The 144,179-nt window shown below is 35.6% G+C and overlaps 2 protein-coding genes across 2 annotated transcripts; one reads left to right on the forward strand and one right to left on the reverse strand.

Annotated features, from left to right (window-relative positions):
* Positions 1–3,231: 3,231 nt before the first annotated feature.
* UTS2B (urotensin 2B) lies at positions 3,232–27,696 on the forward strand. The gene is made up of 5 exons (XM_043596062.1): positions 3,232–3,450; positions 7,985–8,083; positions 9,235–9,272; positions 10,802–10,895; positions 27,282–27,696. Exons 1-5 carry the CDS (start codon positions 3,348–3,350, stop codon positions 27,305–27,307), a joined length of 360 nt encoding a protein of 119 aa, XP_043451997.1. The 5' UTR covers positions 3,232–3,347; the 3' UTR covers positions 27,308–27,696.
* A 4,213-nt stretch (positions 27,697–31,909) lies between these two features.
* Positions 31,910–61,554, reverse strand: OSTN (osteocrin). Its single transcript, XM_043596063.1, has 4 exons — positions 61,456–61,554; positions 58,107–58,321; positions 35,700–35,796; positions 31,910–31,998 (listed from the first exon to the last, which is right to left on the reverse strand). The coding sequence occupies exons 1-3, from the start codon at positions 61,552–61,554 to the stop codon at positions 35,712–35,714; spliced, it is 399 nt and encodes a 132-aa protein (XP_043451998.1). The 3' UTR covers positions 31,910–31,998; positions 35,700–35,711.
* Between the last annotated feature and the right edge of the window lie 82,625 nt (positions 61,555–144,179).

A 144,179-nucleotide genomic window follows, 5' to 3' on the forward strand; every position in this document is an offset into this window, starting at 1 on the left:
TGATCAAAATAAAATTGCTCTTGAAAATTTGAAGCAAAATGCTGTAAGTGTCCCTTAAAATTGGGATCTCTCTTATTGGAACCGATCATTTTACATTTCTGTTTTCCTAATTGAGGACAAGAGACAATGTGGGTTAAGAGTGGGGCTCTGCAGTAGATTTAGGTTTCCTTTTGGCTCCATAACTTTTCCTTTGTTGTAAAAGGTGAAAAATCAAAACAACTTTATAATTTTTGAGGGACTGATATAGGAATTAAATAAGATACTATATGTGAAACGTTTAGAATAGGGCCTGTCATGGGGTGATTACTCAGTAAGTGGCAACAATAACCTTGTTATGTATTATTATTGTGTATATACTAACAGCTCCAGAAACAAATAATCTAACTTCATTTATTTGTTTAATACAATCACTAGTGAAAATTTGTTTTTATTTGAACAATTAATTAGATTATACACTATATATATATATAAATATATATATATACACACACACACACACACACACACATATATATACATATATATAATCACGAAAAGAATTTAGTAAAATATTTTGGTCTTTGTGAGCTTTTTCCCCAAAGTAGATGGAAGGGTCATGGATAAGGCACTTATTTTTCATCACTTTGCCAACATCAGCTAAAATATGACAGAAGATTCAGGAGATTGCCTCGGATTTCCCGAAACAAATGTTTGTAGAACAAAAGTAATGCATAACATTTTGTTTAGAAATGAGTCATCAGTACCCAACCTTATCAGAGAAGGCAGTTAATTTGCCTCTTTTAAGTAGGCAAACCCCATAGGAATTGGGGTTCCTTGACCTGCTGTTTAACATCAAAATTTTTAAAAATCCAAAAATTTTATTTACATTTAAAAACATTTTTTAAAATTAAGGAACCATGAACTGAACATGTCTTTAATATTGACTCATATTTAACTTGCCATTTCATTTGTTATTTATTGCCGGGTCTTCATTTTGGATTATGAAATTTATTATCAATATATTATATAGGAATGATAAGGTTTATTATCAGTATATTGTATATTTTTTACTCTTTTCTTTTTTTTTAATATATTTTTTTTCAACGTTTATTTTATTTTTGGGACAGAGAGAGACAGAGCATGAACGGGGGAGGGGCAGAGAGGGAGGGAGACACAGAATCGGAAACAGGCTCCAGGCTCTGAGCCATCGGCCCAGAGCCTGACGCGGGGCTCGAACTTCTGGACCGCGAGATCGTGACCTGGCTGAAGTCAGACGCTTAACCGACTGCGCCACCCAGGCGCCCCTACTCTTTTCTTTTTTTAAAAAAATATTTATTTATTAATTTTTGGAGAGAGAGAGAGAGAGAGAGAGAGAGGCAGGGAGAGAAGGAAACAGAGAATCCCAAGCAGGCTCCACACTGTCAGCACAGAGCTTGATGGGCTTGAATCCACGAACCATGAGATCATGACCTGAACTGAAACCAAGAGTCGAATGCTTAACTGACTGAGCCTCGCAGGTGCCTCTTTATTCTTTTCTGTAATAATTTCTTGCAATTATACTATTTTTCATCATGTTGTATATTTTTTTGTCCATTAAGTAATACTGATTTTACGTTTTCTATACTGATGTACTTTTTTTTTTAAATTAGAGCTTAAAAAGCTAATCCAAATAACCTAGTAAATAAATAATGGTAAATGGCATCAAGGTATATTTGAATGACAGATTTTGAAACACTATGGTATGAAAAACTTTAAGGATCAAGTTTCAAAGACATTGTTCTTGAATTTTTAGGCTAAAGAGAGAACAGAAACTTAAGGAGCTGCAAGTATTGTATTCTGTCAGTTAGCTTTATACCTAGATATAAAGTTTAAGAGCATTATCCAATTTTGCCTTTAAATTTCCATATATTTCAGTTGCTCTTTACTCACAAATGAAATATGTTTTCACTTATTTTTCCTTTGAATCACTCCAATATTTGCAAATCAGGACAGAAACATCTATGACCATAACTGCTCTCAAAGTAGTCACAATTTAATAGTGGAGGCAGACACAAAACACGTAACTGTAATGAAATGAAGAATGGATTTGGAGTGATGATAGATATCTAAGCAGTCTTATGAAAGTCCAAAGGAGGTAAAAACAAAACAAAACAAAACAAAACAAACAAAAAAACAAAATCTATGTCTGAAAGCAAAAGAGAGAGACAGACCCAAAAGACTGAATAGAGCTGGTGGCATTTGATAGGATACCTAAGGAATGAACAGGTAAAATGGCAGTGGAATGAAGGAGTCCAGGTAGATAGAAATTTGTCAGCAAACTCTGAAGTGAGGAAGTGCCAGGTGTGTTCAGGGATTGAAAACTTACTGTGACTGGTGCTCAGACATATAGTGGAAATGAGCCTGTGAAAGAAAAACAAGGCTGAATATCAAACTAAGTAGTTGAGACTTTATTTAGGGAATTTATTAAGGCAATGGGTTAGTGAAAAGATGGGCCATTGCCCTTCTTTCACATCATCTCATGCTGCCATTTGTGCACAGGGAACGGAGTCAGTTTTAGAGCTAATGCATCTAGAGTTCTCCTGACAGAAGAAGTAAGTGTCAAGGCCAGAGGTCATTAGCACATCTTTGGAGCCATAAAACTGGAATTGTGGATGTACTGAAAGACTTCGACTTAAAAAGAAAACCATTACAATTAAAGCAAGTATTAAAGAGTGTAATTGATGGGACATTTGCCAACTTTGAATTAATTAGATTTAGCTTTAATCTTTAGAAGTGCTGGTTGCAGCAAAATGAAACCATCCTTCTTTAGTGCAGTAAGACATTAATGTTCCCATTATGATTCATTTCCAATTTGAGCTCTTCCCAACTCAAATCTATTTGGTTGGTTAAAAATGAAGTGATGGTTGCAAATAACATGGGCTATCAGGGAGACCTGGGGTGGGGAGGGGGGAAGGAGGGGTAGGGGGCTCTAATTTGGTCAAATGAAAGGCATTGTTCCCATTTGATTGTTATGAAAATTGAGCCAACAGGTTCAATTGCCAATTTTCGCTCTATGCTTGTGCCTGTGTCTGAAGTGCGTGGGCATGCATAGGAATGCCTGCTTTTAGTGAAATGGGCAGGTATGAGATATATCGATTGGGTTCTTCCTGTCATTGACTGAGTAGCAAACCTGTCACTTCTCCAAGTAGTGAATCATGTCGACAGAATGCATTACATTTTATAAGTTTTTTTCTTTGTCCAGATCATCTGTAGTTGAAGCACACTTGTCACCTTTTAAAAGTGATCTCTGCAGCATTCCAGAGCCACTGAAGTATTCATCTTGACCTGGATAGTCAGTTTCTCTGCTAGCACAAAGAAGATTTTTTAACATGAACAAGATCCTTTCAACCACTCTTTGCTTTGGACTCCTAACTTTGTTATCTGTAATGATATTTTTCGAATTGGTGCATGGACGGCCATATCTTACCCAAGGTATGTACACATGAATCTAAAATCCTACAGATGGGTAAATAATCCTTATCTTTCTGTTTGCATTGCCTTGAGTTCTCTGCCATTATCAAAATAATATGTTAAGGCGTTAGTATTATTAATCATCAAACATCTTTTCAGAAGTTGCTGTTTTAGATTACATGTAATCCGTGATGCTGTTCTTCTCAAGTAAATTAATTTTAACCAACATTGTACTAAATTTATTTTGACTACACCTAATTTTTTTATCTAATCATGGGGCACCTTTTTTCTCACTTCTGTTCTATGACCAAAGATAGTGAATGTATAAGTAGTAATACAATCAATTACCTAATATGTGCATATTTTATTTTATTTTTTAATATGTGCATATTTTATTTTATTTTTTAATATGTGCATATTTTATTTTATTTTTTAATATGTGCATATTTTAAAGTGAATCTGGGGAAAGCAAAATAATATTTTTAACCTACGAGATTATAAGTAAGTTGCTAATGAAAGGAGAATGACTTAGATAAAAGCACATTAGGATGGAAATTTGTGTTTGCAGAGATTTGGAAATAATAATGCATGGGGAAATCTACATAGTATTTTCAGGAAGACGATGCTAAATCCACATTATGCATTGACTGTATTTATCAGATTTCTAACATAGAGTACTTACATTAAATGAAATAATTTAATCTATGACATCAAAAATTTGTACCATGAGAAAGTTGGAGAAAATAAATTTTTGCTCTTGTAATATTGTAACTTGTATTGATTTTTCTTTAAAATTTTCAATGCATTTTGTACTGGAAATAGCTCTTCATCTGAGAATCAGTAGGGCTAAATGTAATGTTGATTTATTAGGCAAACAACCTCCTTGAAACTTTTATATATTTCTTTATGTTTGGAAAATAGTAATTTACAATAGTGCTCTCTAATTTTCCTTCCAGATTGAAATTTTGAGGTTATCTATCATCTAACTGAACTCCTTGCTGGGAAGGAAAGAGCCTTTAACTTTGTCTTACATAGGGGAACCAAAACAGGATAGAATACATTTTATTTACATGATACTTGGTTGAGAAGAGGGATCAAGTTTCTCCCTTTGGGATCAAGTTCAATTTTACTAGACCATGTTGCTTCCAATGTGGTTTTAAAAGTCAATGAGAGAGCAGTTCTTTTGGTAGTGAAAATAAAATTGCATAAATCCTTGTTATTTATTTATTGGGATTTTCCCATGAAAAATAAGTTGTCTTAGAGACCTAGATATAAGGTTGGGAATCAAAAGAGTCTGGATTTTATCCATAGCTCACATTTAGTCTTTGGCCAATCAAAATCATTGCACATGATAGGCATCCTTTGTTCTTCCTGTGAAATGATGGTATTTTCAATGTTCTTAACACAATGTAAATGAGGAAAAATGAGACCATTCACTGAGGACTTTGCAAAATTAGGATGTTGGTGGTAAATGTAACTTCTGATTTCATGTGGATGTGGAATACAGAAAAATCAAACTAAAGTATTTTGCTAGGTTAAAGTTAAATAACACCTCTGACCCCAGAATACCACACAGTGATATGCATACATCACTGGCAGCATATTGGAAAGGTTTTTCTCTCTGGTACTCCCTTGGATTTATTTTATTGTATATAAACAGAGAAGATTACGTTACTAGTAGGGTTATTTTCTGATCTAAATTGTCTATGATTAGAGTCTCTCTCCATATACACGTATTTCAAAGCAGCCAAAGGTTTGACTTATGTCCTTGAACACATTGTTCAAATAAGCATTTTTGGGGGTTACCATCCCGCTCTTTCTGTGTTAGACAATGTCCAAGACAAATGACACAATCTGCCAGCTGTCATTTGGTTGGAGCTATAGAAATGCATGGTTCAATGGATAAACCTGACACGGGGCAAACTGCCTACCACAAAATGATGAAGAGTGAATATCAAGACCAAGAATACTGGAAAATTTATTAATTGTTTTGTATTTTATCATTTTGGGGATTTCCATATTTCTTTCTGGTAAAATTTCTTGTCTATATATAGTGAGAAGCTTCAAATTTGAGTGAAAAGTGAGGAGACAATGAAACCTTTAAGATTCAGTATCTTTAAAGGGTGCCTGGGTGGCTCAGTCATTGAAGCACCCAACTTTGGGTCAGGTCTTGATCTCATGGTTCATGAGTTCCAGCCCTGCATTGGGCTCTGTGCTGACAGCTCTGAGCCTGGAGCCATTTTTGGATTCTGTGTCTCCCTCTCTCTTTGCCGTTCCCCCGCTCATGCTCTCTCTCTGTCTCTCAAAAATGAAAAAATATTAAAAAAATTAAAAAAATTCAGTATCTTAAGTAGCAATGAACCAGTATTATCTGTGTATTTGCAAAAGCCTTCACTCTGTCATGTCTGGATAACTTTGTCATCCTTTGTGCTAAGGGTTCACCTACACTCAGGTATTTTTTATTCAAGCATTTCCCTTGTCATACTAACTTTTAGTTCAAAGACAAAAGCATATTAAAAGTATTTGTAATTGTTTTCTTTTAAAGCTGTATCTGTTTTAAAACTAAAAATGAAAAAAAGAAAAAAGACTTATTTTCAATTATATTTCTAAGACAATATCTTAACTTTAGAAATATAAAAAATATTTTTAAAAAATTTCTTGAAGAAACTTTTTCTTCAGGGATTCCTGTAAACCATGGTTGTCTTTAAAGGTACTGACAAGAATTTCTGAGGAGAGTTATGCAAGTGTAACCACTGGAAACAAAAGTAGTAAAGAGAGGCAAATTTATTCAATTTCTTTTGTGAAAAATGTCCCACTTAAATATGCAGAAGTGGATTAGTAATTAAGTTCCTAAAAGCTTCAGCTCTACACTTTCCTTGTTACCTCCTCCTGGTCTTATACATTCTCTAAGTTTAAGGCAATGAATTGGTTTCTCTTATCACAGTTCTAAAATAAGTAGTCATTGTCATCTGGCTATAATATGTACCCTATTTCTTTTTCTAAGAAAAATATTTTAAAGATTGTAGATTGTAATTTAACATTTTGATGAACAACTGTAATAACAATGACGTTATTACATGGTCACATTTTAAACTAAACTATGTCTGAGGGTCTTCATATCATTGATGTTGAACAAATTTCCATTGATACTGTATTAATTTTTTAATTAATCAGTAGAAAAAATGTTACAGATAATTTCTATGTTTATGAAGTAAAGGAAATTGAAGAGTTGAGCATCCATAAACTATGTTTGGTCAATGTAAAAATGATGCTGTCACCTGTCCCACGTCATCCATTTGCTTCCTCATCAAGTCTCTCTCATTCATTTTATTAACCTCTTAATTGTTTGAGTTAATCAATTAACATTTTGTAGACACAAGAAAGATGATTAAACAGAATAATATAGTTAAATTACGGGCCATTTCTGTAGCTAAAACCACAATGTTCTCACTTCTAAACTTCAGACTCAATGAATCTAGCTTCTGTTCAAGCTGTCAGCTAGAATGAGGAGCTAGCAAGTGGGGAGCATGATCCCACAGAAGTTCTGGACAAAAGTTTGGCTTTTCAAGCCACATCACAAAAGTTCATTTTGTTTGTAATATACTAGTTGTTACTTCAATTGCATTACTTGTTGATAGATATCTTGTTGAGTCTTCATGTCTTATACCTTGAGTAAAGGTTATTATCCTGATTTCTACTTCAGAATAAAAATATTTACAAAAAATTGGGTGATATTTTGCTTTTAAGGTGTTGAAAGAGTTGAGCATCTGATCAATGAATGGGCTGGGAGGTAAATTGGCAAAGATGGAAAGATGTCAATATGGAGAAAGGAGACTTCATATCACCTTTTCCATAAGATTTCCTTGAATGGTTTAAAGGCAATCTCCAGAACACAAAATGGCTCATATTTAAATGTGCATAGCACATAGAATCTTAAAATCAAATATTGTTTATTTTTTTCTTTAAAAAATTTTTGGGGCACCTGGGTGGCTCAGTTGGTTAAGGATCCAACTCGTGATCTCAGCTCAGGTCATGATCTCACAGTTTGTGAGTTCAAGCCCCCATCAGGCTCTGCACTGACAGCATGGAGCCTGCTTGGGATTCTCTTTCTGTCTCTCTCTACCCCTCCCCTGCCTTCTCTTTCTTCCTCTTTCTCTCAAAATAAATAAATAAACTTAAAAAAATAACTTTTATATTTTTCATATTAAACACAAGAGTAGAAAATTTCAACAACACAGATAAAAAATAAGAAATTTACCTGCGATTCTACTACCCAAATTTACCTACTACCCAAATTTAGCAGGTAAATTTTAGGGTGTCACGTTTCAGACATACTGTCTCTCCTCTTCTCTCTCCCTCTCTCATAATCTCTCTTTGCTCCTATACATTCAATGATTTTTGAAACAGCCCTTCTTTTTGGGTTACACACCTTTGTCCACAGAACTTTTTTTGGTGAGTATATGCATTGATAGCTATAAAATGTATTTAATTAAAAGTGTTTTCGGTGACACAGATCGAAAATGGAGGCTTCATTACATTGGGATGATTATTACAGGAAATGAATTGTTTCCAGATAAAGAAGATGCAAACCACGAAGAACTATTGCTGGCTCTACTGAATAAAAATTTTGATTTCCAAAGACCTTCTAGCATTGGTAAGTTAGGAATTTATTCTGTCTTCTGACCTGCTCTTTCTCAATGTTAATTTGTAGTAAAGTAATAACTACTCCTTTTCATGCTGCAATGACAGCTTAAGTGTGTCTTATTATTTCATATTCATGATAAAGCAATGGCATTATTCAAAAATATTAAAATCCTATTTTCTTCAATTAGAGGGTCCTAATGGGATCAGTAACCATCTATTTACAAAATAGTTATCTTTAGTCATATTCTCATCTCTGCGACTTCTCACTCATACAGTTAATATTTTCTTTTACTAAATGCTTCAAATCTGTTCCCAGGTTTTCATTAGAAGTTTCACAAATTAACTGCATTTTAATGGCAGTTAAGTTAGCACATTTGCAATGAAATTCTCTCCATGTGGGAAACAATTGGAGTAGAGACCACTGGGAAATTTAGGCACACCGACTGACATTTTTTTCTTTGAAGATCAGCAGAATCTAATTTACAATTATGCATTAGAGTTTTCTCCAAGAAATGACAAATACTGTCAGAAACTTAGCAAGTCTAGCCTAAGAGAAAATGTGAGAATATGTCAATGTGTTACACTCTCCAAAAACATCTGATCCTCTAAAAAAAAAAATCTAGTCATGGGACAATGTGCTGACTATAACAATATCTTAATGAATACTTTAAAAATACAGGGTTTTAAAATTAGAAATAAGATATTCTCATTGAAGAAAATGTATGAAATTATAAAAAAGAAAAATTCATACTCAAACTGTAAAACCCAGAGAGAGCTAATATTAATATTCTGGGAATTTCTTTCATGAATGAATTGTATAGATGTTTGTGTCCCACTTTTTTTCACTTACTATTGTTTCATAAAATTTCCTCATGTTAGTAGAATAATTTACTTCTAAATAATAGTCCTTGTTAGAACTATGGTCTGTTTTAGAAAGTTTTGTGCTTATTACAAGAAATCAGGTATTTTTTCATGACATAACTGGTTGCAATTCAATATGTCAGGCATTGAGAAAATATTTGGGTCTTATATTAGGGATGGTGGGTGGTCTCAAATCTTATGCAAAAGACCTTTGCCTTCCACATAAGATCCCAAATATGTGAATTGGGATGAATCTATTATTGGCCATGAAAGTTTTCATGTAACAAATGTGTCTTGCAGATACAGAACTGACTGGCAAATTGGAAGAACTTAACCAGGTGAGAGTGTGAAATACTTACATTTCAATTTTAATAATAATTAGAAGGCATTTATCTTTGGGCACAGTTTGAAAAATTATTGGTATGATACCGTAATTTTTTTTATTCCTGCTAGAGAAAAAGTAAAGTAATTCATTAGAAAAAAAAAATAGTCAAATTCCACTTGGGGGAAAAAAAAACAAGAAAGAAAAGAAAACCAAAACAAAACTAAAGCTGAAATGATCTTGAGATAAAATCTGGATTCTCGTCCCAGCTCTCCAATTGTTATGAGACGAAAGAAACTAAAATTCTCTGGATCTAAATCTCCTCATCTATAAAATAGGAGGCTATACCTAGATTGGTGATTTTCAAAATGTATTATTATTTTTAAAAGTGGAAATATTTTTGGGGGGCCTGGGTGGCGCAGTCGGTTAAGCGTCCGACTTCAGCCAGGTCACGATCTCGCGGTCTGTGAGTTCGAGCCCCGCATCAGGCTCTCAGCTGATGGCTGGGAGCCTGGAGCCTGTTTCTGATTCTTGTCTCCCTCTCCCTCTGCCCCTCCCCCGTTCATGCTCTATCTCTCTCTGTCCCAAAAATAAATAAATAAAAAAAAAAAAAAACGTTGAAAAAAAAAAGAAGAAAAAAAAAAGTGGAAATATTTTTTCCCAAATAAATTGGATACGGTCTTATATCCAATTCATTCGGTTGCATACGAAGGTGGAGCTGTTCTGTTTAAAGCACCTGGTTGGGCGCCTGAAGGGTCACCTCTTTGAACCCGCTCTCAGCCTCCCGAGAGGGAGACCCTTAGCAGCCTTTTCCCCAACTCCTTGACATGCTGTAAAGAAAATGTGAAAATCACCAGATTCGATGATTTCAAAACTTTTTTCACAAACATGCATGCAAATCCATTATTATGCGAACCATGTGGCTCTTTGGGAGAGAGAATTGTGTCCCATTATTCTAGACGGGTCAGACATGGACACTCTCAGTAGCCAGGCTGAACTCTACTTTAGTCAGAGTTAGATCTTCAGGGTGTAGACAATCAGAAAGCTTGCTAAAAATGAACATGGGTTTAATTCTGGGTAAAAACCCTAAGGCCTCAAAATACTTCTCCCTTCCTGCTGGAAAGGAGAAATATTTCAGGAAATCCAAACATTTACATAACTCTGTGGAGCTCCTTGAAAAGCACTGCTCATTATAGGTGACATGAAATCGAGTCCAGGAACACAGGCTGTGTTTCCAGGCTCCCCATTAATTAACACCCAGAGTGGACTTCCTTAACCATAAACCTGTTTTTTCCTCATGTCCTGTTGAGTCATGTACCTTTCTCAGTCAGTCTCTAAATACTAGTTTCCTTGTACTTTTCCTGTTTCTTTTTGTTTACTTTCTTCATTACTTTTTCTCCTTTTCAATTCTTTGTTTCTCGTTTCTCCCTTTCTTCTGTTTTTCCTATTCTTTTCCCTGTTTTATTCAAATACTTTCTCTTCTTCAACAGAAAATAGCATCATTCTAATTAAAGATGAATAATTTTTATGTTTGATTTTTAACAGCTAGAAAATCTAAAAGAGCAGCTCGCAGAGGCCAAAGATTCGGAGATATCCTATGCTATAGGTGGTCTATCTTCTTCCCATCCCAATAAGCGAGGTAAATTTTCATTTCAAATTTTTAAAATTGACATCTGAAAGATGAGTTTTGCAATTTTTACTAAGAAGAAAGAGAGTAACTTGATATTTCTTAATCCTATGGTGGTGCTCAAGATCAAGGCTCATATCTTTATTTTTTATTTTATTTATTTTTTAAACAGATTTAATGTTTATTTATTTTTGAGAGAGGGAGAGAGAGAGAGAGACAGAACAGGAGTGGGGGAAGGGGCCGAGAGAGAGGGAGACACAGACTCTAAAGCAGGCTCCAGGTTCTGAGCTGTCAGGACAGAGTCCTACACAGAACTTGAACCCATGAACTGTAGATCATGACCTGAGCTGAAGTTGGGTTCTCAGCTAACTGAGACACCCAGGCGCCCCTATTTTATTTTATTTTATTTTATTTTATTTTATTTTATTTTATTTTTTAAGTTTATTTATTTTGAGAGAGGGAAAGCAAGAGTGGGGGAGGGGAAGAGAGAGAGAAGAGAGTGAGAATCCCAAATAGTCAAATTCCACTTGGGAAAAAAAAAAACAAAAAAAACAAAAAAGAAAAGAAAACCAAACCAAAACTAAAGCTGAAATGATCTTGAGATAAAATCTGGATTCTCAGCACTAGCAGTGCAGAGCCTGATATGGGTGGGGCTCAAACTCACAGACAATAAGATCATGACCTAAGCCGAAGTCAGACACTTCTCCTACTGAGCCACCCAGGCACCTCCGAGGCTCATATTTTTAAAAAAGATTCCAGTGAAAACGTTCCCATATGAATGTATCTGAGTTCTGTGGTGTTTATAGCAGTGTGTCGCAAGGTCATAGGTTCTAGGTTTAAGTAAAATAGGCCCTTATTGTTTAAAATTGTGACTTACCTTTACTGTTTTGCTTAAACACTGGAGATAGGAGAATCACAAAAGGGAACAATCAAGTTTCAAGTTAATCCAGAATTTTAGAACATCTTTATTAAAGTCATTGCTCTAATGTTTGGTTCAAGGCTTGATTCATAACATTTAATTTTAGGAGGATTTGTCTTTTGGATCCCTCTTACTATTTATAATATTTCTTGGGAAATTCTTGTTTCTTGCTGAATTAGTTATTATATTTGAAAAACTTGTATGTATGTTTTTCCATTCATAGAGTGATGTGAGCCTTCCTAAAACTTGTTTTATTTACACTTGTCTCTCTTCCCAGATTTGTCTTTAACTTGTACATAAACTTATGTCACAATTGCTACTAAGGGGGAAAAGGAGACACTGGTATTATTTAAACACTTAGCATATTATATTTTATATTTTCGTATCTCAAAATATTGTGGTTAATACATAAGCACTAGAGCTACACTGCCTGGGTTCAAGTTAATATTGACCATTTTCTACCTGCTTGAACTTGTGCAATTATCTAACTTCCTGTGCCTTATTTTCTTTGCCCCAAATGCAAATTATAATCCTAAGTATCTTTATGAGATTGTTGGGGGGACTTGATGAGTAATATATGAAAGGAATTTAGAATAATGCCTAGCAAATAGTAAGTACTATGTAAACTTAACTTGTTTTTTATGGTTTTGATCAATGCTATAATTATTATTTTATTCTCTTCATAAACATCAGGTAGCTATTACTATGCCTATTTTATAGATGAGGAAATTACATCTCAGAGGGATTAAATTATATGCTGAAAATAACCCCCCTGCTAAGTGACTCAGCCAGTGAACCTGAAGGAGATGGTAGTAGAACCTTCTGGAGTTTTAAGGACTTCGGCTTTTACTAGGTATCATGTGGGACATCACTGGAAAGTTTGAGCTCAAGAGTGATACGAGATAATTTTCAGTACAACCACTCTTGATGCTTTGTGGAGATCACACTGCAAAAGATGGGCAAAGGTAGAAGCAGAGAAAACTTTAATAAAAATAATTTAGTGGTAGCAGCTTGGATTCGGTTTGGCAATAGTGAATTGATAAGGAGGGGTCTTATTCTTTGGCTATATTTTCAACAAAGAAGCCAACAAAATTTCTTGTAGGATTACACGTAGGTTGTATTAAAAAATGACGGAAGGTGTCAAGAGTGACTCCAAAGATTTTGTTCCAAGCAACTAGGAAAAAGAGGGCAAATTCTACTTATTGAACCAGAGATAGCTGGAAGAGGAGAAAGTTTGGTAGTGTAGAGGGTTGAAATACAGATTTGTTGGGCCTTCTCATAATTAGCGTAGCTTAGGCTATGATGTGTTACCAGTTTTAATCCAAATCTCAGAGGACTACCGTATAATAAAGTCCAATATATGTAGTATAACCCTCTTTGATTTTCTGACTATTTCATTTGAAAGGTTGTTATGGCTTGACTGCCTCTCATATTGCCAAGACATAGGAAAGGAATAGAGGACACATCCCAGGTCTAAACTGCCCCAGTTCAGAACTTGGTTCAGTGAGAAGTGTCACTTCTGAAGTCCACTGGCTAGAATTAGTCATGTGGGCTGCCACCAAAATACTGGCAAGATAGGCTGATAAATTTTAGGAAGTACATATAATACCTGGGGACCACTGCCTCTACTACAGTCAGTCCTTTCATCTCTTCTTAACCACATAGACTATACTTATCCCATTCCCATTAGAGACAATCCCAGATCTCTTTCACTGACTGAACCCAGAACAAATAACAGGCTTTCCAGGAGAAACTTACTAGTCTTCATTAGATACAGTGTGGCTTCTTCCTCTTCATTCACAGACCTGTTGGCTAAAAGGACAATTCCAATAATTGGCAGAGGAACAGGGACAGGATAACCACAATCAGAAATCCATTCATAAAGGAAACAAACAAGAGATACACAGATTGCTACCCTCCAGGAATTCTGAAACCCCACTGGGCAAATATTATAAAGGTCTCCTACCCTGGGGATGGAAAAAGGTGTCTTGATTTGAGCCTTTAGTATCTAGGAGGAGTCATTTGCCTATTGTAACATTTCTGGTATCTACAGTGTCTGAGATTTTTGCTTTTTCATTTTCATCCTTGGATATATCTTATGTGTTCCTTGGGGAATATTCTCTTCTCTGGGATGGTACAATTTTCTTGGGTCTCATCCCACTCTTGCAAAGTTGGAGGTCTGAGGTTTATTTTGTCTTAAAATATCAAAGATATTTTTATTTTAGGGTTTATGATGTCCTTTCAAAAATTTAGAAAGCTTCTCATCTGCTTGCTACATGCAAATGCTTTTGAAGAAACAATTTTAATTATTCTGCCTTCTCACCCCCAATTTAGTAGCAGTTGTCTTGAAAGTAGGTGGAACATGGGCACCTGGGTGGCTCAGTCAGTTAAGCATCCGACTTTGGCTCAGGTCATGATCTCATGGTTTGTCGGTTCAAGCCTCGTGCAGGCTCTGTGTTGACAGCTCAGAGCCTAGAGGCTGCTTCGGATTCTGTGTCTCCCTTTCTCTCTGCCTTCGCCCATTCCTGGTCTGTCTTTCTCTCTCTCAAAAATAAATAAACATTAAAATAAAAAAAAAAGCAAGTATCTGGAACATGCCTTAAAGACTAAGCGCTCACTCTGACTTCTTTTTTTTTTTTTTCTTTTTGTTTGTTTGCTTTAATTTTTTTAATGTTTATTTTATTTTATTTTATTTTATTTTATTTTTTTTTTCTGAAATTTATTGACAAATTGGTTTCCATACAACACCCAGTGCTCATCCCAAAAGGTGCCCTCCTCAATACCCATCACCCACCCTCTCCTCCCTCCCACCCCCCATCAACCCTCAGTTTGTTCTCAGTTTTTAACAGTCTCTTATGCTTTGGCTCTCTCCCATTCTAACCTCTTTTTTTTTTTTTTTCCTTCCCCTCCCCCATGGGTTCCTGTTAAGTTTCTCAGGATCCACATAAGAGTGAGACCATATGGTATCTGTCTTTCTCTGTATGGCTTATTTCACTTAGCATCACACTCTCCAGTTCCATCCACGTTGCTACAAAAGGCCATATTTCATTTTTTCCTCATTGCCATGTAATATTCCATTGTGTATATAAACCACAATTTCTTTATCCATTCATCAGTTGATGGACATTTAGGCTCTTTCCATAATTTGGCTATTGTTGAGAGTGCTGCTATGAACATTGGGGTACAAGTGGCCCTATGCATCAGTGCTCCTGTATCCCTTGGATAAATTCCTAGCAGTGCTATTGCTGGGTCATAGGGTAGGTCTATTTTTAATTTTCTGAGGAACCTCCACACTGCTTTCCAGAGCGGCTGCACCAATTTGCATTCCCACCAACAGTGCAAGAGGGTTCCCGTTTCTCCACATCCTCTCCAGCATCTATAGTCTCCTGATTTGTTCATTTTGGCCACTCTGACTGGCGTGAGGTGATACCTGAGTGTGGTTTTGATTTGTATTTCCCTGATAAGGAGCGACGCTGAACATCTTTTCATGTGCCTGTCGGCCATCCGGATGTCTTCTTTAGAGAAGTGTCTATTCATGTTTTCTGCCCATTTCTTCACTGGGTTATTTGTTTTTCGGGTGTGGAGTTTGGTGAGCTCTTTATAGATTTTGGATACTAGCCCTTTGTCCGATATGTCATTTGCGAATATCTTTTCCCATTCCGTTGGTTGCCTTTTAGTTTTGTTGGTTGTTTCCTTTGCTGTGCAGAAGCTTTTTATCTTCATAAGGTCCCAGTAATTCACTTTTGCTTTTAATTCCCTTGCCTTTGGGGATGTGTCGAGGAAGAGATTGCTACGGCTGAGGTCAGAGAGGTCTTTTCCTGCTTTCTCCTCTAAGGTTTTGATGGTTTCCTGTCTCACATTTAGGTCCTTTATCCATTTTGAGTTTATTTTTGTGAATGGTGTGAGAAAGTGGTCTAGTTTCAACCTTCTGCATGTTGCTGTCCAGTTCTCCCAGCACCATTTGTTAAAGAGGCTGTCTTTTTTCCATTGGATGTTCTTTCCTGCTTTGTCAAAGATGAGTTGGCCATACGTTTGTGGGTCTAGTTCTGGGGTTTCTATTCTATTCCATTGGTCTATGTGTCTGTTTTTGTGCCAATACCATGCTGTCTTGATGATGACAGCTTTGTAGTAGAGGCTAAAGTCTGGGATTGTGATGCCTCCTGCTTTGGTCTTCTTCTTCAAAATTCCTTTGGCTATTCGGGGCCTTTTGTGGTTCCATATGAATTTTAGGATTGCTTGTTCTAGTTTCGAGAAGAATGCTGGTGCAATTTTGATTGGGATTGCATTGAATGTGTAGATAGCTTTGGGTAGTATTGACATTTTGACAATATTTATTTTTCCAATCCATGAGCAGGAATGTCTTTCCATTTCTTTAAATCTTCTTCAATTTCCTTCAGAAGCTTTCTATAGTTTTCAGCATACAGATCCTTTACATCTTTGGTTAGATTTATTCCTAGGTATTTTATGCTTCTTGGTGCAATTGTGAATGGGATCAGTTTCTTTATTTGTCTTTCTGTTGCTTCATTGTTAGTGTATAAGAATGCAACTGATTTCTGTACATTGATTTTGTATCCTGCAACTTTGCTGAATTCCTGTATCAGTTCTAGCAGACTTTTGGTGGAGTCTATCGGATTTTCCATGTATAATATCATGTCATCTGCAAAAAGCGAAAGCTTGACTTCATCTTTGCCAATTTTGATGCCTTTGATTTCCTTTTGTTGTCTGATTGCTGATGCTAGAACTTCCAGCACTATGTTAAACAGCAGCGGTGAGAGTGGGCATCCTTGTCGTGTTCCTGATCTCAGGGAAAAAGCTTTCAGTTTTTCCCCGTTGAGGATGATGTTAGCTGTGGGCTTTTCATAAATGGCTTTTATGATCTTTAAGTATGTTCCTTCTATCCCGACTTTCTCAAGGGTTTTTATTAAGAAAGGGTGCTGGATTTTGTCGAAGGCCTTTTCTGCATCGATTGACAGGATCATATGGTTCTTCTCTCTTTTTTTGTTAATGTGATGTATCACGTTGATTGATTTGCGAATGTTGAACCAGCCCTGCATCCCAGGAATGAATCCCACTTGATCATGGTGAATAATTCTTTTTATATGCCGTTGAATTCGATTTGCTAGTATCTTATTGAGAATTTTTGCATCCATATTCATCAGGGATATTGGCCTGTAGTTCTCTTTTTTTACTGGGTCTCTGTCTGGTTTAGGAATCAAAGTAATACTGGCTTCATAGAATGAGTCTGGAAGTTTTCCTTCCCTTTCTATTTCTTGGAATAGCTTGAGAAGGATAGGTATTATCTCTGCTTTAAACGTCTGGTAGAACTCCCCTGGGAAGCCATCTGGTCCTGGACTCTTATTTGTTGGGAGATTTTTGATAACCGATTCAATTTCTTCGCTGGTTATGGGTCTGTTCAAGCTTTCTATTTCCTCCTGATTGAGTTTTGGAAGCGTGTGGGTGTTCAGGAATTCGTCCATTTCTTCCAGGTTGTCCAATTTGTTGGCATATAAGTTTTCATAGTATTCCCTGATAATTGTTTGTATCTCTGAGGGATTGGTTGTAATAATTCCATTTTCATTCATGATTTTATCTATTTGGGTCATCTCCCTTTTCTTTTTGAGAAGCCTGGCTAGAGGTTTGTCAATTTTGTTTATTTTTTCAAAAAACCAACTCTTGGTTTCGTTGATCTGCTCTACAGTTTTTTTAGTTTCTATATTGTTTATTTCTGCTCTGATCTTTATTATTTCTCTTCTTCTGCTGGGCTTAGGCTGCCTTTGCTGTTCTGCTTCTAGTTCCTTTAGGTGTGCTGTTAGATTTTGTATTTGGGATTTTTCTTGTTTCTTGAGATAGGCCTGGATTGCAATGTATTTTCCTCTCAGGACTGCCTTTGCTGCGTCCCAAAGCGTTTGGATTGTTGTATTTTCATTTTCGTTTGTTTCCATATATTTTTTAATTTCTTCTCTAATTGCCTGGTTGACCCACTCATTCGTTAGTAGGGTGTTCTTTAACCTCCATGCTTTTGGAGGTTTTCCAGACTTTTTCCTGTGGTTGATTTCAAGCTTCATGGCATTGTGGTCTGAAAGTAAGCATGGTATAATTTCAATTCTTGTAAACTTATGAAGGGCTGTTTTGTGACCCAGTATATGATCTATCTTGGAGAATGTTCCATGTGCACTCGAGAAGAAAGTATATTCTGTTGCTTTGGGATGCAGAGTTCTAAATATATCTGTCAAGTCCATCTCATCCAATGTCTCATTCAGGGCCCTTGTTTCTTTATTGACCATGTGTCTAGATGATCTATCCATTTCTGTAAGTGGTGTATTAAAGTCCCCTGCAATTACCACATTCTTATCAATAAGGTTGCTTATGTTTATGAGTAATTGTTTTATATATTTGGGGGCTCCGGTATTCGGTGCATAGACATTGATAATTGTTAGCTCTTCCTGATGGATAGACCCTGTAACTATTATATAATGTCCTTCTTCATCTCTTGTTACAGCCTTTAATTTAAAGTCTAGTTTGTCTGATATAAGTATGGCTACTCCAGCTTTCTTTTGGCTTCCAGTCGCATGATAAATAGTTCTCCATCCCCTCACTCTCAATCTAAAGGTGTCCTCAGGTCTAAAATGAGTCTCTTGTAGACAGCAAATAGATGGGTCTTGTTTTTTTATCCATTCTGATACCCTATGTCTTTTGGTTGGCGCATTTAATCCATTTACATTCAGTGTTATTATAGAAAGATACGGGTTTAGAGTCATTGTGATGTCTGTATGTTTTATGCTTATAGTGATGTCTCTGGGACTTTGTCTCACAGGGTCCCCCTTAGGATCTCTTGTAGGGCTGGTTTAGTGGTGACAAATTCCTTCAGTTTTTGTTTGTTTGGGAAGACCTTTATCTCTCCTTCTATTCTAAATGACAGACTTGCTGGATAAAGGATTCTTGGCTGCATATTTTTTCTGTCTAGCACCCTGAAAATCTCTTGCCAATTCTTTCTGGCCTGCCAAGTTTCAAAAGAGAGATCAGTCACGAGTCTTATAGGTCTCCCTTTATATGTGAGGGCACGTTTACCCCTTGCTGCTTTCAGAATTTTCTCTTTATCCTTGTATTTTGCCAGTTTCACTATGATATGTCGTGCAGAAGATCGATTCAAGTTACGTCTGAAGGGAGTTCTCTGTGCCTCTTGGATTTCAATGCCTTTTTCCTTCCCCAGTTCAGGGAAGTTCTCAGCTATGATTTCTTCAAGTACCCCTTCAGCACCTTTCCCTCTCTCTTCCTCCTCTGGGATACCAATTATGCGTATATTATTTCTTTTTAGTGTATCACTTAATTCTCTAATTTTCCCCTCATACTCCTGGATTTTTTTATCTCTCTTTTTCTCAGCTTCCTCTTTTTCCATAACTTTATCTTCTAGTTCACCTATTCTCTCCTCTGCCTCTTCAAGCCGAGCTGTGGTGGTTTCCATTTTGTTATGCATTTCGTTTAAAGCGTTTTTCAGCTCCTCGTGACTGTTCCTTAGTCCCTTGATCTCTGTAGCAAGAGATTCTCTGCTGTCCTCTATACTGTTTTCAAGCCCAGCGATTAATTTTATGACTATTATTCTAAATTCACTTTCTGTTATATTATTTAAATCCTTTTTGATCAGCTCATTAGCTTTTGTTATTTCCTGGAGATTCTTCTGAGGGGAGTTCTTCCGCTTGGTCATTTTGGACAGTCCCTGGCGTGGTGAGGACCTGCAGGGCACTTCCCCTGTGCTGTGGTGTATACCTGGAGTTGGTGGGCGGGGCCGCAGTCAGACCTGATGTCTGCCCCCAGCCCACCGCTGGGGCCACAGTCAGACTGGTGTGTGCCTTCTCTTCCCCTCTCCTAGGGGCGGGATTCACTGTGGGGTGGTGTGGCTCGTCTGGGCTACTTGCACCCTGCCAGGCTTGTGATGCTGGGGATCTGGCGTATTAGCTGGGGTGGGTAGGCAAGGTGCTCGGGGGCAGGAGGGGCAGGCTTAGATCGCTTCTCCTTAGGTGATCCACTTCAGGAGGGGCCCTGTGGCAGCGGGAGGGAGTCAGATCCGCTGCCGGAGGTTTGGCTCCGCAGAAGCGCAGAGTTGGGTGTTTGCGCGGAGCGAGCAAGTTCCCTGGCAGGAACCGGTTCCCTTTGGGATTTCGGCTGGGGGATGGGCGGGGGAAATGGCGCTGGCGAGCGCCTTTGTTCCCCACCAAACTGAGCTCTGTTGTCAGGGGGCTCAGCAGCTCTCCCTCCCTTTGTCCTCCAGCCTTCCCGCTTTCCGAGCAGAGCTGTTAATTTCTGACCTCCCAGACGCTAAGTCGCACTTGCTGTCGGAACACAGTCCGCCCGGCCCCTCCGCTTTTGCCAGCCAGACTCGGGGGCTCTGCTTGGCCGGCGAGCCGCCCCTCTGCCCCGGCTCCCTCCCGCCAGTCCGTGGAGCGCGCACCGCCTCGCCGCCCTTCCTACCCTCTTCCGTGGGCCTCTCGTCTGCGTTTGGCTCCGGCGACTCTGTTCTGCTAATCCTCTGGCGGTTTTCTGGGTTATTTAGGCAGGTGTAGATGGAATCTAAGTGATCAGCAGGACGTGCGGTGAGCCCAGCGTCCTCCTAAGCCGCCATCTTGCCGCAACTCCCTCACTCTGACTTCTTTATTCAAATTGTTATTTATGGAGCCTCTGTCACTTGGAGTAATTTTAAATCTCATTTTATAGTGTTTTGGATCTAGAGGAAGTTAACCCTTTCAACATTTTGAGAGCTTGTATTTCTGAACTTTTTATTCCCTTTGTATTTGCTGTCACATTGCATTTGGGGATGAATTAGGTAAACTACACTAGCAAAGTAACCTTACTATCTCAGTGATGTAACTTGCTTTAATATTTATTTTTTATTTACACGAAGCCTTGTGTATGTTGGTCACTTTATTCTGTATCCACACTATGTGTCCCCGTAGTGGGACAGGAAAGAAATGGAGGTAAACACATTCTTATCTGCCAAAATTAGACTCATGATCTTAACCTAACTTACTGGGGTCAGGGAAGCACTTTGGAAATGTAAAAAAAGCACAAGGAATATTTGGACAGTCACATCCCTACCACAGATGTTTTGGGCTTATGCTATGCATAGCAATATCATCCCAGTATAGCAGGCCTTCTTATGTACATTTTTGGGTTTCAGTTACTTGTGGTCAACCATAGTCCAGAAGCAAATGATCTTCCTTCTGACATACCATGAGAAAGTCAATAGTACCTTCATGCTACATCACAGGGCCTACGTCATTCACCTCATTTCATGTCCTCATATAGGCATTTTTTCATCTTACATCATCATCATAAGAAGGGTGATTATAGTATAATAAGACATTGTGAAGAAGCCACATTCACATAACTTGTATTGTAGTATATGGTTATAATTGTTCTAGTTTATTATTTATTGTTGTTAATTTCTTTCTGTGCCTAATTTATAAACTAAACTTTATCATCAGTATGTATGTATAGGATAAACATGTATTTTTTTTTATTTTTTATTTATTAAAAAAATTTTTTTAACATTTATTTATTTTTGAGACAGAGACAGAGCATGAATGGGGGAGGGTCAGAGAGAGGGAGACACAGAATCTGAAACAGGTTCCAGGATCTGAGCTGTCAGCACAGAGCCCGACGCGGGGCTCGAACTCAAGGACCGCGAGATCATGACCTGAGCCGAAGTCAGCCGCTTAACCAACTGAGCCACCCAGGCGCCCCAGGATAAACATGTATTTATAGCATTCAGAACTATCTGCAGTTTCAGGCATCCACTGATGGTCTTGGAACACATCCCACACACATAAGGGGGGACTTCCTGTAGTGATCTGAGTAGACCATTGAATATACAAATTTGAGGTTTAGGGAAACAGCTTGTATTGGAGTTATTCATTTGACAGTTATCAACATATCAATATTGCTTGGCATTGTGATGAAACCATCTAAGGAATGACTCTAGATATTAAAGAGAAGACAGCCAGGCCTGAAGCCTAAGTGATTCCAAGGTTAGAGATGGGGCAGATGAGAGAATCAGCAAAGGAGGCTGGGTAGGAGCAGCTACCAAGGAAGGAAGTGACAAAGAATGTCCCACTCCTTCCAGGAAGAAGTAGTGAAACTATATTTGAAGTTGGATAACTCCAACTTTCCTTCTGAACAGCAATAGAAAGGTTATTAATGGCTTGGCCAAGAATTGTTTGGTGGACTTTTGTTGAAGGAGAAAATGATAAAACAATATTTTTATCGTTTGTCAGGAAACACTGACAATACACATCACTTTTGAAAAATTTTGTTTTAAAGGGTAGAAAAATTGGGGTATTAGCTAGAACATTTTGGGGGAGTGTCAAAGAAACTTTTTATTTGTATTTATGCAAGTAGATATTAAAACATATTTGTATGTAGTAGGAACAAAGTAAAACATATGAATTAGATGCCCAGGTTAGGTGACAAAAACAACCCACATTATACTTAAAGTCTGGTTCTATTGCAAAAGTATGAATAACATTACATGAAAGTAAAATGGACCTAGAGATCCAGCTAATGCAATAGTAACTTATGCTTACTGGGAAATATTATAGTTTGGTTTAATAATTTATTTTATAGTTGGTAGACACCTGCTAACTTCATTCAGAATTTGTGATAAAATATGATAAAATAAAACATCTTTCCATTTATAAAAATCCTTAACAGATTGTGTATAGAAGGAACATACTTCAACCCAATAAAGGCCATATATAACAAGCCCACAGGTAATATCATATTCAATGGAGAAAAATTGAAAGAGATTTCTCTGAAATTGGGAACATCACTTCTATTAAATATAGTGCTAGAATTCCTAGCTATGCAATTAGGAAAGACAAAGAAATAAAAGGCATCCAAATAAGGAAGGAAGATGTAAAACTCACTTTTTGCTGATGATATAATCTTATATATACAGAATCTCAAAGAGTTAGTAAAAAACTGTTGAAATTAGTTGGTGATTTCAGTAAGTGGCAGATTAAAAAATCAACTTACAGAAATCAGTGGCATTCCTTTATACTAATGATGAAGCATAAGAAGAAAAAACTATCCCATCACAATAGCATAAAAAATAATAAAATACTTAGGAATAATTTTTTTATTGAATTGTATTTGATGTAAAATATTATGTTAGTTTCAGGTATATAGCATAGTGACACAATAGAAAGTGATCACCAGGATAAATCTAGCCACCATCTGTTACCATATAAAGTTTTTCAATATTATTAACTATATTCCCTATGCTGTACACTGAATTCCCATGTCTGATTTATTGTATATCTGGAGGCCTGTACCTTTTAATCCCCTTCCCCTATTTTACACCCTCTCCTCTGGCAAATGCCAGATTATTCTCTGTATCTAAGAGTCTGTTTCTGTTTTGTTTGTTCATTTATTTTTTAGATTCTACATATAAGTGAAAGACTACATATAGTCTTCGTCTTATTTTATTTAGCATAATACCCTCTGGGTCCATCCATGTTGTCACAAATGGCAAAATTTAATTTTTAAATGGATATTCCATTGTGTGTGTGCGTGTGTGTGTGTGTGTGTGTATAATCAATCTTCTTTATCCATTCATCTAATGATGGACACTTAGGTTGTTTCTATATCTTGGCTATTGTAGATAATGCTGCAATAAACATAGGGACACATGTATCTTTTCAAATTACAGCTTTCATTTTCTGCAGCTAAATATCCAGAAGTAGAACTGCTGTATTATTTGGTAGTTTTGTATTTAATTTTTGAGGAACCTCTGTACTGTTTGCCATAGTGGCTACACCATTTTGCCTTCCCACCCAAAATGCATGCGGGTTCCCTTTTCTTCACATCTTTGCCCATTCTTGCTTGCTTGCTTGCTTGCTTTATTTATTTATTTATTTATTTATTTATTTATTTATTTATTTAATAGTCATTCTTACAGGTATGGCGTGATGGCTCATTGTGGTTTGATTTGCATTTATCTGATGATTTGTGATATTTAGCATCCTTTCATGTGTCTGTTGGCCACTTGTATGTCTTTGGAGAAATGTTTACTCAGGTCTTTTACTCATTTACTTAGGAATAAATTTAACCAAGGAAGTGAAAAATCTGCACAATGAAAGCTATAAGTCTTTTCTGAAAGAAATCAAAAAGAAGACACAAACAGATGGAAAGAAATGTGTGTTTATGGATTGGAACAATAAGTATTGTTAAATGGCTGTATTCTGCATAGCTATCTACAGATTCAGTGCAATGTCAAAATACTATCACACAGAAAACACTATTTCAAAGAAACCACACAAATTTATGTTTCACATAAATAAAATAAATAATCTTAAAATTTATATGGTACCACAAAAGACCCCAAATAACCAAAGATATCTTGAGGATAAAAGAACAACACCTTATTTTAAACTAGATTTCAAAACCATAGTAGTAAAAACAGTATAGTACTGGCACAAAAATAGACATATAGACCAATAAAACAGAAAACCCAGGATTAAATGCTGGCATATAGAGTCAACTAATATTCAACACAGGGCCAAGAACACCCGGCAGGGAAAGGATAGTCTCTTCAACAAATGATGCTGGGAAAACTGGAGGAATACATGCAGAATTGAATACATGAAATTGGACCTTTATGTCACACCACAAACAGAAATTCACTTGAAATGGATGAAAGACTTACACATTAGACCAGATAACATAAAACACCTACAAGAAAATATAGGGTAGTAGCTTATCAATACTGGTCTTGGTAATGACTCTTCGGACATGACACCAAAAGCACAAGCAACAAAAGCAAAAATTAACAAGTGGGACCACATCAAATTTAAAAAATTCTTCACAGCAAAAGAAACAACTAACAAAATGGAATAAAATTTTTGCAAAGCAAATGTTGGACAAGAGGTTAATATCAAAAAAACCATAAAAGATAGCACTTAATAACAACAAAACCCCCAAGAGTATCTGACTTAAAACATGGGCAGAAGAACTAAATATATTTTTTTTTCTCAAAGAGGACATCAAAATAGCCAATGGGCACACAAAAGATGCTCAGCTTCACTAATTAGCAGGAAAATGCAAATCAAAACCACAATGAAATATTACCTTACACTTGTTAGAATGGCTATCATTAAGATGACAAGAGACAGCAAGTGCTGGTGAGGATGTGGTGAAAGGGAACTCATACACTGTTGGTAGGAATGTAAATTAGTGCAACCACTATGGCAAACAATATGGAAATTCCTCAAAAAATTAAAAACAGATTTACCGCATGATCCAGCAATTCAACTTCTGGGTGTATTACAACAGATGAGTGGATAAAAAAGAAAATGGGGTACATATACACAATGGAATATTATTCAGCCACGAGAAAGGAAGATATCCTGCCATTTATAATGACATGGGTGAACACTGAGCACATTTTGCTAAGCAAATAAGTCAAAGAAAGACAGGTGTTGTATGATATCACTCATATGTAGAATCTAAAGTCAAACCTGTGGAAGAAAGTAGCAAGTAAAATAGTGGCAACCAGGAGATTATAGAGGGAAAGGGATCGGTTAAGGTTGATGGTGGTTAAGTATATAAACTTCTACCGTGTAGAAATAAACCACAGAAATCTAATACACAGTGTAATGAGTGTGGACGATAATATTGCACTATAATGATGTCATATGACAAATACTACTTCAATGGCAATCATATTTACAATATATAAATTTATCAAAGTAACACATTATACACCTTAAATTTAAAAACTGTACTGTGAAATTTATCAAATAAAAAAAAGAGAAGAAAAAAACTCTCCTTAGCTTTCACTCCAATCTATTCACTTAGTTGCACTCCTAATAACTTGAGCTTTGTGGGTGCATAAACCGAAGTAGGATAGAAGCAGCACATTTGAAGAAACCTGGGGTTGGGAGGTGAAAAATAAATATATAGCTGCCTAGCACATAATATCCTCCTAAAAATAGGGATTACAAGAGTGAACCGGACAGAGATCAAGAAACACCAGAATACCGGCTAGAGTTTTTCTTCACCTAGATGGTAAATGATGGATAAACACTAAGGAGTTTGGCTGCTCTACGGGGAATATATTTTATGACACTTCCTTTAATTCAGGTCCAAAATTTTCCAACTATGCTCCATTGAATACTTCATTGAGCCACTCATGTGATGTAATTTTTGGATATATGTAGATTTATTTCCTGGAAGACTGAGATATCCAGTGATATCTGAAGGGCTGGAAAGGGCAGTGATGATAACTTTCTGAAGCACACTATACAAAGAAGATGGGAATGGAAAATAAACTTCTTTCATAGGATTTGAATGTAGTTTCATTTAAAGGAGGATGTGACTCTTGTAGAAATGAAAAGTAGACTCAGTGCTATCATAACACTGTGTGTGTAGGTGGTAATGAGCTTGAGGATTACAGTTTACACAGTGAGAAGAGAGGGAGGGAAACTTGGAGAGTAGATATACTTAGCATTTATTTCAAAGAGTAGCTTAACAGTACTGAGTTTTTTAAAAACATTTTTCATTGTGCTCCCATTAATCAATAGAGAATCAAAGATCCATCCTCTTGGGGTCATAATTTTAGAAACCACTTAGATGGAAGGAAATTAGAGAAATTTATAATGTGTTCTATGAAGCTACTACAAGCCTGATGATTGATTGGGAACAGCCTACAGAACATTTAAAAGGACTCATTTGTGCATTTGAAGATTAAAAAACTGATAGAATTGGTTTGATTTTTCTGAAGCATATGAAGACTCGATGTGATAATTAAATTACTTAAATAACATTTGATGGTTTTCAAAGTGAGCCTTAAACTCTCTTCCTTCATTTCCCCCCAGCAAATAGAAACATATTTATCATACTTTTTGCTTATGTTACTTCCTCTTTGGGATTTCAGTTACCCCAAATATAAAACAAAGGGGTATATCTAATAGGATGACCTACTGTATTCTCTTTATAGTATTATATACATTATAATGTAGAACAGTTCTGTCCAATAGAACTTTCTGTGATGATGTGAGCATTCTCTAATGCATTACCCATTATGGTAGTCACTAGATACAACTCATTACCGAGCACTAGAAATGTGGCTAGTGGGATGAAGAAGCTGAATTTTCTTTTCTTTTCTGTTTTGTTTTTTGTTTTGGTTTTCTAATTTTATTTAAGTCCAAGTTAGTTAACATAGTGTAATAATGGTTTCAGGAGTAGAATTTAGTGATTTATCACTAACATATAACAGCCAGTGCTCATCTCAACAAATGCCCTCCTTAAGGCCCATCACCCATTAATTTTAATTAATTTATAGATGCACATGAGGCTAAGAACTCCATATTGAACATTTCTTTCACAAAACTCTGTCATACTGGCACACATAAACTATTTTATTCAAATGTAATATTTCATCAAATATCCTCCTAATAAAGAATTTGTTTTGCTTTCTTTTTTAGCCTGCTTTTGGAAATACTGTGTCTGAAGGTTTTTCTCTGGATACAAAAAGATAAGAACATTAGAAAAAGATACACATCTACTCACCACTACTTAAAGATTCTAGCTATTTGAGCATAAAGAAAGGATGGCGTTTATTCTGCATACTGTATGCTTAAGGTTTAAGTTGTGAATGATGACAAATCAGTTGCACTTTTGCATGGCATGGGTTATCAAATGGCCTTGTAGTGCTAAAATTTACAGTGCTGTATCTATTGTATGCTTTCCGTAGATTCATTTTCTACATATAATTTTGTCTCGTGATGACTCTGATTTTGAGCTATCAATTAAAATATTTTAAAAAGCGGGGCACCCAGGTGGCTCAGTCGGTTGAGCCTCTGACTTTGGCTCAGGTCATGATCTCACTCACGGTTCGTGAGTTCTAGCTCTGTATGGGGCTCACTGCTGTCAGGACTGTCAGCCATGGAGCCTGCTTCAGATCCTCTGTCTCCCTCTCTCTCTACCCCTACCCCGCTCGTGCTATCTCAAAAATAAATAAACATTAAGATAAAAAAATAAAATATTTTAAGGGTGCCTGGGTGGCTTAGTCAGTTAAACATCCAACTTCAGTTGAGGTTATGATTTCAGGGTTCCTGAGTTCAAGCCCCACATTGGGCTCTGTGCTGATAACTCAGAGCCTGGAACCTGCTTCAGGTTTTTTGCCTTTCTCTCTCTCTGCCTCTCCCCTCTCACGCTCTGTGTCTCTCTCTCAAAATTAAATAAACATTAAAATTTTTTTTAAAAAAGTATTTTAAAAATCATCTTGGAAATTAAAATAAATTTAATTGTATCAACTTATGGAAAAAATATGCATCATTGTCCTTTCTCTTTCTTATGATTGTGCTAACTACTATCTCTTTTCTGTTCATTTGGACAATTGTCACTGAAACTACTACAACCAAATGAATACATTACTGGGAGCAGAAATATATGGTTTATTAGACTCTGGAAGAAAGTGATATTAGATGTCTCAGAGATAGAAAACTTTCTTATAAAACAATTTGCCTGTTGGTTTCTTAATTCTCATCTATGCTTCTCCACAGCATCACGAACTATTTGAGACTCAGAATGTCTATAAGAGATTAGCTTCGTTGTGCCAAAAAAATAAACAGAACGAAAGAACTCATTGGATTTCTCTTGATTCTTTTTTTTTCCTTTTCACATCCATATATCAAACTTGCTCTTGCTTACATATGAACAAGCTTATTTACTTAGTCAATTCAAGGCTGGGAATTCAACTTCAATATTGTGTGTCACCTGTTCTAGCCCCAAAACATTGTTAACATAACTTAAAATAACATTAAGGACTAGACTAGATGGCAAGGCCAGCCTGCTCACATTCCCTTACTTCACAATATGGGGAAAATGCAGTTTACCTACATGATATCAATTTTGTGGTGCTTAAAGAGAAAATTATTGCAGAGTATGAACAATATTGCTTAAGTTGAAAAAAACCATAAAACAAACCAAGTTGAGTGACATATCTAGAGTGCCATATATATACTTGTTAGGAACCACTCAAATGTACATAAATATTAGTTGCTCAATCACGCCTGATTGTTCCTACATATTTACACCAGTAGTAAACAGAAACATAATATTGTTATGAAGAAAGACAAAAATTCCTGCTTTCATCATCTCATGTTTATTAACTTTGGAACAGTTAAACAATATGCAGGCAGTTTGAATCTTTAGGAGTAAGGTCACACAGAAAGGTTTTTTGCTACTTCTTCCTTTTAGGAGAATCCATTAAGTTGTATTTTAATAGTTTGCTTTAAGAAATTTAATCCCTAAAGCTATCTGTAGATTAAAGGTAGAATTTGTTAGACTTTCTGTAGTGTGAGTAAATTTTAAGATGATGCGGCATCATAAAACATCCCTCATAAAAAATTGTTTATGTAATTGATGACAGAACACAGAAATCCATATTCACAGTTTGCTCTATGAAGCTTCACAAATGAATGAGATGACTTATCATATTCTGAACAGAAATCATGTTTTAATTTCCTGCTATGTTAAAAGAATGCCCTATTTCGAACTGGTGTACTGTTGATTTATTTTCTACTTTGTATAAAGTAGTGGTGGAAATAACATGAAATAAAATAGTTATAAGTGGAGAAAACATTTTTCTCTTTTTGTTCATTAAAGTCTTGTATATATATTATATTATGAGATAAATGCATTATTACACATCAGAATAGAGTATAAATCCATACATTGTGACCTCTGACTTTAATTAAATGGAATGCCATAAGCATAACTTTGCATTAAAAAATATAGGTGATAGGAAATCAATTTGTTTATTTCGACTTTAAACCTTCACCACGAGAAAATTTTAGGCTAAAGTAGGCTTTAATACCTTTTGTCAATGCATGAAGCAGCAGCATCCAAGTGGATTAGAAGCTTACAGATAACCAAATGGGAGAAAAAGGGAAGAAAGAACCTCCAAGGAATAGAACACATTCCTAAAATTGAACAGAAGGTTGAAGAAAGCTGGCAAGAAACATTTTAACTTCTTCTTCAGTAATTATTTCAAATAGAAAGTCCTACAGGATATTTTCCATGTACCACTGCTAACTTTCTAATGCAAGCTTCTGAAAACAGAATCGGTTAGCTCTCTCAAAACTCATATCTCCTTGCTATAGCCCATCTATCACAATTAACAAAATCATTCATTTACTGTATTTTCCAAAATTTGAAGACTTTCAGCAGTTGAAGAAATTTTCCCTAAACTAAGAATACAAAGCCAACCATGTTCTAAGTGCATATGTTCATTTCTGTGTGTCTTTGATTGCATTCTTTGGATCATACGTTTATTTAATTTCAGTTAAAATTAACAGCTATCCATTTCTCACCTCTTGTAATATGAATATACCTTCTCATAACATTCTTCCTTTATATTCTAAAATAAAACTCTGCCCTATTCATCAAACTTTTCTCCTCCCATATATCAGGTCCATCTGACAGTGATTGCTAGTGTTTAAAGTTTTCCAGAGGTTTTACAAACTTCGGCTACTCTCTGGTTCAAGAAATAAGTTGTCTTTGTGTATTAAAAGCATACCCAATGTACCATTGGCTTATATACCTAAATTGTAGTAATATTGTAGTTATTGTTGAGAACTGAGGGTTCCAGAGTATCAAACTTTATACTTCGATAGATCAATTAAAAATAATTTGAATCAGGGGCGTCTGGGTGGCGCAGTCGGTTAAGCGTCCGACTTCAGCCAGGTCACGATCTCGCGGTCCGTGAGTTCGAGCCCTGCGTCAGGCTCTGGGCTGATGGCTCAGAGCCTGGAGCCTGTTTCCGATTCTGTGTCTCCCTCTCTCTCTGCCCCTCCCCCGTTCATGCTCTGTCTCTCTCTGTCCCAAAAATAAAAAACGTTGAAAAAAAAATTAAAAAAAAATTTTGAATCATTTAAAGAAATCATTCTTAAACACATTATACTTTTCAATGCCTTTTTAAACACAGTATATGAAACCAGTCAAACAGTTTCTTAGGCAAGTCAGTAGCATCAAAAAGATTGTTTATTGTGCTGTGTTAAAATTACGTGTACTTAATAAGCCCCAGACTGGTCCAGTGGTTTACTTTTTGATGATTCCTAGTCTTCTTCCATACTTTCCTCTGTTACTCCTGTGTGGTTGTTCTCCTCATAATCAGCCACTGCTACTCTTAATTAACTACCAGTTGTAACTAAACAGTTTTTTAATGTTTATTTATTTTTGAGAAATAGAGAGAGCATGAGTGGGGTAGGGAAGGGAGAGAGGGAGACACAGAATCCACAGCAGGCTCTAGGCTCTGAGCTATCAGCACAGAGCCCAGTGTGGGGCTGGAACTCACAGACCACGAGATCATGACCTCCCAGACCGCGAGATCATGACCTGAGCCAAAGTCTGACGCTTAACCGACTGAGCCACCCAGGCGCCTCCTACCAGTTGTAATTTAGAGAAAGTGGTTAGGCACCATGAGATGTCCAAACCTGATAAATGATTAATATCCTTCACTTCCTAATTCTGTCAATATGCCCTGACCTGCAGGTATTTTTTTTTTCAGTTCTTTGGAATAATAAAATTGATGGGCTTAATTACTGTTTTTTTTTTTTTTTTCCTTGCTTACACATCTTCTTTTATTTCTGGAACTGAGGCTGTGCTTTATTTGGTTGAACCTGACTGTAATTTGAATACATTAAGAGAAGCCTAATCTCATTATCGTTTCCAAAGAGGCTCCCAGGAAAAGGATAAAAGAGAAGAAAAAATATTTAACAGAACATATACAATATTGTCTTTCCATGTTCCTCAATAATGAACAAATAGATCCTACCTAAGTTTTACAGAAACAAATCAGTCTTCAGTTATTATTCTTCAACTGGATAAATGTAAGTGGGAATATAGAAAGTATTTCACGGTATTGCGTTTTTTCATTGTTTCTTAGAAAAGTAAAGTTTGGGGCTAGGTAACCATTCCTGTTAGCTAAAATGTATATTTAAAAAATATCCATACATTGAAGTGGTCTGCGTAATTTAATTAAAGCTGTAACAATACTGTGATGTGATGGACTGAAGTTCAAACTGTGGAAAGGATTCGCAGAAGATCCGTTCCTTAAAAGTTTAATCATTAAGGAGTGTAAAGAACTTCACTGAAGCATCTTCCATATTTCTGTGATTTCACCCAGGGAAGTTGTGTCTGCAAAAACAAAATTGAAATTGTTAAAGCTACGAGAACTCCATAGATAAGGGGAATACCATCAACTTCGCTTGAGAACTAAAACTACATGATGTTTCATTATACCTTTTATTTCTAGGACATATTTTTATTGCAAAGACAATAACACAAAATTATAATTACAGATCAAAATGCATTAGGAAGAATATCTTCAACGTATAAACTAGGTGCTTATTCTCAAGCCACAGTTCCTTTCTTTGGGTACCTGCTCTATTCTATTTCTTTTCCATTTTCAATCTTGGTTCAAGGATGTTGCCATGACATATATAAGAAAGATAAAGAAAATCTGACTACTACTTCCTGTTTATTGCTATGATAACATATTGATAATTGTTGTATATTTTGCTCAAAGGGGAACAATCATAATACTGGAATTTAAACATGGCATTTCTGCTCTTTGAGAATTCTGTCAGTATATTTGAATGATAGTGTGTCAAAATTGTTTTAAAATAAAAAAATTGTCAGTATAATAAAGCAACATGTGCCTTACATTCTTAAAAGTCTTAGTGCATATGGCAGCAAGGGGTAGCATAATCAATAGTCCTATTTCTACTAAATTTGATCAGGAAGGCACCCTGATTTCAATGGCCTAGAACTTGCTAACTGCATTTAGAGAAAACACCTCTCTGAATTTAAGTTGTTTAGAGCAGAAGGCTATAAAAAACTCAAAACTCAAAATTTTGGTCCAATATGTTAATGACTTGAGGAAGACATTGTGCAAATACCAGATTATCTTCCTTTCCAAAATATAGCAGAGAAGAGGTTAGCATTTGTTCTGCAAACTAGGTAACATAAAGCAGCTGTATCTAGACCTAAACTCAAAATAATAAGCAAAACTTCCACAATTAGAACCAGTTTCACTTTTAGTGTGAACACTTACAGTGAAACCCAGAAGGTGAAAACCCACAAATAAACCTGGTCTAAAAGAGCCTACATTAACTCCTACAGAAGCGGAACAAAGATTTTCACAGTCAGACATACTGCTTCTGTTTGTTTTAGAAATGTATAACCAGAGAAATTGGCATCCAACAATGACAATTATACCCTGAGGACCTTATAGGTGATGAAGAGAACTTTGGTCTAGAAGTCTAGAGACCTGAGTCCTGGACCTTGCTCTGTCTGAGAGCCTGTACAATTTTGAGCAAATCAATTTCGTCTCACAGACCCAATGTCCTCATTTGTTAAAAGCAAAACAAAACAAAAGGATTGGATTAAAATAGACCTTATATTCTTGAATCTCTTAGTACCAAAAAATATTGTACCAATAAGAAATAATATACCAAAAATTGTTTTGAAAAGTTAAATGGAAATTAGAAATCTATTTTTATGTTTTTTATTATTCATAAACCATAAAACATAAAACTTCACATGAGGAAGTAAAAAAGCATCTGAGAAATCCTGGTGATCATGGCAGGAAATAATAAATAGAAACCTAATGGTTGAGCAGGTGCACTTGCAATGATTGACAAAAGAGAAAAAGAAAATATATGATGTCAAGTTTTATTCTAAACCTATTCTTCTGTGATATACCATAGTGAAACTTTAATAACAAGGACAGTGATTTTCATGATACTCAACAAAGCCTATTAAATGAAGGACATAATATATTAATTTGGATTTCACCCATAGTGATTCGGGAGACATATTAATTCAACTACCTTTTGATAGTTTAGTAGCTCTCTGGAGTTTATATGGTCTAAAACTTCATATGAAATTATATGGAAATGAGTTTCCTGAATGATTTTTTTCTTATCATAACCTGTTTTGGCTTAATTCAGAGATACCAAATGGGATGTCCAAGGTGATAGAGAACAGGTGGAAACTGATCAAAGTTTTAATCTCAGTGTCATAATGTTATCAATACATCAAGAAACTGGAGGATTGTGATCCTGATTTCAAGGAGTTACTTGGTTTGTAATAGCAATTAGTTAGATCTTTCTCAGATATAAGGTGGTGATTTTTAACAATCTTAAAGAGTGACCATACTTGGTATATCTTTAGATGTAAAGAAAGTCTGATCTATGTTTTGAAGATGCTACTGCTCAAAACGCACTGTTCGCCACAGTATTCATTAAGCATCCCCCCCCCCCCCCCAGTATTTGTGGACATTCAGTAACTTCATAACTTCATTGATCAAGAGCTCTGTGGACAAAAAAAGATTCTTTTAACTAAGTCATTCTGAGAATAAGAAAGTTGAAGTAAAATATTGACTTCTCATTGTGGTTTAGAGCATTTGACAAAGAGAAAAAACAGGCATGATTCAAGTTGAGAGGTTCAGGGCTAATGTGATGCTCTTGGGGACTTTGCAGATTTGGTTTAAGCATCATCTTGAGAGAAATAAAAAGCAGAGTTTTCTCTTCTGTAGCTTGAAATTGTCAAACAGCTCCAGGTTGTCTTACCTGCTTGGGAGAGAGGATGCATTCTCTGTAGCCTTTCCTGGGAAAAAACATATTGCCTAGATTTTATGTTTAAAATTTACTGTTTAAAACATATAATATGTATGACTAAATATACTTATTAAAATATAAGCTTAGAATTTAAGTTTTCTGGATTTGAATTCTACTTACATCACTTACTAGCTATACGGCATTGTGAATTAATTAATATATCTAAGCTTTTTACTTATTTGTATAATAAAATAATAATTATTATTATTATTGACTACTACATGTCAGACACTATTCTAAATGTATATTGTATATCAGATTTAGTCCTCTGCACAATGTAATGTGATAGAACTTATTATTATCTTCATTTTACGGAGGGGGATTTCAGAATTTCAACAAGATCCCACAGCTAACAGATGAATTAGGATTTGACTACAAAACTGACCTCTCTAGCTGGCAGTTTTACCCCTTATACTGTACTGTTTCTCAAGGCACTGGAGAGAGTAATAGGACCTACTTTATGGAACATGATGATTAAATGAAGCTATGTGTGGACAGCACTAAGTATAGGGTCTAGTGCAGAGTAAATTTTCAGAACTATAATCTAAGATGTTATCACTTGCATGTACTATGTGTCCAATACATTCTAGACTACTATATGCATTAATTTAATATTCACAACACCACACTATGTAGCACAATACAATCACCGTGTTATTATCTAAGTGTACAAGACATAGAGAAATAAGGTATCTTCATGGAAACAAGATAATGAATGATGACAGAACCAGGATTTTGATTAGGTGTTCTGATTCCGTGCCTATACTCTTTCTGCTACATCATTCGCTCTCCTATGTTCCATGTTATCATAATTCTTGGAATGTAGTTATCGGCAACAAAATGGTATGTGTCACTGAAATGTGTCTTCTTCATAATAGAGGGATTAGCACACAGTTATGTACATGTGAAGGTGATTTATTACATCAATTAAAATTTTAACCATTGTTCACATATTAATACTCAATAGTTATATAAGAATCTGGGAGAATAACTGAATCTTTTATGGTGAAATATATCTCGGACATTCTTTTGCTTCTTTAATGTCATTTAAGTTATTTAGCATCAATATATTATTGAGTACAGAAATGTTGAAAAAGTTATTTTATAACCTAGGAAATCAAAAGGGCAATTTATAAATCAACTGAATCAATTAGCCCATGGCAAAACATTAATCAGAAGCCTGCATATATTGTTACTTTGTCAAATGGTACTCACAGTTAGAATCAATTAGCCTCTGGAATTTGAGAGACGGTTTCCACCAATCCGATCCACAGGGATACCAAATCGCCTTTTTGGATGATCTACTACTTTCCTGTAATAAACCACGTAGAACATTTCTAAGCTGAAGTCCAAGTTATTAATTAATGACTTTTGCTCCTTTATTTCTTGCAGATCTGGGCACTGTCTTTGGGAGTGGGCATACATATGATAGTTACCTTTCATCAGTGCCCACTATATGCCAGACACTATCTCTTATCCTTTCAACATCTGTTAAAGTGGGTATACCTACCTCCATGTCACATCTGAGGAATCAGAAGCTTAGAGAAATTAAATGACTTATCCAAACCAAACGGTGCAGTTGAGAGTTGGGTCTTATTAGCATATCAATTTGCTAGGTGTTTAGCTTGGGTAAGTCCCTTCCTCTCTTCAAATCTTGGTGTATTCATTTGGTAATAGAAGAAGATTGAAGTCTGTCAGTGGTTTTCCCCAATCTCTGCCTCAAAATGGTTCTTCAAGGGAAAAATGGTAGTGGGAGAGGAAAAAGTGCTGATGACAATATTGAATGTGAAGTGCATCTCTCTTGTCTTCCCTCAGATTTTACCCAGACACACTTGGTACACAATGGTCTATGTCTGTTACATAGTCTCTGTGCCAAATACTGTTTGAAAAAAAAAAGCTTCATTATTACAATAAAGTTTAGGGGCACCTGAGTGGCTCAGTTGCTTAAGTGTCCGACTTCAGCCTAGGGCATGATCTTGCCATTCCCGAGTTTGAGCCCTGTATCGGGCTCTGTGTTGACAGCTCAGAGCCTGGAGCCTGTTTCAGATTCTGTGTCTCCCTCTCCCTCTCTCTGTCCCTTCCCCACTCACACTCTGTCTCTCCAAAAATACATATTAATATAAATAAATAAATAGATAAAAAATTTAAAATAAAGTTTAAAAATCCTACAAGAGAACTTCTAGCTTGTATGTCCTATCAATTCTCTCTTTAGAAAGAAGAAACATCTTAATTTGATTTGTTATTGCCATGCTTTAGTTCTATCAAATCAAAATCCTAATGGGGAGGTCTCAGAATGCTCAGTACATGACTTTCACTGGCCATGGAGCTGTGAGAAGTTTTGAGCCTTCCTAATGAAGATAGAGACAACTTAACCAATTTTCAACAGTTTAAAGAGTTAAAAAGATTTGTTCAGAACATTTTGAACAGTTTCTATTCTAATTATTTGCATTATATTGTCAATATATACTACACAATTTAAACACCAAAAATTAATGAAAATTTCAATATCTATTATTTTTTCCTATTATCATTGATCATGTAACTACTATATATACAGTTATTTTTCTGGCTGTCTTGGGATTGATAAATCAGACACAGCCTTTGCTTTCAAAAACCTATAACTAAGTACTCACAGATGGGTAATGATTTAATAAAAATAAGAAGAAAAATCTCTCATTTTTATTGATGCCAAATTTTTACCTTATCAGCATTCCTCATATCACTATAAGGTAAATAATTTATTTAAAAACTCTGAAAAGTATAGAGAATAATGGAAACACAGGGGATTTTTATTGCTGTGTCTTACATATAGAACATTGTATAAACACTGCCTGATTGTAATTAAAACAATAAATTTGGTGGTAATTAATATTTACCTAATGCTTTGTAGAAACCAGGTACTATGCTTTGTACTGTGTAGACAAAGATGATAAAAATGGACATTGAACCTGATATGGATCTATTCTCAAATGATATTGTAAGAATGACGCCATGTTATGGGGTTTTTGTTTTGTTTTGTTTTTACCTAATTCAGCCTTCTTTTCTGTTGATTAACATTCATCTTCATTTCCAAGTTGGCCCTTAGTTTTGCTAGTCAATGCAGGTAGCATTGTTTGTATGATCTTTATAAGGGTGTCTGCTAGACAACAGTTTGCTCAGTGGGGAGAAAGCTGAAAAAAACATATTTAGTGCTTATCCTTAACCTAGACATACCTCTGCCTCTATTCTTCAGATTTCTAAATAACATACCTTCTTAAGGGACTTCTGGGTGGCTCAGTTGGTTTAGTGTTTGACTTCAGATCACGTTATGATCTCACAGTTAGTGAGTTCCAACCCCACATCAGGATCTGTGCTGGCAGCTCAGAGCCTGGAGCCCGCTTCAGATTCTGTGTCTCCCTCCCTCTGCCTCCTCCCCACTCATTCTCTCTCTCAAAAATAATAAACATTAAAAAATATTTTTAAACATACCTTCTTAAGAGGTGTCTATCATTTGTACTTCTGGATTTCTTGACACTACATTGGCTACATATTTTTTGACTTGATAATCAATGAGGAAACATGTTATCTGTCAAATTAGCATAAAATTAATGATAAAGCATCATAGGGAAATTATGTATATCAGTTGTTATACCTAACAACTGTTATATAACCTAAGTTATACTTTAGGTATTCTGATGTAATTATAAATAATTACTGTTGAAAAAAGAAAATGTCTCTTTTTTATTTTGTTTTATTCATATAAGTAAATTTATAGACTTTTATTTTAAGCAATTATTTTCCTTGTGGTAGTAAGAACAAGACCTCCTCAAAGATGTTCACACCATAACCCACAGAATCTATGTCACCTTACATAGCAACAGAGACTTTGCAGATATGATTAATAAGGACCTTGAGATGAGAGAATTATTCTGGATTTTCTGGGTAGGCCCAATGTGGTCTAGCCTCCTTAAAAGTGGAAGATGATTGAAGAAGAGTGGGTCAGAGGGATGCAAACTGAGAAGGACTTAACCCACCACTCCTGGCATTGATGATGAAGGAAAGGATCAAGAATCAAGGAATGCTGTGACCTTTAGAAGTTCTCAGAAGAAAATGAGAACCTCAGTCCTACAACCAAAATGAACTGAATTCTGCCAACAACCTGAATAAGCAGGAAATGAATTCTCCACTATCGTCTCCAAGGAGTGTGGACTGCTGACCTTTTGACTTCTGTATCCAGCTGGCAGATTGGGCAAAAGAGAGCACAGAGCAGCTATCAGGGAGAGATTGAGAGGCTACACAGTGGCTAGCAATCAATCATATGGCTACACTTAACTGAAAAGGAGACAGAGAAAAGTGGTATAGAATGACATATGGGGACTGTTGTATAGGACTTCTGACCTATAGAATTATAAGATAATAAATTTGTGCTGTTTTAAGTCCAGAAGTTTAAGGTAAGTCATTACCATAGCAATAAAATAGGAATATGTTTGTCCGATTTAGAGTTATGTCTAAGGGCAATTTGTTTATATATATATAAAACAATTAGACTGATGCAATTTTTACTCTTTGAACCCTTCAGTTCTTTTACTGACTACCCCACCATAACTCCAGGAAAAGGGTAAGAGAGAAGCCATCTCAGGGTCAAGGAGAGTGCTCAGGAGAAGTCCCAGACAAACAAGAAGAGGAAGTGAGAAACCAACCCCTTCCAGGTGTTTAAAGGACTGGTTGAGAAGGGGAAGGAAATGACAGCTGGGAAAAAGAGTAGTGCCACACATGTGAACTGACCTCCCAGAGCACCTGTGGGATGGATGGTGGCAGGAAAAGTAACACTTCTGCTTTTTAATTTTTTAATTTATTTTTAAAATTTATTTATTTTGAAAGAGAGAGAGAGAGAGTCGCACATGAACAGGGAGAGGAGTCCTTTGTGGGGCTCTATCTTACGAAGAGTGAGATCATGACCTGAGTGGAAATCAAGGTCTGGAAGCTTAACTGACTGAACCACACAGGCGCCCCTGCTTCTGCTTTTTTAAAAGAAAACATGACAATCTATGCATCATTATAAATTAGAACAGAACATTTATTGGTTCATAGTACCAATGCATTTTTTTTCAAAAATAAAGGTCCAATAAATGTAAAGAGGATTTTTTTCTTTCTTTACCACAGTTGATCTTTTTCTGCTCAAGCAAATAGGAAGCAGCTGTAGAATGGTGGAAAGCAAAATATTTTTTTTCCTTCCTTCTTTCCTCATTCCATATGCTTTCCTTCCATCCTTTTCCCAAGATTTGATTAGCAACCAGGACATGAAAGACTCAGATTCTATTTGATTCTTCTACTTATTGATGGTGTGAGCATTTGTAAGACTGTTGTCATTCTGAGCTTGTCTTTCCTTTTTGATAAAATTTAGATACTTCTTGCTCTATCTTCCCAGCCTGGTTATTTATTTAACATACTTATTTGTTAAGTAATATTTTATTGATTTATGCACAACCATATGTATTTGTTCTCTGCACTGGGGATAGAGTGGTGAATATGACATGCATTAGCTGTTAAAGCTCACATTTTACTTGAAAAAAGCTAATGAGGTAACACACCTGAAATCATTTTACACATTTTAAGTGATTCTACTATTCTTTCCTATAAGTCCTGCCCACTGGTTTCCAAACAATTTGTAGTTTACCATTTCTAAAATAAAAGCTTTATAAAAGAGATCAATGCCTAGAATGTTAAGTGAAGAACACTCTCAGTAAAGAAGTGCCCCTTCTCCATATATGGTGGCTCCTGAAAGAGCTTCCAGAAGCACATAAGGCTGCTTAGAGCAGAGTTTGAAAACCCCTGGCCAAGAGTATAAGAATGTTTTTGTTCTAGCCATAGATCTGTAGTTACTTTGATTCATTTTCTAAAATTTGGGATATGTTTCAAATACTCACATGTACCTTGAAATCAAATAAGAAAAATAAATAGAAGAAATATATATGAAAAACCATGCAGTATTTACAGTTTTTAGCAATAATACAAATGAAAACAATTATTCCCATAAAGCAGATAAACCAACAACATGATCATAGCTCAGTAAGTTAAGTAATTTCTACACAGTCTCCATCCATTTAGAAGTAAAATGGTAAGCTAGTATTTATCTTAACATTTTTGCTGATAGGAAAAATATGTCCAAGTTCTACACTCTATGACACATACACTTACAGGAACAAACAGTGTGTAAAACATAAATAGTAAGATAGTGAAATAAATGTTCTTAAGACCAAAGGGGAAACTGTACTTTCTGACTACCTAGTCCCTCTTGTGACAAAATAATGGTATGACATGGTTTATCTAATCTACCTTTTTCCATTCTAAAAGACTCTGAAATAGTTTAAGGATACAAAACTCCTGCCAAACTAATACAAAGAGAATGGATTGGTCATTTTAAATACAACCTAAACTTCACGTTGAAATATACTTCCTGTGTAAAATAGGATTTTTTAAACATTTACATTCTTTGATAATTCACTTTCTGAAAAATTTTTTACACTCTAAAACAGCAGTTAGAAAACTTGTATTTAAACTTTTTATTGCGAATCACTTCACACATACAAAATAGTCTACAAATTTATCTATGTTCAGTTTAAAGAAAAATAAAATGAACATTCCTGTTGGCACCAAATTAAGAAACAATATAACCGGCCCTTGAATTCCCCAGTGTTCCTGCTTCCACACGGAATATCTTTCATGGTTCAGTCCCAGAGGTAATCTATAGACTGAATTTTGGTCTAATAATTCTCTTGCTTTTCCTTATAATCTGTATGTATTATTCAAAACTCTCTTGTTTAGTGAGGATGGTTCTAAAATTTTATTTAAAGAAATAACATACGAATTCTTCTTCTTTCAGCAAATATTTTGTGTTTTAATATTTGTCCATGTTGATACATGCAGTTTATTTTCACTATTGTATAATATTTTATTATACTAATTAATATATACAACAGTTTATTTAGATATTCTATCATAGACAGAAAATTGAGTTATGTTCTTTTTTGTCATTATGTACTAGTCAGCTGAAAATTTTCTTATAGATGACTTTAATGTACACTTAAGGATTTCTCTAAGTATATTTTTAGAAGTAGAATTGTCAGCTGTGCCTGTACTTAATTATATTACATAGTACCAGACTGTTCCAAAGTTGTTATAGCAATTTACATACCTAAGAGCCATGTATGACAGTTCCTATTGTTTCAAATCTAGGCCAACCCTTGCATTGTCAGACTTTCAGTTTTGCCATTCTGATGTATTTGTAATTATATCTCATTGTGGTTTTAACTTGCTTCCTTTGAATTAGTTTCTTGCCTTTTCATTTGTTTATTGGCTATTTGGATTTCTTCTCTTGGAAGTGTCTGTTCAAGTCTGTTGCCTGTTTCCTATTGGTTAGTTTTTCTTTTAAATACTGATTTGTAGGAGGGTTACAACTACTCAGAATATTAGATTTTGTCAGATGCAAATATCCTTTCTCAATTGTGGTTAGTCTTTATTGTGTCTTTTATGAAAATCTTTACTGTTGTTTTTAAGTTTATCAAGATTTTTACTTTTTATTAATGACTCCACTCTAATGTTATGAAGGTATTCTCCTATTTCATCCTACAATCTTTTTGTAGTTCTTTCACATTCATGTTTTTAATGCTTTTGAAATTATTTTTTATTTATGGAAGGAGACAAAGGTCATTTTTTTTTATTCATGACCAATTATTTATAAGTGTTAGATTCAGCTTAAGTTTCATGGAAATTTCTTTTGCAGTTTTACCTAGAGTTTTATTTATCTAAGGTATAAATAAGTTTGGAGAGAATTAAAATTTTTATGATATTGAATCTTACTATCTAAAATCTTTTACTAAGGTTATCTTTCATGCCTTCTCAATAATTTTTTAATTTTCTCCATAAAGACGTTTCATGTTTATTGGAATTGTTGTTGTGACACCATATAAAAATATGTGCTGTAGGTTTTTCAACAGGTGTCCCTTGGTTAAAAAGTTTCCTTCTATTTCTATTATCAGTTTACCAGTGATTTTGATCATGAATAGATGTTTACTTTCATTAAGCGTTTTCATGCACCTATTGGGTGATGTGGCTTTCCCTCTTCAATCTGTTAACTATTTTTTGTTTGTTTCTTTGTTTGTTTGTTTGTTTTGAGAAAGAGAGAGAGAGAGAAAGAGAGAATGAATCTTAAGAAGGTTCCATGCTCAGTGTGGAACCCAACATGGGGCTTGATCCCATGGCTCCAAGATCATGACCTGAGCTGAAATCAAGAGCCAGTCGCTGAACTGAGCCACCAAGGCACCCCTATTAACTGTGTTAATTGTCTTTCCAAAGCAAATCAACCTTACATTGTATTTTTATGATGAACCCAACATGACAATGCTGTATTGTCTTTTTAATACATTACTGGGATTGTTTTGCTGAATTTTTTGGTAGAAATTTGTATCTACAGTCATTAATGAGGTTGTCCTATAATTTTTTCTTGTTCTCTCCATATCAGCATTGGTGATCAGATAATGCTATTCTCATGAAATTGGTGATCAGATAAGGCTATTCTCATAGCAACAGGTTTGCACCTTCATTTTTGGTTATCCTATTGTTATTTAATTACATCATGGTAGGAAAATGTGTTCCATTTGATAACCAAGTCCTTAAAATTTTAAGGCTTATTTTGTGAACTGGAACTTCATTGACTTTAATAGTTGTTTCATGTGAACTTAAACATTTTCCCCCAATTGTTGACAGCATTTACTGATCCTGCTTATGATTTTGAGTCTCAAGAAAAGAAACAAGAATCAGAGTGTGGAGAATGATCCCTAAAAACAACAGTCTGATTTGCTGATATATCTTTTTATTTATTTATTTTTATTTTTTATATGTTTATTTGTGAGAGAGTGAGAGAGAGAGAGAGAAAGAGAGAGAGAGAGACAGAGACAGAATGTGAGAGGGGAAGGGGCAGAAAGAAAGAGAGACAGGGAGAGAGGGAGAGAGAGGGAGAGGGAGACAAAGAAGCTGAAGCAGGCTCCAGGATGTGAGTTGTCACCACAGAGCCCAACGCAGAGCTCAAACTCACTAACTGCAAGATCATGACCTGACTTGAAGTTGGATGCTTAACTGACTGAGCCACCCAGGTGCCCCTGATTAACTGGTACATCTTAAAAGCAAAACAAAATGCTAGGCCCTATAAAGAAGTACATGCCACTCCAGCAACTTTGAGTAATATGCAAAAAGGAAGGATATAGTAATGGCTAACAGGGGATGTTCTTTTAAATAGTTCAGTAATTTAGATTAGTAAAACATAGAATGAAATTACTACATTATAAAGTTTAGATGAATATAGTAGCCAAGCTCCAACATGAACCCCAATAATACTACCATAATGCCATCTCCTTCCATACTGAGAAGGGTTGACTTCTGTAACCAACAGCATATTGTGATTAATGTGTGACATCCAAAGCTACATCATAAAAATATTATAGCTTCTGCCCTGCTTTGTTGGCTCTCACACTAGGGAAGTCATCTGCCATTTCCTAAGGACACTCAGACAGCCCTATAGAAAGGTTTATGTGGCAATGAACTAAAGCCTACTGCCAACTACCAGTGAGGAACTAAGACTTCCTGCCACCAGCCATGTTGAGTGGGTCCTTTTGGAAATGGATAATCCAGCTGTGGTATAGCCTCCAGATGACTGCAGCCCTGGCCAACTTCTTCACTGTAACCTTTGGAGAGACCTTGAACCAGATGCATTCAGGCAAATTTTTCTAGATTTCTGATGCACAGAAACTATGCAAGAACATAAATGTTTATGAATATCTTAAGCTGCTATGTTTTGGGCAACTTGTCTGCATAGCAACAGAAATCTTACAGTGAGATTCAAAGTGCTCTGGCATTCTACAAGGGATCACATCCAATTTAGGGGTTCCAGGACAATTTACAGAGCACGTGGAAACAATAAACAAACGGTGGCCCCTGAATTCTGCAATCTTGGCTATCACAATTTAAAATTAAGGTATAGGATTAATAAATTACTATAGGAGGGGGTGCCTGGCTGACTCAGTCAGAAAAGCATGCCACTCTTGATCTCAAGGTCATGAGTCTGAGCCCTACATTGGGGTTAGAAATTACATATGTACATACGTAAATAGAAATGATTATAGGGGGACATATATAACTATACAAACTTGGAAGGCCTGATGTGGGAGGACAGACTGAAATGAAGGACTCGGCAAAGCCTTGTAAAGAATGAAAAGGGAAATCATCAACGTCCACAGAGTCATGTTTAAAACAGGCAATTGGTCTTTTAAATTCAGATTCCAGAATATTAGGATGAAGGACCACAACCAGTGAATGATGATGTAGCTTTTAGGGGCTAATACATAACATCTAGAGTCCACATTCAGAAATAATAGAGAAATAAGATATGATCAATGCATGGATTTCAAAATGTCATTTGTACCAGTGATCAAGCTGAATATAGGATGTGCCTTTATACCTGCTTGTGAAAGGGCTTCTTTATATTTATTTCCTCCTTGGATCCGACAGATTTATATAACTAGTCATGGTTATCTAGTTACAACAGGAAGAAAGGGGATTAACTGAACATTCTCAATTCCTCCTCAAAAATTGGCCTATTAGATAAATGGCTACTTTCTCTTCTGGAAGCAGTGGATCAAGGGGGGGGGGGGACAAGAAGCCAGTGTTTCCTTAACTAGAGTCCTCTACATGGAAATCTGAGGCTTAATAAATGGGATATGTTTAGGAGGATGGAAGAAGGTGCTACTTTGCTTAGCAGAAAGTTGATGTATGACTTTTGGAATTCTATTTCAAAGTGGTAATTCAATTTTAAATGGATTCCGTTAAATTTATGATGATGGCACTGACTACACATAATGTCACCTTCGAAGTATTATCCCAGGGAATGGGTGTATGAAGAGGTGTTCGGAAACACACCATGAGCACTGGAATAAATAAGACTGAAGTCACTGTAAAGTAACACAGGCATGCTTGATTTGGAAACTGCTGTAAAGTACTAGGCCAAGGCAGAGAGGACCTTCATTTGCTTGGCTAACGAACCTCTTTGAGGGTCTAATGAAGCTTTGGAACTTCAACCCAGCAAATAGGTTTACACAAAAATGTGTTCTAGGATTCTCTTTCTTGGGGAGAGTGGGTGATATACATATCAAAATCTATACATAGAATCAATTATTGGCACTTTGGAGAAAATATTTTAAATATATGAGTTAGACTAGGGAGCAAAGGCCAAAGGGACTGTCTCAATCTGTGGTGTTGAGCTGCAGTGATATAACAGTTATGAGGAAAATGTCCCCAGATCATTTTGATAAGAGCATTTCCTATTGTATAGCCAGGCTTTTCAATTAGGAGGAAGGAAGCATGCAAATAGGGCACCATACTCTGCATCATTTTCCTGTGTTTCTCACTCTGAAATGGAGCCCATCTTGAATTACCTTCTTTGGGCATCACCAAATAAGAGCTGGAAAGAAATAGCAAAAATTATGAGATCTAGGTTGGCCTAGGTCTGTAGTACTGTTTTGCAATTAATTAGGAAGGAAAATGAAGTGTTAGGATTTTTATCTTTAATCTTTGGGACCATCATCAAGAAAGGCAACCGTATCTGACAAAATGAAACCACAGTTGCTATTCTCAACCATAGTCTGATTTTATGTCTGGCTCAGGATAGAAACTCATATATCATTGGCAAAAATTTTCTAAAACTATTTATTTAATGTGTACATTGTAAGTGAACCTTGCTGTTCTGGGCCTTTGAAATGTGCCTTTTTCATGCAGAAATTCAATTTCTTCATCAGAAGCTGCTGCTTATCTAGATTCATTAGACTTGGAGTTAAACAATCTAGTGTTCCAGCTGGTAATCTCAGGAAAATCATTTTGTCTCCCTGAAAATATGCAAAGAAAATGGGGATAATAATATCTTCTTAGGGTATTATAGGGGTTGGAAAAAAACCCAACATATACCAGAATGTTAAATTTTTTTTTTCTATCTCAGTTTCAGCAGTGGCCTCAAAAAGCTGAGGGAAAAACAGAAGTAGGTGGCAAGTATTTCCTCTTGCATTCCAAAGTGAAATGCTAGACTCATGCAGTATTTGTAAAGGGGTTTCCTACAAACTGATTTTCCCAACTTGAATCCAATAAAAGGACTGAGATAGAACAGGTGAGGAAGGAGAATTTCTGTGGAGTGAGTTATTGGAGAACAGTGTTTTTTTCCCTCCTCTTATAGAGGGAAGGCTTCAAGAAAGCAACTTAGACAGCTTGACATAAGCCCGTGGAAGCAGGCAGGCCTGAGAGAACGATGTCAGTGAAATCTAAAGAGCAAGACTCTGTGACAGTTTGCTCTAGGCAGAAATGAAGAGATGGTTCTATAAGGACAGCTTCAGTTTCAGTGACTGGAATCAAGGGCATGGGTTTTCTGTGGTGGAGACACAGAAAGTAGTGGGTAGAGTTGGCCAAGGTTAATTATAAGAGGCATCTTCCCTGAGGGGCTTGCTGCCAGAGGTGATGGGTCAGGTGACCTCAGTAGGAGGCTGGTGGTGGTGTTAAATGAAGAGGCTGAAAAAGGACGATGAGGATGAGGGGCAAACTGACCTGCCTGGGGAGAGACATTGCAGGATGCAAGGGTGTCTATATCAATGTTCCCAGAGGGAGTTAAGTGATGACCTAACAAAAATCAACTTTGAGCATTTACCGAGGCCAGAGAGTAATAAAGCCAGGTCATGATAGTATCAGTCACATCAGATTTTTCTTTATCTCTCTGTATTGCCATCCCTAAGACTGGGGAGGCAGAAGGAAGTCCACTGTAGTAGGGGAAGGGGTGAGGATAAACTGATGACGAGCAACCCCCTTCCCACTGCAGCTTTACAGCATGAATGGGGCCTAAGCTGGGGACAGGAGAAACTTCAATCATATTTATAATTCAGGCTAAGACATAAGAATAGTTATTTAAATTACTGAAATATGGTTGTTTTTCTAATAAAAGTAACCAGGGGGGTTTTTATTATTTCATTGGGACCAGTAGAGTTGTAGCACTGCCTTTGTTTTTATCCAAGTGGTACGAAACAACTCCTACTGAATGGGTGGTGGGTGCATGTGGGTGGGAATGAAAATGTTTTTTCTGAGTTTGTCCCATGGAGTCTTTCTCTTTGAATTAAGTGGTTATAATAGCAGTGTACTGGAGCAAAGTTTATTGACCTGGATCTGTACAATGTGTATAATTACGCTGGGTATCTTCTGTCTGCTTGCCAGAGTCAATCTCTGCCTTGTCTCGTTTGACATCCAGTCTGGGAGGTTAACCTCTTTGGATCACATAAAAATTCCTTTGCTCTCTGGGTTTGGTTTGGGGTAGGCAATGGGTAGTGTTGTAAAGAGACTGGAAGTGAGGTCAGGATAATTTCCCCTGCCCTGCAAGGTCACTTTCCTCTGACTGAAGGTCACTGATTCTTTCAACCCATCTGTATGGTCTTCAGACCAGTGTATAAATCCATTATATTCCCCTATACTCAATCTTTTGTAAAAAGTCTTGTGAGCAAACCCTTCAATTTTCCTACTTTACATATGCTGCCTGTTTCCTCCAGAAACCCTGACTGACCCAATAACATTATTTGCTTTGCTGACCTCAAAATATTAATGAGAGAATTCAAGCAATAACAGTTGTAAAAATGTTTATAATAAGTAAATGCAGAGTATTAGTATTGTTTTTTATCCCGCAAGGTATTCTCAGCATTGTGTGAAGGAGTGAGGAATTTAGAGAAATTCCAGGCCAATTTTAGTATATCTTCTATTAAAGGGTCAGACAGTAGATGCTATTTTGCCAGGGATATAATCATAGCTGCTTTGTTTTACTTGCATAAATGAGAAAACCATTCATTAACTTCAGGCTTTAAACAAATGAACTGAATTAGGAAAATACTTTGGTCTTCAAAGCATAATTAACTTTGCCCTGAGAATTAAAGTAATTTGCACATCTATCTGAAAATGAAGCTGGTGTCAAGTTGAGGTGGAAAAAAAGTTAAGCATCATACAAAATAGAACCAATAGTTTCTTTGCTTCATTTTAATATGATCTGACATAGACATTGTTCTGTTTGACTTTTCCTGATTGTTTTTGTTTCCCCCCAATCATTCATTTATCCTTCCATTTCCATCTCTTATGGAGTTTTTCATAAGCAGGATTTAAAACTTTTCTTTTATAAATATTTTACAATAATTGAGAATAAAGTACTACATGTCATATGCCTGAAAGTCAGTTTTTAAATATGGAGTCATACACCAATATAATTCAGGGATCCATAGATGTTGGAAAATGTTACATCTTCAGTTTCATTACTTTCTTGTTAAAATATGAATAAGAATGCAGGGAACAATTCACAATACCTACACCTTTGTCACAAATAGAAATCACAGATACATTCAGATCATACTTCAGCCATTGTAGAAACTTTGAAATTGCTTTTATGTTCAGCACTACTTGAAATGATTGTTGTTTTTTAGACTTTTCTCTAAAGCAACTTATTTTATATGTTAACAAATAAGCCTATATGTTGTTATATTACCAATTACTTTTACATTTTTCTGGTAATTCTGTTTATATGTATGGTAACCTTTGAACTCTTACAAATACTATCCACTTAAAAACAATATTCTGAGAAGGAGTTCATAGGTTTCACCAAACTACCAAAGTGGCCCATCACCCAAAAAAGTTTATGAATCTCTGGATTAAGTAATGAATGAAATCTTGGGGCTACCGTATGAAAATAGATCTCATACCTGTGTCCTTCTCTGGGTGAACATGAGAAGGTAGAGAATGCATGCTTGAGAGGAAAGAATCTTGATACATACACATGAAAACCAGAGGGGTTTATAAGCAACAAGAAAGTGTGTTAAAATAATATGCTAATTCACAATTTTGTGAAAGCTTCAAAAATAAATAAGGAAGTGGTTAAAGCTACTTGGATTAATGGACCAAAGCTATTGTATCAAACACAACAAAAGACCAGCAATTAACCTTATATGTGGCCTCCCAAGCAAAATTACTATAATTTTTATGGATTTTCTTTTTATAAAATAGTTGCAAAACTCTGAACTGTGTCTTTTTACACTAAATATGTGAAAATATTCATTTTTCCCTGTCACTTTATTATACATATTTCAATGATAACAATGATTTTCGTAATGGATGATTGAAAAATTTATTTTATTTTACTTTTTAAATGCTTATTTATTTTCAAAAGTGAGAGCACGAGCAGAGGAGGGGCAAAAGAGAGGGAAACAATCATTTCAAGTAGTGCTGTGCTGACAGCAGAGAGCCCCACGTGGGGCTTGAACTCATGAACCAAGCGTGAGATCACGACCTGAGCCAAAGTTAGACACTTAACTGACTGAACCAGGCACCCCAGATGATTGAAAATTTTAATCTTTAATCTTCAGTTATCATTACACTTTGAAAAAATCTAAAATTATTTTTCTTTTAAAATTTAAGAAGGTGTAGATAAATATTTTATGTGTGAGCTATTACTTATTTCCCATTATTTTCCACCGTTCTAATATATAAGAAAAATTTAATATTTACTTTGAGACTAAGAGCAGGAATTCCTACTAAAAAAATAAATCCTGAAAAAACTTCACAAGATGTGCCTTTTGAATTTCATTTGAAAGACTAAGACATCAACTATTGAAAAAAATTATAAAATGCATAAATAAATTACATCTATAGGAAAATTGTTAATGTGTATAGGTCATTCTAAATAATTTTTTTTAAAGTTTTTTTTTTCAACGTTTATTTATTTTTGGGACAGAGAGAGACAGAGCATGAACGGGGGAGAGGCAGAGAGAGAGGGAGACACAGAATCGGAAACAGGCTCCAGGCTCTGAGCCATCAGCCCAGAGCCCCACGCGGGGCTCGAACTCCTGGACCGCGAGATCGTGACCTGGGTGAAGTCGGATGCTTAACCGACTGCGCCACCCAGGCGCCCCTTTAATTTTCTAATGTTTATTTTTGAGAGAGAGAAAGAGAGCATGAGTGGGGGTGGGGTAGAGAGAGAGGGAGACACAGAATCTGAAGCAGGCTCCAGGATCCAAGCTGTCAGTACAGAGCCCAATGTGGAACTTGAACTTGTGAACTAGGAGATCATGACTTGAGTGGAAGTCAGACGTACACTTAACCGACTGAGCCACCCAGGCGCCCCCTAAATAAATTCTACATAAAACACTCCTGACATTGAAGGTCACCTTTGTTGCTATGCCATAGAATAGAGAAAAGTCTTGTCTCTGATTTTAATTCCAGATATGAAACAAGGTAAAATGTCTAGATTAAGGGAGATCCTCAGCTTTTCAAGTTCATGGGGAAACTCTCGTACAAATGTATTAGTTCTACTTAACCCATTTCCAACATCTGGAAGTAGTTATAAGTGAAGAGAAAGGTAGAAAAAAAGAAAATAGATAATTATGATTTTTGACCACATAAGATCATCAGTTGCTAAAATCCTTTCTGGCTTTCAGTGGATAAGACCTTCACAATCTAGCTTCAGAGATACCTTATAAGTTTATATGGGTTTTGCATTACATTTTGAACACAGCATTCCTGAGTAGCCCCAAATCTCTTTCCCAATTTCATTTCTTATCCTCTTCCTTATCTCTATCTGATATTGAGCCCACACCATGCTATTGAGCCCTCCCAAGAACATGCTCTGAATGTTCAAGCCTGTAAACCATATCGTACATGAGTCTCTCTTAACAGAATAATTGTTCTTAATCCACTTAATCTTTCTTTTTTTTAAATTTTTTTTTCAACGTTTATTTTTTTTGGGACAGAGAGAGACAGAGCATGAACGGGGGAGGGGCAGAGAGAGAGGGAGACACAGAATCGGAAACAGGCTCCAGGCTCTGAGCCATCAGCCCAGAGCCTGACGTGGGGCTCGAACTCACGGACCGCGAGATCGTGACCTGGCTGAAGTCGGACGCTTAACCGACTGCGCCACCCAGGCGCCCCTAATCTTTCAACAGCAGTACTAGTTATTTCAAAGTTTGTTATTATTGCTAAATATGAAAAATCTTTTTTTTTTTTTTAAGCATTTCTGGACAATTCTTGAAAAACACCCACCGTGTCCTTAAATAGTGATTGTTTCTGTTCTATTTTGTCCCCCTACACTCCCATTAGGTTAATTTATAGGTTACAATTTCTCATTCTGTTATCTCTTTTGACATTCTGAAGTCATTTCCTTAGTCTTCTCATATGATGAATTTATTTATTCTTTTGCCAGATATAATCTGCTATTTCTTGCACTGTGTAGTCTTTTTTCCTTCAATTTATCATGGGATATTTTAGACATTGGCCAAATAGAATAGTATAGTAAGTTCCCAAGTATTTCTCAGTCTAAATCAACAATCAGCAATTAGGCAAATCTCGTTTCATCTGTTCGGTTCTCATTCCTGTACTATTTTGAAGCAAATCCAAAATAAGTACTTTTTTTTTTATTGTGTAATATTGGTTTCAGGAGTAGAATTTAGTGATTCTAAGATAAATACTTTCAATCAAATTTTTAAATGAGAATCTCTCTCACTTTTAATGTAACTGCAGTACCATTTTCATATTGAAAAGTATGCAATAATTACTTAAAATCATCAAGTAGTGCCTGCTCACATTCACAATTGTTTCTCACATAAATTATTTTTTAAACAAATCATTTATTTGAATCAGTACTCCCCCAAATTGAGACTGGTTAATAAATGTCTTATTCTGCTTTAATCTTTAGGATCCTCTTTCACCTCTGTCTCTTTTTTTTTTCTTCAAAACCATGTAATTTATTTACCAGAGAAACTGGATTGTCTTGCAGTTTCCTATAATCTGACTTTTGCTGTTTTCATCCCTGTTGTGTGTCTCAAGTGATTCCTCTGTCTTTCATATTTCCTGAAAATCTACCTACTAGGAGGATCTAGAAGCAAAACTATTCTGTCTCTTCAGTGGATTTTTGCCAATTTAATATGGACAAGAAGAGTATATCAGTAAAGTTTTAATATGCCTTTTTCTTATGATAATGGGTGGAATCTTTTCATGTGATTTGCATCATTTACATCTGTTTTTTCAGGAACTATTTTTACCTCATTCTTGAGCATTGTTCTTTTTCCTCTCAATTTTTAAAAGTTCTTTATATATAATAAAGTTGTTAACACTTTGATGTAACTTATAAGCATTTCTCTAATTTATTATTTTTCTTTTTACTTTGCTTTATGATACCTGTAGCCATGGAAACTTAAAAAATGTAAACATCAAATGTATCTAGTTTTTCCTTATTTTTTTCCTGAGATTTTCTGGATTTTGCATCAGAATTTGGAACACTTTATCTCTGAACAGAACTCACCAATGTTTGCTTCCAGTACTTATATGGATTCATCTGTTTTCTCACTTAAATTTCTGATTCCTTTAGAATTTATCATAATGTATGGTTTGAGAAGGGATCAGTTTTATCTCTTTTTTCCATATCTCCAAGTCATTTATTCAGAATCTATCCTTTCACTCAGTAATATGTGAGGCTGCTTTTTAAATAAAGTTAGTGTCTATTTCTTGAATTTCTGTTCTGTTTTTGTTGTTTTGGTGGTGGTTTTATCTTTGGTCTATCCATGGGCTATTATTATACTACTGTAAAGAAAGGAAAATATTAAAATATTTAGTAGGGCTCTTCTTTCCTCTTTCTTTGGCATTTTTCTGTCTATGCTAGTTTCTAATTTTTTTCTAATTAATTTTGTAATCAATTTCTTTAGATCCAAAAAGAACCCTGATGGTATTTCTTATTGCAGTTAGGTTAAGTTTGCAATTTAACTTAAGAAGAGCTGCCATCTTTTCTGCTTTTGAGTCTTTTGATGCCAGTAACACAGTGTGAGCCTCCATTTGTTCAATCCACTGTTTGCATTTCAGAATTATTCTCAGAGGTTTCCTCATATATGCTCGTGTATGAACATTTTTAAAATTTTTATTTAAATTCCAGTTAGTGGAAATACAGGGGACAATTAGTCTCAAGCATACAATATAGTGATTCAGCACTTCCATACAATACCGGGTTCTTATCAAAACAAGTATACTCCTTCATTCCTTCATCCCCATCACCTATTTCACCCATCCCCCCACTGCTTTCCCCTTCCCTGGTAACCACCAATTTGTTCTCTACAGTCAAGAGTCTGTTTCTTGGTTTCTCTCCCTCTCTCTTTTTCCCCCTACATTCATTTGTTTTGTTTCTTAAATTCCACATATGGGTGATATCAAATGGTATTTATCTTTCTCTGACTGATTTATTTTGCTCAGCATAATACTCTCTAGCTCCATCCACATCATTGCGAATGGCAAGATTTCATTCTTTTTTTATGGCTGAGGAAGGAGCTTTCTTTGCTAACTGTATGCCTAGGTACATTCCTATTTTAATGCAATTATAAATGAGGTCTATCTTCTATCTGACCTCTGCTGGTAATATAGAAGTACTATTAGCTTTCTGTATTTATGCACTTTGCATTTTAATCAAAAGGGTTTTGTTGTGGTAGTTTTTCCATTGATTATCTTTGTTTTCCAGTTTCTCACTTGTAAATAAAAATAATTTTACTTTTTTCTTTCCAATTCTTATGTCTCTAAATGTTTTCTCTTGTCTAAAGGCATTTCTAAATTATAGTAGAAATGATGGGTGTGGTTTTCCTATTCCTCGCTTTAGTAAAACTTCCCATATATGTCACCATTAGGTAAGATAGAGGCTTTGGGCTGAGGTGTACATAAATACTCACATATACACACACATATGCACACATCATGTTAAGGAAATATCTGTCAGTTCTCATTTTGTTGTACTTTAAAAAATATAATAAATGCTAGATTTTGTCAAATGCCTTTTCTGCCATCTAAGGATATAATCATATGCTTTTTCTCCATTGCTCTATTTATATGATGGATTACATTAAAAGAATTCCTAATATTGAGTGACACTTTCCCAGAATAAGCCCAATTGGTTTAGATGTATTATATTTTTAAAGTTTTGGATTCTACTTATTAACTTCATATCTCTGGTTTTTGTACTGATATTTATAGATGACATGAATCTAAAATTTCCTTTTAAGAATGTAATGTTTATTATTTGAGGATCAATATTATATTTGTATCAGGAAATGAACTTAGAAAGTTTACTTTATTATGATCTGAAAAGGTAAGATAACCTTGGGATTATCTGATACCTTAGGATTTGATAAAATTCTCATATGAAAATATCTAGATCTACTTTCTCTTGGCAACTCTTTTAAAATTAAAAAAAAAAACTCCATGGTAATTGAATTGTCTCTCTTGGGGTCAATGTTTGTAAATCATATTTTTCCAAAATTTTATCCATTTTCCAGGTCTTCAGTTTATTTGTATTCAGTTGAGCAAAGTAGTTCTCTTTTTAAAGATTCTCTGTTTTGGTGTTTCCATCTTGTCACTTCTAATTTTGTGAATTTACTTTCTACTTTTTTCTTAATTAGCTTAGGTTAACTAGTGGCTTGTATTTTTCTCAAGAAACAGTTTTACATTTATTTTTTATACACTATGGTTTGCTTTACAAACATTGATCTCAGCTTTTGTCGTTATTCTTACCTTCTGCTTTTTTTTCTCATGGCTTTTCTTGACTTACTTTGCTGTTCTTTCTAGATGTTTTTGTGTGTCATTTTGCTTTACTTCTACTTTTAATTTTTATTGGTATAATGATGATTTTTATCTGATATTTGCTTTATGTGCCCCTAATATTACATTTTCATTATTATTATCTTGAACAAAGCATATAATTTTATTTTGTATTCCTCTTTGGCCCAATAGTTATTTAATGACATGGTTTATACTTTTAGGTAAAAATGACTTCTTGTTTTCTAGTTTTGTTATTAAGTTCTAATCACACTGTGTTTCAGTCAGTGAATTTTTTTTAATATACTGTTTTTTAGAATTCCTAGAGGGTTTGTTTGTCACCTCAGATATGGTAAATTTTTTGAATACTCCATATGCACTTCAGAAGATGCTATATTTTCTATTGAAGTTCAGAGTTCCAAATAGATCTACAAATTCCATTTTATGGATTATATTGTATATGTCTTCTATAAATTTTAAATATATAATCAGCCTTGGATTTTAAGAAATGAATTAAAGTCTCCTATTCTTAATATGTTTCTTTCTATTTCCTGGCATTCCCTGTGGTTTATCTTTGATAAACATTGGTACACTCTTTTTAAATTTTTATCTATTTCTTTATTTATGTTTTTATTTCTTTTATTTTAGTTTATTTTAATGTAATTTTTCCTGGTATAACTTCTCCATTCTTTTATTGCCAACTTTTCTAAATATCTTTATTTTTAGTTGTGTATCTTAAATATAGAAAAGGGTTGGATTTCCCTTTATCAGCCAATCTGAAAATATTTGCATTTTACTTATTTGTTTAATTATTGTTAATGCTTATTTATTTACTTTGAGAGAGAGAGTGTGTGCATGCTAGCAAGTGGGAGTATGGGAGGGGCATAGAGAGAGGGAGAGAGAGAATCTCAAGCAGGCTCCACACTGCAAGCACAGACTACCAGGTGGGGCTGGATCTCATGAACTGTGAGATCATGACCTGAGCCAAAATCAAGAGTTGGACACTTAACTGACTGAGCCGCTCAGGCACCCCCAAAACATTCACATTTTAATAGAAAAGTTACATCGATTGACATTTATTGACATAATCAGTATTTTTTGAATCTATCATATTGTAAATGTTGTATTTATATATGCCAATATTTTATATAAAGTTTTTCAATACTCCTTATTTTTTATGCTCTCTTTTTTTATAAGAAAGTTTTAATTTCTTTCTTATTTTTTAATATGAAAATCTTGGTCCTTGCTCTCTTCAGTTGTTTTCTTTTATTCTTCAGTAAAATATTCATTAAACTTAGTTTGTAATCTTTTTTTTCCCCTTCTTCTCCATGTTTCCAAGTAACTATTCGTAGTGATCACTTTGATTCTCAATTAATAGCCATGAAATAATCAAAATTCATTCTGAATTATATATGCTCTCACTACTGTTCCTGAATTGTTAGATATTTGATGAATCTATATTTTCCTACTATAATCATAGCACATGGCAATCTTTTCCTTGCAACCCTCATTTCTCTTAAATTATACAGTTATGGTCCCACCGATTCTTATGATGATATCTCTCCAGTCATTCCAGATGTCCAAAGAAACTCACTTAGTATCCTTCTCCAAGAAGTAAGTGCTCATGGAAACATTCCCTAATTTTTCAAACGTTTATAATAGTTTATTTGTAGCCTTTATATGTGAAAATCTGTTCAAATGAGTATTAAATACTTGCCAATCTCCCTTTATTTCTTGCAAGCTGAGCTGTGTTAGATAGATTATATCTCCCAATATAGTCTCCTCTTATAATACGTCCTAAAGATATTGTTAGGATGAAGCCTCAAAATGGATTATATGTATTTATGGTATTGATGCAATATGTGTTTAGTATATATGGTGTTTATGCTATTATAAATTTATATTTAAATATTTACATATAACATCTATATATTGATTTTTCAATTATTTACTAGAGTATGTTGCAGGATCCAGAAATCAAAAAAATAACATTTATTAAGAGGCACAAAATTTTCTCCTCTAAAATTTCACTTATTCCTTGGATTTCCATGGCCTTCTTCATACATTTGTCTCTAAACATATCTCTTCTTGTTTTGCATTGTAATTCATTATAAGTATTTTCATATTTCTTATTAGTATATGATTTCTCTGAGGGAAAAGACTATACTTCCCTCCTCTTTTCCACCAGAACCCAACACAATGCTTAGGACATAAGTTGAATTAATTTATATTTGTTTATTTAAAATAGGGTCTGGATTTCAAAACCTAGGTGAGGGATTATTTTCTAAGTACAGTAGGATAAATTACAGCCCTTAAGAGGTGATTTTATTTCTTCATGTAGTTCTGAGACTCTCAGAACATAAGTCCAGCAAATTGCATCCTGTATGCTGAGTCATGGAGCACAGCAAAGTCGTGGAATCATGAACAAATGTGACAAATCCTAAAACTCCAAGTAAGCACGTAAGACAGGAGCAAAGGACATGGAAATGAGTGCATGAAAAAGTGGGGTGCCAGATGATGAAATTCTTTTCAGGGTTTGCTGAGGAGTTTTCTTTAATCTTTTAAGCAATGGGAACATTTCACCAAAACACTTTTGTGTTAAATGATGCCCCTGGTAGCAGAGATCCCCCCTCACCTCCTAAACCTGTAATGTCTTATAATAACTATTTTACATGTGCATGCAATGAAATCTTCCTTAGGAAAGTATGACAAAAACATTCATACATACTGTAGCAGTCATTTTACTTTCTCAACAGTTATTTCCCAAATTAAGCTATTAAACTAACAAGTTAGCTAAAACATTTAATGTTTAGCTAATGTTTAGCTAAACACTGAATGTAAACATTTAATGTTTACAAATATGTTTACCTCCAAGGTTTTCATCATCTTTTCTTATGTGGAATTCTGTTTCTGGAGTTAGAGTGGCAGGATTGAAAAATAAAAATGTTCCTTCTTCAAGAGTTCACTTACCTCTGTTTACCTTTATGATCGACAGAGCCAGCCGAGAGTCTGTCCAGGGGAGACCCAAAACCAGAGAAGCTCCTTTTCTTCTTTGTTTCAATTACATCATTCTCCAGAGACACAAGTTCATCAAGAAGCAAGAGTTTTGCTGCCAGGTTAGTGGCTGATTTCTCTTCCCTGACTGTGGGCGGTGACTGCACATCTATGACTCCAGAATCAAAAGCCTGTAGGGCAGGAGGGGGTGATTCCACTCATTCAGAAAAAGAAACCTCAAATATGTATAACCATCTGCCTTTGGCTTTTGCTACCTTTAGCTGACATGCCTGCCATGAAACTTGATTTCTTGTGGATTTATGCTCCCGAGAGAAAGACGTTTGGGAACAAAAATGCATAGAGATGAGGTATGTCCAAAAGCAATGAAAACAACAACAACACACACCCACACAGGAAATAAATAAAAATTTATAGGTCTGTCTCTAAAATTTAGTATATTAACTGAGCATTCTTTTAGACTCTTTCCCAGTAACAACTGCATCCTTATCATTCCCATAGCGCTTTATCTATACTTCTTTCATCATTGTACGCATGACATTTTCTCTGTGTTAGATTGATTACAATATATTTGTATTGCTTATTAACTTGTGAATAACCTGAGGGCAATAACTGTGTCTAAACTAGTTTTGTATTTGCTCTCTTCAATGCTTAGGTCAGTGTTTTGCTCATAGTTTGTACTCAGTAGATTTCTGTATGTTTATGGAATGAAATTTGAAAAAAAAAAAAAACAAACCTCACATTGTTTTCTTTTTACCTTTCATTCATACCTTATTGATTCAAGCTATTAAGCATCCGCTATGTACCAGCTTCTGCATCAGACCTGGGGGACACAAAAATGAACAAAATCCAGTCTCTGCTCTCAGGAAGCTTACTATCGCTTTCCATGTGATTTATTACCACATTGGGTTTTTTTTTTAATAGCTCATTTTATTTTATTTTTTTAGCACTGAACAGTATTCCATTGTCTGGATGCATCTTAGTTTATTTATCCATTCACTTCCTGAAGAATATCTTGTTTGTTTCCAACTTTTGGCAATTATGAATAAGTTGCTATAAATATCTGTGTGCAAGTTTTTGTGTGGACGTAAGTTTTTACCTCCTTAGGTAAATACCAAGGAGCACAATTGCTGGATCATATGATAAGAGTATGTTTAGTTTTGTAAGAAGCCACTAAATTATCTTCCAAAGTGGCTGTACCATTTTGCATTCTCACAAGCAATAATACCACATTGTTAATGAGCGTCTATAGTGAGTCAGAAATATCCCAATGACTTTATCCTCTCATGTGAAATTTCTTATCTGTTTGTTTCACGTATTGGCACTTGACACTTCATCCAAGTCATAGAAGTGTGGGTGTCACTTATGAAGCCTGTCTTTTCCTTTCCTAAGCCCAATCACAGCATTTAAAAAAATGTTCCTATTAATAGTCTCTAGTCATTGTGGAGTCCAGGGGATATTACTTCTTTTCTAAGAAAGTGAGAATATTCCCCTGTGGGAAGAAATCAGCTCCAGGGACCTCCTCCCTGCCCCCCTGTTAATCACATTCCTCCTTGTGCCAGACTCTCGGTCTTGGCAAGATTTTTTTTCTTCACTTTCTGCCTTTCTTCTTAGATTGTTTCCTCCATTCTCTATGTTCTTCATTTTCCCCAGTAAAATGAAAGAGTAGCATTTTCCAGCCTTTTCATCATTGGCCCCAGCAACTTTCTTGTGAAATACATATAGTCTGACACTCAATCTATTGAGCCTCTTCTTTCTTAAACCAACCAAAATCTATACTAAGTCTGGACAGTTCTTCCTGAAAAACCTCTCCCTCCCTCTCTCCCTCCCTCCCTCCTTCCTTCCCTTTCTACCTTCCTTCCCTCCTCCCTCCCAGAGAGAGAGAATCTTAAACGGCCTCCATGCCCAGTGCAGAGCCCAACAATGGCTCAGTGATGTCATGGCAGTGACAGTGAGGTCATGACGTGAGCCTAAATCAACAGTTGGACGCTTAACGGACTGAGCCACCCAGGCACCCCTCTCTTGCTCTGTCATATTCTCATCAGTAGTGATTTATATCAGCTCCTCTTCACTGCTTAGTGTACGTTATTAATCATATTATAACCTGCTTCTCTATCTTCTAACTCTCCCTTTTCTATTCTATCCTGAATACTGCCATGAAGTTAATTATTCCAAACACACTCCCATCTTGTAGAAATAAAATAAGAAATATCTCATACCTCTTGTTATTTGCATTGCAAACTCCACAATGTGTTCTAAACTCCTCTTAAAATCTCAACATCTACCACTTCCCTACAAAAGCTTGACAACATAGACACTGGGGAAGGGAAGGATGCTATTATGAGAAAGAAATTCTAAAGAGCAGGAGACAAAACTTTCAAAGGACAAAGATAGGAAATCTTTTATTATCTCTCAAAGCATCCTCCAAAAAAAATGTTATCATTCTTTCAACTGACGCCCATACAAAACAGAGTTTTCTTCCTTTTTAAAGATATTCATGGGGTGCCTGGATGGCTCAACCAGTTAAGCAAACATCTCTGACTTCAGCTCAGGTCACAATCTCATTGTTCGTGAGTTTGAGCCCCATGTCAGGCTCTGTGCTGACAGCTCAAAACCTGGAGCCTGCTTCAGATTCTGTGTCTCCCTCTCTCTCTGCCCTCCCTGGCTCATGCTCTGTCTCTCTATCTCTCTCGAAAATAAACATTAAAAAATTTAAGATGTTCTTAATCCTCAGGAAAAAAAAAATCATAGAACTCATATAAAACTTGTTCTTTGGTAAAATGCATTTCAGGCTCTCATTTGTTATTTAAGAAGTACAGGGACTATTTTCTAATAAGATCAAATAAGCCAAATTAATGTTTCTCTGTGTGGAGATGTCCTCACATTTCTTTTTATTTGTGCTTTAGTCATGGCAACAAGAAAACATTTGTACCGTAATACAAAGTTTGGCCAAAGCTACTCAAATTTTCACACGTAACACCTTCAAATTTCACACAAAAGCACTTCATCTTGATGTAATTGATTTAGTTAAAAATATGACTGAAATGATTATGAATTTTCTTTTATGCTTTTTCTGTTCAAAGAATACTAATACTTATTACTTCCAGGTTATTTATTTATTTATTTTTTTGACATTCAGTTGGATTTCTCTGAATTTATAGTGAGGTCAAGACAGTAGAAAAAATATCTTTTTCATAAGTTTTGTGTTATTAAGGCATCTATTTGTCAGCAGTATCTGCTTCTGACATTAGTAGAAATGGCTTATGATCATAAAAAATATATGGTCCCTTAAGCTAGTTTCCATTACCTCTATTGCTGCATCCACTGAGTGTACTTTTCCTGAACTCCATAGCATCAACGTCACAGCCAGAATAAAATGTGCATTTGCCAGTCTCCCGTCCAGCATCTGAGGGTCACATACATCATGGTCAATATTTATTAGTTTAACATATAACGATAGAAAACAAAATCTGTAAAGCTTGTTAGATGCAGGTGATAAACCGAATTATTCAGCTTCTCTGTGCTGGAGTGCATCTCTGCAAAACTTGAATCATACTTAAAAGAAGCTATCAGTCTCCTGGAATGAATTCTATCAAGGCATCATTTCCATGGAAACCTAGACTGGGATTATATACCTATAATCATAATTCAGACTAACTAAAGTCTGAGAAATCTAGTTTTTTGTAATCTTATTCTTTGACTATCTAATCCAAGGATTACAACCTTGCATACCTAAGGGGAAATGTGTGAAATTGGTCAGGTTTTAGAAAATAAGATCTAGTGAGGTCTGTGGTCCACCTGAGAGAATGTGCTGTGTCTGAAAACATTTAAATTCATAATTTCAAAAATGCCACATATCTAATAGGTGAATATATTTATGTCCTTGTGCTGTGTAAGGATTTCTTAAGTAATATTCAAAAGGTGCACATCTTATAGGAAAGAAATGCTTGTCATATTTCATTCTATTAAAATTGAAAAACTCTGCATTGTAAGATACAATAAACCAAAAAAAATGACAAAGTACCAAGTGGAGTATATTTTCAACATAATATAAAAATTAAAACTGGCATTTGAAATATTTAAAAAACTGATTTTTTAATAATCTTATTTAAAAAAAATTAATTCAAGTTAGTTAACATATAGTGTGAAAATGGTTTCAGTAGACTCTAGTGATTCATCACTTACATATAACACCCAGTGCTCATCCCAAGTGCCCTCCTTAATGTCCATCACCCATCTAGCCCATCCCCCCACCCAACACCCCTCCAGCAACCCTCAGTGTGTTCTCTGTATTTAAGATTCTCTTATGGTTTGCTTTCCTCTTTTTTTCCTTCCCCTATGTTCATCTGTTTTGTTATCTTAAATTCCACATATGAGTGAAATCATATATTTATCTTTCTCTAATTTATTTCACTTAGCATAATACATTCTAGTCCCATCCACGTTGTTGCAAATGGCAAGATTCTTTTTGATTGCCAAGTAATATTTCAGTGTATATATACACCACATCTTCTTTATCCATTCAAATCTGATAAATAAAATTTTAAAAATAACAATAAACTTAATTAACAATTAAGTAAAAATGGGCCAAAGTTATGAATGGACATTTTGTAGAAAAGGAAATAGCCTAATGGAAAATAAACATCCAAAAGTACACCATCCAAAAATACATGCAACTTCTTTAATGCAAAAAAATGGGAGAGAAATGGTATACCCTTTGGCATACAGCAAGTTAGCAAAAATTCAAAGTGAGCATTGCACATATTAGAATGGTGCTTGGAAACAGAGAAACATAAGTGATGCTAGTGCGGTTGGAAACTAATCCAATCATTTGGAGAAAATTGAAATATATCTAGAAAAGTTAAAAATGATCATGTACTACCTACAACCCATTTATTTCATTTCTTAGTATATAGTCCAAAGGAACTCTTACATGTTTATATGGAGACCTGTATCTGAAAATTCATAGCCTCACTGTTTATAGTGGTAGAAAACCAGAATCAACCCAAGGGCTCTACTCAAGAGGAAATGGGTGTATAAGTTGAGGTATATTCATACTGTGGACTTAAATGACTTAAATACATGTGTGTCTACTGTTAAAACAAATGACTTAAATATTACGTGTATATATATGCAAGGATTGCAAAGAAGCCCTTTTGGGGGGATATGGGAAGTTGTAGAACAATATATATGGCATGCTACCATTTACCTAAATTGGGGATGCACAAAGCAATTTTGTGTATTTTGGAATCTATATATATAATTAAAGTGTAAACCAATGGAACTTGATTCATAACTATGATTGCCTCTGTGGAGAGAGGGAAGTAAATATGATTATGGAAGAAACATAGGGACTTAGTTTTAATCTACATATTTTTTTAAAGCAAGTATGTCTAAAAAGTACATTTGTTAATTCTGTATAGTAAGCACAAAGATGTGTCATTCATGCATTTATAATTTTTTATATTAAAAACCCTATACAGGCAATTAAAGCTAATCTGTGGTCTATATCAGGTCTGCTGGCTGCCAATTTGACCGCTGGTAAAGGGAAAGCATTGTCTGATTTAGGTAAGATCACAGGCTGTGGGTTACAATAGAATGGGCATGATTTCATCACTTAGTACATGGCATCAGGAAAGATTCCCCCTACCCCCATCCTATTCATCCCTTAATGAGAACTCTCAGAAAGCTCTTATTTCCCTAAATACATCATTTGGAAAGCTGTTGGGAGCAAAAAAGAAAGGATGGTTAGATGGATCTGAAGACCTGGATTTGAGTCTTCTTGTGGCTTTAGTATTAGTGACCTTGGATGTGCATCATTTAATCTATTTGCACTTCAGTTTTCATATTTGTGAAGCAAGGAGTAATTCTCATTTCAAAAGAGCTTTGAGAGGATTGAACTGATTCGTGTATAATTTCTTTGTCCCATATAGTATTTATAATTTGTAAGAAAGAACACTTATGAGGTAATACTAAGTATTTCTTTAGTAACTACATTCACTTTAGAGTGACTGGAGGCTTTTTAGAGTACTTCCTTATAGTACTATTACTGTGAAACCTCAGTGTGGATTTTAGCAATGAAGATTATCTGCTAGAATAAAGACAAATAAATGTTTTATATAGACAGAGTAGCATGTGTATCAACCATGTCTATTAACATTTAATATGGGCATAAAAGTATTTTAGTGTTGTTGATAACTTTTATCAAATATGATTTTAATTTTCATGTTATGTAGTCTAAACTAGTTCTTCTGGAGGTTACCAATAAATACTTTGGACTCTTATAATGTCAATCTCTAGTTACTTCTCTATATTCCATCCTTTCTGAAAGGGGGCAGTAAATTCTGTGTTCTCTTTCTGACAAATTGATATCTGAGTGGAGTATTTTTATAAGTATCAAAAAACAATAAATCATGTCTATGTCTCTAAATTGAGACAGTAGAAAAATAACAAAGAATGTAACAGTTATAAAAATACCAACAAAAATGCATCCCCTATTCTTTAGAAAATTTGCCACCAAATCATATTTTTTTACTTGTAATTATGCTGTTGTCTCTTTAACCTTCCTCAACATAGAGGAAGACATATCAAAACCTTAATTGTATTCTAAAAATGATCTCACATTTCTGGCATATCTTTATTTTTTAAAAATAGTTCTCTTAATCAAAGATAAACTACAATTGTAATGTTTTACTTTCTCATTTTTTATCATGTTAAAAAACAGGTTACAAAGTGGGAAATTGCCCAATTTTATAAGCCTTTCCATGTGGATTTCCTTTAACTATTTTTATGTATGTTTTACTAACCAGGTTTCTCTTCATCTCTGCAATATTATAAATGGCACAGGATGATGGACATTTACAATATTGATGACTATGTGTGAGGCATATATTTTTGTGCTTGGGTGTATATAGGAAAAAAGTCATACTGTATCATCTTACAGATAACCACATCCTGATTATTTGGATAGGGAGATGTAAAAATAAATGCTGAGTTTAAATACACACATTTAATGGTTCAAAGCCATGCTTGTAGCCAGTTAACCAAAAGGCCAAGTTCCTAAATATGGCAGTTGGGACACTAATGAAAATAAACACCCTGGCACCTGCCACACAGAAGACATTTGATTAACTAGTTGAAACTTGATTGCCACAAAATTAGAAATAGAGGAAATTATAGGGAGGGAAGAAAAAGAGTAGGTTCAGTTCCATTTCCCTATTTTGTTGATAGTGGATAAATATAGCCTATGATTTAAACATCTAATTGGCCCCATATACACTCCAAATCACACAAAGAGCACTCAAGGATGTTCATTGTATGAATACACCAGAGTGGAGATGTTTGCAAATTTTTCAGTAATTTTTATTGAGTAATTTTTGAATGATATTCCTCTGGCTAGGGAGGAGCTTCAAAAGAGTGAGCATGGAATCTGTCTTATAAAATTAGGTGTGTACTTCATTCATTTTTAGCCAATTGGTCTGCTATGTTTGTGCATTTCACATTTTAACTATTTTTTTTGAGAGAGAATTTTTAACATGAATTTTTTTAAGTTTCTTTATTTTGAGAGAGAGAGAGAGAGAGAGAGTAGAGGAGGAACAGAGAGAGAGAGAGAGACAGAGAGAGAGAGAGAGAGAGAGAGAGAAACCCTAGCAGGCTCCATGCTGTCAGTGCAGAGCCCACAAACTGTGAGATCATGACCTGAGCCGAAATCAAGAGCTGGACATTTAACCGACAGAACAACCCAGATGCCCCAAGAGAAGGAGAATCTTAAGTGGACTTCATGCTTAGGGCAGAGCCTGATGCTGGTCAATCTCACTACCATGAGATCATGACCTGAGCTGAAATCAAGAGTCAGATGCTTCACTGACCGAGCCACCCAGGGGTCCAGCATTCTCACATTTTAAATAATACTGCTGAATAAACAAGCATTTACATCGTGTAACATCTTAATCTATGTTTCAAAGACTTTCCAACACATAAGAATTTCTTATATATCCCAAAGGGATCCTTGAAACAGTATCTGGAGTGGCAGTGGAGAGAGCAAGGTGTGAAGTTCTGTCAAATGTAAGTTTGAGAAGCAACACGTATATTCCCTACAGGAACATTGGGAGTGCATACTGACATAATAAAAACTCTGAAAATGCAGTAGCAAAGAAATTATGTAATTGTATTTAAGCTAGAATTAAATGAGAATTCTGTTAAAATGAAGACAGATGTTTGCATTACTGAGAAGTGATGCTATAATGAATAATTTTTATGATAAAAAAGTCTCTCAAGTGGGCTGGGGCAAAGAAAGATTGAGAAGCATAGATCTAAAAAATGAAAGCAAATGAGAGTGAGGGGAGGTGTTAGGATGAGAGGGTTAAGCTGAAAGAAGAAACTATGTGAGCCGATATCTGATGGAATGCGCTTTGTGGTAAAGCTTTTAAACTGGGCTGGTGTTGAAAACAACAAGCAGACTACTCAGGTGATTAAGAACATTTCTCTTCAACCTGAGACTTGGTCATTAATGTCTGACTTATGGATAGTAGATCTATTAGAAAGTCTCAAGAGTACTGAGTTTGGGGGTGAGCCTTGATAACTTTGGAAATTTTTATTTACCCTAATTTACTTGATTGGAAATATTAAAAATAGACTTTACCCCACTGCTATCTTCAACAAACATTAAAAATAAAGGGCTTAGAGATAAGGGATAAAGGACTTACAAACTATCTCTTTTACCCTGTCTTCCCACTCTGGCCTAACACAGGCATTTAAGTAAGATTTAATAGGGCTTGTTGAAAAGGGTCCCTAGTTCTGACACCATGAAATGGCCACATGTGCCTGCCCACAGAATCACCCACAGTCTTCTTGGAAAATAATGGTGGTCTTCCAGGTAATTGGTGAGTCAGCTTGGCCCTAAGTGAACCTAAACAGAGTAGAATCAAGTGTACCCTATACCCTACTCCACAAGTTATAGTCACCCACATCCTTTTTTTTCTTTTTTAAGTCAGCTCCATGCCCAGCACAGAGCCCAACAACAGGTCTTGAACTCATGACCCTGAGATCAAGACCTGCACTGACTCATGACCCTGACAAGACCTGCACTGAGATTAAGAGTGCGATGCTTAACTTACTGAGCCCTTTTGATAACAAAGAAAAGCTTCAGGAATAATAGATAACAGAGTGACTATCATTTTTTATTTTAAAAGAGGGCCTAACAGGGACAATGCTTAACACAGTCTGTGTGGCGCACTGTAATGAAGAGACTTGCGAGACTCAGACCCTGCCTTGGCTTGACCAGATAGCTTGCGCAAACCCTTTCTGTCCTAGGCCGAGTGAAACGGGTTTGGTCTAAATGGCCTCTAATGTTGCTTCCCGCTTTTTAAAAGTCTGCTGGTGAATCTGGCTCTTTTCTGGTACAAGTGCAGACATTGTAGGTAATGATAATAGGTGGTGCATAGAAAAACCTTTCTGCTGTCCCTCAAGCCAGCCAGTCTATGCACTAGATTGCATGTAGCTTTTGACATAAACATACTCCTATTGAATTTAAAGTATTTCTAGCTGAAAAGACAGGGTTTCCAAATCTTTCATTTTAAGATGTCATTTATGGTAAGAGATCCCATTTTATACATGTATTTTGAAAGAAAATTGCTACCAATTAACTTATGACATGCTATCAAGTGTAAGACTCACTCTAATTGCAGAGATGTTAAAAGTGCATCAGAATGGATGAAATATGGTACATCTATGTATTTTCAAGTGTTTACTTGTTTTTTTCTCTTTTTTTCATCATGTTTAAGCCAGTATGCTCAATATTTTAAAAAATATAACTTTCAGTCAATAAATAGGTATTCAACAACATCAGAAAAATATTTCTGTGATGGTGAAGAAACAACCCAGAATTAGATTTGAAGGATAGGAGAAGCATCCTTACTGTGCTATTTCTTGGTCTGGTGACCTTGAATAACATGTCTAAATTGTCAAAATTGTCGAATAAAATTCACTGTATGAATTCACAGAATTTTAATTTTAGTTAACTAAAAATTTTTAAATTAATTTACAAATAGCATAAATCATTATGGATTTGGTTTAGGGCTTCCATTAAGAGCAATAAGTGTGTTTAATATTACATTTAATGTTATTTACTAAAAATGTATAAAGATATGTAATTATTTATGAAAAAACACCATATCATTTTTATTCTTATTTTATGATAGCTAAAAACTTTTCAGTGGGAACTCTAAACTGCACATGAAAATATTTCGTGAACTGCAAAATAATGTGAAAAGATTAACTACACGGTATCAAAGGGATTATAATTTTGCTGAAGCCAAAATCCTTCCAGGGGACATAAAGTTTATACTCAGCAACCAGACAAGGAACTGAAAATTTGGGACCATTCATAAAGGCAATCTGCAACACTTATTTTATTTTATTTAAGAAAAAAAAATTAATCTTTATTGATTTCTGAGAGACAGAGCACAAGTGGGGGGAGGGGCAGAGAGAGAGGGGAGACACAGAATCCAAAGCGGGCTCCAGGGTCTGAGCTGGCAGCACAGATCCTGACACAGGGCTCAAACTCACAGACTGCAAGATCATGACCTGAGCTGAAGTCAGCCGCTTAACTGCGCCACCCAGGCGCCCCTGCAACACTTATTTTAAATGATCAAGAGGATATATTTCACTTGGACATCATGCACACAATCTTGATATTTCAGTGAGTGACAATATTTGAACAGTGTTAAAGAAGTCTGCTAGTAGTTTTCTTTGAAGGGTGAAATAATCATGTGCTTGAGACAACTTGTCTGTTGTAAGGCAGAGACTCAGACCAGGTGAGTTGCAAGTCTCTTCCTTATTGGAGCTTCAATTCCACTGCCTCTGATGAATTTGGCCCCACAAACTAGAATGCTGAGTGTGACTGGGCACTTAGAACTTTAGAAGTAGAGAATTGCTTTCACATCCTCATAAATAAGAGACTTAAAAATCACTGAGGATTTTCACCCCAAAAGCACTGAATTACAAATCATAGCTTCTGTCAGCTAATACATATATCATCTATATCGTCGTCACAAAAATACATCTAAGAAACATAATCATGTTGCTTAGACATTTACTTGAGATTCTCTTTGCGAAAGTTGTAATTTTCGGTAAATTGTGTGATGAGTATTTTGGTCTATGTTTTGAGTATTATCCTGCAAGAAAGGTGCAAATTGAGGCTGCTTTAACATTTCCCCCCTTTTTTTTGTTTTAATTAAAATATCAGAAACACGTTCTTTCTCATTTCTCATTGCTCTTCAGTCGGCAGAAGTACATTTTCTAAAATCACAGAGCCAGTTAGAAGAAGATCCAGAAAAACAACTTATATTTTCAGACTCTCAGTTTCATGCTCCTTCAAGTATAACCTATTTGTAAAAGTATAAAACATTTTCCCATCTCCCAACTTGCTTATAAAGTAAAATGCTTACAGGTGAGGTGTTCTTAATGTGGCAGACACCTGAATTTTAAAAGGACTTTTCCTGAATGCTATGAATCAGGAAGAATGATAACTTCCCACTATACATGTGTTAATTGGTTTTATTCTATTTGGCACCATTTTCATTCTTTTTTAGACACTACTACTTTAGAAAATCTCAAACTTTGTTGTTAAATCTCTCTCTTTTTGCTTATTTGGAATTGCCAATCATACTACTAGTCTGTTGCAAAAATTTATGGAAACCTACAAAGATACTTTAAAGGAAGATTGCATTATTTAAAAGCAGGGGTATGTATCTGTAACAAAGTATGTAGAGTCAACATGGTGTGCTGAATGAAATGAATGAAACAGTCTTATGTGGTAGGTAAATAGGAATGCAGAGCAGATATTAACATCCTGGCTTTATTGACAGGAAACTGAAGCTTAGGGAAGGGTAGACATTTGCCTAAGTTTTACAACCACAGTAAATATGAAGAAGTTTATGCCAGAGTCCCAGTTAGTCCATTAATGTTTCACATCTCAGATTCTCATTCTAATGAAAGCAACACAAATCAATATTCTCTAATAACTATTCCAGCAGAGTTTAAGATTTTTCCTTATCAAATCTTAATTTGTGCTTGGATCCCTGAATTAATGCAAGTTTCTTGATATAAAATGATGTCACCCAGAAATAGAAAAAAACTTTAGGGTATGACTGTAGACAATTCTGCTAAGGGGATTTGTTGTTTAATTCCAATGCTTTATAATGAGAAAAACAAGAATCTTTAAAACTATGGATAGGAAAAAGCTGGCAGAGTTGCACATAAACATGCTGCTTGTTCATCTAATACATGGGGAATTTTTACCTGGTGTAAAAAGGCTTTCAAAAGATAAAGTTGGATAAATGCAGTTACAGATGACACATATAAGCCTCAGGATATTGTAGGCTATTACCACCACTTTTACCTTTAGCCCATTTTGTACTTACATATATTTAATAAAAATATTAATTTACATTTTAATTACACTAAACTAGCCAATATAATCAATGAAAAAATACGGTCTAAAATGTGCATGAAAGGCCCAAAATATAAATTTTATAATATGCAACAGGATGCATTTATTAGGTAAACATTACATGTCAAGCATTGGAGATATAAATGTGAGTAAGACACTCTCCCTGTCCTCCAGTCGCTCACAGCCTGGTCAACCTGGAGACCCCCTCAATCACTTGCCTTGCCCAGGGACTTCCTCCTGCAACACTAGACTCTTAATGCTTCCATTTCTTTCAAGTGCAATGGTTGCAAATAACCATTTTTTAAACATTTGCATTGTACTTTATTATTTTGAAATTAATTTACTTCCTTTCATTATCATATCAGTCACGTTAGATACAGGAAAAATATTATAATTTTGCTTTCTTAAATAGATGTACTGAGACAAGGAGAGTTACTTTAGAATCCTGGTGCCCTAACGCCTGGGACTGTGCTTATACTTTCTAATACAATGAAGTCGACCAATAGAAAGAGGTTGGCCCTTAAGTTACACCAACGTGGTTGTGACTCCTGACTGGGCTGGCTTCTTAGCCTCTCTGTTTCCGTATTTTCATCAGGAATGTGGGGCAAAGATTTACTTTATAGGTTTATTATAAGGATTACAAATAATAAAAGTGACTAGCGTAAGTTAATTATGCAAATAATAGCTGTCATTATCCTGTATTGCCTTCTAAATCTGGCAACTTCACAAAATATGCCCTAGTACTTTTTTATGTTATGAAAAATACTTTTTCACCCTTGTTCATTTTAAGGAACAAAGTTACCTGAAACCTAGAATTATGGCAAAGTGGTAGAAGATAAATTATAATAAGGTAATATTGAGTGAAGGAAGGAATTTTACTGAAGAGAGTTAGACGTGGCAAGCACTCTAACATTTGATGTTACAGCATATTATGCATTACCATTAGTTTCAGCAACAATATTTCTATGAAATATTTCCATGAAAATATTAGCATACAACAGAATATCATAATGGGAAGAAAAGAAAGGGAATTAATCCAAATTATACTCAAAAAATAATTATTCAAGTTCTAATTATATTAACAAAAGTGAATTTTAAATTTAATTTTAATATAATTTTATATGATACATCTTTTTGTTTTACAGTTCATAAGAGATCTTTATTGACTTTTTTAAAATCTGTAATTATCTTGTTAGGATCATGATTTTTCACAGGGTTTTGGTGATACTGACTGTATAGCATAGTCAGACTATGTCATAAAAGCAGAAGCACTGTGTGCATGATGGGAATGAAGGATCTTGTTCCTGGAACTAGACCTTCCACAAGCATGGGAACTACTGAGAAGAAATGGACTGCAAAGGAGGTAGAGGAAGAGGAGAAGCCTCTACCAGCCCTGGCATGGACAGACAAGTCAGAGCTTGCAGGGAAATGCAACCACCAAAATTGTCCCACGGGAACCACAGCTCTGACTTGGTGGGTCAGTGCCCAAGTTGCCAGTGGTGGCCTGGATGACATTTTAAAAGTGCATTTTTCACATGGTTACAGCCTTATGTATCATTAGGAACACAGAATTTTAGAAAGGGAGGGGATGCTCATTGGAAACTGTTGGATTTAATGCTCTCAAGAGATGGAGAGAGTGAGGCTCAGAGACAATGAACTTGGCCAAGGGAGAGGAGATGAAGGAGAGATTCAAGATGGACAAAGAAGAGGAGGGATCAGGGTAAGGCATGGCAGAGGAGCTGTTCCTGTGGGAGCAGCCTCATGCGGAGGCCTGATGTCATGGAACATTGGTAAGGGAAAGGCTGGACAATAACCAGTTGAAGCCAAGGAACCAGGCAATTACTGGCAGGTAATGCTAACCACTGCTCCACAAAGGTACCCTGAGAACAATGTGGAGAAAGAAGAGAGAGGGCTCAGTTACAAGAGGCTCTAATCAGAGAGATCTCAGACACAGGCGAGTTGACCTGTATAGAGAGGTATCCAGGGCTAGGAGGGAACTTGGGATCTTTTATAACCTCCTGATCTTTATAACCTCCCAAACTCCAGTTTTACTGAGGAAAGAATGAAGCCCCAGGAAGGCTGAGTGAAAGATGCTGAAGTCAGGACTGGGATTAGAAGTCTGGTCTCCTGACCCCAAAGCTCCTATTTCTCTGATGGCACCATAGTAACTAAGCAAAAGGTGTCCTGTAGGTAGCGATCTCAGTAGATGAAATATCAGCAAGAAGGTTAAATGAGGTGACATGTAAAGATTAACCCCAAGTCTTCATTCCTGACTATAGGAAAAACTGGCTGATGTGGGAGCTTCCCTCCATCATTCTCCCACTCAGTCTCCCTGGCACTTGCAGCCCTTTTGTCTCTTTCCATAATAACAGAATATAATTGAGTCCTACTCTGTGCTTCAGGCTTGTCTGAAGTTACAAACTATACAGTGACAGAGTTGGGGCAATATTTTGGGACTGCTTACTTTGAGTTCTTTTTCTTTGGGACAAGTTCAATTAATCTAATATTATTAAGCAAAGGTTCAAATCATTGAAAGTATTTGAACAAGAAGTTAAAATTATAATCTCAAGGCCCCCAAATCTGGTATATAAACAGATCTGCTGCTCTACTGCCCATGATTCATTATATAAGAATCAGTTCAAAACTCTGAGAAAAAAAGGAGAGAAACAAATGTCAACTTTAAATGCCATATTGAGTGACATCACAGTGCAATTCACTTACAACGAGACTTCTATTCATATCTATTGGAGAGTTTCCTTAGAAAAATTCTGTAAGAGGGCTGAAGGCCAGTATCAAAATAAAGAGAAGACACAAACTGTACCTGATACTTTTGGGAAGACATATCAATTTGATAGCTTCTATGGGCATTAAAATAATCATAAATTATTGTTAAAATTATTTAATTTCTAAAAAGGTAACTTAGAAACAAATAATTATCCCATTCCTTAAACTATAGACTCTAGAGGTGTAATTTGAAGGAGCAATATTCCTCATTAGAACTGAGTTTATTGAGTATACACTATTACCACACCCTGAAGCAAAATTTTAAATTTCTTACATGTAATTCAAATGTATGTTTCAGATTAACTCTCAATTTGATCACTTAATAGCAAGAACACTTCAAATACAAAAGAATAGATATGATTTAACTCTATTCTAAACTGGTACTAATATCATACTTGTATGTTTGAATTTTATAAGAAGAGAAAGAGGATATTTTAGGTTTGAAGAATATAGAATATTGACTCTGGAACTTGATTAATTTAGGGATATTCCTTAGACTCCAATTTTGATAGAAATAAAGATAAGAGAAAACCTTTTCTTTCTACTTAGGTTTTTAAAAGTCAACCATTTTTATACATTTAAAAATTTTATAATATTGGACATTGTTGATGAAAGCAAAATTAAGACTACTAACACTTACAGAAAATCATTATCTTGAGTTGTCTTTCTCTGTTTCAAAGTGGAAAACAAAAGCAAAAATTAATCGATAAATATGAAATGTCTGAACATACAATTAGCTCCACCCTAATTTTGTATTATAAAAATATCTTCTTAGAGTTTCTACTCATTTTAGAGAGATAAATATTACCATAAAACATTCAAGATCAGGATATAATCAAAACATCTTAAAAGTATGTGAAAATAAAAAAGTAGTTAAAAGAAAAAAAAAACCTAAATTTTTCTCATAGCTTTTATATATAACTTACCTTGTGAAAAATCAGGAGATTCTAACTTTAGAATCCTGTCTGTGCAGTTTCTTCCAAACTCAGCCCTGATGGTGAGTTTTCTTTCTGAGTTTTTATAGTCTCAGTTATACACCCCTTACTCCAATCCCTGCCTTTGCTTTCTCTTACATCATTTCTAGGTTTTCCACTGAACATTTTCCCAAGCTTCTCTTCAATCTCTCCTCCCCTCACCCTCTCTCTTACTCTTTTTCTCTGAGTCTTTCTCTTTCTCTCTCCTTTTCTCCACATTTATTTTATCTATTGCTTTGATCATGGTATTTAAGTAGCAACAGGAGCTTGGGCTCTGGAAAATTTAAGTATACATTTAGTATTGTGTTCAGCCTTAGACCCATCACTTCTTCCTGAGGTTTTAGTCTAGCTCGGATAATTACACATCAAATCTGGGAAATAAAATGCAGTAAGATTTTTTCAAAAGAAAGTCACTAGGGTATTTCAATGTAAGATTTAGGGAGATTGTAATCAGAAACCCAAACTGATTTATTGGTATATTTTTTGGACCCTTACATTAAACGATCATCTATGGAAATGGTGAGTAGTTTCAGGCTCAGTCAGGTGCACAGCTCTGTGTCAGTGAAACTGACAGCTACTTCATAATTAACATTGCTATACTGGGAAGGTTGTTACCAACAAACCTATAAATACTTAACTGTGACATGTGGGCTATAAATGCAGACGTTGTAATCATTCTTATCTTTCTCTGTCCTCCAGGATTTTAATTTCTTTTTCACCAAGACATTCCTGCCTCTGTCTGAATGTTTTCTTCCTTTCCATTTCCTACTAATCACATTTACAACATTATACATGCAGATTGTAAAAAAAAAAATAAGTTATTAAATCCTAGAGGTAATAAGTTATGTGTTAGGTCATTATTAGTTCATTTGGTTCAGCACTAGATAGATCCCCATTTGACAGGTAAAGAAACTGAGGCTAGATAAATTAAGTGATGTTATGAGGTCACACAGTTAGGAAGCAGTAACAGGGCCAGATTTCAAATACCTATCTTCTTAATTCCTTATCCAGTTCTTTTCCCACAACTTCATCCTGTCTCACTATTTAAAAAGCTAGAAAAAAATAACCCAAACCAGATCATGTTTTTGCACAAATAGAAATCAATTTGTTCTTTTTGGTTTTGCTTTAAAAAGCATTTAAAATACTACTTACTAGTGTAGGAACTATAACATGGTTGATTTGGATGTAGGTGGGAACGGACCGGAGCACAGTGAATTCGTGGGACAGTAAAACGCTTTATTTTTTATGAAGGGTTTCCAGGGATAACATATGTCTCAACAAGCCTGAAATTTGAGTAGTTGGCAGTGATAGTTCACAAGTCAAGATAAAAATACAGCCTAATTGTGGACCCTTGTTTAGACATTACGGCCATAAAATGATTATGTTAGCTTGAATCCACATGATGGAAAACTCTCAATATAGATTTAATGGATGCATCCTAATGCTACCAGAAGCCAATATTCTTGATGTACCTTCTACCCTTATTTGAAATGCCTCCCTCAGCATGCTGACAAGTGATATCTGTGGCTGATTTATTCCAGATCTGTCCCTGCTTAAACAGCCCAAAGATTCCACCCTATTTGTGGATTTTGTTGACCTAATTCAAAAGTTTGACTTAACTGTTCTGCAGCAGTAGAAATAGCAACAGTTTATTCCAGGAACATAACCATGGTACATTTAAGCCATTTACACAGGATTCTGCATATTATCTACCCTTATATAAATTACTTATGCATTTATACATGACAGAGAAATTCTGTTACCTTGAAAGACAGAGTAGAAACCAGAGTATATGAAGAAATTGAAAAAGAATATTCATCCAGTGATAGAAGGGAGAGATTAAGATGAGAAAGGGAGAAGATATTCATGAAAACTTTTCAGCTAGTATATCACTACTTAATCTTCAGGACAACCTTGCTGAAGAGGTATTATTATTCATATTTAACAGATGAAAAAAACTAAAGCTCAAATATGTGAAATGGATAGCCCAAGTACTCACAGCTTAAAAGTGATGGAATCAGGAGTTGAGACTTGCTCTGTCGGGATTCTGACTGTAAAGAGACGGTACATTGAAACTGAGTAATTTGAGGAGAATTTAATGCGAGCAGAGTGCAAAGGAACTAGAAAGGACATTGCAGTCCTATTATTGGACTAAACCAATAATAGGCAGATAACCCTAATCTTGAAGGGTTAAAGGTAAGTACGGACAGACAGATCTGGGTAGAGAAAGTTGCCTGGCAGAAGTGTGACCTTTCATCAAGGGATACAGCCAGTCAAGAGTCACCTAAAGGGGAGGGAATTTATGAAATAAACACCAAGATTTCAGTCAGCTTCCTCAATATAATCTCCTGTTGTGTTTACCTTTGGTTAAACCCAATTGGAAAAGAGATTGGGGCATAGATAAAAGACCCAGCACACTGTTTAACCTCAAAACTGTGTTAAAAGACATACAAATGAGATGCTTGGTAAAGATTATCATGACAGCAAATGCCATGATTTACTTGCATTAAAATCTGATACTTCCTAACATTTTTTTTCCAAGTTTATTGGGGTGTTATTTATACACACAAAATCCGACCTTTTAAAATGTACAATTTTAGGAGTTCTGACAAATGTAAACGTTATGTAACCTCCGCTAAAATCAAGATATAGACTTTGTCTATATGTACCCCTGCACACCAAGTTTTCCTCATGCCTCTTTAGAGTCAACCCCCTCCCCAACCCCCAGGTCCTAGTAACCACCGATTTGATTTCTGTCCCTATAATTTTGCCTTTTCCAGAGGCTGTAGGAAATTATACAGTATGTAGTCTTTGGTGTCTGGCTTCTTTTGCTTAGAATAAAGCTTCTGTGATTTATCCATGTTGCTAAATGTATCAGCACTTTGTTTCTTTTTAACGAGAGCATTCTATTGGATGGATGTAGCACAATTTTTTTATCCATTCACCAGTTGGTGAAAATTTGGGTAGTTTCCAGTCCGGGATAATTATGAATAAAGCTGTCATAAACATTAACATAGGATTCTTGAGTTGATATTTATGTTTTCAGTTTTCTTGGACAAATACATATATATGAGATTCCTAAATCATGTGGTATGTTTAACTTATTAGGTAACAGCTAAACTGACTTTCAAAGTGGTTCTGCCATTTTGCATTCTTACCAGATATGTATGAGAGTTCCAGTTGCTTAGCATCCTTTCTAGCTTTTGACATTCATTGCTGTTTTCAAAAATTTAGCCATTTTAATAAATGTATACGGGTATCTCACTGTAATTTTTTTAAATGTTTATTTAGTTTTGAGAGAGAGGCAGAGAGAAAGGGAGACAGCAAATCCCAAGCAGACTCCATGCTGTCAGCACAGAGCTCAAGGCAGGGCTCGAACTCATGAATTGTGAGATCATGACCTGAGCTGAAATCAAGAGTCAGATACTTACCTTACTGAGCCACCCTGGCACCCCTGTCATGGTATTTTAATTTGTATTTTCCTGTTGACTAATGATGTAGAAAATCTTTTCTTGTATTTATTTCCATTCATATATTTTTGGTAAAGTGTGTGTTCATATTTTTTGCTTAATATGTAGTTGTGAGAGTCCTCATAGGTCTGGACACAAGAATTTTATAAGATTTGTGTTTTGCAATTTTTTTCCACTTTGTGACTTCTCTTTTCATTCGCATAACATGTCCTTTCACAGAGTATTTTTAATTTGATTAAGTCCAATCAGCCATTTTTTTTTAATAGATCATTCTTTTTGTGCCCTGAGAAATCATTCTCTCAGTCAAGTTTGAAAAAAAATTTTTCTCTTTTGTTTACTTTCAGAAGTTTTTCAAAATCCTTTTGGCTATTCTAGATCTTTTACATTGCCATAAAAAAGTTTAGGATCAGCTTGTCAATGTGTACAAAAGAGCTTGCTGGGATTTTATTAGGATTTCATTGAATTTATAAGGTAAATTTGAGGAAATGTGACATCTTAACAGTATGAATTTTTTGATCTGTAAACATAGTATACTTCCCTTTTATTTAGATATTGATTTTTCTTAACAATTGTTTTTGTTGTAAAAGGCATATAAATCTTGTATATACTTTGTTAAATGTATTTCCATCTAATTTTCTTGTTGAGGTATAACTGACATATAACATCGTATTAGTTTCGAGTATGCAGTGTAATGATTCGATATTCATGTACACTATGAAATGATCACCACGGTAATTACCATGATCTCCATAAAAATAATAATTTTTTTTCTTGTGATGAGAACTTTCAAGTTTTATTCTCTTGGCAACTTATAAATATGCAGTATAGTACTATTAACTATACATTACATAGCCATAACATTTATTTTATGGCTAGAAGACCATACCTCTTGACCCTCTTTGCCAATTTACACACCTTCAATCTCTCACTCCCTAGTGACTTATAACCTTGCCCTCCTGACATAAATTCCGCTTGATCATGACATATATCCTTTTCTATATTGCTGGATTTGAAGTGATGTAACTTTTTAAGTATCTTTATTAATGAGGGATATAGGCCTTTTATCTCTTTAAAATTTATATTTCAGATTTCGGTAACATGGTTATATTGGTCTCATAAAATAATCGAGAAGAACTACATGCTTGTCTTAGTCCGTTCAGACTGCTATAATTCAAATACCATAGACTAGCTGGCTTCACCAACAAACACGTAGTTCTCATGTTCTGGGAAGTCCAAGATTAAGGAGTCTGCAGATTTGTTGTCTGGTGGGTACCTAATTTCTGGGTCATAAATTATGGTCTTAACGTGTCCTCATATGGCAGGGAGAGTGAGAGATCTTTCTGGAACCTGTTTGATAAGGGCAATATTCCCATTCCCAAAAGCTCCACTGTCATGACCTAATCACCTCCCAAAGACTCCACTTCTGAATAACATCACATAGGGGGATTTGGATTTCATTCAATACACGAATTTTGCAGGGACACAGATATTCAGTCAATAACAACCCACATCTATTTTCTAGAAGAGTTTGTGCGGAATTTGTATTATTTGCTCCTGGAATGTTTCATCGAAATCCCCAAGTGGGGTCATCTGTGCCATGAGTTGCCTTTGTGGGAAGGTTTTTAATTACAACTTCAAATTCTTTAATACGTCTAGGGCTGATCATTCTAGCTAATTTTCCTGAGTGCACTCTCATAGCTTTCATCTTTCATATAAAATGTCCATGTCATTAAAGTATTAAAGTTATTTAATTCTGGTGCTCTTTTTCTTCAGTCTTTTTTTTAAATTAGTCAGTCTAGAATTCTATACATTTTATTTATCCATTGAAAGAATCAGCATTTGGTAATTTTATTATTTATTTATTTTCATTGTTTTTAAAATTTTTTTAATGTTTACTTATTTTTGAGAGACAGAGAGACAGAGTGAGAGCGGGGGAGGGACATAGAGAGAGGGAGACACAGAATCTGAAGCAGGCTCCAGGCACTGAGCTGTCAGCACAGAGCTCAACACAGGGCTTGAGCTAAGCTGAGATCATGACCTGAGCAGAAGTTGGATGCTCAAGGGACTGAGCCACCCAGGTGTGTTGGTCATTTTATTTTAATGATTGCTACTTCATATTGTTTTCTTCTTTTTTCCCGATTTGTGTTTAATGTGCTCATCTGTTTCAATGTTCTTAATATGGATGATTAGATTATTGATTATAGATACTTCTTTTTTTTCTAATATAGTTATATAGTGTAATATATTTTCCTTCTGAGCACTGCTTTAGTTATATCCTATACATTTTTATATGTTCTGTTTTCATGTTTTATTTAATTTGGAATATTTTCTAATTTTCTTTCAAAGTTTTGACTACTGGTTAGTTAGAATATGTCATTTAATTTCCAAATATTTGGTGATTTTTCCCATATTGTTTTGGTTATTGATTGCTAGTTTGTTTTGTATTAAGGAAACATACTTTATATTATTTTAATGCCTATAAATTTGTCAAGATTTGTCTTATGGCCAATAATATAGTTGGTGAGGTTTCATGTGTACTTTACAAAGAATGTGGGGGTGCATAGGTGCCTCATTCGTTAAACATCTGACTCTTGATTTCGGCTCAGGTCATGATCTCATGGTTCATGAGATCAAGCCCCACATCAGGCTCTGCACTGACACTGTTCAGCTTGCTTGGGATTTGCTCTCTCTCTCTCTCTCAAAATAAAGAAACTTTTTTTTTTAAGTTTAAAACATATAAAGGTTGTGTATTCTATTATTAGTGGGTGGAATATTCTATAAATCTCAGCTAAGTTGGCTGATAATGTTCAAATCTACATTTTTAATGATTTTTGTCTGCTTGTTCTCCCAATTACTGAAGGATTATTGATGTTTCCAAAATTTCTTTATTTCTGTTTTCAGTTCTGTCAGCTTTTGCCTTATGTTAGGGCTTTTTATATCTCTTTATCATTAGGTAATTTATTTTTTTATTCCTAGTAAAAATCTTTGTTTTGAAGTTTACTTTGTCTGATATTAAAAAATTCACTATAGCTTTCTTTTGATTGTTGATGGCATGGTGTATCTTTTCCCCCACATTCTTTTATGTTCAGTCAATCTAAGCCATCTGACACTGACAATCTCTAAATTTCAATTGGTTTGTTTTGACCAGTGCATTTAATGCAATAATTGATGTATTTAAAACTACAGTCTTAAAAATTGGTTTTTTTTTTTTTGGTCTCATCTGTTCTCTGTTCCCCATTTTCTCTTATTCTGCCTTATTTTAGATGATTATTTCTACCTACTTTTTATTTTTTGTGTTGTTGCTACAGGTTTACAATATTCAGCACTATGTTGTCACAGTCTTTCTCCAAATATTTTTCTACTTCATACATAATCTAATAATCTTTCAACAGTTCCTTCTACTTTATCCATTTCTTCCTTTATAGTACTACTGTTACACATTTAAAAATTTTACCTGTTATAAACCCAGTTTTTTTCCATTTTTGCTTTACACAGTTATTATTTTTAATGATTTTAAAAATATTTAAAACCTCATATTTACTACATTTACCATAGCTGATGCTGCTCTGTCTGTGTGTGCATTTAGAGTTACAGTTCCATGTAGTAGTATTTTCCTTTTGCTTGAAGAATTTCCTTTAACATTTCTTATAGTGTTTTGTTCAAGAAAGTGTTTAATTCATCTTTTTTTAAAAAAATTTTAACATTTACTTATTTTTGAGAGACAGAGAGAGACAGAGCACAAGCAGGGCAGAGAGAGAGGGAGACACAGAATCTGAAGCAGGCTCCAGGCTCTGAGCTGTCAGCACAGAGCCTGATGTGGGGCATGAACCCACGAACCGTGAGATCATGACCTGAGCTGAAGTCAGACACCCAACAGACTGAGCCACCCAGGTGCCCCTAATTCACCTTTATTTTTAAATTTTATTATTGTGTACAATGGAATTCTGAGGTGACAATTTTTCTTTCTGTATTTTAAAGCTCAGGTTCTATCTTTTTTGGATTAGATAGGGTCTGATGCGAAGTCTGCTATTACCTGCTTATCTATGTTGTGTTTAATTATATTTTTATTTATATTTATCCTGAAGGTCCCTGAGTTTCTTGATTGTTTTCTTTTATTTACGGGGAAATTGGCTATTATCTCTTTTGTACCCTTTTGTACCCTTCTCGGTTTTTTTTTCCTGTTATTCTAATTACATGGTTATAAGATCATTTGACACGATCCCCTATCTCCTAGAAGGTCTAATTTTAACTTTTTTTTTAATGTTCATTTATTTATTTTGAAAGCAAGAAAGCGGGCGCGCAAGAGCGCATGCACATATACAAGTGGGGGAGGGGCAGAGAGAGGGAGAGAGACAATCCCAAGCAGGCTCCACACTGTCAGCATAGAGCCCAATGTGACGCTCAATCTCACGAACGATGAAATCATGACCTGAGCCAAAATCAAAAGTTGGACATTTAACCTACTGTGCCACTAAAGTGCCCCTAAACTCTTTTCCTTCTCTGTATTTCAGTAAGAATATTTTCTATTGATCTAGCTTCAAATTCATTTACTATTTCCCATGCTGAGTTTAGTGTCTGCTATTGTTTGTGTGTGTTAAATTTTAGTATGTCATAGGCTTAGCAAATAAGGATTTCACTTATGTCTTGAGCTTCCAGGAAATATAAATTCTAATGTAGCTTACAAATTGGCTTAAAAATATTATTTAAATATCAACTGTTTTCTTTTGTAACCACTTTAATGATGGCCTTCTTTAGGTGCTCTACCTAAGGTCAAACCTTTTGTGTGCCCTTTCTCCCCTCAGGGGGGCTGCAACCATTTGAAATTTCTACCTCTCATTGTCTACTGACCTCAGTTTCCTGATGCATTCTAAAAAGTTATGGTTTTGCATGATTTTGTAAAAGTGACATTGTCATCCAGCTTCCTATAAGCTAAATGGAAACACAAGTCTTCCTCCTTACATTTTTATGTTGTATAAGAATATTTTGATAATCCATTTCTATTTATTTTTTGACAAGATTGTTTTTATTACCATCCCAACTTTGTAAACAAGAAAACATTTATTTGAGAGATGCAAAACATGTTCTCTTAGCTAGGTTCTTATCTTCTACTGCATTTTTCATTGATATAAATCATCCCTCGAGTGAAATTCAGAGGTGTGAGAACTGCATTTACAAGCCCCCTCCTATTTTCATTTGTATTCATGCTGAAGTGAACTCCAGAAAGCTACATTTCTGTTTCATCCAATCTTCCAGGTCAGAGGACTAAATGCTGCCTCTGGACTCTAGGAAACTCCTCATGTCACTCTGGATTGCACAGATTTTTGATATATTCCATGTCTAGAGCACACTGCACGTATGTACTTGCTATGATGGAGCGTTTTACAACAGACTAGAGCTTTACAGATTCCCCTTTGAGTCAAAGCCCACTGACTTCTGCCTTTATTTTATGGGGCTAGAGTCTTGTTGGCTGTATTTCAGAAACTGTTTTTACAGCCACACTGTTTGCTGAGCCTGATGGAATACCTTTGCCATTTGATACCTCTGCCCATTACACTCTTTCCCCATTAAGATCACCTGACCAGTTACATTAACTACAGGATTCTGTCTGCTAAATTCCAACAGTTCAAATCATTGACTTTACCAATTTAAGGACATGGAAATGCTGGGACGCCAGAAGCCCCACTAGAAGGCTAACTGCCTTATATATTCTTTTTTTTTTTTAATTTTTTTTAACGTTTATTTATCTTTGAGACAGAGAGAGACAGAGCATGAACGGGGGAGGGTCTGAGAGAGAGGGAGACACAGAATCCGAAACAGGCTTCAGGCTCTGAGCTGTCAGCACAGAGCCCGGCGCGGGGCTCGAACTCACGGACAGCGAGATTATGACCTGAGCCGAAGTCGGAGGCTTAACCGACTGAGCCACCCAGGTGCCCCTGCCTTATATATTCTTAATTCTCTTTCTCTGTCTCTCTCACGCACATGCACACATGGTGTCTGAACATGGAATGATTTAATGACCTGTCAACATATAGCACTTCAAAACTGACAAGTCTTTATATAATTTATGTCACTGCTATAGTAACTGCTCTCCTGTGGATGCAACAATACTCTTAGATAACGGGGCAATTATTATTAACACCATTATGCAGATGAAAAAACTTTATTTTTTTTTAAATTTTTTTTTTAGTTCTCATAATGTTTAATGGATTCCTTAGGATTTGCTATATACAAAAATATGTTATCTTCTTTTTTTTTATATATACGAAATTTATTGTCAAATTGGTTTCCATACAACACCCAGTGCTCATCCCAAAAGGTGCCCTCCTCAATACCCACCACCCACCCTCTCCTCCCTCCCACCCCCCATCAACCCTCAGTTTGTTCTCAGTTTTTAACAGTCTCTTATGCTTTGGCTGTCTCCCACTCTAACCTCTTTTTTTTTTTCTTCCCCTCCCCCATGGATTCCTGTTAAGTTTCTCAGGATCCACGTAAGAGTGAAACCATATGGTATCTGTCTTTCTCTGTATGGCTTATTTCACTTAGCATCACACTCTCCAGTTCCATCCACATTGCTACAAAAGGCCATATTTCATTTTTTCTCATTGCCACGTAGTACTCCATTGTGTATATAAACCACAATTTCTTTATCCATCAGATGAAAAAACCTTAAAGAATTATATAGATATATAAACTTAGGTATATAAGTTTAAAGAATTATATTTACCTGTTCCTTTAATATGCAAAAAATTTTGCTGGGTCTGTGGAACTCTTGACCCTGTTCTCAAGGAGCCTATATTTGAATGGGGAAGACAAAATTGAAATGCAAGTAATTCCAAGATGGTCTCCACGTTATGCTGTAAAGAATTCAACCCACGTATTTTAGCTTATTTGCACAATTTTTATAAGCGTTTCTTTCCCTAAAGAATCATCTGATACTTGGAAGTTTTCCAACAATATCATGTCAAGTGTGTTCTCTCCCATGCTGAGTCAGGAATTACTTGTCTAAAGTCAAAATTATAGGAAATTACAGGGGTGGGCACTGAATAATAAGAATAACCATTTATTGATTACCTTCTTTGATACAGGTATTGTATTATGCTTTTGCAGTCATTATAAAAATAAACATAATTGATTGAAAACTTACCATGTGACAGCATTGTTATTAAATTCTCACTTCTATGCAGTGAAGGGAGACTGTGATTATCCTCATCTTACAGAAGAAGAAATAAAAACTTAGCCAGTCAATAAACTGGCTAATAGTAAAGCCAACATTTCAGTCAAATTTTTCAGATGTTAAAGTTTATGTTTTTTAGCAACTACACTGTACTGTCTGTCTCTCCATGTCATCCTAAAAACAATCTTACACAGTCAGTACTATCCACAATTAAATCATGGGGAAACTAGGTTTGGACTATGTTCAAAGTCATACAGGTGTAAATGAGAGAGCTGGGATTTGTGTGCAGGAAAGACTATTCCAAAACCTTTTCTCTAAACCCTACTCAAGACTGTTTTCCACTGTACTACACCAGAGACACTGAGAGGTAAACTTGACAGCTCTGGGTATCCTTGCCTTTCCTGACATGCATCTGTTTAAGCAATCAGCTTCCATCACAGTGGAGAAGTAATATCTCCATGAATTATGCATCCCTTAAACTTGCCTCCATGAACTCACACTGGGAAGGATCCTCAGGCATATCAAAATAAATAAAATTTTTTTTAATATGCCATGGGACATAACCTCTCAAATAAGTAGGAAATGCCACTAACAAGCTGATTCAATTCTCTAAGCATCTAGTAAAGCAAAGCTTTACCTTAAGTAAACATACTCAGTACAAACACAATGATAGAGATGTCTAAACATGCTAACAAAACTTTTAAACACAGATATGATATCCAAAGGATGGAGGTAATAGTCCTCTTCTGTATTGGTAAGATTGCATCATTCTTCAAGAGAGATACAGACAGACTAGAGTGTCTCAAATGGGGGGCCAGCATAGGGTGGGGTCTGGATAGGAGTTAATCTAAGGACCATCAGAACTAAGGATATATTGGGGCGTCTGGGTGGCACAGTCGGTTGAGCGTCTGACTTCAGCCAGGTCACGATCTCGCGGTCCGTGAGTTCGAGCCCCGCGTCAGGCTCTGGGCTGATGGCTCGGAGCCTGGAGCTTGTTTCCGATTCTGTGTCTCCCTCTCTCTCTGCCCCTCCCCCGTTCATGCTCTGTCTCTCTCTGTCCCAAAAATAAATAAAATAAAAAAACAAAAAACAAAAAAAACTAAGGATATATTGGATTTGAAGAAAAGTAAATCTATAAGGAATCCTATCATTATCCTGGGTAATAAATTACAAAAAAAAAAAAAAAGATTTGAATTCAACAGGAACAAAAGGATTGTTTTCAGTAACATATTTATTTAATACTTTTTGACGATAAAACTATTCCTCCCAAAGAACAGTTAGCTTCCATATCAAAAGCTACTTGGGAAAAAATAGAAATATCAGGTGTGCTGAAGAAGAAAGGATTATCACATCAAGAGCGGGGTGAGATTAGGAAACTTGTAAGGTCCTTCTAAGCTTTGTGATTCTATTAACAAAAATGAAAATATGTTCAAGTAGATAAAAGAAAGGCTTGTTTAGATTATCTTCTATATATTGATCAAAGTTCATACATACGAAAGTTTTAAAATATAAAACCATACCCTAGTGTGATTGCCAGATATATTGAGCAAATCAAAGTAAATTTTCATCTGATTATACTCATATCTGTCACATAGTTTATATCCTGTTGCCTAAACAACTCTACTGGCTGAATAAAACATATGTGTAATATGTGATATGATCATTACACTTTCTTGTTTCAGAATTCGTTCTTCTTACACTATTTTTGCTCATGAAACTGTAAATATTTTCATTTCCAAGGGGGGTATACAGGTGTAGGTATGAATGTAAGTCCTGGTCAGATTTCACTCATTTCATCGATTATTAGCTCTGTATATTACAAATAGTGATTTACTCAACTATAGGCAGAGCATTCTAGAATTATAAACCTTTTAATTCATTGTTTTCTCAAGCAGAAACAACGTTTAAGCTTATTTTACTCTGAAGTCAAATCAAGGAAGGAAGGATGGAAAGACTTACCAGTGATTTGGTAGTTTTTGTTAAACTCTAAATTTCCTTTCAAGTTTCAGGTTACTCCTAACCTGAAATATTGAGGCATATTGAGGGATTTATAACTCAATGACTGGAAATTAAAAATAAAAAAATATTTTATACACATATCTTGATATGTGTATATGTGATATGTGTATATTGATATCAATATATGTGTATAAAATATGTAATAAATATATATTTAGTATTTATTGAGCACACACTATGAACCATGTAACTGCTTTAAGGTGTTTTACATATACCAGTTTATTTAATCATCACAATAAACCTATGAGGTAAATTCTTTTATTATATTCATTTTGAAAATAGGAGAACTGAGGTATACAGAAATTAGTCAACAGATTTATTTTGGTTCAGAGGCCTGATGCTTAGCCATTAGTATTTATTGATAGAGAGAATGTACATAGTACATCAATGTGTTCATCATAAAAATTAGTTGGTCAGTAGTAAAGATGTTTTCCTTTCTACTTTTTTTAGCAAGTCAATATTTTGTCTAAATGTTATTATATTTTTATATTTTCATATAATTAATATAATTTCTTTGATAATTTTTTTTTATTCAGAGCTTGCTCTTTCTTGCTATTCTTTCTTTTTCTCAATTGCTTCTCGGCCTTTTGGCTAAGATCAAGTGTTTTCTTTCTTTCTTTCTTTCTTTCTTTCTTTCTTTCTTTCTCTTAAACACACAAGCACAGTACACTAGCATTTTCAATGTTTTTATGACTTTGTGTGGTAGAGGTGAATAGATATTTAGCAGGGGAAAGCGAGTTTCCTTTTTTTCATGCATAATCTTCATGCCCCACAGCCTTCTGCAAAACTGGACTTTTGGCTGGCAGGCCTGATTTAATTTAGAAGTATCCCACAGTTTTTCCCTTTGCAGATTAGAAGTAAGATACTTAAGAGAACAACGACCCCCTGGAACCATTTTTTCCTCTATGAACTGGTGTAATTGGGATCTGGAAGTGATAACTGGATCTCTGCCATCCTGAGCTGGTTTGAACAACTGTCACATTTTTGGGTTTCTGGTTCTTGATCTGTGAAATGAGCAGCTTGTTAAAATGATCCTTAAGTCCTTTTTCCAGTCTTCCAGTCTCTGATTTACTAAGTCAGTCAACTGCTTATTTGAGAATGTGTCTACAGTAACTACATTGTTGTCGGTTTCATTTCCATAAATATTTCCTGAGCATCTTTTGTATATCAGGTCTTGACAAAGTCACAGGGCAGGAAAAAGAGTTTGTAAAAGATAACCTGTGTCCTAAAGTAACTTAAGGTCTTTCAATGAAGAGGTTAATTTTAGAAATAATGGCATTTCAATGTGATTGGTACTATACAAATGGTATAAAAAAAGTTTTATGGAAGCATAGTTTAAATACGATTTGAGAGATTTACCTTCTGTCATATTATTTTAGTTGCCAGGGTGCCTGAAGAGTGGCTGACAGATCTCACCCTAACATTAAGTATGTGAACACATGTTTTTTGAATAAAGAAGTATCTTAACCATCCACAGGCCAAGATTAGAAGAGGACTTTAAGGTCCACAGTTGAAACCATAAATGGACAAAAGTAATTTTTTTTACATCCAAGATTCACATCTTTCAGCCTCCAAGGATGCTGGTATCAACCAACAAATCAAAGTCCAGGCTTCAAATTATCTTACGTAGGATGATCACCATGAAGTATTTTCTCGAACAGGAACCACACAAGCTTAGCCTTGTTCCTCTACATTTCTTAGAATATAAAAGAATGCTGTTCCTTCTACTTCACCTTGATTCTTTGTGTCAGCATTTATACTGATCTGCTCATTACCTGAAATAAACTCTAACTCCCTTGTCTGCCGATTTCCTAGAATTCACTGACCTGCCAAACTGAAGCAAAGCTTGACACCTCTCATTAGAATGTATCCTTCAGCCATGAATCTAATTATGAATGTGAGTAGGGTAATAGGAAGTTGAATGTGAAGGTGGGGTTTAACTTTGGGCAGAGTTGACGAATGAAAAGTCTGTGAATGTGAGCACAGCTACCTCCCCCTGGTCTGCCCCACAACACTCTCCTTTCAGCCGGTCATCGCTGAGCAGCAGTGGGGCGCTGCCATTTGTGTTCATTTTTCACTCATACGTGAAGTCTAGCATGAAATAACAACAAAACATGCATTAAATTATTGGAAAAAGATTTCCTTATTGTATAAAAGAGACAGAATGAACTAAAAAAATCACTGAAAATGAGAAACATTAAAGTTCAAATAGCACTGTATTAGAATACTTAATTGCTTCACTAAAAATCGTAAAGGATAGAGCAGCTACTTCTTCATGTATTAAGTTTTAAAACACTTTTCAAAGATTCTGAGTTCATTAAGCGACAAAACTCCCAATAAAGTGTTTCCCTTAATTGTTTTGTTCATGGCTCCTTTGGCAAAATGTTATTAAATAATTATGAGTTCTTGAACTTAGTCTCATCGAGGAAAAAAAGTTTATTATTTATGATGATCTGATCTAAGCAACTTCATGAGCCTCCATCCCTATGAGCAAGGGTGATATTTTAGTGAAGGTAAAGGAAATCGGAATAAAGACTAGCCCATTTACTTCCATATTACCAAGATGCGGGATCTAATACTAACAACAATAACCACCAACATTTATTTATTCAGTGTTTCCTCAGCACCAGCACTCTTGTTTAATCTGCACAGTAATGCTAAGACACAGGTACTATTATTCGCCATAAATTTAAAAAGAACTAACTTTGATAGGAAGGACTTACATGACTTATCAGAGGTCTCCCAGACAGTAAGTGGTAGAGGGGGGATTTACACCTGATGTGTTCAGAGTCCACATTTCTAAATACATTCTACATGCTTCCTGAATATAAGCAATTTCCATTCACCCTCTTCTTTTTTTAAAAAAAAAATTTATTTAAATTCAAATTAGTTAACATATAGTGTAATATTGGTTTCAGGAGTAGAATTGAATGCTTCATCACATATATATAATACCCAGCTATTCACCATTTTAATTAGAACTAGTTATCTAGAATTATACACCTATCTTTTCATTCTTGCTTTTCTTTGTTCCCCAGAAACCTGCTAAGGTAAACAGAGTATTTGGGAAAAGTCAGAAAAAGTATATGAATGAGGTTATGCTAACCACATGTATATTTTAAACAACCTCTTTTTAGAAGCAGGGCTAGGTGACTTTTTTTTTTTAACGTTTATTAATTTTGAGAGACAGAGAGACAGACCACGAGCAGGGGAGGGGCAGAGAGAGAGGGAGACACAGAATCTGAAGCAGACTCCTTTGAGCTGTTAGCCCAGAGCCCAACATGGGGCTCGAACCCATGAACCGTAAGATCATGACCTAGGCCAAAGTCAGACACTTAACTGACTGAGCCACACAGGTGCCCCAAGGGCTAGGTGATTAAGGAAGGAAAAATCAGATGTAGGGCTATAGATTCTGGGCCAGCATTACCTTAGTCCAAAGAATTTCAGATCCTAGGGAGAAAGCTTCCTATAGAACTGAGGATTTAGAACGCAAAGCTATTGACTAAACTACTCCGAAGTAAGCTTCTGTTGGAAATGTTTTTCTAGATCTAATGTCTTAAAATTAAAGCTCTATCCACTTATAAACACAAGCAAAGATTGATACATTTAACTCAGTATTTTTTAAAATTGATTTAAAAATATAGATTCTGGGTGCATAGTATAAAATTTTGTACTTAAATTCAAGAGCATTACAAATGAGTTAAAGACGAAAAGCAGTACAATTCTATTATCACCTCACTGATTTAGACCATCTTTAAAAATTAGCTTTCACTTTCTTGAAAGCCTCATTTTCTCTTTGTTATGAACACACTATTACCAGGGCAGAGAGAAAACGTGATTTTCCAAATGTTTCTCTTCAGGTAGGTTTGACTCTGCTACTAGAAGAGGTTTGTATCTAGGGATCCTGTGGACAGACCAGACAGCCTGCAGCTACTATATGGAAGCTAAAATTAAAACGATGTGGCTTCATTTCTGGTATGTACTGTTCATACCTTCTTGTATAAAGGGATGGCTACTCTTTCCTTTCATTTCAGGCTCTATCAGATACTCCTGACCTACAAGATACTCCTGTGTTTGGCTTACTGGAGTCATCCTTACTCCATTTTAGGAACATTTCTAGATCACTTCCTTTTTGCCACTCCATGACATTTTATGTTTCATTTTTCTGGTTTCTCAGACCAATTGGTTTTATTACTGACTCCCAAGGGTCACCTCATTACTTAGTTTGACTATTTGATTTTGTAATTGCTGTTGGATTTTCATCTTTAATGCATAGCTTCTGGGGTCTGTTCTCTATTTTCAGGTTATTAAAGTAAGAGGTCCCTACTTCTGAGTTCTATTTCAGTGCTATGGAACATGTCCTGACTGGAATTGCCTTTCATTCAAACTCCATCTGATGAGGGATAGAAAATATTATTTCCCTTTACTCAGAATCAGGTATGTGGAGAAAGTAGGGGGCTGGTGATTAGAAAGAGAAATATCCATAGAATTGGTGTGAAAAAAATGTAATTTACTCACTAAACATTACATTAGAATTATAGAATTTAATTATTTAGAATTATGGATTTTCATTTAATTCCATAATTAACTTATTTTCAAAGACACTAGTCTCATTTCCTATTGCATAGATCTTATTAAAAGGGGAACTATGGTTGTTTTGCATCCTCAATTTGGCTGAATTTCAGGAACAAATGCACAACATGAGCTAAATTTGTATCTTTACAGTTTTCAGTGCTGTCTGGGACATACTTTTTAGATAAATTATAAACCAGTATTTTATCTTATTGTTTAAATTCTGATAATTAATGTGTATTGGTCACATGATAATACCTTAAGTTTGCTTAGAATTTAGATTCCATTTTTGGGGACACATGTCTTTTGGATACACATTACCTAGAATAGAGCTTCTCAGTATTTTCCAAATAGACTATATCCTCAAGGTGATATTTCTAAAGAGTACATGATAACTTAATATTAAATATCCTTTACTTAGTTTCCAAAGACCACAAAATGCTCTCTATTCTGTAAGTCCTTTCCTATTCTCTCCAGTTGGCTTAGTTTTTCTTTCTGTGCCATTTCATAATGCAAGTACCTTTCCTTTAACTTAAAACTTGACTGCATCTCTGACCCTCACATTGGATTGTAAGGTCCTTGACAGTAGCAACAGCATGTAATCACCTTTGTCTCCAGTCCAGCGTCCAGGTTGATTCCTAAATGTGTTGGATAGTGGTAAGTGTTCCCTTAACTGAGCTGCCATTTTGTTTTATCTTTATCAGAATCATATGGCCTCTTTGGAGGTTCCATCTCATGAGCTCTTTTTGGTTATTTGCTAAAATATTCTTAGATTTTTCATTTTTTGTTAAAAATACCAGTTCCTTTTGGAAAGCTGATTGATGGTTTATATCTTAACAACCTTATTAAATATGATGAAAATCCATACTAACTGAGTAGTCTTATTTCTAGCTTTCTTATTTCTAGTCTTCTTATTCTAGCTTTCACTTTTTACATTTCAAATAACTCTGACCAGATTACTACATTAGGTATGTTCTTCATTCACACACACACCCCTTTGGGCAAATTTTCTGCAGAAAGGGATACTAATACTTATTCTGTAATGTTGTAGGGATGATTAAAGTTAATAATGTATGTAAAGCAAATGCTTAGTATATATTCAATAAATGTTGACTATCATCATAGTTTCACATTCAGTTGAATTTTATAAAAGAGCAATATGTTGGGGTGGTTACTATCTATTATTAAATTGTTCAGTTGAGAACTTAAACAAACTGAAGTGGCAGGCTCCAAATCACATATCCAAGAGTAGAGATTGTGTTGAACCTTGAGCAGATTGTTCTCTCATTCTCAGATAATTTTCACATTGGAGAGTAACAGCATGCTAACATGTAGAGAAATTAGTGGTAGATCTTTTTTAGAAGTGTTTGCAAGTTAAAATAGGAATGGGCAGTGATGGAAATGAAGATACTCTGATGGTAGAAGTTCTGTCAGTTGAGGAAGTTCTCAGGAGCCCCTTAAAACACAACAGAGAACAAGTCACTATATTGTATACCTGTGAAAGTCTTCTGTCTCAGCTAAGAGATGGACCATGCAGACTGATACAGCTCTTTGAGCAAAGCCATTGTAATATATATGTGTATATATATATGTGTGTGTGTGTGTATATGTATATATGTATATACGTATACGTATATATGTGTGTATATATGTGTATAAATATATATGATTTTTGTACGGTATACATATATATATATATATATATATATATATAGTTCTCTGTAACTGAAGCATGATAAAATGTATATGTATCGGGATAGGTATTAGAGGACAGAAGATCCAGAAGGCAGATTGGGTCATTTAACAAATTACAATTTTTCTCAGTTATGCTCCAGAACTGGGCAAAACAATAGAGGCATAAAGAGGCGAGACATGCCATTCCTCTGCTTGAGAACCTCATTCTGAGACAGGAGGTTGAAAAATAAGTTCAGTGGCCACTGTATCCTGTACAGTGAGAACATACAGGAAGGAAATAACCTCATCGCCTCTGCCTGGGGGTTCAGAGGAAAGTTTCATAAAGTAGGAGATATTTAAGATTTGAAGGATGTGTGAGAATACTAAATGATGAGGAAACATTACATGCAAAACCATTTGTGGATTAAAGTGCATGTTCTAGGAAAAGTATTAAATTGGGGCCAGAATATATAATGACTGGGGGGGTATAGTCTTAATCTTGGAAATGGAAAATTAAAAATATTAATACTAATAACAAGATCATTGCTTCATATTTAAAATGTATTCAGGGGCACCTGGGTGGCTCAGTTGGTTAAGCGTCCGGCTTCGGCTCAGGTCATGATCTCATGGTTTGTGAGTTCGAGCCCCATGTCAGGCTCTGTGCTGACAGCTCGGAGCCTGGTGCCTGGTTCGGATTCTGCATCTCCCTCTCTCTGCCCCTCCCCCACTCATGCTCTGTCTCTCTCTCAAAAATAAACATTAAAAAAATAAAAAAGAAAATGTATTTAATACAGAAAGTCCAGATTTAACACACATTCAGTGCATGCCTATTAACAGAGCATTTTATCATAGACATGGATTTTTAAACCAACGTATGAACTAGTTAATGATCACAACTTGCTTATTTTCACTGAGCTCTTAAATATACTTGACTCCAAAGTACAGAGATTAGAGAAGTATGAGCTATATATAGTCAGAAAGACTAAAAACCTCAGCAACTAGAACAGACATTTGCTTACTGGCATAGGTACACTGAAGGATGTTCTCTCCTCACATTACCAACATGTCAGGATTTTTAACAGATGTTATTAGGATGCCACAGCAATGCAGAGATGTATGTAAGCTGAGAGCATAATCACTATGAGGACTGAAGGCTGATGATTTGACTGTGTTGAAATTACTCGGGTGTCCCTCTAATTTGTCACATGACTTCATGTTTAACTCTGTTATATGGTTTTTAAATCTGGGTTCTTGATGATTTCTTTTTCTTTTTCTTTTCATGAAGTGGATGATGATTTGTAAACTGACTCTTCATGTTCCTAAACCACTGAGCATTTTAAAAATTAGTTTCCATGAAATAGAAGTGGTTTCAAAGGAAGTCTTGGCTCAACTAGCTTCTGTTTGGGGATTTTGACTACCAGGATATCCATTCAAAGAAAGATGGTGATTTCTAAATTATTCTATTTTTACTTTGATATCCTCCCTGTAACTCTACAGTTTTCTCCACACTACTTCCCAGGATTTCCCTCATGTTTGTCTTCAGGATATGTTACCATTAGCAACAGCGATTACTGGCCCTCCTTGTTCCATCAACTACCAAATCTTGGTGTAAAAGTGGAAAAACCTTGTAAACATAATTGTTTACGGAAATATTTTCACATACATTAATAATGGTGATCTTTTCTATTTTTTTAACATGTTGACATATGAAAAGCAAGTGAGAATCAGCAAACTAATCTTGATTATTTCATGTAGACTGAGCCAAAACAATTAACTATAACAGTATGGAGACAATGTTGGATTTTCACTTGATCTGTTAACTCACTTCATTTTCATGCAAACTTGAACCACAAATGTTAATTGAATGCCTATTTGTACTAAGTATTGTGTTAAGTGTGAAAATGTTTAGAAACTCAGAAAAAAAATTCTGTTTTTGAGAAATTCACCAACTAGAGGGAGAGAGAAACACATAAGATTAGTTTTTATAAGGATATCTGCAGAATTCACATGATGTAATGTTAAATCTCTATTCTTTTGGGTGAAAAAACAAACTTCATTTTTATGCCTTAGAGACTTACAGATTTCAGGATAAACTGTATAAGATTTAGATATGTTTGGGACATGTCTGGAAGTTCAACAGTAGGGATTTATCTGGAATGCCTTGGCATGAAAGACCAAAGAGCTTTATGGGAAAGAACTCTGTAGCAGTGTGAGTTAAGATGCATAAAAAAATGCATTCTCATAAAAAATGTTCATATATCACTGGAAGGAGGGAGTTTTCTTTAGTCCTTCTCTTGTGGGTATGTCCTTGAGTCCTAATGAGAGGAGAAAAAAATGTGAGTCTCTAACTTTCTGCTAAAGATATGTGGTATATGCAAGTCACGGTGGAGGTGCACATGTTAGTCTAAGTGGGCAATACCGTCCAGCAATGGACCAGAAGAAAAGTGGGAGAAGATGAAATGCTTTCACATATATTGGCAACTCTGACAACAACAGAGGCATCATGCTGTCTTCTGTATAGGCACCAGCAATTTTGGCCTGGGCACTGGAGCAATGGCTACTTTGGTAGTGTCTCTGTGGCTTAATGGTGATTTCAGCATATTCAGCAGCCATTTTCTTTCCAGTGGTCTAGAGAAGTAGAGGAGAAAAAATGGCAGATAACACAGAGAGGAATAATTTGTGAACAAATGTATGCTACCTTTTTGGAACACAGAGAGATAAGCTGGTAGAGTTTGAAGGCACCTGGAAGTACTCCCAACACTGGATAAAAATAGAGAGCATCAGGGGCGCCTGGGTGGCGCAGTTGGTTAAGCGTCCGACTTCAGCCAGGTCACGATCTCGCAGCCCGTGAGTTCGAGCCCCGCGTCGGGCTCTGGGCTGATGGCTCAGAGCCTGGAGCCTGTTTCCGATTCTGTGTCTCCCTCTCTCTCTGCCCCTCCCCCGTTCATGCTCTGTCTCTCTCTGTCCCAAAAAAATAAATAAACGTTGAAAAAAAAATTAAAAATAGAGAGCATCATTTTGTATTGTTATTTTAACACCAACTAGACCCCACTTTTAATTTCTTCAAGCTATTTTTCTCTAGAGAAAAGTGATCTATAATTAAAACAATATTCCCACGACCCTGTGATTGTGACCTGAGCCAAAGTCAAGAATCAGATGCACTCGGGGCGCCTGGGTGGCGCAGTCGGTTAAGCGTCCGACTTCAGCCAGGTCACGATCTCGCGGTCCGTGAGTTCGAGCCCCGCGTCAGGCTCTGGGCTGATGGCTCAGAGCCTGGAGCCTGTTTCCGATTCTGTGTCTCCCTCTCTCTCTGCCCCTCCCCCGTTCATGCTCTGTCTCTCTCTGTCCCAAAAATAAATAAACGTTGAAAAAAAAAAAAATTTAAAGAAGAATCGGATGCACTCAATGATGGAGCTGCCCAAGCGCCTGTGAGGTTAATATAATGTTATGACAAATGTTAATTGAATCAGTTTTAAAAAGATGCATCTGAGACACTTACATACATTCTGTAAACTCATATTCCAATAGGCACCAGTTACCTACTTCCTACTTCTCAGCTTCACATCCACTTTTTTTTGCCCTGCTGGATCTTGGGGATCTTGCCAGGTGGAGAATGTAACCCCTCATCAACAAAGGGCACAGGAGTGAAATACAAGGTGATGGAGTCAGGAGGACTATTCTCTGTTGGGTCCCCACCACTTCTCCATTATTATTACTCAGTGAGGGAGCTTCAGTGGCATCCTCAGATCATACTTCCCTAGGATAAACCACTTGCAAGGAGCTCAGTCCTGCCACATCCTCTTGTCTGCAATATGGTTCTTTCATAACTCCCTTCCAATAGTTGAAAATCGCTCCTATCCATTTTTCCCTGTGCAAATGACTGATGTTATATTTGTCTCCTGATTAGACCCTGGACCTTGACTGATATATACCATTTTCTATTTTACTACTGAAAGTAATGTAAATATACAAATAGCAAATTTAGCAAAGTTCTAAAAAGATCATTGCTACTTTTCTCTTTCATGGCATAATGACAATCTGTTGTTTTCCTTTTTATTTTGGTGTCCAGGAAACTCAGAGTCTACAATATACATGATTGGAAAATAATGGAATCCTCATACTAGAGTTAGCAATTTTTTTTATGAAGAGCCAGACAGTAAAGTTTTTCAGCTTTGTAGGTCATATGGTGTCTGTTGCAAATACTCAGCTCTGCTGTTGTCGTGCTAAAGCAGCCAAATAATACAAAAATTAAGGGGAGTGATTGTGTTCTAGTAAAACTTCTTTATGAAAACAGGCATCAGGCTGGATTTGACCTTCAGACTGTCCTTTGCCAACTCCTGCTTTAGAAAATAATCTCATCACATGGATCCATAGTAAAAATATCACATACTAAAAATATAACCTGTGAAATCTATTATTCTTATTTTAAAGCCATAGTGCTATAGAAAAAAATGTAAAGAGTTGAATGGAGCTTCAAGTTAATCTAAAATGACTTTTAACTTAGAAAGGGTACAGACTTGGTAAACAGAACGTTTAGCTATAGAATCAGATGTTCATTATGAACACTGTCATTTTCTACCTGTGAACCCATGGGTAGTTTAATTTATCTCTTTAAACTTTACTTTCCTCTAGCAGAGCATGGAAATATTAATACTTTACCTTAAAAGTATGTGATAATGGTTAGTATAACACAAACATTTAATGAATATTTAGTCTTGGAGTCTATTTTTTTAGGTAGAGGAAGCAAAAACAACAACAAAAAGGAAACTTAGATATGAAGCCTGCTTTTGAAGTACATAATTGTAATTTGGGGGATAAAACTGGTACATGAGGATAGTTGATATAAAGGCCCAACTAAGTCATGTAGTGTATTATGAAGTCTACTATTTTAGCACTTGTTAAATATTATATCCTTTAAATAATTGCTCAGTGTTAGAGGAGATGCTGACCACTGCATCAGAGGAGGGATCTGGGCAAAGAAGAGAGGACAGCTGGTGTTATATCAAGTCCAACTACCCTAAATAGACTATTTAAAAAAAAAGAAGAGACTGAGATACCTTTATTTGTCAAGGTCAAGTGCTGTCCATTATCAGTTGTCATAGGGGCTTGATAAAAAGTTGACTTCATTTAGAGAGAATAAAGTTATGTTTTCTCATACCCCAATTTCTGATTATATATACATTATATATGTATATATATGTATACATATACACATACAAATATGTTTGTATCTATATATGCAGTATATAAACATATTTGTGTATATACATATAAGCCTATATATGTATACACACATATACATATATAATATACTTTATTATAGGTAAATGTAAATATGTAATGTATGACACATATATGGAGAAGAATATAGAGAAAACATCTGAAGAGTTCAATTGCCACAAAGAGAACACTTCTGTAATCATCACTCAGTTCAAGAAATGAAATAATGCCCCACTCATTCTCCTCCTACTCATATTTCTTCCCTGTGAATGAGCTTAATAATATCAATTTCTATTACTATCCTTTAGTTTTGCTTCTATTACTGTTTAGTTTTTGAATTTCATATAAATGGAAAACTACAGTATGTATTATCCTTGACTCAGTCCTTTTGATCAATAAGGATTAATGATATTCAAATATGTCATTAGCTTTAGCTAATGTAGCTTTTCATTTTCATTGCCACATAATATTCAGTATATAAATATGCTGTCAGTTAAATATCCATTCTTCTGCTCTTGGGTTTTTCTAAGTCCTTGGCTATTATGAAACACTGCTATGAACATTTTTATATGTGTCTTTTGGTGCATATATGTATGCCTTTTAAAAATATATGTAATACTAAGAGAAATTCCTCTGTCATAAGATATGTTTCTTTTGCCAGTTGATGGGTTTTTTATTCCCAATAATGATTTTTTTTGTACCAAAGTTTACTTTGTGTGATACTGATAGAACTTAAAACATTTCTTTTGTTTGTATTCTATATCTTTTCCCCAAATTTTTAACTTCAACCTTGTTGCACTCTCATATTTTAGAAATGTTTTCTTGTAGGCTATTTTTTTGTCTTTTATCTTTCCTTTAGTTAGAGCTCTTAGTCTAGTTATAAGAACTATAACTATTGGTATAGTTGTATTAAAATCTGTCCTCTTTCTATTTGCTTTCTATTTATCCCTCTTCCTTCTTTTGTTATTCCTACGTCCTGCTTCTTTTGGGTATATATAATGTATTTATTTGGTTCCACTTTTTCTTTTGTTGGTGAAATGTATTTTCTTTTTTTTTTATTGTTTTTTTTTGTGAATACTTTAGGAATACAATATCTTTGACTTAGTCTAATATTAATTAGTGCTTTTACCTTAAGAAAATCTAAGTTATTTAAAACATTTAAAATTTTTACTACTGCATTTCAGCTATATGAAATTGTATATTTTAATTCTCTTTCTTTTGATATACATCTACATACACACATATCTTAAGACATTGGGATTTGATATAGTAATCATTATAGACATAGTCAATGTTTATTTAGATTTACCTTGATATTGACCATCTTTATTGCTCTTCATTCCTTTCTGCACCTCTAATCTTGCATTTGAGATTCTTTCCTTCTGCTTGAGAAATGCTCCTTGTAATTCCTCTTTTTTAGGAAAAATTCTATTTATTTTTTATTTGTATGAAGGTAATTTTATTTCAAACGAATTCTTGAAGATGTTTATCATTTTTTTTCTGGGTCTAGCATTCTAGCTTTGTATGTAGTATGTTTTAACATTATAAAGATAATATTGCACAGTTTATTTTTTTATTATTTCTATTAAAGATTCAGCTCTCAGTCTAATTATTACTTCTTTAAAAATGTTTTGTGTGTTCTTAGTTTCTTTTACATACTATTATTGTTTCAAATTTTCAGGGTTATGAGTAAAATGTAGTTTGGTCATAATTGGCTTGGATCTCATAAACCTTCTTAAATTTCATATGTTTTATCAAGGGATAAATTTTATCCATTATCTATTCACATATTGCTGCTGCTTCTTTCTCTTCTGAGGCTCCAATTATAAACATAATTTGTGTATCTCACTGAATTTTTATGTGTCTTACCCATTTTTTTTTTGCTTTTTTCATTCATTTACTTCCATGATTTATTAAGATGTTTTATTCTGACCCATCTTCAATGTCACTGATTCTCTCTTCAACTACATCTCAGCTGTTAAATCCTATCATTAAATTATCAACTTCAGTTTTGGAATCTTTCAGTTGCAGAATTTCTACCCTCTGGATTTTTTGTCTTATTTATTTGAATATAGTGAACACAGTTACTTTGAAACTTGGTCTGGCAGCTCCAAAATCTAGAGCCCCATTTAATAGGTTTCTATTATATTTTGTTTCTGATGATTTTAATTCATATATTCTTGTCACCATGTGTTCCTGATTATTTTTGATTAGCTATATTTGTAAATTTTCGATATGATTTGAAGTGGGACTGTAGTCTCTGGAAGTCCCAGTTTACATTTAATACATATTTTCTCCAGTATGTATCTCTTTTAAATTTAAACCAAAAATATATAGAAGTTTATCAGAGATCTCCCACTTTAGCTGGTACTCAAGTGTAATTTTTAGCCAGCCACTCCTATAAGGTTGTCAAAAATATGACTCAAATTATCTTCCTCTTAGAAGCATTTAACAGTACTAGTAGATTCCTGCAGGGGCAGTGTCTAAAATGCTAGGCTCACCTTCCAGAGTTTCATTTTCTGTTTTTTTTTGTTTTGTTTTTTTTGTTGTTTTTTTTTTCATAGCCACATTGAATAGGCAATTCTTCACTGACTTAGTAGCTCTTCAAAGACTCTCTTATAAATGTATGTATGTATGTATGTGTCTATCTCTTTATCTAGTCTCTATTACCTATTTATCCCAGCTTCACTAGCTATCTTTAGTAGAAGAGTTGGTCTAAATTAACTAAGTTTACTTAATCAGAAATGGGTTCTTAATTGCTAAAATGTCTTTCTTTACTATTTTTCTTTGAAAGGTCAATTTAAAAATGTCCTATCATGCTACCACACTATTTTACTGAAAAATTATTTTAAAAAAAGATTCTTAATTTTTTAATTCTAAGAATTACTATGTAATTGTAATATAGCTAAACTGTTAACTCTGAAATAAAGTAAACTCAAATTAATTTTCATTGAAAATTGATATTTGATGTTTACTAAGATATGTTTCCCCTTTTGAGAAGATTTAAATGTCTTTGGATAATGAGGAACACCTATAATTTGAAGCCAACAGTGTGTTTTTATTTTTATTTTATTTTACTCTTTTTAAATTTATTTTATTTATTCTGAGAGCAAGTGAGCAAGCATGAGCTGGAGAAGGGCAGAGAGAGAGTGAGAGAGAGAATCCCAAGCAGGCTTCATGCTGTCAGGGCCCAATGTGGAGCTCAATCTCACAAACCATGAAATAACCTGAGCTAAAATCAAGAGTCAGATACTTAAGTGACTGAGCCACCCAGGTGTCCCCAACAGTATGTTTTTAGACATAAGTTTAGTAAAAGACTTGTTTAAACATAACCTATTATTTTATTCTTTTTTTTTTTTTTCTGAGAGGGTACAAGTGAGTGAGGGTGGAGAGAGAGACATAATCCCATGGGCAGGGGCGGGGGGAGAGACAGAGAGAGAGAGAGAGAGAGAGAGAAGCTGGGCTCACCGAAAGCAGGGCTTGTTGAAATATTACTTTAAATAATTGTTTAAATATCACTAAATTCAAAATTACCAAGTATTACTAAATTACTAAACTATTACTATATTAAATATTACTAAAATATCTTCCTAAAACCCACCTGTGTTACAGTGTTAGGCAGATAATGATCAAAGGTGCCTATGCCCTAACTCTGTGAAACCTCTAAATACGTTACCTCACACAGCAAAAGGAACCTTGTAAATATGATTAAGAGTATAGACCTTGATGAGATTGATCTGGATTATCTTTAGAGAGTCCAAATTAAGTACATGAGCCCTTGAAAGTAGAGCATCTTTCCCAGCTGTAGTTAGAGAGATACAATGTGAGAAGGCATGAACTTTGTTGCTGCCTTTGAAGGCAGAGTGGGCTATGAGCCATGGAATGAAGGTGGCCTCTAGAAATTAGAAAAGACAAGGAAGAGAATTTTCCCCTTTAGACTCTAGAAGGGAATGAAGTTTTGCCAATCATCTTTACTTTTAGCTTAGTGAGACCATGTCTGACTTCTGACCTATAGAACCAAAATATGATAATTTGTGTTGTTTCAAGCCACTAAGTTTGTGGTAGTTTATTATGCTAGCAATAGAAACTAACACAACCTCCAAATGAGTTGAACATTTCGATTTCCTTTCATGCAATTCTTTCTTCCTACTGCTCCAGTGTGGTCTTTTGAAAAATAATAAGATAGATACTAATACTCTGCAATCATATAAAGTATAATGGATACTGTTAGATTAACTTTATTTTATGGGAAATTGAGGTTAGAAAAGTTGAGTTGTCTAAGGTCACAGAGCTAACAATTTTCAGTGCTGAGATTCAAAATCATGCAGTCTGGCTCCAAAAAGCCATGCTCCTAACTAGTCTATACCACCTTTCTTCATTTTAAATTCTTGGTCAAAATCCTTTAGTGACTTCACACCTCACATAGAACTGAATTCTACCTGCTTAACCTTTGGTAAATTGTCTGTTATCTACCTATCTCCTGTTTCTCCCCTTGATGCCTTTGTTTCAGCAACAATGGCCTAACCTAACTAATCCTACCTCAGGACTTTTGCATTCATTATTCCAGATGTCTGGAAAACTCTTTCTTCAGATCTTTGCGAACTGAATCCTTGTTTTTTAGGTTTCTGGTTCAAATGGACCTTGCTCAATGAGGCTTCTGTGGCACTTGGTCATACTTATTATCCAGTTTTATTTTCTTCTGGAATTTTTCTGTATTAACATTGCCCTTTAAATTTATTTTTTTGGCTTATGTATTTTCTCTCTGCTCACTAGAAAGAAACCTCCACCAAATGTGCGATTGTGTATCTCTTGCTTACTTCTGCATTCTACCAAACTAGAATAATGCAGGCAGCGGGCACATAAATATTTTTTTGAATGAATAAGTGATCTCATACACACTCATAAGCATTTCAATGCACTTTCTACAGTACTCGAGGAGAAATGGTGCTCTGGAAATTACACAGATGTTTCACCTGCATTCATATCAATCAATAATTGCAGAAATTGCAAATTATCAGAAAGCTTTTTAAACATATTTAACAGGATTTTGAATATCTACTATTCCTATTTAAGGTGAGTATATTGGAAGGCAGATATATTTTCTTGCTTAAGGAAGGCAATGAATAAATGACTAAATTATCCTACAAAAAAACAGGGATCAAGTTACCTGAAGGGAAGGGAGATAGAGGGAGATGATGATTTAACAACTGCTGCTAGGCCTCAGGGGAGAAACCTCTCAAAGTTCCATTGAGGTGTGTACAATTTCATTCTTTTCCTTTGCTCCCTTCTCTCCCCAACCCAAATATCCAACAGAAACCTCTTATTTCAAAATATTTTAAGAGTTATGTTTTGGTTTTGGTGTGTCTGGTTTTAGTTTTTTTCCTTTTTTAAAAATACTTTTTTTTAATGTTTATTGATCTGAGAGAGAGAGAGAGAGAGAGAGACAGAGCATGAGCAGGGGAGGGGCAGAGAGAGAGGGTTACACAGAACCCCAAGCAGGCTCCAGGCTCTGAGCTGTCAGCACAGAGCCGGACATGGAGCTGGAACTCAGGAACTGCCAGATCACGACTTGAGTCAAAGTGGGATGCTTAACCTACTGAGCCACCCAGGCGCCCCTTTTTTTCCTTTTTAATTGTTATTGTTCTAACATTTGAGACTGATTGCATGAAAGTCAAATGCTCTATAAGAGTAAGGCTGTTCATATAAGCTCCATTAAACATTTATTTCTGCACAATTTATCATGTATTAATAACAAGTATTAATGTATTAATGTATCATATATTAACAACAACAACAACAACAAAAAACCACCCAAGATTCTTTAGAGAGTCTATTTCAGTAGCTAAAGAATGTTAAGAGAACATAAATGTAAATCTTCTTAACACAGTTTATTCTCATGTGCTTGGGTTAACCGAATGTCCCAGTTATTGTATCAATCATATACATAATATACTGAAAACTCACTTCTTTTTCAAGGAAAAAATCTAAAGGCTTAGAAATTCTAAAGCCATATTACTGAACCTGTGAGAGATGGAGAAGACACCTCAGGAACTAACTATAAAGGTCTAATTATAGCTGTCATTTAGAGGTCTGAAGTAGTGGACATAAGCATTGGTATAGGGCATCTGCAGTAATTAAACAAACCTATATTATGTAAAAAGAAACTTACAAATAAAAATTTATCTTACGTATACAGTTTAATGTTATATATACATAAAGAGACTTTGCCATTATTTTAACTTTTAATTACCATTATCTGACCTACTATCTGTCTGCCTGGGCCAATCATTTTTCGTGTGTATGTGTGTGTGTGTGTGTGTGTGTGTATTTATTTTGAGAGAGAGAGAGAGAGAAAGAGAGAACGAGCATACACACATGATTGAGGGTTGGGCAGAGAGGGAGAGAGAGAATCCCAAGCAGGTTTTGTACTATTAGCATAGAGCCCCATGCAGGGCTTGATTTCATGAACTGTGAGATCATGAGCTGAGCTGAATCAAGAGTCAGACACTTAGCCGACTGAGCCACCCAGATGCTCCCATTTTTCCTTATTTTTCTTTATTTTATTTAAAATTTTTTTGTTTTTAAGATGTATTTATTTTTGATAGAGAGAGACAGAGCACAAGCGGGGGAGGAGCAGAGAGAGAAGGAGACACAGAATCCGAAGCAGGCTCCAGGCTCTGAGCTGTCAGCACAGAGCCCGACGCAGGGCTCAAACTCACAAAACATGAGACAATGACCCGAGCCGAAGTCGGATGCCTAACTGACTGAGCCACCCAGGCACCCCATTTTTCTTTATTTTGGTGAAGTAAGAACTGAGTTACAGCCAGGCTAATAGCCCATGTTCTACATGACTTACAGGGTTGTGAAAATTAAATAAGATCATAGATATGAAAGTGCTTGGTAAACTTTAAAGGACTGTGTGATTGTGAGTTTTTTGTGACATACCAGTCAATACATAGGCAACGACATATAACAGAATACTAGGTAAAAGAGTTCATTGTATACATTAAGTGTAAAATAATAGTTAGCATTTATTGAATGCCTATTATGTGTCCAGTACTGCACTAAATGCTTTATAGATGAGTTCATTTGATTTTATCAAAACCTTAACTAGTTGGTAATATACTGATGTCCAAATAGATGAAGTCTGCCTGAGGACGCATTGCTATTATAAACCATCACTATAAATTGGTTTAGTTTTCATGAAGAAAAAAAAGAAAAATTAAAAAGAAAATTCCATCTAATTCTATCAAATTAGAATGGCAATTGGTATTAAATTATACTTCTCAAAGTTTCAGAAATTTTGAAGTATTCCTCTGGATCAACCTGAACAATCATTTTTGATGAGCAACATATATTCAATCAACAAATATTTTTTAACTCTTACTAAGTGCCAGATACTGGGCCATGTTGGTTTTAGGATAAGCACAAGTTCTGTTCTCATGAGACTATTTAGCAGGTGATGAATACACGTTAAAATAATGATAGAAAATTGTAAAGCATTTTTATATTTGGAAAGTTTTATGACTGGGGAGATGAAAGGTGTTAAGGGAGAAGTAGAAGGATCAAACTTCTTGAGATATGCCTCTCTAGAAAATAAGAGTAAGCTAGATCAGCCATAAAGGCAGAGGTGGGTGATGTGCATTCTCAGCAGCAGAAGCAACATATGGAAAATCGGATAGGTACATTTGAGAAGCTTGGTATAGTCAGGCATTGCCAGAGGATGAGCATTGCCAGAGGGGTGATGAGTGACTTCTAGATGTTAAAGAAGAGACATGCAGAGGAAAGATCACAATTGCCTTATTGGGCTAATAAGAAATTGATGTTTTATTATAAAGACAATAAGTCTATTGAAAGTTTTTAAGCAAAGGAGAGAGAAGGGCCCATAAGTTTTTTATAAAAATTGCACAGCTAGCTGAAAAAATAAATGAGAAGAGAAATATAGTGGATAGAGTGAAACCCTTATAAAGCTGTTACACAGGAGAGACATGTTAGTGGTGGATGACGGTAGTGGCACTGGGAAACAAAGTCATGAATTGACCTGAGAGCTATTTAAGAAATAGAATGATAGGATGAGGTGATGTATTGGTGTAGCCAAGACTGTGCCTTTTGAATTCACTTTTTAGGGAGTGCCACTGCTAAAAACACCCCTGCTCCAGACAATTAAGCTCTCTTGTCCAAGGCTGCACCCCTTCCTAGGGTGGCCCTCATCCAATGATTAATGAGTCTGGGGATCTAAATGTTCATTCAAACATAACCATAGTATATCAGTTGAGGCTTCCATTGAGACTACATTGCAACTTTTCCCTCTATCCAATCCTGTTTCCATCTCTTCGCTTCCACAGCTGTTGATCCCAAGAGAACTTCCTACTAGACTTGTGAAACACGGATTTCTGCCTCAGAGTTTGCTTCCCAGGGAACCCAATCTGTGGTGATTGGCTAAGGAGTTGGGGTATGTAATGAAGAATAATAATTTCATCGACTACTAGATTTCTGTATTGAAAACTGGCAATAGGTTATTTAATGAAATAGGGAATCCCAGAAAAAAAAAGCATATTTTAAGCAGTAAGAAGTTGTATTTGCCAAGTGAAGCTATTCAGGTATCTCTTGTCTCTTCAGATCTGCATCCCAGGAGAAAAACCATGGAGGTTGAGAATAAGAGGGATAGGTAAGGGAATTAAAGAATTGACTAGAATGTTTAAAATCATGACCAAGAAGGTGGAAAAATAAACTGATGAGAATATGAAAACACATTATAATCTCTAAACTCTTTTGTGAAGAACCATAATTTGGCACATGTTTTAACATGGATTCTTGTAAAAATGAAAGGAGCTAAGAAACAATATCATGGCATGCTTTTTACATTTTTTTAATGTTTATTTATTTTTGAGAGAGACAGAGACAGAATGCGAGTGGGTTAGGGGCAGAGAGGGAGACACAGAAGCAGAAGCAGACTCCAGGCTCTGAGCTGTCAGCACAGAGCCTGACATGGGGCTTGAACGCACAAGCTGTGAGATCATGACCTGAGCCGAAGTTGGATGCTTAACCAACTGAGCCACCCAGGCTCCCCTCATGGCATGCTTTTTAACATGAGACCTAAAGATCAATTTGTTGGTGAGAATATTTTCTTTCTTACATTCTCTGACTGTCTTGAGAGCAGTTAAAAATGGTTCTTCAGGGGGCGCCTGGGTGGCTCAGTCAGTTGGACATTGGACTTCATCTCAGGTCATGATCCGGCGGCTTGTGAGTTCGAGCCCCATGTTGGGCTGTGTGTTAACATCTCAGAGACTGGAGCCTGCTTTGGATTCTGTGTCTCCTTCTCTCTGTATCCCTTCTGTGCTTGCACGCTCTCTCTCTCTCTCTCTCAAAAATAAATAAAGATTAAAAAAAGTTAAAAAAAAATTTCTTCAGAGCTCAAATTTAACCAGCTAAGAAGGACCATGAAAGTATTTCAGTTCATTTGACAGGAATCTTCTAACAAAAAGAGTGTATCTTAAAATAAATGTCTATGGATGAAAAAGAACATTATAGTACAGTGGAAGTTTGGTCCTGTCTTTTAAGGTCAAGAGCACTTTTGGCTTTTGTGTGATCCTCAATTCAAAACATCTGTCTTTATTAATGATGTGGTAAAGAGGATCATGTAAGATTTGGCACCAAAGGATTGGCTATCCTAAAATCCAACAAAGAAGACACTCTTTAGGTGCTTCTTTGGATCTGCTTTGCAGAGAAATAAATCCATCTTTGCTGCACTGAAAATTGCCCAGTCAAAAAATTGTGGCTGAAGAGAAAACTATCTGTCACTCATGACTTGTTTTTTATTGACCAGAAACCAGATCATAGACCCAATTTTCTAACCCAGGGAAAACAAAGTAAAACCCATGGCTGAGAACTTTGAGTGAACAAGATGTAGATTTTCCAGTTTATTTGAACAGATATTAGATACACAGAAGACAGAGATTGTAATTATGGGTTGAATAGAAGCTCAGAATCAACCACATGGCATATATTAATACAAAAAATATGTATCTACTCACCATGGAAAATAATTGACATGGACTGTATTCTTACAGTTTTGGGAAATAGAGTCTCTGTGCTGGATTATCTTCTGTTTACCCCTCCAGAGCCTCTGCTTACCTGTCTCTACCTGCACTTTGCCTGAGGGGAATGATCTTGGAAGCTACACTAGCTGGCTCCTTGTCTTCTAGCGTTTAGTTGTTTTTCACCAATAGAAGGCACTTCCAGGAGATTCTGTGAGAGGAAAGTCAAGTCAGGGTTTTATTTCCCTGGTCAGTATTCCTTAGGGGTTGTTATTTGCCTTAGCTTCTGGCAGGTGACCATCCTCTCTCTACTCAAAATAGCTCCCTTACTTGACTCCTGCAGGAGTCAGGGTGGCAGCAGTACTCCCCTGTTACCACACCGAGGGTACTGAGCTAGCTTTTATAGTTTCCCTATATCAGTCCCATAGCTTTGCCAAGAATCCATTTTTGAAACCCCCTTCCAGTTATTCACTTTGAGGTTGCCACTTTTTTCCTACTGAGCCTCTAAACTGAACCCAAGTAAAGGTTAGTACATGATTAATTGTTCTTCGAACCTTCTCAAAATCTTGGCATCAGAATAGGATTTAATTTAATATTTTTGAAGTCTACTGCAAACCTGTAGCTAGGCTTCTAAACGTGTACATTCATTATAATTGTATTTTTTAGTGCCTACTATGTGCAAGGAACTGGACACAGAGATAAATCAAACACAAACCAGCTCTCAAGATGCTGGTCATGGGTAAGAAACACAGAGCATATTAGAAACGTGGATGACAGGCTTTGGAAATTTAGCACTTGTGCCACATTTCTGATTCCTAATTTTATATTTGACTTTATTTTCAGTGTTTCTTTTGAATTCCTTTACTTTTAGTCTACATTTGGTTTGTTTTATGCACTTTTGTTTTCATAGTCTGATAATTTAAGGAGCTATGTTATGATTGCAATCAGTTCTTTACCTAATACTGTTTCCCAATTTATAAGCTTTGCACATTATCTATTGTCTCCCTGCTTGAAAGAATGAGAAATTTGTGTACATATGTCTTCTTACCTCCTCTGCTGGCTTCCTTCATTTCAATTTTTTATTGTGTGGTATTTTTACAGTATAAGGATTTATAACTTTACATTCTCCTCAATAACCATAATTTCAAAGTGGTTTAATGTTATTTATATTTAAAATGATTTAGTGTTCATAGAATTCTCTTTTATAGCATAACTTCTGCCATTTAGAGTTATTTTGGGTCATTGTTTATTTTGGTGGGTTTTGATATTAATAACTTTTACATGTTCTTTTTATAGTCTAAAGATATTTATTAGTATTAGATGCTGCAAATATTTCCTTGCTGTCTTTAACCTTTCCGTTAACTTTGTATATCATAAACACACGTCTACATAAAAACAAATTCTGAATTTTAACGTAATTAACATTATCAACTGCTTATCTTATAATTTATACTATATTTTATTTTATTTTATTTTCATTTAGAGAGAAAGAGAGCATGCACACAAGCAGGGAAAAGGGGCAGAGGGAGAGAGAGAGAATCTTAAACAGGCTCCATGCTCGGCAATGGAGCCCAGCTCAGGGCTGGACCCCACAATTTTGGGATCATGACCTGAGCTGAAATCAAGAGTCACTCAATCTACTGAGCTCCCCAGGCACCCCTGATTTATATTTTAAAAATGAAAAAAATCCTTTTAATTGGCTTATAATTTTATCTTTTATATTTAAATTTAAAAACTCTCTTGGAGTTCTTAGAGCCTTTTTTTTTTTTTTTTTTTTTTTTACCAGAGAGTGAAACAGTCTCCATGATCCCACCTACTAAGGGCACGTTTTCCTTTCTGCTTTGTGTTAATAACTAATCTTTATTGAGCACTTACCCAATGCCAACCAGTGTCTAAGTGCTTTCTCAACTAATCTTTACAACAACCCTATAAGGAGGTACTTTATTTTGTTTAAAATATATATTTTTTTAATTCTAGTTTTATTGATGTATAATGGACATGTAAAATTGTAAGATGTGTAAAATGTACACTGTGGTGAACTGACATGCATATACACTGTGAAAGGATTCCTCCCACCTCTCACCACACACATCCACCACCTTGCATTGTTTCCTTAGGGGCGCTGTGCTAAGTGAAATAAACCAGACAAAGAAAAATGTGCTGCACAGTATCACTTATCTGTGGACTCTAAAATTAAAAAAAAAAGTCAAGCTCACAGAAACAGAAAGTAGAAAAGTCACTGTCAGAGGCTTGGGGAAGGGGGGAATTAGGGAGTTTGGTAAAAGGGTGTAAAGTTTCATCTATAAGATGAATAAGGTCTGAGGATCTAATGTACAACATGGTGACTATGACTGATAACATTATATTATATAATTGAAATTTGCTAAGACAGTAGAACTTAAATGTTCTCATTAAATGAATGAATAAATAAATAAATGCACTGTTTTTATTTCCTATTTTATAAAAGAAGAAACTGAGGCATAGAGCAGTGAATAATTAGGCCAAGAACATGTATCTAAGTACCAGAACCATATTTTGGGTGCAGGCAGTGGGGTTCCAGTGTCTATGCTTGTAATCCCTACATTCCACTCATCTTTATTCCTTATGTGCATGAGTATTATGACACTAAGTTCTCTGTTTCTTTTTCTATTTTTTTTCTTTTGGTGTAATTTGTTCCTGAATTAGTGCCACAATAATTTTTATTAATGTGTCTTGCAATATATCTGGTAGGATGAGTCTTTGTTCTTCTCTTTCCAAATTGAAATAATCACCTGTGGACTTTATTCTTCAAGGTAAATTTTAAAGTAGTTTTCCTTAGTTCCTCAAAACAACAACAAAAAAACTCTTTTGGATTTTGATATAAATTTGTGTTGAATTTATGGATTAATTTGGGGAAGCACTGATATCTTTGTAATGTTAAAAACTCCACCCATGAACATGAAATTAATCTCTGTATTTGCCTCAGGTTTTATGTCTTTTATGTCCTCTAATATAACTGAAAGTTTTTCTTCATAAATTTCTTATGCGAGGTAAATTCTTTGTTAAGTGAATTCCTACCTTTTTTCTCCCAACTGTAAATGGTATCTAATATATACCCCAGTTGGATATTACCAATATAAACAAATGTTCATATTTTGCAAGTTCTTCCTGTATTTAGAATCCCAGGTGAACTCTCTAATTCGAATTTTTTTCATTATACTTTTCGATGTAGTTAATTCTATCATCTGTGCATAATGACAGCTTTGTCTCTCTGATCCTTACATCATCTATTGATTTTTTTTTCAATCATAGGCCCGGGACTTTTCATTTTATTTCTGATCTTAAATATGTCTAAAGATTTTTCATGAATTGTGAGATTTCCCATAAGTTTTTGATCAAATTAAGAAAGTTTCAGTCTATTCCTAACTTTAGCTTTTTTTTCTAAATGTAAATACTTGTTAATGTTTATCAAATGTTTTGTCTGTATCTATCGATCATTTGATTTTTTTCCTTTACATCACTACTGTAATAGATCATCTGAATTTCTGAGTTAAATCTACTGAACAAAATATATTATTTTCAAGACACTTTTGCATTTGATTAGCAGACATTTTATTTAGGATTTTTGCAACTATATTCATATTTGAAATATGCATATGATTTTTGTGCTATCCTTATTACAGTTTGGGGCTTAGGTTCATATGGTCTCATGAGCTTTCCCTCTATTTTATTTTTTTTTCATAGCAATATGCTAAAGCAAGTTTGTGAAAATTAATCATACAACTGTTTTCATTTGGGGAGTTTCTTGGAGGATAGGGAGGAATAGTTCTTTGATTCCCATTTTAGTTTTTATATTTTTTAAGGCTTATTTATTTTTGAGAGGGGGGAAGGAGCAGTGAGAGACAGAGAGAGAAAGCATTCAAAGAAGGCTTCACACTGACAATGTGGAGCCCAATGTGGGGCTCAAACTCACAGACTATGAGATCGTGACCTGAGTCAAAATCAAGAGTCAGATGCTTAACCAACTGAGCCACCTAGGAGTCACACCATTTCAGGTTTTTGAAATGATTGTTGGATATGTCAAGTTTTATATTTTTGTGTCAATGTTTCCATTTTGTAGCTTTCTGTTTTGTCCATGGAGGTTTTTAAATTTTGCAAATTTCCACTGAAACCTATTTATTACGTTATTGATGATATTCCTTTACTATCTTATATAAAATAATAAAATTATGAGGAATATTTTGCTTTAATGTTTTCATTAACTGTCAGATTTATGCTCAAATTTACATTTATATTTGAGATTTACATTTATTTACAAAATCTTCTATGTTTCATACAACTTTGTTATATCTGCATTCACTATCCTTTTTCATTCTTTATTTTATCATTTGGTATTTGCAAATTTTCTCACCCCTTTCTCTAATCTACAGTGTGGATATGGTAGATGGAACCAGAGTTGCTCATTTACTGCATTGCCCACTTGAGTAGCATCTTTCTTAACATACATATTTTTCATTCCATGTATGTATTTTTCTCTTCTTCAGGAATATCAGTTGTGTCTAGATTGGATCTCTTTCATTTGCTTTCCATTGCTGTTGTCTTTCAGTATTTTTGTCACTGTCTCTTCCATTTGGTGTCACATGTTTACATCTATCCTCTGCCTCATTGCTTCAGTTCCAATGGGGTCTCTCATATGCCTTGCAAATCTTAATGGATTTTCAGTGCTTTTTGTTGTGATTTTTAATGGTCTTCCTGATCTCTTCCGGTTTACCTTTCATGGCCTGCTATCTTTCTTTTTTTCCATTTCTTGTATTATTCTTTGAAATTTATTTGCAAATAATTTATATTCTCTTTTATTATAACTTAGAAATTCATTTTAGAAAATTTCATTTCCCAGGGGTGTTCTCTATTTCATGTTGTTCACTTGTTTCATTATTGCTTTATCTTTTGTTGAAAATATAAGTGTAATATAAGTTGTATACTTCCCGCTTAACTTTGATGTCTCAGTGTTAGTAGTAACTTCCAGACTTCTTATTTGCTCAGTGGTGTAGCAAAGGGGTGGAGGTGGGCACAATATGCAGTGATAGCTAGTACACAATCTCAAAATATGTTTTCATATAATTTGTGGTGTACTTTACTCTGGGTATGTGTAATCGGAGTCCTCCCTAGGTACATAGGTTATGCTAGTCAATGTCATTATGAAGTGAAGCTTCATAGATCAGAGTTCTCTTATTTATTTTAAAAAAAATTTTAAGGTTTATTTTTGAGAGAAAGAGACAGAGTGCTAAAGAGAGAGGTGCATAGAGAGACAGAAGGAGACACAGAATCTGATGCAGGCTCTAGCCTCCAAGTTCTTAGCACAGAGCCTGATGTGAGGCTCGGGCCCACAGACCATGAAATCATGACCTGTGCTGAAGTCCGCCACTTAACTGACTGAGTCACCCCAGTGCCCCTAGAGTTCTCTTGTTTATTTTAATTTTAATTTTTTTAAGTTTTAAATGTTTATTTATTATTGAGAGAGAGACACACACACACAGAGTGCAAGTGGGGAGGGGCAGAGAGCCAGGGAGACAGAATCTTAGGCTCCAGGCTCTGAGAATTCAGCACACGAGGCTTGAACTCACAAACCGCGAGATCATGACCCGAGCCACAGTCAGAAGCCCAACCAACTAAGCCACCCAGGTGCCCCTCTCTGGTTTATTTAATGGTTATTTGCATCTTCTCAGTCATGTTAGCTCTGAGTGACATAGCAGAGTTAAGCTGAAGGTGGCACATTTATGTTGTGTCTTGTATGGCTTCACCTTCCCTAACTCTACTGAGTGGAAATAGTGAGTAGTAACCCCTAGGAAATTTCTTTTCTTCTTCTGAGACCCACTGATAACTGTTTTTTGTTTTGTTTTGTTTTGTTTTAATTATTCTAACGAAAGAATCTTATGTTACTTAAGAGCTTCTCACAAACTTTTAGTGAAATCTGTACATTGCTTAATTCCAAAAATGAGTATCTCTTCTGTTTTTCTCTTCTGGTTCAGTTCAGATACTGATAATATTTGGCAAGTATTCTTTCTAATATATGGTTTGGCATAATCATCACTTCCTAGTTTTATTAAAGAGGAGACATATGCATTTCTTTTTGTTATAGTTGCTGAGTTTTTTGTATATTTCTTATAACATACTCCTAGTATGAAAAAAAGTGCTAATATATTTGCATACATGATTGAAGGTAAAATAATTATAATAATACTTCTATCTGTACTGAATGGATTCAGAATTTATATTAATTAAATCAGGTCTATGTTCAAATTTACATTTTGAATTATCCCCCATCCCTTCTTCTGTTCAAAATAGGTGTGTGGAGGTTGATTAATAGTTTTAGGAAGATTTGGTAGCATATATCACTTGAACTTATTCTTATAATTTCATTAACTGTGTTTATGTTTACCAACTGACAATTATTTAGCATTTATAATATGCTATATACTACATTAATGGTGTATCACATATCAGCTCATTTAATTTTAACAACTACCTTACAAGGTGTATTCTGCAATTAATTCCATTTTATAGGTGAGGAGATTGAAGCATAGAAAGATGAAGCTACTTCCTTAATGTGACACAATTAGTAAGTGGAGCATCTGGGTGGTAATACTTGCTAATGAGAAAGGATTCTTGCATGTTATTGGCATTTATAGTTATAATTTATAAAGCTTGAATTAGTAAAATTGTATTCTCATTTTTGATATTTCGGAGTTAGGATTTTTTTTTTCAACTAACAATAATGTAGAATATGTAGAATATACAATATCTACAATAACAAATATGTAGAACAATAAACTAGAATGGGTCTCAGAAGCCATCAGATCCAATTCCTTGATTTTCCAAATCAAGGGCTAGAGAAGGCTAGAGAGCCCTGTCTTTAGAGAGGTCTTTAGGAGCTAAGCCACCCATCCTTGTTACTACATCTGTGGCTCTTTGAAATAATCAGAAGTTCAGCTATTTTGTGACCCTTGAGATACATAAGTATTGAGAAATAGAATCTACCTGTTCATCCATCCAACCATCCATCCATCCACCCACCCACCCATCCATCTTTACTCCTCCTTTAAACACTGTAACAAAAACATAGGCTAGAAGTTATACCTGAAAATCAGAAGATAATTTTGACCCGATGAATCAAGCACCGATAGGTGCTTTCTTAAACTAATTTGCTATCTCTGAACAATTTTATACTCCCAAATTGCTTCAGTGTGATTTAAAGTGAATAAATGTGTCGGCCTAGACCAACAAATAGAATTTTTAAACTAATACAGGATTGTAAGATGTATTTTCCCATATGTAGCTAAATGACTGCTTACTAAGTGCCAGGCATCGTCAGGGCACTAGACCCTCAGCAGTGAACACAGCTGCTCTTAAATCTCTGTCCCCATGGAATTTGCAGATAAAAGGTAAATAAACTATGATTTAATATAAGCAGGCAGGGAAAACCAAGAAGGGGATGGAGTGAGGAGGTTGGGAGGAGTAAGTTAGTTAGGAAAGACCTCTCTAAGGAGGTATATATGGAGACTGGAATGAAATGATGAATTGAAGCACTTAATAATGAGAGAAGAGCTTTTCAGGGAGAGCATGAGCTGGGCATATTTGAGGAGAAGCAGTGATTCAAGTAGGTGGAGGGTGAAGTCAGAAGGAGGGAAATGGGGGAAGATGCTGTCATATGCATGAGAAAGGGCTAGCTCATAGAGGGCTTTGCAGAGCCTACCAAGGAGGAGGACACAGTCTAAATGGGGCTAAAGCCCTAGAGGATTTTAAGCCTGGAAATAGTCTGATTTGATTTGTGTTTTGTGAAAGGTCGGTCTGTTGCTGTTTGGAGAAGAGAATATGAGAACCAGAAAGGAAATCAAAATGTCAGACAGAACAGATTATAAAGTCATAAGTTATAAATTGATGATCAAGTCAGGTTGAACACAATTACTGTTTTAACTAGACACTGCTTATTGCTTTCTAATTCTCTTTAAATCCCATTGGAATATAGTTTGGTATATTCTGCGACTTTCAACTCGATGCAAGAAAAGAGAACTCAACATTTTATGTAAATGGCATTTACTCTGAGCTCCATGTCCTGTGCCACCACACCTAAATAGATCGGTTCCTCTGACCTAAAAAAAAAAAAAAAAAAAAAAAAAAATAGTCTGATACAGTCTAGCCTAAGGCAATAAAATCATACTATTTAAGTTTAAATCCCAGGTTTGCTACTTACCAGCTATGCCTCTGGCCAGCTCTGTAACATTTTCCAAGTTATTTAAGTTCTCTCAATTTCCTTCTGGATATACTTACTAGTACTCACTTACTAAGGTTGCTCTGATGATTAAATAACCTATGGAAGGATTTTAACAAAGAATTTGATGCAGAAGAAAATGTGCAATAAAGGGCACTGGTTGTTGTGTTGTTATCCACTCTGACCCTGGTGAAGATTTTTTTACAATGTTAGTCTTTTCCTGGCTCTACCTGTTTCCATGACTTTTCTATTTTTTTTGTAGAAATCTAGGTCAAGAGTTAATTGTATGGGATAAAATGAAAGAGTAACTTAGAGAAGACAATAATGAAACTACTACTGATAATTCCAACAAAAATTTTCTCCAAGATTAAACTTGAGTGTATGTGTTTATTAATTCATTTATTAAAAACAAAAACAAAAACAGAAAATACTTATGTCACTAACAGTAATGTTCCAGGTTCTACATGAGTTACATGGGCAGGAGGAAAGATTCAAAAAACAAAGAAAATTTGTCTTCTGATCTTCATAAATTAATATGTAAATAATATATAATTTTTTTATAATTTGAGAGAGATAGCATGTGAGCAGGGTAGAGGGGCAGAAGAGAGACAGAGAGAGAGAGAGACAGAGAGAGACAGAGAGAGACAGAGAAAGAGAGAAAATATTAAGAAGTTTCCACACCCAGCATGGATGTGGGCCCTGGGATCATGACCTGAGCAAAGATCAAGAGTTGGAAGGTCAACCAACTGAGCTACCCAGGTGCCCCCAAATATTTCAAAATTTAGGTATGATTCTCTCTGTAAAGAGGTAATTTGATATGTCAAATTAAGCTATGTAATTCTGAATATGGATGGCTTCCAATTAGAAAAATTCAAAATTAATAAAATAAAGGAATTTGAAAAACTTTGGATATATTTTTATTTTACTCCTTAATATCCTCTATTGTGGAAAATGGAGCTACAGAATTTACACCTCATTCTAATTTAGCATAGTGACGTGTAAGAAACTCATTGTCTTTTTTGTTTGTGCTGTGGAAAAAATGTAAGGTATCCTCTTTAATTGACCTTCATTTTTAAATTGAAGTGCAGTTGACATACAATATTATGTTAGTTTTAGGTGCACAACATAGTGAGTTGATAAATATATACATTACGAAATATCACAATAAAGGTAGTTATGTCCCTATTAACTGTCTTTAAGAGATTACTTTGCGGAGCCCCTTTCTCTGTGGAGTCACTACTCTGAAGGAATATTTTCTTAAACAAGCATTTTTTTCTGAAAATTCTCACAGAACCTTGTGTTTCAAGTTTTAAAAAGACTTTTCAGGCTCATTATCTTTTAAAATGTAACCACACAGATGGTGTGAACTTAAGTCCAAAAAGTAAAGGCGAAAAAAAGGAAAAGATTAAATCTGTAATAATTGTTTACCATTTCAAATTGGTAATTTATTTTAGTGAATTACAAAAGAGAGCGAATAAAATACTGGATTCTACCCTAACTAGGTAAAAAGTATCCTTTGTGGTTTTTGTGACAATGACTTGCTCCCCACTCAAAGTCCTTGCTATAGAAGAAATTGAGTTGACTTTGAGTGAGTTTGAATCCAAATCAAGGTGGATGATTTGTGGTCAAATAATTGAGTGAATCTATAATTTAATTTATTTAACTATAAAATATCAGAAAAAGTCCCCTTTCCCTCATACATCATTCAGCATGGCATTTTAAACCATAAAGCAAAATAGTATAATCTAATAAACTAGGAAACTCAATGAGGAAGCCATTTTCTTCCAAGTTTTTCTATCATTTCTAGTTCAACTACATAGACAGGGCATGTAAAAGGCACCTATTTATATTTGAATAAATATCCCTAGAAGGCTACTTGATTCCTTCCATTATAAGTTATTTTTCTTTTATGCCTGAAATCCATCATTGTAAACCTCTCATTTTATTACAATGTTGATGATGAGTTGGTTGTTTTTTCTTAACCAGTGAGAATATTTATGATTAAATATATGTTGGAAATTGTTTACATTTTTCTTTCAAACTTTATTTATTTACCTTACTCTTATTTGAGTGAAAAAAAAAAGAATCTGTCTCAATTTATGATTTGATATACCAGAACTAGAGGTTGAAACTCTACATTCTTGGACATCCATACATTTATGTATAGACACTTATGTGTAGTTAGATTTGGTACTTTCTAGGGTGCAGTTGAAAGCACACTGGGGGTAGAAATTTGCTCTATTCTTAGCTCTGAAGTAAATTTCTGTATAACCATATTTGCCACCTCCTCTTAAGGCCTCAGTTTTCTCATACGAAAAACAAAGAGTGGGTCAGATGGTATCTGAATCCATTCCTGCTCTTCATTCTTTAGACCTATGAGCTTAGAGTATAAATATACTGTGGAATTTCAAGAAAAAAATAAAATAAAATTTGATTTTTTTTTGCCCTGAAAATTCAGTGGGCATAATTTTATATTGAATGTACAAGATTCAAAGTTAGCAGGCAATTGCCTGTTTTAGCTATCAAACTTACATGATGAGATTTTCCTGGAATAAAATCTACCTAAATACATTTCCAAAGCACTCTGTGGGATTCTAATCTGATGTCCATAAATTATTATACAGACCTAACGGTTTAAGAGTCCAAGTTATTTTTACAAATTGAGCTGGCAGTCAAGAATATGCCATGTTCACAAGCCAGTCAACTCAATGGACAACTGCATGCACATGATTGTTATTAACCCCTTTTATTCATCATTCAGGCCACCAAAACACTTGTGCCCTAAATGTGATGCTTGACATTGTAGGCCAATTTGGAGATCTTTTACTAGTAGACATAATGACTGCCCTGGTGAAGACATAAAAGTTAAATGAGCTTCCTCATAAAATCACTTTCCAGAGTTGACATATTCTTCCGGCACCTAGAGACCTACCATATAAACTGACAAGCAAGACTAACTAGGCATGAGGGATTGTTCCAAAAAGATTGCCAGCCCGAAACATTCTAGCTAATTGAAGGACAAGAACAGGATAACTTCTCTGCTATTTCTAAAATTACAGCTTTATTGTTTGAAAGCTTATGCAGAAACTGTAATTTGTGGATGGTATAATCATTTCAAAGTCACCTGACTTTGGGGGAACAGAAAAGAGTGAATGCTCTACCAGGTGCTTGTCTGGCGTCTCAAATATGGGACAAATCTATAAGGTAAAACAAACCTAGACAATATGGTGAAACAAACTGGTCCCCTTTCCAATGGGATTTCCAGTTCTTGTTGCTCTAAGTGATTAACAAAAGCAGCATCTTCTGAAGAAAGAAGTTTTGTTGAGAATTTGGGCTTTGTAGAGGTTCTGGACAATTATAAAATCTTCAAAATTATCACTTTGATTGATGATGTACATAAGGATAAAGTGATGTGCTTAAGATTAAACACTAAGTTTGATAATCAGAATTGTAACTGTAATTTTATCTTGCCTTGATGAGGCATTCCTGGGCCCTCATACTGGAGTCATTGCCGAAGACCCGAAAGACCTGGGCAATTGAATGTGGTCTTGTTAACTTTTCCAGCCCATTGTCCTGGTGCTCGCAGGTCACTGGCTAATCTCTGAACTGCTCTTTAGATGGGACTCAGGTGTCCAAATTTGGGATCCAGTACTATTCACACATGTCCTCTTCCAAATCTCTTCCAGGTCCACTCTTCTCACTTATGTCCTACTGGACAAAAGAGAGCTTTCAGCTTATTGTCTGTCATCAGGAGAGGCTCTTAATACCTCATAAAAACAATTTGCCTTCCTGCTGAAGTAAGGGAGCCCCAGTCCTCAGAAACACAACATGCCTTTTCTCTGTGTAGAAGAGGAAAATAATTTCTTTCCTAAGATCTTCTGCAAATAGAAAACTGGGATGAGATACAATGATGAGAAGAAATTAGCAAATGATAGCAAAGAGGGAAGGATTTCCAAGCACAGGGCATGGTATATGTGAAGACTCTAAGACAAGTGTTCAGAGAATGTGAGAACAAAAAGGAATCTACAATGGCTGGGATAGGGAAAGTGAGGGCAAATTGGAAGGAAGGAAGATTGGAGGAATAGTATACAGGGCCAGCATCATTAGGGGCCCTGTAGAAGAAGGTAAGGATTTATATTTTAGCTTAAATAAAATGGAAAAGTATCGAGGGCTTTATGGGTACAGGGTAGTGATATGAGATCACTTATAATTTTAAAAGGTAATTCTAATGTTGTAGAAAATTGATAAAAAGGATGAAAAAGCAGAAGAGGGAACAACCCTTAGGAGGTCATTGTGTAAGTCCTAGTGAAAGGGATTACAGTATGTGCAAAAGGCAGAAGTGATTAGACTGAAAAATAGGTGAAGATATATGCAAAAATACACAATATGTTTCTATATGGTTAAAACATCCCATTACAACACCAGAAATAGGAAACATATGATAAAAAGAAATATAATAGTTGAAGAATCATGAAAAGAAGGAAAACAGATGTAATTGAAATAAGAGTTGAGAAAATCGTAACCCCAAACACACAAGAGGTTAGTTTTGAGGCAGTAGGAAGTTGGGTACATTCTGGTAAGTTAGACATTTAATAGTTTTATAGAGTGATCACTTCCAAGTACACTTACTAAAATGGAAGCAATACAAAACAAAATCCCTACTTTCTGTAAGCATACTTTAAGTATTTTGTAGAGTAGCAAATCTGTTGGAAAAGCCTAGTTCTCCACTCATGAAAAATGTATTCATAAAATAATTTATATTTATGTCGTGGAATATCATATTGCATTTAAAATCACTGGACTACATAAAATAGCTAGATATAAAATGCAATATTGAGTAAAAAAGCAAGATGCAAACAATATATATTGTGGAGTGATAGTTGTGTAATTTCAAACACAAACTATGTATTGCTTATGAAAGTAGCTTGAGGAGTATACCTCTAACGATATTAGTTGCCTCAGTAAATGAAGGAGAAGAACTTAGGAAGGGGTGAGTAGAAGTGACTTTGAGTCTATTTGTAAAATATGACTGCCAGAAAATATGAGAAAATACTTAGTGTTTCGTGGGAATATTCATGTTAGTTTTCATTTTCACTGAACCTTTGTATATTGACATTAAAAAAAATCAGTATCTTAAAACTAAGCTGATTTTCAGAATGCATTACAGATTAAGAAAAAAAAATCAGTGACCAAAAGATTGGCCATCCATACTAAAAGCCAAAGACCCAGGGGCACCTGGGTGGCAGAGTCTGAGCATCTGGCTCTTGAGTTCAGCCCAGGTAGTGATCTCATGGTTTGCCACATCCGGCTCCACATTGACAGTGTGGAGTCTGCTTGGGATTCTCTCTCTCTCTCTCTCTCTCTCTCTCTCTCTCCCTCTTTCTCTCTCTTCCCCTCCTCCACTCATATGCTCTTTCTCAAAATAAATAAATAAACTTAAAAAAAAAACAACGAAACTTTAAAAGCCAAAGACACAAAAACATGAGAGAAAAATTAGGAGACATGGAGCATACATTCTGACATTTCAACATCGGCCAAATGGAGTTTTAAAAGGAGAGAAGAGAGATAATGTAGGAGAGAAAATCATTAGTAGTGAGAAAAAGAGAAACGTAACAATGTCATTGATGTCACAGATGGCAAGTGCTAAGCCTAATAAAGAAACACAAGAGCAAGAATGGGGAATTGTCATCAAAGCTCAGGGAGTCCCAATGTGTATGCAAAAACATAATAGTGATAATGGTGATGACAGTAGCAACAGGTTACCTATAGAAGATGATTGGCACTGGATTTCCTACTTGCAACTATCCTTGCTAAGAGGACATACAATATTCTCTTTAACAGAAGAAATGCTTCTGAAACTGGAATCATTCACAGTCAACTAGCATCCTAGAGGAAACACAAAACAAAGACATTTTAAGATAATCAAGAGTTCAGACCGTTCTAAAAGACTTAACTGAAATGATATTTAATGACAAAAAATGAATGCAAGAAAGGGAGGATGTAGGATACAAGACACTAGTGAAGAACACAGTAAAACCACAGTTCATAGAATTGTTGATGAAAAAACGTAAAAATCAAGATATAAACAAAAATCTGTAATTAAATTTCCAGATTCTCTACAATGAGAGATAACTGAGATGGAGTGAAGGGGGAAGGAAAGTAAAATTGGGCTAAGGTTTCTTTTGTTCAACAAGTACATACATTTAATAAGTAAATGTGTAACTTTGGCCAAAAGTAACTTATGGCCATAGGACATAAGTTTAAACTTGATTAAAATGACTGAAAGATTAAAACAGGATATATAAATTTTATTTAAAAAATTGTTTATTTTTGAGAGGGAGACAGACAGAATATGAGTGGGGAGGGGTAGAGAGAGAGGGAGACACAGAATCTGAAGCAGGCTCCAGGCTCCAAGCTGTCAGCACAGAGCCCGATACGGGGCTCGAACTCATGAGCTGTGAGATCATGACCTGAGCTGAAGTCGGATGCTCAACTGACTGAGCCACCCAAGGCGCCCCTGGATATATAAATTTTAAATCACCAGAAGTACAAATGTTGAAAATAAAATTCTAACTTCCACAAAATACAGGAAAGAAAAAACAAAATCCACAATGCTCTTCCCAAAATTACCATGTAATTAGAGGAAAAAAGATGGAACAAATAGGACCAATAGACAAGGATCAAAATAAATATAAAGAGGCAATTCTCCCCTCTAAAAGATAGACGGTTTCAAATTGGGTAAAATCAAACTAACAAATTATAAAAAAAAAAAAAAAAAACTAACAAAAAATCCGTTTAACACTACACTGAAGGGAGAGTTAAGCTTTTAAAAAGTTAAAAATGAAGTTGAAATATATCAAATTCTAATAAATTTGTAACAAACTCTAACAAAATAAAGAAACATCAAATGAGACAAAGAAGATATTCTTATTGTATTTTAGGGAAATTTTTCATTTTTTCAGAATATTTTTTTTTAGTTTATTGTCTGATTTTTATCTAGAGATAAAATTATGTATGAGATACTTATCTAGGAGATTTTGAATCTAAGTATATAAATGGGACTTTGTTTACTGTTTGTATGTGTTCATGTAGGTGGTTTTGGGGTCTAGTTTCTTATAACAAATTGAAGAATTTTCCATCTACATTTTATGCTTTTGAAGAGTTTACATGACATAGGAAATAATTGTTGCTCTGGGTCAGAATATGCCTTTGAATATACTTCCTGTTTCTTCTATAGTATTAGATTTTAAGTTTATAGACTTTCTTGTATAAACATTCATAATACCTATATATACCTTAACATAGATAGGTGAGAAATGTTTGTATATTTTTAAACATCTGTATTTCTAGGTTTTAAGCTGTACTAGAATCAAGTTTAAAGGATAAATGCCTCATTTGTCCATTGGTAATTTCGTATGGAACCAATATTTTAAAGAACAAATTATACCTCTCATTTCTTTAGTGATGTGAAAGGATGATAACTTACGTGTTTTCATTTGTATCTTCACTTGCTATTCCTATGATTTGAAAATTTTGTATAAATAAACTAATATGAAATCTTTATTCAGGGGGCATCTGGTCATTGCAACTAAATTTTGCCTTATGGAAGTAAGGTTTTACTTTTTTTTTTTTTGCTGCTTTGCTTATAGATTAATGAGTGCAAGTTGTAATTTTATGCTCTGGTCTGCTAAGTATTCTGGAATTGCTATCATGCAATCCCCTCAAAGAAAATAACTTTTTTTCATTTTTATATTCTTATTACCTAGCATTGTACCTGGCATATGTTAGGTGACTGATACAAGTTTTCTATTTAAACTATAAGACGTTGATCCAGGTCTGATTCCATATTTGTTGAATAATACTGAATATAAATGGTGATAATGGTTCATATTAAAATAAAAAATTCAGAGAATGAAAAAAATCACTGTAGAAGGATGAGAAGCCAATTTACTGAAATAATAATCTCTGCTTCCAAAGGCCCCCTATGTGACATTTCCTCAGTGTTGGTGATATTATTACCTTAAATCTTAATATCCCAACTACAGCCAACATTGGTGTTTACTTAAATCTGCTCATTTATTGAAGGATTACACATTGAAGCTGTTGCCCTTAGGGGAAGTCAGGAGACTAAACAATCGCTTGGGAGCTATTTATGAGTTTGGGTTAGAGAGTGTTTGAGAACTCAGCAACATCCTGAATATAAGACAACATGGCTTCCGGGATGTGAGTAAGAAAGCTGACTCATTGAGGGATATTTGGGTGCTGCTTAGGTGTCTTAATTCCACACCATGTCCCATAGGCCTTTATATTTTTCAGGACAGGAAACCATTATTTTGTCCTTTTTTTTCAGAACTCTTTACCAATCACAACCTTAAAAGGAATTTGTCACCACTGTAGCAAGGGTACTGATGAGATGGTAGAGTCTTGGCCTAGGAAACTTCAACTATTGGCAATGCTATTCACACTTGCAGGTGAAAAGGGGACAACAGTGGTTTTAGACTGGAAAAGCTGGGTTTTTGACCTTGGCTATATGCCAGGTGGTCTACTATGACTTTTTTACTTTACTTTTCTGAATTTTAGTAATTGGTTTATATGATATATGAGATAAACGTGCACACACACACACACACACACACACATAGAAATTGTAGGCCACTAGATTATTTTCTGTCCTAGGTCACTACTTGATTCTATGTGACTTGACATTACCTATTTTGAAATCTTCATTCATGTTAAGGAAACAATAAAATTCATCTTGCTACTTTACTCTGATTGAATAATTGATAAGGAGGAGTTAAAAATTCAAGGTATTTGAATAACACAAGAATAAAAATAATGTATGGTGCTATAGTAAAGAACCTACCAAATTAAAGTGCTAGTTTCAGGTATTGGAGCCATTTAAAGACATTGAAAGTAATGCTGTTCCCTCCCATATTTCTGGATCTATGAGGAAAGCAGCAATATACAGAACAGATTGTGGCATCCAGGGACCATTTCTCACATGCTAGCATTTTTAATAGGTAGCTTTCCAAAGGTTCAATATAGGATTATGTTGTTTACAAACTGAATGTTCATGAACTGGTAGGTGTCTTTCTCTAGTTATGATAAATGTTATTTGTGCTATAATTAGAACTATAGGAATTTAGAGGAATTAGAAACCTCTAGTAAATGGTATGACAACCAACTCTTTATATAATCACAACTTTCTGAGACATAGTTTCCATATTTATAAAATAAGGGGTTAGATGATCGCTGGATAATCTGTAAAGAAAGAGTGAGGTATTCCTGGCAAATGTGATTTCATAAATGAACATGAGCTGGCTCATTAGTGATAGGCAGAAATGAAACTGAATTGGCAAAAGAGGAAATGGTCTTGCAGGGATTACAAAAGCAGCAGAATATTAAAATGCATCTGAGTATGGCATTTGTAGAAGGTGAAGAAAGCTCACTGTGGCTAGTCATCAGGCTGTGTGTGTTTGATCAACAGTTACCAGTTTCCTCTGAAATCTACAGTGCAGATACTTCACTCAAATCCCTTGACAATTTAATTCTTTGCAGGTCTTGGCTTAAATCCTAATTCCCAACGAAGAAAACTTTCATTCAGACCTTTGTTGATCCTTGAAACACATCATTTTGGTGCTCTGCAGAGGCGAAGACACTGAACAGTGGTTTTGTTTTGGTTTTGTAACACAGCATTTGGTCACCTCACCAGTCCTCACATCTGCTTCCAGTTTGAGATGAAACCACGTAAACCTCATGCTCCCACTGCAAGCCATGGGTTTGTCACAACATTTTGTCACAAAAATTACATAAGTGTATAAACAGAGGGAAAGCTTTCTGGCTTTGTTTTAAAGTTTTGGTGTATTCCTCTGAATGCAAATGAAATAAATTCAGTAAGAACTGAACATAAACTAAATCATGCTAACCAGAACAGGCAGTGATGTTCCATGCTACCCATTAGAAACACTGATGAGACCAATGTTTCTAATTGGACTGCTAAAAACAAAAACTAGTTTTACTCTCTTTAATGGGCCAATATTGTATCCACAATCCCCCTCTATGTTGTCATTCATTTCGTGGGAGATCAAAATGTGACCAAATAAGTGCTGGCTTATTCACAAAAAGAAACATCATGCACTCTCTTAAACAGACATATATGCATATGCTGTATACATACACGAAACCTTTCCAAATACACACATAAAACTTTCAGTGAATTCTCATTATATACAGGAAAAAAGTCCAAGTCCCTTAGTTTAGCACTCAACGTACTTTATAACTGGCTCTAACTTCTAAGTGTAGCCTTATTTCCTACCCTGTCCCTTCTAGCATCCATGCTCAAGTTAATCCAAAACAGTATTTCATATCCCACACATCATGTCCTGTACACTTTCTTTCTACTTAGCACATCCAGTTCTATGCTGTCTACCTGGAAATTTACCACTCATCTTTCAGCTAATAGTTTACATCTTTAAAATTTTCCTTTGTGGGGCGCCTGGGTGGCACAGTCGGTTAAGCGTCCGACTTCAGCCAGGTCACGATCTCGCGGTCTGTGAGTTCGAGCCCTGCGTCAGGCTCTGGGCTGATGGCTCAGAGCCTGGAGCCTGTTTCCGATTCTGTGTCTCCCTCTCTCTCTGCCCCTCCCCCGTTCATGCTGTCTCTCTCTGTCTTAAAAATAAATAAACGTTGAAAAAAAAATAAAAAAAATAAAATTTTCCTTTGTTCCTAATCTTTGTGCATAGCTGAATCATCAGACCTATTTAATCCTTCTCTGGTTTGTGCATACCTCTGGTATCGCATTTATTACAGCTGGTCAGATTTGTTTATTTATATGGCTGTCTACCGGTTGCCAAATTCTTGGGACAATGAATCCAGTTCATATATTTCTTTACATTGAGAATAGAGCACAACTCAACTTCTAAGTTTTTGCTTCTTTTGTTTCATTTTTGGTTTTGGTTTTTGCTCTGAATTATACCAGCACACTGCTAATTTTTTTTTCTCCTGCCTTCAATCGCCACCTACTTTCATTCACTTTGCAAGTTCCTTTCTGATGACCTGTTTCAAAGCACTGATTATGCCACTTTCCTTCTTAAAAATTTCAGAGCATTTCACATACTCTAAGATTGAGCCTGTGGTCCTTACTTCTTACGTGGGCAATTAATCATTTTACCCTAATTTTTTTTTACCTCCTCACCAAATGGTCTTGTTTTCCATTCTACTTTGACTACTCACCCACTTTGAGGGAAATAATTAGACTTTATCAAATACCAACAATGACAACATCTTTATACCCACAAGCTCTAGATTTAAGTCTTCCTTGTATTCAGCCTCTGACAGCACTCTAGGAACTACACTTTTTGGATCCTATCATCTTTTCACTGTACTTCTACCACCCCCCCCACCCCTGCAAATCTTTACCTTGCTTAGAATCCGTTCATGCATGATACTGCCCCTCACATCATACTAATCTTCAAAATTAAATTTGATTAAATTAAGCGCTCCTCATACACTGACCCTGCAATCATACTGGAGAAAAACACATACTTTATGTAATGATATCGCTTTTAAACACATACCTGCTAATCTCAAATAGACATTTTCTCCTGATCCACAATTCATTTAGGAAATTTTCTTTTCTCCTACTCGTTTAGAGGATTCTTTCAAATCTTCTCTCTCCTTTAACCTCTATAGCCACCTCCTTTCCAGCCATACTTTCAGCTGATGAAATTGCTTTCTATTTCACTGAGAAGAAAAAAAAGCAATTAGAAAAGACTTTCTACAGGCTTCTACTACACCACATCTATTCCTCTATAAATATTAGTAGCAATATACTTTGCTTTCCCTCCTACTAATATGGATAAACCATTGGGACACTAGATCCTAACTCCCTTGAGCACTCAAATATATCACTTCTGCAGTTTTCCATTCCTGCCCTGTCTCATCAATTTCTCCTTCTCCACTGGACTATGGCCAGCAGCACAGAACTAGACCAAATTATCTCCCATCTCAAGTAAACCTTTTCTTGGCCCTATCTCCTCCTCCAGTTACTATCCCATTTCTTTGCCACCTTTTACAACAAAACTTCTCAGAGGATTTAACCTTCACTAATTCTTTTCCATCTCTTCTCTCCTGATCCTACTTTGGTGAGGTTTTAATTATTACCAGTCCACTCAAACTGCTCCTGTCAAGGTTACTAATTACTTCCCCATTGCTAAATCCAATGGCCACTTTGCAGTTCTCAAATTACTTGAAAGTATTTGTCACAGCTGATTACTCTTTCTTTGCCTCATTTAGTTACTGGGGCATTAATTCCTTCTGACTCTATTATGTTCTTCCTCATTAGCACCCTTCTCCTTGGCTGGTTCTTCCTCCTCTCCCTGGACTCTAAATTTTGTACCACTTCAGGGCTCAATCCTTGACCTTCTTCTTTTCTCTGGGTAGGCTTACCCCATGTTTACTTTACTCCAGTAACAAGGCATTAAATATCATGTAAATCCCGATGACTCTCAAATTTTTATATCTAGTCCATTTCCCCTGAAGTCTAGCCCCATAGATTCAGCTGCATATACAATTTTTTTTTTGCTTAGTTACAAATAGGCATCTCAAACTTACTATGTCTACAAGTGGCATCTAGACAGCCTAACAAATACTTGTTCTTCCTGGAGTCTTCAACCCCATTCTTTCAGATGAAAAAAAAAATTGGTATCAGTCTGACTTCTCTTTGATCCAGTATTTGATCCATTATCAAATCCTATCAGTTGAAAGTATTTTCAGAATTTGACCCTTCTCATCACTTCCTCCAGGCCAGCATCACTCTTCTCGATAATGCAATAGCCTGTTTGCTCTACCTGCTTCTGTTCTATTCTTTTTGGCTCTTCTCAACACAATAATCACAGTGTCTCTTGATAATGAAGTCACATCATTCTACCATTTCATTCATTATCTTCCTGTGGCTTCCTAACTGGCTATCACCTATGAGGTGCTAAGTATCTATATCCTGTCCCTCCCACCTCACCTCTCTGACCTCATCTCCTATCGCTTTCCAGCTTATCCTCCAGTATTTCTGTTATCCCACTCTCTATACTTTTTCTTGAACATTCCAAGCATGCTCCCACTCCTGGGCATTTCCACCTACCACTTCCTCTGCTTTGATGACTGACTCTTCCCGAGATGTTTGCATAAGTTACTATCTCATGTCCTTCAGTTCTCTGCTATACTGTCACTTTTTAGAGATGTTTCTCTTGATCACTCTTTGTACAAGTTTAACCACTTATTGAACTGCCTTTCCTTTTGTCTCTGTTTTATTTTCATCCAAAGCACTCACCACAACCTTGTAGTCTTTACTTACTTGTTTATTGTCTGTCTCCCCCTACTGGACTGCTCCATAAAAACGAGGACTTTATTATTCATTCACTACTGTTCTCCAGTAACTAGTTTGGTACCTCCCATGTAGTATTTGCTTAATAAATATTCTCTGAATAAATGAATGAATTTCCCTTCATCGCCTCACATATGTGGGCTGTATCAACAAAACATATGTGGACTGTAAATGCTGTTCACTGCATTCCATAAATGGCCTTGTATTTTTCTTTGTCTTAATCCCATTTTTTAAGCAGCATCCACTTTCTAATTCCACACACTCAGTTTATACCTATATTTCAATTTACATGAGCAGAGATCATTTTAAATATGCAAATATCAGTTTGAATATGCAAAGATCTTACCAACTGGAAGATAGATCAGTCCTTAGAATATCCATAATGCATTATAAACATACCCAGGGATTAAAAAAAAAATGTTTTAAATGCTTTTATTTGTTTTTGAGAGAGAGAAAGAGACAGAGTGCCATCAGGGGAGGGGCAGAGAGAGAGGGAGACACAGAATCTGAAGCAGGCTCCAGGCTCTGAGCTGTCAGCACAGAGCCCAACACAGGGCTCCAACCCACGAACCATGAGATCATGTCCTGAGGTGAAGTCGGACACTTAACTGACTGAGCCACCCAGATGCCCCAATACCCAGGGATTTTAGCACTTTCTCTTCTATCACTGTATAAATTCTTACACAGCAAGTCTGTCCTCTTGTCTGTCTTCTCCCCCAGCTCCAGACTCTAACATGTGGAGGTCCTCAATAATGAATGGCTTTTAAAATAAATATAAAAATAAAAGTTTCATTTCACTAATGTATGCAGACATATACAGAAGTCCTTACTATGGTTTCAAATCAGGTCTTTAAAAATTGAAATCCAAACTACTTGTATACATTCCACAAACATAAATGACCTTCCTTAACCCCACAAGTTCACTTTGTAGCATCCTCTGCCTCAGTTTCCATTCTGTTATTCTAGTCTTCTTGTTTTTTTTCTAGAATCTTCAAGCTGTTTTCCACCTTAGGGTCTTTGCCCTTGTTGCTTTTCTGCTTAGATTTTTACATGGCTTGTTGTTTTGTAAATCGAAAACCCGGTTATCAGGTCAAATATCACTTTTTTGTATATATGCCTCCCTTCCTTGCCCACCTAACCTAAAGTCCCTTCCAATTCTCTCTTTATCAAGTCACCCTACATTACTGTCTTTATAGCACCTACCACTATTAAAATTTATTAATCACATGTATTTTATCTCTTCTGCTACCTATTGTATTCCTTCTCCCCATAACCCATATCTCACACATCTAGAACATGAGATTCATGGAGAACATGGACCTTGTTTGCCATATTGAATGATGTGTTCACCATGCCTAAAACTGTGGAACCTTATCGAAACTAAATAAATATGTTTATTTATTTATTTTTTTAATCCACTCCTTTACTTCACTTTTCAAATTACTATATTGGTCTATTTATCCTTTATTAATAGTACCATTCAAGAGTTTATTAATTTAACAGCATTTCTTTGTTGTTTCTCTCTTCATCACAAGACTCCATATAGTCATTTCAAAAAGGAAAGCACACTTTCTGGAGTATGCCTTGGCAGAGATCCTCTAAAGGCAAGAAACGTCCTGAGGTAAACTGTAATTGATTCATAAAGTCACTTCCAGCTCTTCAAATTTGTGAAAGACCAAACTTAGCTCCTGAAATAAGCACCTTCCTACTCATGAAGCGATTTTGTGCTGATGCAATTATACGGCATCAGTAGTTTCTAAGGAAGAATAGTACGAAATAATTCCCCACATTTCTAAAAGAGAGCCAGTTCAGGGAGGGAATATACACAGTGATCTTCCAAATCATTAATATTTAAGAACATCAGTGTTTTGTGGCAAATGTGGCTTTCAATGCTTTTGTTTACATAGATTTGTGAAACTATTTTTCATGAGACCAAGAAAAAAATCTATATAAACATATAGAATTGATACCATGGAAACATTCTTGCTTGAAGGGTTTTATACTTAGCTGTCTTAATGTGTTTCCATTGTGGTTGACATTTGCTGAGGACAAATGGAAACATCTTGTTGTAACGTGAAACTTTCCGGGATCCTCCCAGGCTGCACAACCTCTCTTCTTCCTTTAAACTCTATAGACATCTCTTTCTCTTTTACAATGTACCACTTTCTACCTTGTATTATACTTACACCTCTTTACTCCTAAAGAATGGACTTCTTCACTAACCTCTATATTTTTTCATCACTTCCACTGCTTTTATAATTTTAGGTGCATGGATGATATTCAATAAATATTTGTGGAATATAGAAACAACAACATTTGTATATACAGTTTCTTTTTACTCTTTCAGGATCGAAATTTCTAGAGGAACAAACTGTGATAATTTTTTTTCATTAAGCTTTCTTTTTACTTCCAGAAAGACATACTTATGTGGAATCCTGTAGAGCATAGATTTCCAGATTCCTAGGAAGCTGAAATGTCTGTCTTACTCTCTATCTGCTTTAATAAATCCCATAGGCTATGTAATGTTAATTTGTAAACAAATGGTAGAAAGACAACTAGAAGGTATAAATCCTCTTCCTATCCTGGAGTATGATACAAAGCAAGATGATTATAATGTATTAGATGTAGAAGAGTGGAATTTAGATACCTTATATTATAGTCAGGCAGAATGAATAGGTCTAGGGAATTAGAAATTTTAGGGTTTAGTCAGGAATGGAAGGTTGGTAGTTTTATTTAGCAGGGAAGATGAATGAGGAATAATAATACAGGACAGTTTGAAAAGGAATATGCAGACTGATGTAAGTGCTGTACTATTTGAATCAGGTTTTGGCCTTTGCTTGGTAGGCAACAGGGAACTCTTGATGGCTTCTGTGCAGGTCAGCAACATGATCAAAGCTATGCTTTAGAAAGAATAATCAGGAAGTATATGCTTGATGAGTTGGCTAGACACAAATGAGAAAGAAAAAACCTTTTCAGGAACTTTTTGTGGTATACTAGGTAGGTTTTTTTTCCTTTTCCTACGGGAAAATACATAAACTGAAAATTTGTTGTTTCTTTTTTTTTTAATTTTTTTAACGTTTATTTATTTTTGAGATAGAGACAGAGCATGAATGGGGGAGGGTCAGAGAGAGAAGGAGACACAGAATCCAAAACAGGCTCCAGGCTCTGAGCAGTCAGCACAGAGCCCGATGCGGGGCTGGAACTCATGGACCGCGAGATCATGACCTGAGCTGAAGTCGGACACTTAACCAACTGAGCCACCCAGGCGCCCTGAAAATTTGTTGTTTCTTGACACCGAAGATAAAAAAGATCATCATATAATGAATGAGTCAGCTATGTGTCATTTTTCTCTGTGTATTCATGCGTATATATATTGTCAGAAATATTGCTATTTAGATTTATATACTAAATGTGACATTGTGTCAGATTTAGATCCTAAGTATAAATATCAGAATGTTTTTGTCTTATTAGATTCTATGACTCAGGGCCATGGCCACAAAATCAATTCTAAATTTCACCTGATTTTTCTTAGGAACTTCCATTATAAAGGTACTAATGGCAACTGATCTAGAATAAATTTTAATTTAACCTCATGTGTTAAAAAATGTGATGTTAACTCTCAGAATAGCAGATTTTCACATGCTTTTTGAAGAATCTACCATTTCAAGAGAAAGCAGGCAGCAGGAAAGGTTAATTAACAATTCAAGTTAACTCCACCATGTACAGGACAATAATATTCCCTCTGGAAGGATCATCATATTACAGACAGTTGATTTTAGTTATTTTACATCACAAAGAACACACCCAGGTACACAGAAATGTTTCTTAATTACACTTTTATTGAATCACTAGTGCATTCTGAGCCCTTGTTGGATATAAAATACAATAGAAATGTTGCCAAGAGACAAGGGGCAAGAGGAATATACCAAGAGACACAGATTTCTGGTTAAGTTAGTAGTTCTTTGTTTCTTTTTCTTTTTCCTTTTCTTTTTTTTTCTTTTTTTCTTTTTTTATCTCATCAATGCACAAATCAACCACTATTAACCTAGTTCTCTGCTTTTTATTATTTTGGTGGGAGAGGCAGGCCATGTGAATTGTCCTTGGTGCTCTGATTCTGACTTTTAAAACTTTTTACTATTATTAATTGTCATAAAACATATATAACACATTAATCATTTAAAGTATATGGTTCTAGTATATGGTTCTAGCCTGGGTGGCTCCATCAGTTGAGTGTCCGGCTTCGGCTCAGGTCATGATCTTGCGGTCTGTGAGTTCGAGCCCCACGTTGGGCTCTGTGCTGACAGCTCAGAGCCTGGAACCTGCTTCGGATTCTGTGTCTCCCTCTCTCTCTCTGCCCCTCCCCCACTCACACTCTGTCTCTCTCTCAAAAATAAATAAACTTAAAAAAAATTAAAGTATATGGTTCTATGGCATTAAGTACATTCACATTGTTGTGCAACCACCACTACCAACCTCCTCCAGAGTTTTTTCATCTTCCCTACCTGAAACTCTATCCCATTAAACACTAACTCCCCATTCCCTCTTTCCCTCAGCTCCTGACAACCACCATCTACTTTCTGCCTGTATAAGTTTGACTATTCTAGGTACTTCACATGAGTGGAGTCAGACAGTATTTGCCTTTTTATGACTGGTTATTTCACTTAGTATGATGTCTTCAAGGTTTATCCCTATTGTAGCATGTATCAGAATTTCCTTCCTTTTCAAGGCTGAATAATATTCCACTGCATGTATATGGCACATTTTGTTTATCTACTTAGGTGGCTTCCATGTTTTAGCTATTGTGAGTAACACTACAATGACTCATTGGTCAGCATCTGTGGAATCTGTGTTTTCAATTATTTTGAGTACACACTCAGAAGTAAATTTGCTGGGTGATAGGGAAATACTATGTTTCATTTTCTGAGGAACTACCATACTGTTTTCCACAGAGGTTGTATATATTTACATTCTCACCAGCAATGTCTGAGGGTTCCAATTTCTCCACATTCTCGTCAACACTAATTCTTTGATTTTGTCTGTTTGTTTGTTTTTATATTAGCCATCCTAATGGGTATGAAGTGGTATCTCATTGTGGTTTTGATTTGCATTTCCCTAATGATTAGTGATGTTGAGTATCTTTTTATGTGCTTATTGGCCATTGGAGAAATGTCTGTTCAAGCCATAAGAAGAAGAAAAAAACAAAAAACAAAACTAGTCTAGTACCTGGAAAAACTCTCATCTATTACCCCAGAAGTTACCTTCTCATTTTCAATCAGCATGTGGAATAGGATCAATAACTGGAATTTTGTTCTGTGAGCACAATCAGATCAAATAGGACTGAATACACTCATAGGCTATTCTATTCAGACTATGGAGAAACTTGATGATTTACCCTTATCCTATGACAGACAACTGACAAATAGCTTCACTTGCTCTCATTCAGTTAATTCTTTCAAATGAGAATATTGCCTTATACTCCTTGGGACACATTATGTAAGCTATGCTGTAATCTGAAGGGAGTTCAATATAACATTTCAATAGGCCATTATTTTTACTATATACATAAATAATAAGAGTTGCATTCTTTTTATGGGTGTATTACAAAATTATCAGTTTCATCAATAATAATAATAATAATAATAAATAGTAAAGTACAGGAATGTGCCAGGTGCTCTTTTATTTTATACAATGAACTCATTTAACCTTTGTAACTCTATGTCCCCATTTTCATGTGTGAAATTGATTCACAGGGAGATGAATAAATTGACCAACATTGTGCAGTTTGATATGTAAATTCTACTAAGTCATGCTCTAGAGACCACATTCTTAAATTGTTTTTTCCATACTACCTTTCAAGATGTTAGCTAGGAAATTAGGAGGCATATTTTCCAATGTTCCTTTATCTCCCCTCCCTTCTCTTCTCTTCCCTTTCCCCTCCTCCCCTCTCCTCCTCTTCCCTCTCTTCCTTTCCCTTCCCTCCCTCTTCTTTTTTCATTTTCTTTCTCTCTCTTTCTCTCTTCCCCTCTATCTCCTTTTCTTTCATATCCAAATATGTGCAGTAACTTTCCTTAGATCATGTAGCTAATGATATATTTTCACAATTTCTTTTTTCTTCTTCTTTATATCACATAAACCACTGGAAATTGATTTAGAAAAACTGGTTCATACCCTGGTTCTGTCATTTCTTGGTCTTATTTTTTAAGTAAGTCGTGGCCCACTGTTTCCTCATATAGACATTAAACAAATTAATTCTGTATCACAGGATTATCATGAAGCAAAATAAACTTCATATAGCATCATTTTGAAGCCAGTGAATTTTGTGAGGGCAAAACATCCACTGGGTCTAAGAGTATAATTATAATTAAAAGTCCTTTGAAATATTGCTCACTTTGTATTCTTTCAACCCTATCGCATTTCCTAGAAGAAAATTACTATGCTCCGTTCAGGGCAGAAGAGTATTAAAAGACCAACTTTTTTGGCCCTAGTAGTGGCATGTATTGGCCCTGATGGTACTGGCAATGTGTCCAATGGATTTCATTTGTTTGAGAGCTGCTTTCCTCAGCAAAGGAAGTTCCCAGGCAGGAACAACTATTCTGTCTCCAGTATTGATGTCAGCCAGAGGTCAATTCCCAAATGATACTTCACTGGTTCATTTACTGGAAAACTGGCTTTCCTTTGGATTATCTTCTGCCTTGATTTTTTTTTATTAAATTTTTTTTCAACTTTTTAAAATCTATTTTTTTAGAGAAACAGACAGAGGGTGAGTGGGAAATGGTCAGAGAGATAGGGAGACACAGAATCCAAAGAAGGCTCCAGGCTCTGAGCTGTCAGCCCAGAGCCTGACGCGGGGCTTGAACTCACAAGCTGCGAGATCATGACCTGAGCTGATACTTAACTGACTGAGCCACCCAGGCACGCCTGCCTAGATTTTTAATAGCTGGCCACATCAGCCCAATATTTTAAATATTTCTCTTAGGCACAACTCTTTTGGGTTTCTTGGTGAACCCTCAACCATACTTGGTCATTTACTATTGGACTGTCAAAAGTCCCAAATAACCTCTAGATTTTTAGGTGAAGTACCTTTTACATTCCAATCTTTGATCATTCCTGTTGGTTTAGCTATTAACAAAGTCAGTTAGAATCTACTAGTGAAATTTGAGCTAACAGGGTAAAACAGCTTCTGATTTCATTATTAATAAAAAATTTTTAAACTTCCACAGAACTTAGCACATGTAACACTTATTTTTTAAAAATTAATTACAAATATGACTTCCAATTAAAGAAAGTCAGAGTATAAATAAATGACAGGTGTTTTGTAAATGGCAAAATATAGTGCCGCTATTAAAAATTATGAAGAGTTCTGGGAAAAAAAAACTATTAATGAGTTGATTAAAAGAGCTAAAATCTGTCAAAATTTGAATAAAATTTGAGTAAGCAAAAACTTGCATTTATGCACAAACCCATGTTAAATATAATAAGAAATTTATTTAAAAATGCAAGGGAAAAATAGAAAAACATCATTAGAAAAATAGTCACTTATCAGCTAATTCATGTCCTCCCTCTACTCCCATCTCTCTCATTTTCTCCTTTCTTCTGCCTGTCTGTCTCCCTCCCTCCTCTCTCTCTCTGCCTCTGTCTTTTTCAACAGATCAAGTTAATTATATTTTATCTGGTCCTGGATTTGGAGTAATTGGAATGATGGAAGGGTGAGGAGCTGGAAAATGGCTGGTGGCATCTGCAGAATAACGAGACTGGGTTCAGTGATCAAGACCAACAAGTGACACACCTCCCACAGAGGTGATTTGATTCTACAGACAATAGGTCTACAGCATAGAGGGCAAATACATGCTAGAAAGAGAGACACTTACATTTTTTATCAGACAGTGATTCTAGATTTCTGGAATAACCTTCCTGACTAAAACTACTAAAATGTTGGATAAAATATGTACTTGAAATATACATCCATCCATATGATTCATTTTAAGGTGGCATGAAAGTAGAGGTAGGAGAAACAACATAAAAATAAACCAACCAAGAACTCTGGGAAATATATGGATGCCCTGTCAGCCCTCACTGAGGGTGTCTGCCATACACTGGGTGGGAGAGGGTGGGGGGCATTTGAATGAGTATACTTGGTATAGGGGCAAGTGATGGAACAACCATGGTGACCCTTCACATAAAACCAGGATCCCAAAGGGTGAATGCCAGGTATGATGTTTTAACATAGATAAGAACAGAAACTTCCCACTCTAAGCCTGGTACTGGACGGAGGGGAGGAAAAACATTATTCTCACCGAGAAATCTTTTTATTTCATTCATAAGTTGTTTTTTTATATTTTTTCAATATATGAAGTTTATTGTCAAATTGGTTTCCATACAACACCCAGTGCTCACCCCAAAAGGTGCCCTCCTCAATACCCATCACCCACCCTCTCCTCCCTCCCACCCCCCATCAACCCTCAGTTTGTTCTCAGTTTTTAAGAGTCTCTTATGCTTTGGCTCTCTCCCACTCTAACCTCTTTTTTTTTTCCTTCCCCTCCCCCATGGGTTTCTGTTAAGTTTCTCAGGATCCACAGAAGAGTGAAAACATATGGTATCTGTCTTTCTCTGTATGACTTATTTCACTTAGCATCACACTCTCCAGTTCCATCCACGTTGCTACACAAGGCCATATTTCATTCTTTATCATTGCCCTGTAGTACTCCATTGTGTATATAAACCACAATTTCTTTATCCATTCATCAGTTGATGGACATTTAGGCTCTTTCATAATTTGGCTATTGTTGAGAGTGCTGCTATAAACATTGGGGTACAAGTGTCCCTATGCACCAGTACTTCTGTATCCTTTGGGTAAATTCCTAGCAGTGCTATTGCTAGGTCATAGGGTAGATCTATTTTTAATTTTTTGAGGAACCTCCACACTGTTTCCCAGAGTGGCTGCACCAATTTGCATTCCCTCCAACAGTGCAAGAGGGTTCCCGTTTCTCCACATCCTCTCTAGCATCTATAGTCTCCTGATTTGTTCATTTTGGCCACTCTGACTGGCATGAGGTGATATCTGAGTGTGGTTTTGATTTGTATTTCCCTGATGAGGAGCGACGTTGAGCATCTTTTCATGTGCCTGGTGGCCATCCGGATGTCTTCTTTAGAGAAGTGTCTTTTCATGTTTTCTGCCCATTTCTTCACTGGGTTATTTGTTTTTTGGGTGTGGAGTTTGGTGAGCTCTTTATAGATTTTGGATACTAGCCCTTTGTCCGATATGTCATTTGCAAATATCTTTTCCTATTCTGTTGGTTGCCTTTTAGTTTTGTTGGTTGTTTCCTTTGCTGTGCAGAAGCTTTTTATCTTTGTAAGGTCCCAGTAGTTCATTTTTGCTTTTAATTCCCTTGCCTTTGGGGATGTGTCAAGTAAGAAATTGCTACGGCTGAGGTCAGAGAGGTCTTTTCCTGCTTTCTCCTCTAGGGTTTTGATGGTTTCCTGTCTCACATTCAGGTTCTTTATCCATTTTGAGTTTATTTTTGTGAATGGTGTGAGAAAGTGGTCTAGTTTCAACCTTCTGCATGTTGCTGTCCAGTTCTCCCAGCACCATTTGTTAAAGAGACTGTCTTTTTTCCATTGGATGTTCTTTCCTGCTTTGTCAAAGATGAGTTGGCCATACGTTTGTGAGTCTAGTTCTGGGGTTTCTATGCTATTCCATTGGTCTATGTGTCTGTTTTTGTGCCAATACCATGCTGTCTTGATGATTACAGCTTTGTAGTAGAGGCTAAAGTCTGGGATTGTGATGCCTCCTGCTTTGGTCTTCTTCTTCAAAATTACTTTGGCTATTCGGGGCCTTTTGTGGTTCCATATGAATTTTAGGATTGCTTGTTCTAGTTTCGAGAAGAATGCTGGTGCAATTTTGATTGGGATTGCATTGAATGTGTAGATAGATTTGGGTAGTATTGACATTTTGACAATATTTATTCTTCCAATCCATGAGCACGGAATGTTTTTCCATTTCTTTATATCTTCTTCAATTTCCTTCATAAGCTTTCTATAGCTTTCAGCATACAGATCTTTTACATCTTTGGTTAGATTTATCCCTAGGTATTTTATGCTTCTTGGTGCAATTGTGAATGGGATCAGTTTCTTTATTTGTCTTTCTGTTGCTTCATTGTTAGTGTATAAGAATGCAACTGATTTCTGTACATTGATTTTGTATCCTGCTACTTTGCAAAATTCATGTATCAGTTCTAGCAGACTTTTGGTGGAGTCTACCAGATTTTCCATGTATAATATCATATCATCTGCCAAAAGTGAAAGCTTAACTTCATCTTTGCCAATTTTGATGCCTGTGATTTCCTTTTGTTGTCTGATTGCTGATGCTAGAACTTCCAACCCTATGTTAAACTACAGCGGTGAGAGTGGACATCCCTGTTGTGTTCCTGATCTCAGGGAAAAAGCTCTCAGTTTTTCCCCGTTGAGGATGATGTTAGCTGTGGGCTTTTCATAAATGGCTTTTATGATCTTTAAATATGTTCCTTCTATCCCGACTTTCTTGAGGGTTTTTATTAATAAACGTTGCTGAATTTTGTCAAATGCCTTTTCTGCATCGATTGACAGGATCATATGGTTCTTATCTTTTCTTTTATTAATGTGATGTATCACATTGATTGATTTCTGAAAGCTGAACCAGCCCTGCATCCCAGGAATGAATCCCACTTGATCATGGTGAATATTTCTTTTTATATGCTGTTGAATTTGATTTGCTAGTATCTTATTGAGAATTTTTGCATCCATATTCATCAGGGATATTGACCTGTAGTTCACTCTTTTTACTGGGTCTCTGTCTGGTTTAGGAATCAAAGTAATACTGGCTTCATAGAATGAGTCTGGAAGTTTTCCTTCCCTTTCTATTTCTTGGAATAGCTTGAGAAGGATAGGTATTATATCTGCTTTAAACGTCTGGTAGGACTCCCCTGGGAAGCCATCTGGTCCTGGACTCTTATTTGTTGGGAGATTTTTGATAACTGATTCAATTTCTTCTCTGGTTATGGGTCTGTTCAAGCTTTCTCTTTCCTCCTGATTGAGTTTTGGAAGCATGTGGGTGTTTATGGATGTCCATTTCTTCCAGGTTGTCCAGTTGGTTGGCATATAATTTTTCATAGTATTCCCTGATAATTGCTTGTATCTCTGAGGGATTGGTTGTAATAAATCCATTTCATTCATGATTTTATCTATTTGGGTCATATCCCTTTTTTTTTGAGAAGCCTGGCTAGAGGTTTATCAATTTTGTTTATTTTTTCAAAAAACCAACTCTTGGTTTCATTGATCTGCTCTACAGCTTTTATAGATTCTATATTGTTTATTTCTGCTCTGCTCTTTATTATTTCTCTTCTTCTGCTGGGTTTAGGCTGTCTTTGCTGCTCTACTTCTATTTCCTTTAGGTGTGCTGTTAGATTTTGTATTTGGGATTTCTCTTGTTTCTTGAGATAGGCCTGGATTGCATTGTATTTTCCTCTCAGGACTGCCTTTGCTGCATCCCAAAGCATTTGGATTGTTGTATTTTCATTTTCGTTTGTTTCCATATATTTTTTGATTTCTTCTCTAATTGCCTGGTTGACCCACTCATTCGTTAGTAGGGTGTTCTTTAACCTCCATGCTTTTGGAGGTTTTCCAGACTTTTTCCTGTGGTTGATTTCAAGCTTCATAGCATTGTGGTCTGAAAGTATGCATGGTATGATTTCAATTCTTGTATACTTATGAAGGGCTGCTTTGTGACCCAGTATGTGATCTATCTTGGAGAATGTTCCATGTGCACTTGAGAAGAAAGTATATTCTGTTGCTTTGGGATGCAGAGTTCTAAATATATCTGTCAAGTCTATCTGATCCAATGTATCATTCAGGGCCCTTGTTTCTTTATTGACTGTTGTCTAGATGATCTATCCATTTCTGTAAGTGGAGTGTTAAAGTCTCCTGCAATTACCACATTCTTATCAGTAAGGTTGCTTATCTTAGTAATTGTTTTATATATTTGGGGGCTCCGGTATTCGGCGCATAGACATTTATAATTGTTAGCTCTTCCTGATGGATAGACCCTGTGATTATTATATAATTCCCTTCTTCATCTCTTGTTACAGCCTTTAATTTAAAGTCTAGTTTGTCTGATATAAGTATGGTTACACCAGCTTTCTTTTGACTTCCAGTGGCATGATAAATAGTTCTCCATCCCCCCACTCTCAATCTGAAGGTGTCCTCAGGTCTAAAATTAGTCTCTTGTAGACAGCAAATAGATAGGTCTTGGTTTTTTATCCATTCTGATACCTTATGTCTTTTGGTTGGCACATTTAGTCTATTTACATTCAGTGTTATTTTAGAAAGATATGGGTTTAGAGTCATTGTGATGTCATTGGTTTCATTCTTGTAGCAATGTCTCTGGTACTTTGTCTCACAGTATCCCCCTTAGTATCTCTTGTAGGGCTGGTTTAGTGGTGATGAATTCCTTCAGTTTCTGTTTGTTTGGGAAGACCTTTATTTCTCCTTCTATTCTAAATGACAGACTTGCTGGATAAAGGATTCTCGGCTGCATATTTTTTTCTGTTCATCACATTGAAGATATCCTGCCATTCCTTTCTGGCCTGCCAAGTTTCCGTAGAGAGATAAGTCACGAGTCTTATAGGTCTTCCTTTATATGTTAGAGCACATTTATCCCTAGCTGCTTTCAGAATTTTCTCTTTATCCTTGTATTTTGCCAGTTTCACTATGATATGTCATGCAGAAGATCGATTCAAGTTACGTCTGAAGGGAGTTCTCTGTGCCTCTTGGATTTCAATGCCTTTTTCTTCCCCAGATCAGGGAAGTTCTCAGCTATTATTTCTTCAAGTACCCCTTCAGCACCTTTCCCTCTCTCTTCCTCCTCTAGAATACCAATTATGTGTAGATTATTTCTCTTTAGTGCATCACTTAGTTCTCTAATTTTCCCCTCATACTCCTGGATTTTTTTTATCCCTCTTTTTCTCAGCTTCCTCTTTTTCCATAATTTTATCTTCCAGTTCACCTATTCTCTCCTCTGCCTCTTCAATCTGAGCTGTAGTTGTCTCCATTTTATTTTGCAGCTCATTAATAGCATTTTTTAGCTCCTCCTGACTGTTCCTTAGTCCCTTCATCTCTGTAGAAATAGATTCTCTGCTGTCCTTTATACTGTTTTCAAGCCCAGGGATTAATTTTTGACTATTATTCTAAATTCATTTTCTGTTATATTGTTTAAATAATTTTTGATCAGTTCGTTAAGTGTCGTTATTTCCTGGATGTTTTTTTTGAGGGGAATTCTTCAGTTTCGTCATTTTGTATAGTCCCTGTAGTGGTGCAGAACTGCAGGGCACTTCCCCTGTTCTGTCTTGAATAACTTGTGTTGGCGGGCAGGGCCGCAGTCAGACATGATGTCTGCCCCCAGCCCACTGCTGAGCCACAGTCAGACTGGTGTGTGCCTTCTCTTTCCCTCTCCTAGGGGCGGGATTCACTGTGGGGTGGTGTGGCCCATCTAGGCTACTTGCACACTGCCAGGCTTGTGGTGCTGGGGATCTGGCGTATTAGCTGGGGTGGATGGGCAAGGTGTATAGGGGTGGGACGGGCAGGCTTATCTTGCTTTTCCTTCGGAGGTCTGCTTCAAGAGGGGCCCTGCAGCACCAGGAGGGAGTCAGACCCACTGGAGGGATGGATCCGCAGAAGCACAGCATTGGGTGTTTGTGCAGTGCAAGCAAATTCCCTGACAGGAACTGGTTCCCTTTGGGATTTTGGCTGGGGGAGATGGCGCTGGCAAGCGCCTTTGTTCCCCACCAAGCTGTGCTCTGTCATCCAGGGCTCAACAGCTCTCCCTCCTGTTGTCCTCCAGCCTTCCTGCTCTCCAAGCAGAGCTGTTAACTTATAACCTTCCAGTTGTTAAGTCCTGCTTGCTGTCGGAACACACTCCGTCTGGCCTCTCCACTTTTGCAAGTCAGATTCGGGGCCTCTGCTTGGCAGGTGGGCTGCCCCTCTGTCCTGGCTCCCTCCCG

Source organism: Prionailurus bengalensis, chromosome C2, assembly GCF_016509475.1.
Source record: "Prionailurus bengalensis isolate Pbe53 chromosome C2, Fcat_Pben_1.1_paternal_pri, whole genome shotgun sequence".
NCBI lineage: Eukaryota > Metazoa > Chordata > Mammalia > Carnivora > Felidae > Prionailurus > Prionailurus bengalensis.

Excerpts from the sequence above, each read along its gene's own strand:
- UTS2B (XM_043596062.1), top strand. The coding sequence starts at position 3,348 with ATGAACAAGATCCTTTCAACCACTCTTTGCTTTGGACTCCTAACTTTG. Across the intron at positions 3,451-7,984 it reads ACGGCCATATCTTACCCAAG|GAAATGAATTGTTTCCAGAT; the intron begins GTATGTACACAT and ends TGATTATTACAG. Across the intron at positions 9,273-10,801 it reads AATTGGAAGAACTTAACCAG|CTAGAAAATCTAAAAGAGCA; the intron begins GTGAGAGTGTGA and ends GATTTTTAACAG.
- OSTN (XM_043596063.1), bottom strand. The coding sequence starts at position 61,554 with ATGCTGGACGGGAGACTGGCAAATGCACATTTTATTCTGGCTGTGACG. Across the intron at positions 58,322-61,455 it reads CAGTGGATGCAGCAATAGAG|GCTTTTGATTCTGGAGTCAT; the intron begins GTAATGGAAACT and ends CCTGCCCTACAG. Across the intron at positions 35,797-58,106 it reads GATCATAAAGGTAAACAGAG|GAAAGTAGTAGATCATCCAA; the intron begins GTAAGTGAACTC and ends GGTTTATTACAG.